The sequence below is a fragment of the Coregonus lavaretus genome (assembly GCF_964263955.1).
Source record: "Coregonus lavaretus genome assembly, contig: HAP1_SCAFFOLD_437, whole genome shotgun sequence".
Lineage (NCBI taxonomy): Eukaryota > Metazoa > Chordata > Actinopteri > Salmoniformes > Salmonidae > Coregonus > Coregonus lavaretus.
Genome location: NW_028161735.1, coordinates 1 through 140,000, shown reverse-complemented (window position 1 = coordinate 140,000; position 140,000 = coordinate 1). Strand labels below are relative to the sequence as shown.

The following is a 140,000-nucleotide window of genomic DNA, read 5'->3' as shown; positions in this document are numbered from 1 at the left end:
CAACATGCTTTCTTTAATGCCAAACATGGCAGGAGCAACCCCATTGGAGGACACTGCTGTCATCCTACATGCAAACTGTCTGCCCACATCTAATGATCTCCCATTCACCGACAGACAGAGTCTGCATACCGATTGTTGTGAAAACACGTATTAGATGCAATTATTCAAATGACAGTTCGTTAAGCACGTGAAAAAAATGTAATTGCCGCTTTCAGAGCAAATGAGCAAAAAGCTCAAAGGCACTCAGAATAATCTGCTCTTTAAAATTCACAGCCTGCTCCCACTTTACATGCAAAAACAGCAAAAATAGATAGATATATAACTTATGCAACGGTCGTTTCAATAACACATTCTTTCCACTTGACAAAGAAGGGCAGGGAACTTGCATAAATGTAGTCTGTTGGTTTATAGACAGATAAGGTTGAGAATAGTACCATCTGTAGCAACAAATGGAAGGTAGAATCCAAATAAGCAATAAGCTAGAGGCATGGGGGGGGGGGGGGTCGCTATGTAATGAAGAGAGCGTGAGTAAAATGGAAAATATTTTCCTTTTTTCGTGAACCACTTATTTGACCATGGTCAGGGGAACTCATTTATTCAAGTCCAGAAGGCATTTATCTTGGCTCTGAGGCAATCTCAGTCGCACAATCACCCCTCCAACTCGCCTAGGACTGTAGGCAACTGCAAACAAATTGATTACAGATTAGGTGCAGGAACTAGTGGGGTGCATATATGGAATCTAGTTTCCACAGGAGAAGCAGTAAAGCCAGGCTATAAGGGGGACAATGAGGCAGCAGATTGTAGATATGTTTCACAGTTAAAGATCACTACCGGCTCTTAAAGCTGCAATATGTAACCTTTTGGGCGACCCCGACAAATTCACATAGAAATGTGAGTTATAGATCTATCATTCTTATTAAAAGCAAATCCAAGAAGCGGTAGATCTGTTCTATGTGCGCTATCTCTATGCTTCCTGTTCTTAAGTTTTGTTTTTGCATCTTTTACTTTCGGTTTTGTACACCAGTTTCAAACAGCTGAAAATACAATATTTTTGGTTCTTGCAAATATATTTCACAGCGGTTTAGATGGTACAATGATTTTCTACACTATACATTGTTTGTTTTGTAACATAAACTGAAATTAGGCAAACTATTAGAATTTTAGCAACCAGGAAATGGCAGAGTGATTTCTGCATATTGCACCTTTAACAATAATTATGGAGCCAGAGCTGCAGACACAAAAATACCTGCTGTTCTCACTGCAGAATCGGTTGGTTCCTGCTTTTACCACACATTATTGAGTCATTGATCTTTAAAAGATATCCTGATTCATTTGATTCTGGGAGTGGGAGAGAGATGAAGAGAGAGAGAGACAGAGAGAGAGAGAGACAGAGAGAGAGGAGGGAGAGAGGAGAGAGAGAGAGACAGAGTGACATCTGAGCATATCTTCTCACTGCTGCCTTCACACAGTTAATATAAACATAGGGATATATGAGGTGTGGAAGTGATGACACCATCCCAAAAGGACATGGCAAATGGACATAGCATTCACCTATACCCCAACAGGTCAGGCTGACATCATTCTGACATCACATTCGGCTTCATCACGTAGCGCGCAACATGAACTCATCAACATACTGCATAATTTGAACAGCAAATTATGGACGTGCCTCGATGAATACTAAAACCTTAATTATGCTTAAAGCGTTTACGGGACATCCACGCCCGTCAGGCATTTATACCATCTGTGGGGTTCGCGGTGCCTGCGTATAAAAATAACTGAAAACAACAAAAGTAATGTAGCTACAGTGGCTTGCGAAAGTATTCACCCCCCTTGGCATTTTTCCTATTTTGTTGCCTTACAACCTGGAATTAAAATTGTTTTTTGGGGGGTTTGTATCATTTGATTTACACAACATGCCTATCAAATATTTTTGTGTGTGAAACAGACAAGAAATAAGACAAAAAAACGGAAAACTTGAGCTTGCATAACTATTCACCACCCCAAAAGTCAATACTTTGTAGAGCCACCTTTTGCAGCAATTACAGCGACAAGTCTCTTGGGGTATGTCTCTATAAGCTTGGTACATATAGCCACTGAGATTTTTGCCCATTCTTCAAGGCAAAACTGCTCCAGCTCCTTCAAGTTGGATGGGTTCCGCTGGTGTACAGCAGTCTTTAAGTCATACCACAGATTCTCAATTGGATTGAGATCTGGGCTTTGACTAGGCCATTCCAATATATTTAAATGTTTCCCCTTAAAGCAATCAAGTGTTGCTTTAGCACTCCGTCCAAGTCTCAAATCTCTGGAAGACTGAAACAGGTTTCCCTCAAGAATTTCCTTGTATTTAGCGCCATCCATCATTCCTTCAATTCTGACCAGTTTCCCAGTCCCTGCCGATGAAAAACATCCCCACAGCATAATGCTGCCACCACCATGCTTCACCATGGGGATGGTGTTCTCGGGGTAATGAGAGGTGTTGGATTTGCGCCAGACATAGTGTTTTCCTTGATGGCCAAAAAGCTAAATTTTAGTCTCATCTGACCAGAGTACCTTCTTCCATGTGTTTGGGGAGTCTCCCACATGCCTTTTGGCAAACACCAAACGTGCTCAATTTTAGTCGTGTTTGCTTATTTTTTTCTTTAAGCAATGGCTTTTTTCTGGCCACTCTTCCATAAAGCCCAGCTCTGTGGAATGTACGGCTTAAAGTGGTCCTATGGACAGCTACTCCAATCTCCGCTGTGGAGCTTTGCAGTTCCTTCAGGGTTATCTTTGGTCTCTTTGTTGCCTTTCTGATTAATGCCCTCCTTGCCTGGTCCGTGAGTTTTGATGGGCGGCCCTCTCTTGGCAGGTTTGTTGTGGTGCCATATTCTTTCCATTTAAAAAAAATGGATTGAATGGTGCTCCGTGGGATGTTCAAAGTTTCTGATATTTTTTTATAACCCAACCCTGATCTGTACCTCTCCACAACTTTGTCCCTGACCTGTTTGGAGATCTCCTTGGTCTTCATGGTGCCGCTTGCTTGGTGGTGCCCCTTGCTTAGTGGTGTTGCAGACTCTGGGGCCTTTCAGAACAGGTGAATATATTCTGGGATCTTGTGACAGAACATGTGACACTTAGATTGCACACAGGTGGCCTAATTATGTGACTTCTGAAGGTAATTGGTTGCACCAGATTTATTTAGGGGCTTCATAGCAAAGGGGGTGAATACATATGCATGCACCACTTTTCCGTTATTAATTTTTTAGAATTTATTGATACAAGTAATTTTTTTCATTTCACTTCACCAATTTTGACTATTTTGTGTATGTCCTTTACATGAAATCCAAATAAAAATCCATTTAAATTACAGGTAGCAATGCAACAAAATAGGAAAAATGCCCAGGGAGATTAATACTTTTGCAAGGCACTGTAGCTAGTTAGTATAGCTACGGAGCTAGCTAGCGGTTGATATTCAGAAAGTGTGGTGTAAGCTTTGAACTTAGATAGCTAACTAGCAATTTTTTGTTGCAAAATGTGGGATACATTGTCAACATTGAATTGTGGTACACAAAATGTACACAGACTTGTTTAGGTTATGCTAAATAGATAGCTATGGATGTTCGTTAACTAATGACGCTACAGCCGACAGGAAGTACGTCCCCCACCACTCCAGACAATCAATCACTGAATGCGGAGCTCGCAGAGACCCTCCTCTTTGTTACAAAAATGAGGATGTGTGCAGAGCTCAGTGCAGATCCTCCGCACAACCGCAAATGCGTTATATCTCCGTTCAGACCCCGCTCACCACTTGTACCATAAAACCAGTTTAATGCCGAAAATAGTTGGTTTTAACAATGAGGAAACAATTTTACACCAACTTCAACTGCCGTCCAAAGACCTCAGACACCACATTTAGCTGAAGAATTCTGCACACTGAAATATTCATGCTGTATCTTGCAGCATATCTAGAGACCATATTATATATCCGACCTGATGAAATTGGCCTCAAAAACCTGGCTGAACGGTATACATTCCGCAGAGTAATAACAGTAACAAAAGGAATTTATGCATCCAGTTTCCAATGAATCAATGCCATTATAGAGTACAAGTGTATGGAAATAGTCCATTGTGACATAAAACACATATTCACTAGTCTAGTGTTATGTCTCTGGGCTCGTTGTGTTTTACAATGTGAGAAACTGAAAGAGTAAAGAGAACAGTTTAAGAGAACGGTTTATAGGGCACTGTGGGTATCCACAGAGTACACACACACACACACACACACATACTGTCCTTGTGGGGACCAACATTTTTATTTCCTTTCAAAATCCTATTTTCCCTAACCCCTAACTCTAAACATAACCCTTAACCTAACCATAACCCTAACCTCAACCCTAACCTTAACCCCAAACCCTTAACCCTAAAACTATACCTAACCCTAACCTTAATTCTAACCCTAAACCTAACCCCTAAAACTAAACATTTTTCCTCATGGGGACCGGCGAAATGTCCCCACTTGTCATAATTTTCCATGTTTTACTATCCTTGTGAGGACTTCTGGTACCTACAAGGATAGTTAAACACAAACACACACACACACACACACACACACACACACACACACACACACACACACACACACACACACACACACACACACACACACACACACACACACACACACACACACACACACACACACACACACACACACACACACACACACACACACACAGCTTATAAGTGTTTGTTTAGTCTCTCAGATAGTGCTTTTCTATCCCATCGGTGTTCAGTTACACAAAATGCTTCAGCATCGTAATGTACATCCTTGACCTAGAGAAAGAACAGGGATAGGTCTCAACTGGAATATGAATAAAGGAACAACACAACACATCTAGTACAGTAAGTACAGTAAGTACAGAAACTCTTTGAGAGAAAAACACCAGAAGAAGAGACAGCCGAGTGCCTCTGACCGGAATATTGGCCCCCTGTTTCCAGTTCATTTCATGATGATTCTACAGGTTGAATCAGCCCACACCAGCAGGTAGCGGCTACAACACACGAGGCGCAGGACGTTAATCCTGTGAGACCCACTGTTGCAAAAATCCAATGTTTCCTAGATTGCATCCTGTAGAGGAGAGTGGGGTTAGTTGAGCTAAAGGGTTAGTTGAGCCACCCCTTGTTTCTAGAAAACCATACACAAAATTAATAATGTGACCAAATATTTAGGAAGAGGTCATCGTTTCATGGAGTCTGTGAAGGAAGAAACCACGTGGAAAAAGTGGTAAGCAAGTTATGTCCAAAAAACAGATTTTCACTAAGTCAAATAAATGTATTGTGTTATAGGTTTCATGATGCTTGTATCTAAACCAAAGTAAATAGTTCTAAGATTGTTTTATACATCAGTTTTATAAGATACAATATGAGGTCCTAAACCTAGCATGAAAATGTATCCTTGTAGCTGTGCGGGATAATACTGTATAGTCCAAATGTTTGCCTTGGGGTAAGTTGAGCCAATGGCCATGGGTTAAGTTGAGCCAATGGCCACCAGACCCCATACAAATGATGATTACATTTAGTCCGTTCTATGCATAATATGCATAGTATTTGTTATGCATATGACCTCAAGTGCATTTCTATTGTTACCGAGCAGACATCATCATGCCCCGTGTATACAACCATAAAACAAGCAGGGGTCTAGCCCCCTTTGAGGTTCTTGAGAGAGCAGCCAAGGAAGTGAGAGAAGGGAAGAAGTCCATTCAAGCCGCAGCAAGGAATGAAAAAATTGACTGAATGATACTGAAGAGGTACATTGACAAAAAAGAAAATGAACATGTACCTGTGCGAAAGAGAGGCTATGATAGAGTAGCAGAGGCACACAAGGTCTTATCTGATGACATGGAGTCTGAGCTTGCTAAACAGATCAAGAATCTCGCAGACCAGTTTCATGGGCGGCAGGTAGCTTAGTGGTTAAGAGCGTTGTGCCAGTAACCGAAAGGTTGCTGGTTCTAATCCCCGAGCCAACTAGGTGAAAAATCTGTCGATGTGCCCTTGAGCAAGGCACTTAACCCTAATTGCTCCTGTAAGTCGCTCTGGATAAGAGCGTCTGCTAAATGACTAAAATGTAAATGTAATGGGCTGAGTAGCCTCAAATGCAGAGAACTTGCCTACGAATTGGCATATCGAAACAACATCCCTGTCCCAGACAACTGGCCAAGAAATGGGTAAGTGATATTGAACAGAGAGATATATATCTGAATATCTACCAGCACCATCACCCACTGTCACAGGACACCATCACCTACTTACTAGGGCCAGGACGATACCAGTATCACAATATTTTTTCTATTGCAAAAATGAAAACACAAAGCAGAAACTAAAAACTGCTGTGTGTAAAATATTTGGTGCTATAGCTTGGAAAATAAATAAATGTGACTCTGGATGACAACATAACGATGTTTGTTACCAACATTAGGGCTGTTTTCCTAAAGAAGTTAAATCCACGATTTTAATGAGTATCACAATACTGGTATCGTCCCGGCTCTACTACTTACCCCAAGGAGGCTCAACTTACCCCATACCCGGGGTAAGTTGTGCCAAGAGACCACTTTCTTTGGACAAACTATGTTTTCAAAACTGTCATGTTTGCACAAATTCTGATTTTTTTCCAGGGATAAACAACCTCCTGAAATATGTGTAGATATCTTTGTTAGAAAGACTACTATATTTCCCTTGACGTAGTGATGCTGAATGTAAAAAATGGCTCAACTTACCCCACTCTCCCCCACTCTCTAAACTCATTTCAAACACTACACAGTGCATCTCACTACTTTTGAACAGAACCCTATGAGAAACCTGTTTGTTTGCTGAGACACATCATGGTGACAGTGGGGAACGCATGGACTATTGATCCAGGGCAAACGTCCCCTTCACAGAACACTTGATAGACCATTGTTTCAGTTCAACCTTTAACCAAATACTGAACATTGAACTCCACCCTGTAGGAACGGTGAAACCTTGTCTCCCAATATGTTCACACATTATACAGCCTATGATAAGGATGTATGTCATTGCAACAGCATTACAGAAATATGTTCTCTTTAAGCTTGAGGATGGAGTGTGGAAGTGTATCCTGGTAGAGTGTTACCTAACTGTGTGCTAACACTAACCCCTCCCCATATCATAGCAGTAGTCAGAGTACTAACTTTTGCAATCCAATATTAGATCAGTGGCAGCTGGGCAAAGAGGTTTTACTTTAGGAATTTTTGTATGGGAGGTCAATAAGAGATTTGAATTTGGTCAGCAAAAAAATGTATTGCTAATTTGCTATGTGAGACTTATTTGATCGAATAGAAGTTTCATAATGGTTAAGTTGTTGGACGCACGTGGCATTTCGGCAACTTACCCAAAAACGATTTTATATCGGAGTTGTGCCTGTTGTCATAGATAGCGGACTCATCATGGATATAACCCGTTTTAGCATGGACATTGCCATTGAGGGCTTCCACCATTTTAAAGTTGTCAACTTGATGGGGATTCCTGTGCGTTTGGAGCAATCAGCCAATGTAGAAGAAGAACATTTACTACTTTCAAATGAAGATGGCGCTGTCCATGCTGTCACAGATGCTATAATGGCACAGATACAAACATTAGTCCCCTATCTATCCCTATGCGTATCTGCCCTCTCATTGGCTAGAATGGTCCCACCGGATCTTGCCTCCTTCCACCTGCCTTCCATCTTTGAGGACATGTATTTCCATTGTTAGAGCGGTCACTCAAATATCTTGTCAAAATAATAGACAATCTTTGCCTTCAGTCACTTGCTTGGTGAATGTTGCTTAATGGTAGACTCGGCGAGATGATGTAGATGCACAAAGTAAACAGCAGTAGTGGATCAATGTCCACAACAACTAAGTGCGTTGACGAGCGAGGCTAAACTTCTTCACTGTTTTAGTCAGAAACGCAGATAATAAGTGTGAATGTGTGAGAGCGAAGTCTTGCATCGCTGCATCGCTCATTTCCATATCTGCAGTGCCTACCTTTAACACATTTAAAAGTATGGTCTCTTTTATTTTATTGTTTGTAGAAATATATATATTTCAAGTTATGTTTATATTATTTTGTAAAACCCCAGAAAAAATGTCAGTCCTCAAGCTGTCGAGTCAGAATGGGAAAACAGGGAAGATAGTGGTGCCATCTGAATTTCAAGAGGCTCTAGAGAAAGGTAGGGTCAAGTACATATTAACAATTCATATTTGTGTGTATAAATTACACTGAGCACTCACGTCAAATGTATTGGCGCTTTCATACTGTAGGAACTGTGAAGCTTGGTCTCACAGAGTAAGAAAAATGGTTAGTATATGCCTAGAAAGTGGATATGCATGTATCATTTACATTTACGTCATTTAGCAGACGCTCTTATCCAGAGCGACTTACAAATTGGTGCATTCACCCTATAGCCAGTGGGATAACCACTTTACAATTATTATTTTTTTTTTTGGGGGGGGGGGGGGGTAGAAGGATTACTTTATCCTATCCCAGTTATTCCTTAAAGAGGTGGGGTTTCAAATGTCTCCGGAAGGTGGTGAGTGACTCCGCTGTCCTGGCGTCGTGAGGGAGCTTGTTCCACCATTGGGGTGCCAGAGCAGCGAACAGTTTCGACTGGGCTGAGCGGGAACTATGCTTCCGCAGAGGAAGGGGAGCCAGCAGGCCAGAGGTGGATGAACGCAATGCCCTCGTTTGGGTGTAGGGACTGATCAGAGCCTGAAGGTACCCAATGGTAAAAGCGTCACAATGGTAAAATGTTAACAAAATTAAGACACCTCTGAATTTTTGGAGACAGATTATTGACATGGCAGCGCTACTGTAGCTAGCAAAATAGTGTAGAAGCAATTGCTAACTAAGACCTAATCTCCACTTACAGTGGCTTGCGAAAGTATTCACCCTCCTTGGCATTTTTCCTATTTTGTTGCCTTACAACCTGGAATTAAAATGGATTTTTGGGGGGTTTGTATCATTTGATTTACACAACATGCCTACCACTTTGAAGATGCAAAATATTTTTTGGTGTGAAACAAACAACAAATGAGACAAAAAAAACAGAAAACTTGAGCTTGCATAACTATTCACCCCCCCCCCCCCCCCCCAACCCCAACCTAATCATCCATGAAACAATGAAAAGGTGCTTGTAGCTGATCGTATTAACATGTTGTATGACCTTTGCCCTGTGACCCTGTGGTGTGTCAGGAGCTGCAGGAGAGAGTGGGGGCCCAGGGGGCTTTGTAGAGCCACCTTTGCAGCATACACAGCTGCAAGTCTCTTGGGTTATGTCTCTATAAGCTTGGCACATATAGCCACTGGGATTTTTGCCCATTCTTCAAGGCAAAACTGCTCCAGCTCCATCAAGTTGGATGGGTTCCGCTGGTGTACAGCAGTCTTTAAGTCATATCACAGATTCTCAATTGGATTGAGGTCTGGGCTTTGACTATGCCATTCCAATATATTTAAATGTTTCCCCTTAAACCAATCAAGTGTTGCTTTAGCAGTATGCTTAGTGTCATTGTCCTGCTGGAAGGTGAACCTCCGTCCTAGTCTCAAATCTCTGGAAGACTGAAACAGGTTTCCCTCAAGAATTTCCCTGTATTTAGCGCCATCCATCATTCCTTCAATTCTGACCAGTTTCCCAGTCCCTGCCGATGAAAAACATGCCCACAGCATGATGCTGCCGCCACCATGCTTCACTGTGGGGATGGTGTTCTCGGGGTGATGAGAGGTGTTGGGTTTGCGCCATACATAGCGTTTACCTTGATGGCCAAAAAGCTCAATTTTAGTCTCATCTGACCAGAGTACCTTCTTCCATATGTTTGGGGAGTCTCCCACATGCCTTTGGGCGAACACCAAACGTGTTTGCTTATTTTTTTCTTTAAGCAATGGCTTTTTTCTGGCCACTCTTCCATAAAGCCCAGCTCTGTGGAGTGTACGGCTTAAAGTGGTCCTATGGACAGATACTTCAATCTCCGCTGTGGAGCTTTGCAGCTCCTTCAAGGTTATCTTTGGTCTCTTTGTTGACTCTGATTAATGCCCTCCTTGCCTGGTTTGTGAGTTTTGGTGGGTGGCCCTCTTGGCAGGTTTGTTGTTGTGGTGCCATATTCTTTCAAAGTTTCTGATATTTTTTTTAAACGTAACCCTGATCTGTAATTCTCCACAACTTTGTCCCTGACCTGTTTGGAGAGCTCCTTGGTTTTCATGGTGCCACTTGCTTGCTGGTGCCCCTTGCTTAGTGGTGTTGCAGACTATGGGGCCTTTCAGAACAGGTGTATATATACTGAGATCATGTGACAGATCATGTGACACTTAGATTGCACACAGGTAGACTTTATTTAACTAATTATGTGACTTCTGAAGGTAATCGGTTGGACAAGATTTATTTAGGGGCTTCATAGCAAAGGGGGTGAATACATACAATGGGGAAAAAAGTATTTAGTCAGCCACCAATTGTGCAAGTTCTCCCACTTAAAAAGATGAGAGAGGTCTGTAATGTTCATCATAGGTACACGTCAACTATGACAGACAAATTGAGATTTTTTTCTCCAGAAAATCACATTGTAGGATTTTTAATGAATTTATTTGCAAATTATGGTGGAAAATAAGTATTTGGTCACCTACAAACAAGGAAGATTTCTGGCTCTCACAGACCTGTAACTTCTTCTTTAAGAGGCTCCTCTGTCCTCCACTCGTTACCTGTATTAATGGCACCTGTTTGAACTTGTTATCAGTATAAAAGAACATGTCCATAACCTCAAACAGTCACACTCCAAACTCCACTATGGCCAAGACCAAAGAGCTGTCAAAGGACACCAGAAACAAAATTGTAGACCTGCACCAGGCTGGGAAGACTGAATCTGCAATAGGTAAGCAGCTTGGTTTGAAGAAATCAACTGTGGGAGCAATTATTAGGAAATGGAAGACATACAAGACCACTGATAATCTCCCTCGATCTGGGGCTCCACGCAAGATCTCACCCCGTGGGGTCAAAATGATCACAAGAACGGTGAGCAAAAATCCCAGAACCACACGGGGGACCTAGTGAATGACCTGCAGAGAGCTGGGACCAAAGTAACAAAGCCTACCATCAGTAACACACTACGCCGCCAGGGACTCAAATCCTGCAGTGCCAGACGTGTCCCCCTGCTTAAGCCAGTACATGTCCAGGCCCGTCTGAAGTTTGCTAGAGTGCATTTGGATGATCCAGAAGAGGATTGGGAGAATGTCGTATGGTCAGATGAAACCAAAATAGAACTTTTTGGTAAAAACTCAACTCGTCGTGTTTGGAGGACAAAGAATGCTGAGCTGCATCCAAAGAACACCATACCTACTGTGAAGCATGGGGGTGGAAACATCATGCTTTGGGGCTGTTTTTATGCAAAGGGACCAGGACGACTGATCCGTGTAAAGGAAAGAATGAATGGGGCCATGTATCGTGAGATTTTGAGTGAAAACCTCCTTCCATCAGCAAGGGCATTGAAGATGAAACGTGGCTGGGTCTTTCAGCATGACAATGATCCCAAACACCCTGCCCGGGCAACGAAGGAGTGGCTTCGTAAGAAGCATTTCAAGGTCCTGGAGTGGCCTAGCCAGTCTCCAGATCTCAACCCCATAGAAAATCTTTGGAGGGAGTTGAAAGTCTGTGTTGCCCAGCGACAGCCCCAAAACATCACTGCTCTAGAGGAGATCTGCATGGAGGAATGGAACGCACCACTTTTCCATTATTTAATTTTTTGAAACAAGTTATTTTTTCATTTCACTTCACCAATTTGGACTATTTTGTGTATGTCCATTACATGAAATCCAAATAAAAATCCATTTAAATTACAGTATGTAATGCAACAAAATAGGAAAAACGTCATGGGGGATGAATACTTTGCAAGGCACTGTAGGCCTTGAGATGGCCTCCGACAAAATGACGTAGCCCATTCATTGTCAACAAAAGGAAACACCTCGAGCCTTAGTTAGCAAGGCGAGAGAAGCTCGGCAATTTCTGGAGCCAGGTTATTGACACAGCAGCGCTAATGTAGCTAGCTAAATAGTGTAGACGTGATTGCTATCTAAGACCCAATGATGGCCTCTGACAAAATGACGGAGCCCATTCATTTTCAACAGAAGGAAGCGGCTCGCGCCAAATTTAGCGAAGCGAAAGAAGCTCGGTGAACAGGAGCATGAACAGGGTGGGACTTAAGTTGGGGAAAGCTGAATATTATGCAATTGCTAGGCGATATTGCGGTGTGATTAACAAATCGAGGATCACTATAGCTTCCAGCCTGTGCTGGATTGGCTGTTGATATCTAGCACTACCAGTAATGCTGTCGGCTTGCTAGCACCCACATGGTGATCAACCGTCTGCGAATCAAGCGTTTTATCGGTTTATATGAACACGTTCTGTAATTGTAAACAATTTTAGATGGCTAGCTTATCATCTTGGCTAACTGTGGGGCAAAATAATTAACTTATTTACTGTTAATTAGCCACTGCAAATCTCTTTACTTGCAAACGTGACTCAGCCTCCAGAGGTGCAAGGTCTCCAGTAATGTTGACTTTTTCACGTTTTATGGTGTCTCTATTTTCTTAGTGTATTTGAGAGTGCCGGGACAGAGATGGATGAAGATTAAATTCTTCAAGAACTCCACACGAACAACTTTATGGTGTTAATTAAAGGCGAGAGTTGGGAGGACATCCAACAGAATCCAGGTAACAAAACAAGAAAATATAGGGCCAATTGCAACCACTGTTGGTCGTGTTCCCCTGCTCAGACGTTGCATGCATCAACTAATGGTTGTGCACCACCTCATTGACTGTGAAGTCAAGCAACAGATTGCTAGTATATGATGTGGTTAGCTGATTTGTAAAATACCTATTGAGGCGTTGTAAGATCTTACATGCGTCAGCAACATCTGAGCAGTAGAACAACCATTATCTTCAGGTGATCTCACATTAAACCATCAATGCACGCTAAGATCACCCGCACAGCTGATCTCAATTGCTTCCAAAATGTCCCACTCCCTGTGGCCTCCCGAGTGGCGCAGCGCTCTAAAGCACTGCATCACAGTGCTAGAGGCGTCACTACAGACCCGGGTTTGATCCCGGGCTGTATCACAACCGGCCGTGATCGGGATTCCCATAGGGCGGCGCACAATTGACCCAGCGTCATCTGGGTTAGGGGCGGGTTTGGCCGGGTGCCTCCATTGCGCTCTAGCGACTCCTTGTGGTGGGCCGGGCGCCTGCAGGCTGACCTCGGTCGTCAGGTGAACGGTGTTTCCACCGACACGTTGGTGCGGCTGGCGGGCGAGTGTTAACAAGCGCGGTTTGGCGGGTCATATTTCGGAGGACTCATGACTCGACCTTCGCCTCCCGAGCCCGTTGGGGAGTTGCAGCGATGAGATCGTACTCCAAAAACAAAAGGGGGAAAATTAAATATCCACGTCTCAAATAGCTGGCTGCATGTTCAATTCTGCCGTTGGTTGCAATTGGCCAGGCTTCTTTATGGTTGCATTCCCTTGCTCAGATGTTGCATGCAACAACCAATGTTTGCATGCCACATCATCTACTGTGCAGTCGGGCAACAGAATCCTATGACATATAATGTGGTTAGCTGATACGTAAATCAGAAAGATCTCTGGCTCCCAGGTGTCTTTTATACAGGTAATGAGCTGAGATTAGGAGCACACTCTTAAAGGGAGTGCTCCTAATCTCAGCTTGTTACCTGTATAAAAGACACCTGTCCACAGAAGCAATCAATCAATCAGATTCTAAACTCTCCACCATGGCCAAGACCAAAGAGCTCTCCAAGGATGTCAGGGACAAGATTGTAGACCTACACAAGGCTGGAATGGGCTACAAGACCATCGCCAAGCAGCTTGGTGAGAAGGTGACAACAGTTGGTGCGATTATTCGCAAATGGAAGAAACACAAAAGAACTGTCAATCTCCCTCGGCCTGGAGCTCCATGCAAGATCTCACCTCGTGGAGTTGCAATGATCATGAGAACGGTGAGGAATCAGCCCAGAACTACACGGGAGGATCGTGTCAATGCTCTCAAGGCAGCTGGGACCATAGTCACCAAGAAAACAATTGGTAACACACTACGCCGTGAAGGACTGAAATCCTGCAGCACCCGCAAGGTCCCCCTGCTCAAGAAAGCACATATACAGGCCCGTCTGAAGTTTGCCAATGAACATCTGAATGATTCAGAGGAGAACTGGTTGAAAGTGTTGTGGTCAGATGAGACCAAAATCGAGCTCTTTGGCATCAACTCAACTCGCCGTGTTTGGAGGAGGAGGAATGCTGTCTATGACCCCAAGAACACCATCTCCACCGTCAAACATGGAGGTAGAAACATTATGCTTTGGGGGTGTTTTTCTGCTAAGGGGACAGGACAACTTCACCGCATCAAAGGGACGATGGACGGGGCCATGTACCGTCAAATCTTGGGTGAGAACCTCCTTCCCTCAGCCAGGGCATTGAAAATGGGTCGTGGATTGGTATTCCAGCATGACAATGACCCAAAACACACGGCCAAGGCAACAAAGGAGTGGCTCAAGAAGAAGAACATTAAGGTCCTGGAGTGGCCTAGCCAGTCTCCAGACCTTAATCCCATAGAAAATCTGTGGAGGGAGCTGAGATGTGTGCAAACTTGGTGGCCAACTACAAGAAACGTCTGACCTCTGTGATCGCCAACAAGGGTTTTGCCACCAAGTACTAAGTCATGTTTTGCAGAGGGGTCAAATACTTATTTCCCTCATTAAAATGCAAATCAATTTAGAACATTTTTGACATGCGTTTTTCTGGATTTTTGTTGTTGTTATTCTGTCTCTCACTGTTCAAATAAACCTACCATTAAAATTAGAGACTGATCATTTGCATTTTACATGTTGATCATGTCTTTGTCAGTTGGCAAACGTACAAAATCAGCAGGGGATCAAATACTTTTTTCCCTCACTGTACCTAATGCCCCTGGGGCCAACCAACAACAACCCACTTTAAATGGGTCTGGGCTAGCTGCCAGGGTAATAATGGCAATGCCAGAGAAAACACACACACATCAAAACAGGAAGCAGGCTCATTCTGATGACAAATCATGTCTGCTGGTAAGCTGAATTCACAGCTAGGGCTGAGACAGAGTTGACTGAGCCTATGAATTTTTACACAGTGAAGTTCCCGCGTGTACACACAAATCACACACGCACGTCACAGGAGGTTGGTGGCACCTTCATTGGGGAGGACAGGCTCGTGGTAATGGCTGGAGCGGAATGAGTGGAATGGTATCAAAATACATCAAACAAATGGTTTCCATATGTTTGATACCATTCCATTCGCTCCATTCCAGCCATTATTATGAGCCGTCCTCCCCTCAGCAGCCTCCACTGACGCACGTACTGTACATACGCACACACAGCTTAGTGCAGTTAAGGAACGGTGAATGGGGAAGAGTGACTAAGGATTTCACTGGCGTCCACTAGGTTTTAGTGTGCTTTTACACATTAAAATGTAAACTGAAATAAACACCAAACTGTAATGAACACAACTGATATAAATGTCCGGTTTTATGTGTTCCAATGTGTGAATGCGTTGTTGTTCTGAGGCACCGTCAGACTAGTACACCATCAAAGGCTGTTGCAGAACATGAATTCAATTAAGACTATTGCCAGAAAATATGGGCTTTCTCGTACATACTGTATGCTCCGTCTATAAGGGTCAGACTTATACTGAGAGACATCCTCGGGTGGGGTGCAACGATACAACGTTGCAGACAGAAATGCAATGCAAAAGAAGGAAGATTCCCTATTCTACATGGAACTGAATCATGTATGTTCTACACACCATATTTCTACGGGAACGTCCTGTGTTGCACCCTCCAGCATTCCCTCAGTCCCTGCATGATTGCCTGGTCAGATGGTCTGGGAGCTCCACTCACACCACACACACCAGCCAACTCTGTCATGTTGATTCAATTAGTCATGGGATTAGTTGGGAGACAGGCAAACACACACACACACACACACACACACACACCACAGAGTGAGAGGATGGAGCTGAATCAAAGTGAATGTCTTACTGGCTGTGTATATGTGTGGTGACAGACACTGGAGCTCATTTACAGCAGTGAGCGTTCCCAGGCCCCTTCTCCTCACTGAATAATTATTTACAAATGTAACAAATGAAATACCTCCCAAATTCAATGTTTAACTGTTACTGAGGTTTATGTCTGGTAAAACAACAAGTGGAATGTTGAGGCTTACCCGTAGTCTGATAAGGAATGTGCTGTTTGCATCGTTGAGGAGTGCCCAGGAAAGAATTAAATCCAATTGTTAGATGCTTCCACCCCCCCTCCAAATCCAAATCATACTGCAAGCCAACATCATGTATAGGCTAGTGCTAATGAAGAACGGAGTAACAGCAATGCATGAAAGCTACGACATTCTACATTTATAAACCAAATTGTGTTTCGGAATACGATGTGCAAGTGACATCGTCCTAAGTCATTCTTACGGGTCATGTCCCCTAATCTTTTGAATGGGCTTGATGATCATATCATCAAATTGGTGATAACGTTGTCATTTAAGATATATATACAATTATAATGTGTTTGTGGATTAACTTTTGCCAGATGCCTTTTATGACGTTTTTGCGCTGAAGACCAATGTGCTTTTTCTTTTAACTACAAGGCTACTTCCTGAAAACGACCCTTCGCTAAGCCCGACCCATAATTTTGGGCAACTAGTTGCAGTGCTCCGATGGATAGCAACTATTGCTAACCAAGCTCATGTTCAACCTGCCTCGGACAAACTCTAGTTTCAAACACATGGAAGCCATGGCAAATACAGAGTTTATAATTGTTTTATTGTTTATTAGGCTAAATAATTGATCAGTGCACCAGGGGTACTTGCGACCGTGATTCCTGAAATGCAGAGCTTATTTATGTAGTATTTTTCAAACTCGAAACTATAGTTTTGTTGCACTGTTTGCTAGCTGGTTATATTATAGCTAGCTCTCATTGACTACCGTTGAAAACGTTGCTAACTCTAGCTTAGTAGACAGTTAGCTCTATTGCTTCGCCTCTTCGTCAGCAATCTCATAATTTTTTATTTAATAATTTTTCCCATGAGGGACGTCTCGTCTGGAACGGTTCCAAAATAAACCTACAAACATAAACATAGCAGGCTACACAGGCCTACTACGCATACTAGAGGTTTCACATAAAACACATAACAAAAACAGAGGTCTTTACAGCCATGGGCAGTAGAACAGGAGTCCCCCAGTAGTTAGCTCCTAACTGAGTTCTGAATGGGCAGTAGAACAGGAGTCCTCCAGTAGTTAGCTCCTAACTGAGTTCTGAATGGGCAGTAGAACAGGAGTCCTCCAGTAGTTAGCTCCTAACTGAGTTCTGAATGGGCAGTAGAAGAGGAGTCCTCCAGTAGTTAGCTCCTAACTGAGTTCTGAATGGGCAGTAGAACAGGAGTCCCCCAGTAGTTAGCTCCTAACTGAGTTCTGAATGGGCAGTAGAACAGGAGTCCCCCAGTAGTTAGCTCCTAACTGAGTTCTGAATGGGCAGTAGAACAGGAGTCCTCCAGTAGTTAGCTCCTAACTGAGTTCTGAATGGGCAGTAGAACAGGAGTCCCCCAGTAGTTAGCTCCTAACTGAGTTCTGAATGGGCAGTAGAACACGAGTCCTCCAGTAGTTAGCTCCTAACTGAGTTCTGAATGGGCAGTAGAACAGTAGTCCTCCAGTAGTTAGCTCCTAACTGAGTTCTGAATGGGCAGTAGAACAGGAGTCCTCCAGTAGTTAGCTCCTAACTGAGTTCTGAATGGGCAGTAGAACAGGAGTCCTCCAGTAGTTAGCTCCTAACTGAGTTCTGAATGGGCAGTAGAACAGTAGTCCTCCAGTAGTTAGCTCCTAACTGAGTTCTGAATGGGCAGTAGAACAGGAGTCCTCCAGTAGTTAGCTCCTAACTGAGTTCTGAATGGGCAGTAGAACAGGAGTCCTCCAGTAGTTAGCTCCTAACTGAGTTCTGAATGGGCAGTAGAACAGGAGTCCTCCAGTAGTTAGCTCCTAACTGAGTTCTGAATGGGCAGTAGAACAGGAGTCCCCCAGTAGTTAGCTCCTAACTGAGTTCTGAATGGGCAGTAGAACAGGAGTCCTCCAGTAGTTAGCTCCTAACGGAGTTCTGAATGGGCAGTAGAACAGGAGTCCTCCAGTAGTTAGCTCCTAACGGAGTTCTGAATGGGCAGTAGAACAGGAGTCCCCCAGTAGTTAGCTCCTAACTGAGTTCTGAATGGGCAGTAGAACAGGAGTCCTCCAGTAGTTAGCTCCTAACTGAGTTCTGAATGGGCAGTAGAACAGGAGTCCTCCAGTAGTTAGCTCCTAACTGAGTTCTGAATGGGCAGTAGAACAGGAGTCCTCCAGTAGTTAGCTCCTAACAGAGTTCTGAATGGGCAGTAGAACAGGAGTCCCCCAGTAGTTAGCTCCTAACTGAGTTCTGAATGGGCAGTAGAACAGGAGTCCTCCAGTAGTTAGCTCCTAACAGAGTTCTGAATGGGCAGTAGAACAGGAGTCCCCCAGTAGTTAGCTCCTAACTGAGTTCTGAATGGGCAGTAGAACAGGAGTCCCCCAGTAGTTAGCTCATAACTGAGTTCTGAATAAGCAGTCTAGGAGCTCTATCTCAGATCAGAATCACAGTATGATACCAATATGTTGTGATGTCGCTAGCTACTGTTAGCTTAATGTATGGGACCGTTTTACATGCCCACAAACAGTGGCCTTTTCTGTTGTGAAATCGTGTGGAACATTCCTCGTTGTCAATCACTCAAACTGCCAACTCAAATGAATCCAGGCATCCTGCAGAAATTTGAAATGGCTGGAGTCGAGGAAACATACTTTAGACTACTTCAGAAAGTCGACTATTTCTAGTCTAATCTAATGTTGTAATTTATAGGTTGAGCTCTCCTGGTCAAGATCATCTGCTGAAAGCGTGTATGCCAATGAAAATGTCAAAGTATCTAATATTATGTCAAGAATGAATTGCTCACTGGTATGTGGGGGAAGAAAGGGAGTATTCAATACGAACCAAAACACAATCCAAGACTTCTCATCAATCTTCCAGAGGATTCTCCTGTGAATTAATGGAAAAACATACTGTTTTAGACAGAGGTGCGGAGACACATTGTTAGGGCTGAGGTGTTTGACTAGGATGCGATCCATGTTCTGTCGGCCACTCTGGGAAGACGGCCCAGTGTGTGTGTGTGAGGACAGCTATTCCCTGGCTAGCGCTGCTCCGGTCCTAACATTGGTCATAAGGTCCTGAATGGGTTGGGTTTAGTCCCAGTCCGGGTGGAGAGTGATGTTGGACCAGTCCCTTCCTGACTGTATGTGTGTTCTCATGAGACGGTTACAGAACTGGGACACACACACACACACCTCACTGATATATGTGTGTTCCTGTGAGATGCTTCTGAAGAATACGGAATCTACAGGTCTACAACCTGTTCACACACACACATGAACATGCAGGGCAGTGGACCCACACAAACATGCAGGGCAGTGGACCCACAATCACTTCGCTGGCACCAGCTACAATGTAACCCCAGAGAGAGAAGCGCATAGAATGATTATTCAAATAGATCCATTCTTTAACATTACAAAACACCTGGACACATAGCAATGTCATACAGATTCTACACATAATGATGAATGAATTAAAGTCAATGTTTTGACATAAATTTGCTATGCAGTATGTTTTCCTCATCATGCCCTATTAGTTCTGACTTAGTTCTATGTCGGCTATGTCACTTTGAGACGGGTCTGCTCAGCCTCCTTGTTCAGATCCTTTGTGGCGCCAATGGAACCATGCCCATTCTCCCACATCACATACAGACAGGTCTCTACTACGAGTGAGATTCAAGAGCTTGTTAAGGTGAAGCAGTCAAGTGTGTCTGCCTGTTCCGAGGCCAAGTGTTTCTCTGTCTAACGGCTGTGTTAGAGCTGCCGGGGAGGGCACCCCTAGAGCGGGCAGACACAGGGAGTGGTGGGTGAAGAGAAGGAGAGAGGAGAGGGCAAGTGGTATTAGAGGGGAGGCGTGAGAGACGTATCCTAGTGGGCACACAGACGGCTGCTGGCACTCGCTGGCACACTGACCTGGCAATTAGCCTCTGACTCACAACACCCACAGCACGCTCCTCTGACTGGCCAGTGAGGGAACAGAGAGAAACAGAGAGACAGAGGGTGCCAGAGCTAGGTCCATGCAGCAGACAATATGAAGTACATTGACAAAGCACCCCAAGCCATGACATAATGCATCCTGTCCTCTACACAGACTCATCTGTGTGTGTGTGTGTGTGTGTGTGTGTGTGTGTGTGTCTAAGACTGTAATGAGTGTGTAATCCTGGCTGACGGACAGTGTGTGTAAGTGAGCTGAGACGTGTGTGTGTCTCGATCTCTGTGTATGTGGAGTCCGCACACTTTGCAAACTGGCCTTTGTCTAGAAAACCTGAAGTGAACACAAAGTAAAGCCAAGCAGCTCTGTGAAACCCATTAGCCTGCCATTGTCTCAACATGCTGCCACTGATGTCTGTAATGCATTAACACAGGAAGAAAGGAGACAGGGAGAGATGGAAGGAGTGAGATGGATAGGAGCAAGGGAGAGAGGAAGATGGACTGAGACAGGGAGAGAGAGGAAGAAGGACTGAGACAGGGAGAGAGAGGAAGAAGGACTGAGACAGGGAGAGAGAGGAAGATGGACTGAGACAGGGAGAGAGAGAGGAAGATGGACTGAGAGAGAGAGAGAGAGAGAGAGAGAGAGAGAGAGAGAGAGGGGAAGATGGACTGAGACAGGGAGAGAGAGAGAGATGGACTGAGACAGGGAGAGAGAGGAAGATGGACTGAGACAGGGACAGAGCGAGAGAGGAAGATGGACTGAGACAGGGACAGAGCGAGAGAGGAAGATGGACTGAGACAGGGACAGAGCGAGAGAGGAAGATGGACTGAGACAGGGAGGGAGAGAGAGAGGAAGATGGACTGAGACAGGGAGGGAGAGAGAGAGGAAGATGGACTGAGACAGGGAGAGAGAGAGAGAGGAAGATGGACTGAGACAGGGAGGGAGAGAGAGAGGAAGATGGACTGAGACAGGGACAGAGAGAGAGAGGAAGATGGACAGACAGGGACAGAGAGAGAGAGGGAGATGGACTGAGACAGGGACAGAGAGAGAGAGGAAGATGGACTGAGACAGGGACAGAGAGAGAGAGGAAGATGGACTGAGACAGGGACAGAGAGAGAGAGAGAGAGAGAGAGAGAGAGAGAGAGAGAGAGAGAGAGAGAGAGAGAGAGAGAGAGAGAGAGAGAGAGAGAGAGAGAGAGAGAGAGAGAGAGAGAGAGAGAGAGAGGAAGATGGAGAATAGGAGGGAGGGCGAGGGGAGACAGAGCGGACCGGAGACTGGAGAGAGAGAGAGCTAGATAGAGAGAGCGGGACAGAGAAAGAGATGCAGAGAGAGGCGCAAGAGAGAGAGGAGCAGAGAGAGAGAGAGAGAGAGAGAGAGATGCGGCAGTCAGGCAGCCCCAGACTGAGCCATATGCAGAGTAACAGAAACCCCAGCCTGTTGAGCCGAGGTAGAGGTCAGGGTTCAGCTCCCCCAGGGCTGGAACAGTAACAGACAAAAAGAGCTTGTGTGTACGTGTCTGTGTGTGTGTGTACGTGTCTGTGTGTGTGTGTACGTGTCTGTACGTGTCTGTGTGTGTATGTGTCTGTGTCTGTGTGTGTACGTGTCTGTGTGTGTGTGTACGTACATGTCTGTGTACGTGTTCGTGTCTGTGTGTGTGTACGTGTCTGTGTGTGTCTGTACGTGTCTGTGTGTGTGTACGTGTCTGTGTGTGTATGTACGTGTTTGTGTCTGTGTGTGTGTACATGTCTGTGTGTGTATGTACGTGTTTGTGTCTGTGTGTGTGTGTGTATGTGTGTGTGTGTACATGTTTTTGTCTGTGTGCAAGCGTGTGTGCAAGCAGCATCTGCTGCTCAACTGATCCTCCTGCCAAGTCAGCCGTTTCATGGGGGCTGTCACCCCTCCTCTCCATCCATCTCCCCCTGCCTGCCTCCCTCCCTCCCTTCCTCAAGCCTCGCCTGTCCTTCCTCTCCCTCCCTCCCCTGTCCTCCCACCTCCATCATGGAGTGTGTGACTTCAGTAAACAAGGGCTGGGTGAGGGAGGGGGGTTAGATGGATGAGGTAATGCTAGATGTGGCCCAGCTCAGCTTGGAGGAAACAAAGGCAATGTATTTCTGATGAACTTCCCCTTTGAAGCCAGAGAGGGTGAAGGAGCAGGTTATTATAGTGTGAGACAAAGTGTGGACAACGTCCGTCATTCTGCCTACCTCACTATTATCAAAATGAGTATCTCTTCGTAGCTTCTTGATACTGGGGGAAACTGTAAAAACAGTTATGCCTGTGTGTGTATTAGTTATTATATGTAGCTGTACTTTTCAATGTACCTTTTCCTCTGCCGAGTTGCTTTCTTTCTGTTTTAGGGGGATTGTCCTTGTGTAGCTCTGTCTGTCTGCCTGTCTGTCTGACTGACTGTCAGCCTGTCTCTCTCTGTTTTAAGCCTAATGTACACCACTGGTCAAAAGTTTTAGAACACCTACTCTCATTCAAGTGTTTTTCTTTATTTTTACTATTTTCTACATTGTAGAATAACAGTGAAGACATCAAAACTATGAAATAACACATATGGAATCATGTAGTAACCAAACAGTGTTAAACAAATCAAAATGTATTTTTTATTTTTCAAATAGCCACTCTTTGTCTTGATGACAGCTTTGCACACTCTTGGCATTCTCTCAACCAGCTTCATGAGGTAGTCACCTGGAACACATTTCAATTAACAGGTGGGCCTTCTTAAAAGTTAATTTGTGGAATTTCTTTAACTTTTAATGCGTTTGAGCAAATCAGTTGTATTGTGACAAGGTAGGGGGGGTATACAGAATATAACCCTATTTGGTAAAAGACCAAGTCCATATTATGGCAAGAACAGCTCAAATAAGCGGTAAGAAACAACAATCCATCATTACTTTAAGACATGAAGGTCAGTCAATACGGAACATTTCAAGAACTGTGAAAGTTTCTTCAAGTGCACTCGCAAACACCATCAAGCGCTATGATGAAACTGGCTCTCATGAGGACCGCCACAGGAATGGAAGACCCAGAGTTACCTCTGCTGCAGAGGATAAGTTAATTAGAGTAACCAGCCTCAGAAATTGCAGCCCAAATAAATGCTTCACAGACACATCTCAACATCAACTGTTCAGAGGAGACTGTGTGAATCAGGCCTTCATGGTCAAATTGCTGCAAAGAAACCACTACTAAAGGACACCAATAAGAAGAAGAGACTTGCTTGTGCCAAGAAACACGAGCAATGGACATTAGACTGGTGGAAATTTGTTGTTTGGTCTGGAGTCCAAACCGCTGTGCCTTTGTGAGACGCGGTGTGGGTGAACGGATGATCTCCACATGTGTATTTCCCACCGTAAAGCATGGAGGAGGAGGTGCGGAGGTGCTTTGCTGGTGACACTGTCTGTGATTTATTTAGAATTCAAGGCACACTTAACCAGCATGGCTACCACAGGATTCTGCAGCGATACGCCATCCCATCTGGTTTGGGCTTAGTGGGACTATCATTTGTTTTTCAACAGGACAATGACCCAACACACCTCCAGGCTGTGTAAGGGCTATTTTACCAAGAAGGAGAGTGATGGAGTGCTGCATCAGATGACCTGGCCTCCCCAATCCCCCTACCTCAACCAAATTGAGATGGTTTGGGATGAGACGGACCGCAGAATGAAGGAAAAGCAGCCAACAAGTGCTCAGCATATGTGGGAACTCCTTCAAGACTGTTGGAAAAGCATTCCAGGTGAAGCTGGTTGAGAGAATGCCAAGAGTGTGCAAAGCTGTCATCAAGGCAAAGGTTGGCTATTTGAAGAATCTCAAATATAAAATATATTTTGATTTGTTTAACACATTTTTGGTTTCTACATGATTCCAAATGTGTTATTTCATAGTTTTGATGTCTTCACTATTATTCTACAATGTAAAAATAGTAACAATAAAGAAAAAACCTTGAATGAGTAGGTGTTCTAAAACTTTTGACCGGTAGTGTATACCTGAAGAAAGTTAGCAGTTCTTCTAAAGACATTGTAGTATACTCACATATACTGTAGCTAGCAGAGTGTAGAGCAGGACAGGCTCCGCGGGTCGGCAAGATGCTACTGAGAACATGTGAGTGGCGCAGTGGTCTAAGGCACTGCATCGCAGTGCTAACTGTGCCACTAGAGAACCTGGTTCGAATCCAGGCTCTGTCGCAGCCGGCCGCGACCGGGAGACTCATGGGCGGCGCACAATTGGTCCAGGGTAGGGGAGGGAATGGCCGGCAGGGATGTAGCTCAGTTGATAGAGCATGGTGTTTGCAACGCCAGGGTTGTGGGTTCGATTCCCACGGGGGGCCAGTATAAAAAAATATATATGTGTATTCACTAACTGTAAGTCGCTCTGGATAATAGCGTCTGCTAAATGACTAAAATGTAAAAAAAAATGTAAATGTAAATGTGAGCTGACAGAAGCTCATAGACAGCCAGTGACCCGACATGACCCGCTGGTGACCCGACATGACCCACAAGGCTGCATCACCCCAGAGATAAACGTACAGAGAGAGACAGCACACACACATATGCACTCAGACTAAAGAAAATAAAACAATGTATGTTCTCTCTCTCTCTTACTCACATACACACACACGGTCCCTCATACTCCTATACAAACAATAGTAGATACACAACCTGATACAACACTGGGATACAGTTCACTGCCAATGTAAAGTACACAACAAACAATCCCTGCTTCCTTCATAGCCTGGTTGCCAGTCTGTTTCTACTTCTTTAGCCAACTCCTGTGTCCTGGCTATTGTTAGGCTAGTTTCTTTACTAGCAAGGCCTTTAGCCAACTCCTGTGTCCTGGCTATTGTTAGGCTAGTTCCTTTACTAGCAAGGCCAAACAGTGGAATGTACTGTAAGACAGCAGAGGCAGGAGATCCAGACAGAACCATGGAGGGAGGTCTGGCTGCTGCCCTAGTTCAGGTTGTTTCTGGGCTAGTTTGCCTAGACCGGTCCCCTTTGGGTCTGGGACTCTCTCTCTCTGTGAGTGTGTGTGTGTGTGTCAGTGGACTCATAAAAAATACATCCCCACCGATTACACTGTTGGCCAACTGCAGCTCCTTGAAATCTGTTTTCAATCTCCTCCAACTTTATGTAACGTTATTAGTTTAACAGAAGGGGATTTTTATACAGTAGATTCTGGCAGCAGTCAAACGCATGCAAGAGGACATGCACGGATGGACAGACACACACGCAAGTGATCTAAACCACACCTGACTTTTCAAAAAGTGTGCATTTCAATCATTACCCATGAGCCTTTGCTTCAGACAGCACCCAGCAGCTTGATAAATAATATATGGATGGACCCCCGCCCACGAGTCTGTCTCACGGACGACACACACACACTCTCGCTCTCTCTCCCCTGGAAGCAATGTCACACACACCCTTTCTAAAGCTGTGTTTGCCCCAAGCCAATCCCCTGACAACCTCTAAGGCAGTTGTTCCCAAACTGTGGTGGACGTGAAGGGTTGGCGTGGGGGTACACCCCACCCCACAAAAAAATTAAGAAATATATACAGTGCATTCGGAAAGTATTCAGACTCCTTGACTTTTTCCACATTTTGTTCCGTTACAACCTTATTCTATAATTTATTAAATTGTTTTTTTCCCTCATCAATCTACACACCATACCCCATAATAAAAGCAAAAGCAGGTTGTTAGACATTTTTGCAAATTTATTCAAAATTTAAAACGGAAATATCACATTTACATAAGTATTCAGACCCTTTACTCAGTGCTTTGTTGAAGCACCTTTGGCAGCGATTACAGCCTCAAGTTTTCTTGGGTATGATGCTACAAGCTTGACACCTGTATTTGGGGAGTTTCTCCCATTCCGCTCTGCAGATCCTCTCAAGCTCTGTCAGGTTGGAGGGGAGCGTTGCTGCACAGCTATTTTCAGGTCTCTCCAGAGATGTTAGATCAGGTTCAAGTCCGGGCACTGGCTGGGCCACTCAAGGACATTCAGAGACTTGTCCCGAAGCCACTCCTGCGTTGTCTTGGCTGTGTGCTTAGGGTCGTTGTCCTGTTGGAAGGTGAACCTTCGCCCCAGTCTGAAGTCCAGAGTGCTCTGGAGCAGGTTTTCGTCAAGGATCTCTGTGTACTTTGGTCCGTACAGCTTTGCCTCGATCTTGACTAGTCTCCCAGTCCCTGCTGCTGAAAAACATCCCCACAGCATGACGCTGCCACCACCATGCTTCAGGGATGCTTCAAGGATGGTGACAGGGTTCCTTCAGACGTGACGCTTGGCATTCAGGCCAAAGAGTTCAATCTTGTTTCTCATGGTCTAAGAGTCTTTAGGTGCCTTTTGGAAAACTCCAAGCGGGCTGTCATGTGCCTTTTACTGAGGAGTGGCTTCCGCCTGGCCACTCTACCATAAAGGCCTGATTGGTGGAGTGCTGCAGAGATGGTGGTCCTTCTGGAAGGTTCTCCCATCTCCACACAGGAACTCTAGAGCTCTGTCAGAGTGACCATCGGGTTCTTGGTAACCTCCCTGACCAAGGCCCTTCTTCCCCGATTGCTCAGTTGACCGGGCGGCCAGCTCTAGGAAGAGTCTTTGTGGTTCCAAACTTCTTCCATTTAAGAATGATGGAGGCCACTGTGTTCTTGGGGACCTTCAATGCTGCAGAAATGTTTTGCTACCCTTCCCCAGATCTGTGCCTCGCCACAATCCTGTCTCTGAGCTCTACGGACAATTCCTTCGACCTCATAGCTTGGTTTTTGCTCTGACATGCAATGTCAACTCTGGGACCTTATATAGACAGATGTGTGCCTTTCCAAATCATGTCCAATCAATTGAATTTACCACAGGTGGACTCCAATCAAGTTGTAGAAGCATCTCAAGGATGATCAATGGAAACAGGATGCACCTGAGCTCAATTTCGAGTCTCATAGAAAAGGGTCTAAATACTTATGTAAATGTGATATTTCTGTTTTCTTTATTTTTATACATTTGCAAACATTTCTAAAAACATGTTTTAGCTTTGTCATTATGGGCTATTGTGTGTAGATTGATGAGGAAAAAAACAATTTAATCAATTTTAGAATAAGGCTGTAACGTAACAACATTTGGAAAATGTCACAGGTCTGAATAATTTCCGAATGCACTGTAGCACAGCTATTTCCTATGCTGCTTCACAGCAGGAGGAATGCAACACACTTCACTAACTTTTAGACAAAATGGCTCATGGTCACACATAGAAAAACAACCACACTAAGGTTGTACAATTTGTGCAAAGGTTTGATTTTCTTGTTCATAACCACTCGGTTTGTGATTCATGTTATTTAAACATATGTCTGTGGATTACAATTTTCACCACTGTCTACAGTGGTTGGAACTTCCTAGCAGGCGAGGGATGCATTCGAGGGATACATCCACTGTGTTGTGACAGCTCTAGCAAGCAGCGTACATGTCTGTTTTCTTTCCCTCCCGCTCACTCTCTCTACTCTCCCCATGTCCTCACGGCCCACTCTTTTTAACGTCCTGTGCTCACTGGGAAGATGCTTTGTGGCACTGGCAATGTCGTTCCCTGTCTTCAAGCTTCAAAGTGAGTTGTGTTTAAAAAAATTAAATAAAAATACAGTTGTGGGAATCTGGAAGAGAGGCCAAGCTCAACTATCGTGATGAATGATGACGTTTTTTGAAGAGCAATCATTGTCTTCAGGAAGTAATTGAAGATATCAGCATTTCCAAAGTATAGTATATACAAGAATAGGAAATGTGGGCAAATGTGGTTTCTGGGTAAACTATCCATTTAAATGATAAGGGAAGATAATATAGATGTTATGGTCCACAAGGACAAATTTGTATTTGGACATCATAGCTGCACCATCACAAAAATACATGTTATACACAAGACAAAATAGATTGAATGACTACAATCTTCTTCCCGTCATCTGCACTGGTGTGAAATAACTTGTCAGGTGAAAGCAAAGTCCTGGTAGGCATCTTCCATATTGCTTTGGCCAATTTGCTGAACAGTGCAGATGAAGGAGGGAACAAGGAGAGGAGGCCACTTTAGACTATTGAGATGCATCCCGTGCCAATTTGAATCTCAAATGGCCTTTTCACCTCAGGAAGCCCTTACCTGGTGTAACGACCAATAGATGGACATACTAGCTCACAATCATTCAACCCATTTTCAATCAAGCTCAGGGGCCAGTGTGTTTTAACTCTTTTGTGCGGTCTCATGTTACTTTACACGTGCGCGTGCACACACCTCAATGACCGTTGATATTCTTTGTTTTCTTGGTCGAGATCTTTCTTCCTCAGGCCCGGGGAGAGGGGAAGGAGTGGGGGAGGGGAGAGGGAAGGAGTGGGGAGGGGAGAGGGGAAGGAGTGGGGGGGAGGAGAGGGGAAGGAGTGGGGGAGAGGAGAGGGGAAGGAAGTGGGGGGGAGGAGAGGGGAAGGAGTGGGGGAGAGGGGAAGGAGTGGGGGGGAGGAGAGGGGAAGGAGTGGGGGAGGGGAAGGAGTGGGGATTGGAGGAAAAGGGGAGATGAGGAGGGGGGGGTGAAGGAGCGGATGGGGGTCAGACAGCACAATGGGAACAAGTCTTTGAGAGGAGTGGAGACATAGAAGGGGGAATGAAGAGGGAGAACTTGTAGAGCAGTTCTAGTACATGGATTGAAGTGCAAGGAGTTTCCCAGTGATGGTCCCGTGTAGCTCAGATGGTAGAGCATGGCGCTTGCAACGCCAGGGTTGTGGGTTCGATTCCCATGGAGGGCCAGTATGAAAATAATAAATATGTATGCACTCACTAACTGTAAGTGGCTCTGCATAAGAGCGTCTGCTAAATGACTAAAATGTAAAAATGATGGCAAACTGTCTCAGAATTTTCCTAGGAGAACACACCTCTAATCTGCAAAATCATACATTTGAGGATTCCATTAATAATTTGGTGTGTCTGAATAAAAAGTGTTCTTGGTGTTACTCAATTTAAATGAAGGGAAATTGTGAGAAAAATGATTAATTATATCGCTTTAGCAAATGATTTTAAAAGGGTTCATGAAAATCTGTGGCCCCATCTAATAAAATCCTCAATTACCTAAAATGTGTCATTGATGTTATCGTCCTTGGTGTTGCTACTCCTACTGGTGGCATGTGATCATTATGGTAACAATTCATTAGTCATTAAACTGCCATATTATTTGATTTAGAATGGGAAGAGGTACCCAAATATCTATATTTTTTAATAATCTATAAAAATTAAGTAATTATTTTCTAAAATGCCATGCCTAAATGCCATCGCATCTCAGAAATGACCCACACACATCACTCCCGATTAATAAAAAAAAAAAGACACAATTTAATTTATTTATTGCTTTCTGGTAAATACTGTACATTTTGGTTTATGTCTTGTACACAGATGCCTTACCCAGAGCTCTAAACATAGCATATCAACAAGGCTATAGCTCGCTAGCGCGGTCCCCAAATAATTTAAAAACGTACAATCCCACTTTACATCATATTTGTGTTTTTCCAAATTAAATGCCGCTCTTCAGGGGGCTGGGTACTGCAATTCAATTAGGTTGAGAGCAGAAATTAATTCAAGCCACTTCACTTAACAGCAAAACTGGATTTGGACGGGAACACTCGTCAATTATGCATAGCTGAAAGGGATTCTCCCGGGTAAAGACACAGCTGCATGTGCAGCTATTTAAACCCATAGGGCCGGTTTCCCAGACACATATTAAGCCTATTCCTGGACTAAAAATATTTTTCTAAGGAGATTTTCAGGGAAACTACTCCATAATGTAAACGTATCAATGGTTCATTTTGAGTGACAGAGGGGGTAATGATGGGGGACAGTATCCACTGGATGCTCTTTATGGTGTCTGTCTCGGGTGTGTGCTGGTAGGAGTCAGTCAGGAAACTCACAGGCCTATTTGTTCTTGCTAAGTGTTCTCTGTTTCTCGCCGTGCTCCACTATCTTCTCCTCCACGTACAGTCCTTTGCGCCGGCGAACAGCGTTCATGTATTTCAGAGCCTGATTGGCCGAATCAGCCTTCTCTCCAAAGTGGAGGTACTCCTCTTCTGTGGTAGGAACCCAGGACGGATCACTGGAGATCACCTTGATACAGAGAGAGACAGAGACAGAGATTTAGTTTGAAGTACATAAAGAGAGAGATTTAGTTTGAAGTACATAAAGACAGATTTAGTTTGAAGTACATAAAGACAGATTTAGTTTGAAGTACATAAAGACAGAGATTTAGTTTGAAGTACATAAAGACATATTTCGTTTGAAGTACATAAAGACAGAGATTTAGTTTGAAGTACATAAAGAGAGAGATTTTGTTTGAAGTACATAAAGACAGAGATTTAGTTTGAAGTACATAAAGACAGATTTAGTTTGAAGTACATAAAGACAGAGATTTAGTTTGAAGTACACCACTGACCAGGATAATGCTTAATAAAATGGCCTATAGATACAAAGATCAGGGCCTGTATCCCCAAAACATCTCAGAGTCAGGTCTGGTCATCCCTGTCCATATCATCTTATTCATTATGACTGAAAAGGCTAAACGGATCCTAGATCAGCACTCCTAATCTGAGACACCTTGTGGATACGGGCCCTGACCCATAAATCCATAAATATTAACTTAGATGTAATGCATGGAGCGGACAATGGTATCTACTCCACACGAGAAAGAACCCTGTCTTGGCTAAGCTTTGCTCAGCAGTGGTGGCAGACAAGGAAGGGATCATGAATACTGTTATCCAACTCAGCTTCTCCCTGTCCCGGTCTCTCTCCCTCTCCCTCTCCCTCTCTCTCTCTCTACCTCCCTCGCTCTACCTCCCTCGCTCTACCTCCCTCGCTCTACCTCCCTCGCTCTACCTCCCACGCGCTACCTCCCACGCGCTACCTCCCACGCGCTACCTCCCTCTCTCTCCCTGCCTCTCTCTACCTCCCTCTCTCTCCCTGCCTCTCTCTACCTCTACCTCCCCCCTCTCTCTCCCTCCCTCCATCAGGCTCTGACAATAGGGGGGGTTATAGAGATACATGTGTTCTTCCAAAGCAGTCAGTCACACTGACATCCAGTTCAACACTGTGTCACTGTGTTCTAGGGGAGAGAGACTGTGTGTGTGTGTGTGTGTTGGTGAGGGCCCGGCTATGTGCAACCTGCTGTGGAGATGAGGCAATGCCTTCTGCTGCTTCACACACACACAATGCCACAATTACTGTACCAGTGTGTACGCGGGCCCCTGCACCTGGCCGTTAGGGGCCCCGAGCGACAGACTCTGGTTGCAGGCAACAGATGGGAGAAAGGAGGAACAACACCAGACAGATTATGAGGTGGCACGCACACACACACACACACACACACACACACACACACACACACACACACACACACACACACACACACACACACACACACAGGGGAACCACGTGAGTAACATATATCTCGGCACAATTGGGTCCAGTAGGGCGAATGGGTGTGTGTTTCATTGTGTGTGTACGTGTGCAGGGTTAGAGTGGCGGGTGCTCAGCTCTAACTGTAACGGGGGGAATGTACCAACAGGGGGGCCGACACACACAAGCAAAGACACACACAGGTCTTTGATTTAATCTCCTCTCTGCGGCCCCTGTTGTGTGCATGGCTTCGGTTACTTATCTTTACAGGAGCCTTTGTCTCACTGCTGTGTGTGTGTGTGTGAGTGAGTGAGAGAGAGAACTTTTGTCACTGCGCTCCATGAAGCGTGTCATTGGGCCTCACCTACATTAGTCTGAATGAACACACACACACACACACACACACACACACACACACACACACACACACAGCCTTACAGCAGATGCTAGTCCCTGAACTACAACACAATGGGAGGCACAAAAGTTCTGTCCTTGTCACAATACCTCTTTCTCATGCTAATCTAATGTAAGTCCATAACATTACACACATAGCTGCTAACACAACAATACAACACTCACAGAAGAGCTCTCCCTCTGTCACTAAACGCTATTCATATGTTAAATAAATATGAAGTCCATAGCAAATCAATGAGAAACTAAATGCTAACATTAGCTCCGCATCTAATTTAAATAGACTAGATGTATAGAATAGATTCGATAGAAGCAAGGTGGAGTCTACTAAAACCCCATTGTCACTGTCTATGGAGTAGCTATCTATGTTGTCATGATTGTCTATGGAGTAGCTATCTATGTTGTCATGATTGTCTATGGAGTAGCAATCTGTGTTGTCATGATTGTCTATGGAGTAACAATCTGTGTTGTCATGATTGTCTATGGAGTAACAATCTGTGTTGTCATGATTGTCTATGGAGTAACTATCCATGTTGTCATGATTGTCTATGGAGTAGCTATCTATGTTGTCATGATTGTCTATGGAGTAACAATCTGTGTTGTCATGATTGTCTATGGAGTAACTGCCTGCATGGTCATGATTGTCTATGGAGTAACAACCTCTAACTGCTTCAGATAATGACAGAGTAACGTAAATGAAACCAGACAGACATGTTTTAACGAAGCTCACACAAAAAGGCTAACAACAATGTGGGGGGGGATCTAATACTGATTGACAGGCTGTGTGTTGTAATTAATTTGCATAGTGTGTGTGTCGCATCTAGTTTCAAGTTTCAACATTTATTCACCACGTGCACAGGATACAACAGGTGTAGAACAGTTCAGTGCCATTCTTACCTTGAGAGCTCTTTCCCAACAATGCAGTGATACTAATAATAATAGAATACATATAGACAGTTGAAGTCGGAAGTTTACATACACTTAGGTTGGAGTCATTAAAACTTAACAAACTATAGTTTTGGCAAGTCGGTTAGGACATCTACTTTGTGCATGACACAATTAATTTTTCCAACAATTGTTTACAGACAGATTATTTCACTTATAATTCACTGTATCACAATTCCAGTGGGTCAGAAGTTTACATACACTAAGTTGACTGTGCCTTTAAACAGCTTGGAAAATTCCAGAAAATGATGTCATGGCTTTAGAAGCTTCTGATAGGCTAATTGACATCAGTTGAGTCAATTGGAGGTGCACCTGTGGATGTATTTCAAGTCCTACCTTCAAACTCAATGCCTCTTTGCTTGACATCATGGGAAAATCAAAAGAAATCAGCCAAGACCTCAGAAAAAAAATTATAGACCGCCACAAGTCTGGTTAATCCTTGGGAGCAATTTCCAAACACCTGAAGGTACCACGTTCATCTATACAAACAATAGTACGCAAGTACACTGCTCAAAAAAATTAAGGGAACACTTAAACAACACAATGTAACTCCAAGTCAATCACACTTCTGTGAAATCAAACTGTCCACTTAGGAAGCAACACTGATTGACAATACATTTCACATGCTGTTGTGCAAATGGAATAGACAACAGGTGGAAATTATAGGCAATTAGCAAGACACCCCCAATAAAGGAGTGGTTCTGCAGGTGGTGACCACAGACCACTTCTCAGTTCCTATGCTTCCTGGCTGATGTTTTGGTCACTTTTGAATGCTGGCGGTGCTTTCACTCTAGTGGTAGCATGAGACGGAGTCTACAACCCACACAAGTGGCTCAGGTAGTGCAGCTCATCCAGGATTGCACATCAATGCGAGCTGTGGCAAGAAGGTTTGCTGTGTCTGTCAGCGTAGTGTCCAGAGCATGGAGGCGCTACCAGGAGACAGGCCAGTACATCAGGAGACGTGGAGGAAGCCGTAGGAGGGCAACAACCCAGCAACAGGACCGCTACCTCCGCCTTTGTGCAAGGAGGAGCAGGAGGAGCACTGCCAGAGCCCTGCAAAATGACCTCCAGCAGGCCACTAATGTGCATGTGTCTGCTCAAACAGTCAGAAACAGACTCCATGAGGGTGGTATGAGGGCCCAACGTCCACAGGTGGGGGTTGTGCTTACAGCCCAACACCGTGCAGGACGTTTGGCATTTGCCAGAGAACACCAAGATTGGCAAATTCGCCACTGGCGCCCTGTGCTCTTCACAGATGAAAGCAGGTTCACACTGAGCACATGTGACAGACGTGACAGAGTCTGGAGACGCCGTGGAGAACGTTCTGCTGCCTGCAACATCCTCCAGCATGACCGGTTTGTCGGTGGGTCAGTCATGGTGTGGGGTGGCATTTCTTTGGGGGGCCGCACAGCCCTCCATGTGCTCGCCAGAGGTAGCCTGACTGCCATTATGTAACGAGATGAGATCCTCAGACCCCTTGTGAGACCATATGCTGGTGCGGTTGGCCCTGGGTTCCTCCTAATGCAAGACAATGCTAGACCTCATGTGGCTGGGTGTGTCAGCAGTTCCTGCAAGAGGAAGGCATTGATGCTATGGACTGGCCCACCCGTTCCCCAGACCTGAATCCAATTGAGCACATCTGAGACATCATGTCTCGCTCCATCCACCAACGCCACGTTGCACCACAGACTGTCCAGGAGTTGGCGGATGCTTTAGTCCAGGTCTGGGAGGAGATGCCACAAGAGACCATCCGCCACCTCATCAGGAGCATGCCCAGGCGTTGTAGGGAGGTCATACAGGCACGTGGAGGCCACACACACTACTGAGCCTCATTTTGACTTGTTTTAAGGACATTACATCAAAGTTGGATCAGCCTGTAGTGTGGTTTTCCACTTAAATTTTGAGTGTGACTCCAAATCCAGACCTCCATGGGTTGACAAATTTGATTTCCATTGATAATTTTTGTGTGATTTTGTTGTCAGCACATTCAACTATGTAAAGAAAAAAGTATTTAATAAGATTATTTCATTCATTCAGATCTAGGATGTGTTATTTTAGTGTTCCCTTCATTTTTTGGAGCAGTGTATAAACACCATGGGACCATGCAGCCGTCATACCGCTCAGGAAGGAGACGCGTTCTGTCTCCTAGAGATAAACGTACTTTGGTGCGAAAAGTGCAAATCAATCCCAGAACAACAGCAAAGGACCTTGTGAAGATGCTGGAGGAAACAGGTACAAAAGTATCTATATCCACAGTAAAATTAATCCTATATCGACATAACCTGAAAGGCCGCTCAGCAAGGAAGAAGCTACTGCTCCAAAACCGCCATAAAAAAGCCAGACTACGGTTTGCAACTGCACATGGGGACAAAGATCATACTTTTTGGAGAAATGTCCTCTGGACTGATGAAACAAAAATAGAACTGTTTGGCCATAATGACCATCGTTATGTTTGGAGGAAAAGGGGGTAGCTTGCAAGCCGAAGAACACCATCCCAACCGTGAAGCACGGGGGTGGCAGCATCATGCTCTGGGGGTGCTTTGCTGCAGGAGGTACTGCTGCACTTCACAAAATAGATGGCATCATGAGGAAGGAAAATTATGTGGATATATTGAAGCAAAATCTCAAGACATCAGTCAGGAAGTTAAAGCTTGGTCGCAAATAGGTCTTCCAAATGGACAATGACCCCAAGGAAGGCTACCCGAAACGTTTGACCCAAGTTAAACAATTTAAAGGCAATGCTACCAAATACTAATTGAGTGTATGTAAACTTCTGACCCTCTGGGAATGTGATGAAAGAAATAAAAGCTGAAAGAAATAATTCTCTCTACTATTATTCTCACATTTCACATTCTTAAAATAAAGTGCTGATCCTAACTGACCTAAGACAGGCAATTTTTACTAGGATGAAATGTCAAGAATTGTAAAAAACTGAGTTTAAATGTATTTGGCTAAGGTGTATGTAAACCTCCGACTTCAACTGTATATACACACACACACACACAGTGGGGAGAACAAGTATTTGATACACTGCCGATTTTGCAGGTTTTCCTACTTACAAAGCATGTAGAGGTCTGTAATTTTTATCATAGGTACACTTCAACTGTGAGAGACTGAATCTAAAACAAAAATCCAGAAAATCACATTGTATGATTTTTAAGTAATTAATTTGCATTTTATTGCATGACATAAGTATTTGATCACCTCCCAACCAGTAAGAATTCCGGCTCTCACAGACCTGTTAGTTTTTCTTTAAGAAGTCCTCCTGTTCTCCACTCATTACCTGTATTAACTGCACCTGTTTGAACTCGTTACTTGTATAAAAGACACCTGTCCACACACTCAATCAAACAGACTCCAACCTCTCCACAATGGCCAAGACCAGAGAGCTGTGTAAGGACATCAGGGATAAAATTGTAGACCTGCACAAGGCTGGGATGGGCTACAGGACAATAGGCAAGCAGCTTGGTGAGAAGGCAACAACTGTTGGCGCAATTATTAGAAAATGGAAGAAGTTCAAGATGACGGTCAATCACCCTCGGTCTGGGGCTCCATGCAAGATCTCACCTCGTGGGGCATCAATGATCATGAGGAAGGTGAGGGATCAGCCCAGAACTACATGGCAGGACCTGGTCAATGACCTGAAGAGAGCTGGGACCACAGTCTCAAAGAAAACCATTAGTAACATACTACGCCGTCATGGATTAAAATCCTGCAGCACACGCAAGGTGCCCCTGCTCAAGCCAGCGCATGTCCAGGCCCGTCTGAAGTTTGCCAATGACCATCTGGATGATCCAGAGGAGGAATGGGAGAAGGTCATGTGGTCTGATGAGACACAAATAGAGCTTTTTGGTCTATACTCCACTCGCCGTTTTTGGAGGAAGAAGAAGGATGAGTACAACCCCAAGAACACCATCCCAACCGTGAAGCATAGAGGTGGAAACATCATTCTTTGGGGATGCTTTTCTGCAAAGGGGACAGGACGACTGCACCGTATTGAGGGGAGGATGGAAGGGGCCATGTATCGCGAGATCTTGGCCAACAACCTCCTTCCCTCAGTAAGAGCATTGAAGATGGTTTGTGGCTGGGTCTTCCAGCATGACAACGACCCGAAACACACAGCCAGGGCAACTAAGGAGTGGCTCCGTAAGAAGCATCTCAAGGTCCTGGAGTGGCCTAGCCAGTCTCCAGACCTGAACCCAATAGAAAATCTGTGGAGGAAGCTGAAAGTCTGTATTGCCCAGTGACAGCCCCGAAACCTGAAGGATCTGGAGAAGGTCTGTATGGAGGAGTGGGCCAAAATCCCTGCTGCAGTGTGTGCAAACCTGGTCAAGACCTACAGGAAACGTATGATCTCTGTAATTGCAAACAAAGGTTTCTGTACCAAATATTAAGTTCTGCTTTTCTGATGTATCAAATACTTATGTCATGCAATAAAATGCAAATTAATTACTTAAAAATCATACAATGTGATTTTCTGGATTTTTGTTTTAGATTCCGTCTCTCACAGTTGAAGTGTACCTATGATAAAAAATTACAGACCTCTACATGCTTTGTAAGTAGGAAAACTTGCAAAATCGGCAGTGTATCAAATACTTGTTCTCCCCACTGCACATACATACATACATACATACATACATACATACATACATACATACATACATACATACATACATACATACATACATACATACATACATACATACATACATACATACATACATACATACATACATACATACATACATACATACATATACAGTACCAGTCAAAAGTTTGGACACACCTACTCATTCCAGGGTTTTTCTTTATTTTTACTATTTTCTACATTGTAGAACAATACCCAAGGCATCAAAATGATGAAATAACACATATGGAATCATGAAGTAACCAAAAAAGTGTTAAACAAATAGAAATATATTTTAGATTTTAGATTCTTCAAAGTAGCCACCCTTTTCCTTGATGGCATTCTCTCAACCAACTTCATGAGGTAGTCACCTGGAATGTATTTCAATTAACAGGTGTGCCTTATTAAAAGTTAATTTGTGGAATTTCTTTCCTTCTTAATGCGTTTGAGCCAATCAGTTGTGTTGTGACAAGGTATACAGAAGATAGCCCTATTTGGTAAAAGACCAAGTCCATATTATGGCAAGAACAGCTCACATAAGCAAAGAGAAATGACAGTCCATCATTAATTTAAGACATGAAGGTCAGTCAATCCGGAAAATTTCAAGAACTTTGAACGTTTCTTCAAGTGCAGTCCCAAAAACCATCAAGCGCTATGATGAAACTGGCTCTCATGAGGACCGCCACAGGAAAGGAAGACCCAGAGTTACCTGTGCTGCAGAGGATAAGTTCATTAGAGTTATCAGCCTCAGAAATGGGCAATTAACTGCACCTCAGATTGCACCTCACAGAGTTCAAGTAACAGACATATCTCAACATCAACTGTTCAGAGGAGACTGTGTGAATCAGGCCTTCATGGTCGAATTGCTGCAAAGAAACCACTACTAAAGCACACCAATAAGAAGAGGAGACTTGCTTGGGCCAAAAACACGAGCAATCGACATTAGACCGGTGGAAATCTGTCATGTGGTCTGATGAGTCCAAATTTGAGATTCTTGGTTCCAACCGCCGTGTCTTTGTGAGACGCAGAGTAGGTGAACGGATGATCTCCGCATGTGTGGTTCCCACCGTGAAGCATGGAGGAGGAGGTGTGATGGTGCTTTGCTGGTGACACTGTCAGTGTTTTATTCAGAATTCAAGGCACACTTAACCAGCATGGCTACCACAGCATTCTGCAGCGATACACCATCCCATCTGGTTTGCACTTAATGGGACTATCATTTGTTTTCAACAGGACAATGACACAAAACACACCTTCAGGCTGTGTAAGGGCTATTTGAACTAGAAGGAGAGTGATGGAGTGCTGCATCAGATGACCTGGCCTCCACAATCCCCCGACCTCAACCCAATTGAGATGGTTTGGGATGAGTTGGACCGCAGAGTGAAGGAAAAGCAGCCAACAAGTGCTCAGCATATGTAGGAACTCCTTCAAGACTGTTGGAAAAGCATTCCAGGTGACTACCTCATGAAGCTTGTTGAGAGAATGCAAAGCTGGCATCAAGGCAAAGGGTGGCTACTTTGAAGAATCTAAAATATATTTTGATTTGTTGAACACTTTTTTGGTTACTACATGATTCCATATGTGTTATTTCATAGTTTTGATGTCTTCACTATTATTCTACAATGTAGAAAATAGTAAAATTAAAGAAAAACCCTTGAGGTGTGTCCAAACTTTTGACTGGTACTGTATATATATTATAGAATACATAATAAAAGTAGTGTCTCTTCTGCTTGGCGATTCATGCAGTGTGACATCAGGTCAGACCGTAAAGCTGTCCACCAGGCCTGTGTGTGTGTGTGTCACCGGGCTGCACACGCTCATTAACAACGGCCAGCGCTCTTGGCCAATTAAATTAGCTGACCTGGAACAATAACCACTTAAACCCCCAGACAGACAGGCGGGCAGGCAGACGCGCGCGCACACACACACACACACACACACACACACACACACACACACACACACACACACAAAAGAAGAAGCACATAATACACATCACATACAGTTCCTTCGGAAAGTATTCAGACCCCTTGACTTTTTCCACATTTTGTTAGGTTACAGCCTTATTCTAAAATGAATTAAATAGTCCCCCCCCCCCCCCCCCCCTCATCAATCTACACTCAATACCCCATAATGACAAAGCAAAAACTGGTTTTTAGAAATGTTTGCCAATACAAAAACTTTAAAAAAAACTGAAATATAATTTACATAAGTATTCAGACCCTTTACTCAGTACTTTGTTGAAGCACCTTTGGCAGCGATTACAGCCTCGAGTCTTCTTGGGTATGACGCTACAAGTGTGGCACACCTGTATTTGGGGAGTTTCTCCCATTCTTCTCTGCAGATCCTCTCAAGCTCTGTCAGGTTGGATGGGGAGCGTTGCTGCACAGCTATTTTCAGGTCTCTCCATAGATGTTCTATCAGGTTCAAGTCCGGACTGGCTGGGCCACTCAAGGACATTCAGAGACTTGTCCCGAAGCCACTCCTGCGTTGTCTTGGCTGTGTGCTTAGGGTCGTTGTCCTGTTGGAAGGTGAACTGAGGTCCTGAGCGCTCTGGAGCAGGTTTTCATCAAGGATCTCTCTGTACTTTTCTCCGTTCATCTTTCCCTCGATCCTGACTAGTCTCCCAGTCCCTGCCGCTGAAAAACATCCCCAGAGCATGATGCTGCCCCCACCATGCTTCAGTGTAGGGATGGTCCCAGGTTTCCTCCAGATGTGACGCTTGGCATTCAGGCCAAAGAGTTCAATCTTGGTTTCATCAGACCAGAGAATCTTGTTTCTCATGGTCTGAGAGATTTTAGGTGCCTTTTGGCAAACTCCAAGCGGGCTGTCATGTGCCTTTTACTGAGGAGTGGCTTCCGTCTGGCCACTCTACCATAAAGGCCTAATTGGTGGAGTGCTGCAGAGATGGTTGTCCTTCTGGAAGGTTCTCCCATCTCCACAGAGGCACTCTAGAGCTCTGTCAGAATAACCATTTGGGTTCTTGGTCACGTCCCTGACCAAGGCCCTTCTCCCCCGATTGCACAGTTTGGCCGGGCGGCCAGCTCTAGGAAGAGTCTTGGTGGTTCCAAACTCTTCCATTTAAGAATGATGGAGGCCACTGTGTTCTTGGGGACCTTCAATGCTGCAGACATTTTTTGGTACCCTTCCCCAGATCTGTGCCTGGACACAATCCTGTCTCGGAGCTCTACGGACAATTCCTTCGACCTCATGGCTTGGTTTATGCTCTGACATGCACTGTCAACTGTGGGACCTTATTTAGACAGGTGTGTGCCTTTCCAAATCATGTCCAATCAATTTAATTTACCACAGGTGGAATCCAATCAAGTTGCAGAAACAGCTCAAGGATGATCAGTGGAAACTGGATGCACCTGAGCTCAATTTCTAGTCTCATAGCAAAGGGTCTGAATACTTATGTAAATAAGGTATTTCTGTTTTTTGTTTATTTTAATAAATTTGCAAAAATGTCTAAAAAGCAGTTTTCACTTTGTTATTATGAGGTATTGTGTATAGATTGCTGAGAAAATATTTGTATGTAATCCATTTTAGAATAAGGCTGTAAAGTAACAAAATGTGGAAAAAGTCAAGGGGTCTGAATACTTTCCGAAGGGGTCTGAAATTATTGCCCCCCCTTGATAAAGATGAGCAAACATGACTGTATAAAACAAATTATAAAAATACTGAGCTACACAGTACATTGTATTAGGCTTGGGAGGTATCCAGATTTTCAAAATGTCATACTGTTCTTCTGCCATCCTGGGATTTACGGTATTACCGGCATAGCACACAAGGGGGCGCAAAGAGAAGAAAAAGCCCATTGGGCCTCTATTACCGGAATGCTAACAAACTTAGCAAAGTAATAGCGAAATCACATATACTCTGTTAGCTAAATGCTAACGAGCGAAAACGAACAAACTAATTGCAAATATAGGCAAATCCAGCTCATAAAGTTAAACATGCATAGCTAGTTACCGAATGTCATTTTCGATGAATGTGGACATTTACAAGCGTAAGTGAACAAGAGAAATTGTGAAAATGAACAAAATGTGTACACGGAGCAGAGTGGAGAAGAATGGAGGAGGAAGAAATGCTAGTAGGAAACAATGGCAGCTGTACAGATAACCGAGCTTTTTGACTTTTAAAACACAGCAGAAAGCATTTATAAGATATCTGATGTCAAACATTTAGTAGGGATTGCATACATGTGTAACTTCATCACCTCGTGCGCCGTACAACAGAGACTTGTCGATAGAACGCTATGGACTCACCAGCTCCACTTTCTCTTGTTGTGCTCTTTACAATGAACACGTGACTGGCTCAACTGTTCTGGGAACTATGCTAACCTTCATCATGTAAAATAATGTGACAGGTGAAATGAAGAACGCAATCTGCTTTATCTCCTAACGTATTGAACAAGTTGACTGCAGGTAATAACTTACAAAGTAGCTATAAATATTAAAATGTATTGAAAAACTTCAAATAAATATTTTTGAAGGTATTGAGAAACCCATCCCTTGGCTTTTTTCTGCAAACATATAATTGGGAAATTATATTATTTTATACTAATACAACTGCTCAGATAAAGAGACCCTGTTTTCAAAACCTCACCTTGTGAGGATAATGGCACTGAGCCTTTTTCTAAAATGTTTTATGAGTTAGAGAATACATTGGGAGGGATCTAAGACCATTCCTTCATAACCATTGTCTGCGCTTATGGACTGCCCTCTTCAATTCAAACCACTGGTTTTCAATGGGTTTCAAGTCCGGAGACTGATGGCCATTGCAAAATGTTGATTTTGATGTGTGCTTGGGGTTATTGTCTTACTGGAAGATTCACTTGCGGCCAAGTTTCAACCTCCTGGCAGAGGCAACCAGATTTTGGGCCAAAATGTCCTGGTACTGGGTAAAGTTCATGACGCCGTTGACCTTAACAAGTGCCCCAGGACTAGTAGAAGCAGAATAGCCCCATAACATCTTAGATCCACCACCAGTTTGTACAGTAGGTATGGGGTTCTTTTCAGCTAATGCATTCTCATTACGACGTCAAACACACCACTGGTGTGTGTGGCCAAAGAGCTCACACATAACTGAAGACACAGATATTTGCATAAAAATATTAACATGGGTGCTAAAAACATCCATGCCAGTTCAGTCATTTATTGTAAGGCACCTCAGAGTCAGGCCTCCCAAATTGAACCCCATTTCCTATATAGTGCAGTACTTTTAGCAAGGGCTCTGGTCGAAAGTAGTGCTCTATATAGGGATTAGGGAATAGGGTTACCAGGTCAAAAGTAGTGTACTATATTGGGAATAGGGTACTCGGGTCAAAACTAGTGCTCTATATAGGAAATAGGGTGCTATTTTGGATGCAGACATAGAAAAGACAGTTGTTTGAGGTTTCAGTGTCTACGGTCCACAAGTTCAGAAAAGGTCTAATGAATTGACCTGCCTACAAACAGAGATCCATTTTCACAGATCCGATACCTGTTTTTTAGTTACAGGGTCTGGTTTCATGACCAGGTTTTGAGGTGGGTTTTAATATACCATGTTTTTTTTACCCCTTACCCCTTTCAGATATAAACAAGAAGGTATACAGAAGATTTTTGTCAGTATATGAAAGGGGTATAATAAGGATGAGCCAGAGATTGTCAGAGAAGTCATGTATTGATGTCAATGGGAGACTAGTTAGGATTCACCCCATACTGAGTTCTAGAGAGACAAGGGTGAAATAAACACTGATCCTATTTCAGCATTGTGATTTCCTTTATTCCTTTATTTATGAAGCCATTCAATTATTAAGAGCTAAAAATAAAAGCACCTATTTTCAGACTGATGAGTTGCAGCTCACAACCCCCCCCCCCCCCCCCCCAAAAAAAAAGACCTGGCCAGATGGCATGGAGTGAGCCTGGCATGTGTTTGTGTGTGCATTTGAATGTGTGTGTGTGTGTTGTGTGTGTTGTGTGTGTGTGTGTGTGTGAGTGAGTGAGTGAGCGTGTGTGTCTGCACAAGGAAGCACATGACTGGGTGTATGTGTGTGAGCCTCACCTCCCAGTGGCTGAAGACCAGTTGTGGACTAGCCAATCCACTGGTCCTCTTGCGTATCTCGTCTGCGAATCCGAAGCTCTCGGCCACAGGAAGGACCGCCTTGATGATGAACATCTCCGTCCCCTCCTTCATCTCCTCCTGTAACACACGGCCCTCTCTCTTCCCCAGGACCCCGTACACACGACCTGGACACACACACACACACACACACACACACACACACACACAGATTTGCACATACAGAGGCACACAAACAGGACAATTAGTAGAAGTGGCTTAACATGTGTACTCTGTCCATGTGAACAGTGTGGCTGGCTATACACAGTCTAATCAGATGATTGTTTGTATGAAACGATGTGGTCAATCTAATCAAACTATTGATGTATTTATATGCATGATCTAAAAAATGCACACGATGTAATTGAGGTATTGATCAAGTCTATTTCTCCACTAAATGGTATAAGACCTTGTAGTGAAGTAAACATCTATTTTAATATACATCATGTAATTAAAATATGGATCACATTCATCGATACTAATGAAACTAAGTTTTCCTAGTGGGGGTATATAGAGCGGAGAGCATTGGTATTCACAACAAGCTATTAGAAGAGCTTGACAAACGACCCATTTAAAGGGATGCTAGCATTGCAAAAGTGAGTAAAAATAAATATTGTTTCTGAAATGGGCTCATAATAACACACTTCATTCTGGTGATTTGGCTGGCTGAGCACTTTTTCTGGACATGGATGTGACTGCTAAACATGCTGTTCAGATATGGTTTATTATCGGTTTATTGATTCTCCCTAACATAAGTTGGGCAAGGCTCATTTTAATCTTAATGATGACCAAAAGTAGTGCACTATACAGGGAAATGGGTGACATTTGGGACGCACCCTTAGAAAACAAGAGTTGGTGATCATTTACACTACACTCCAAAGACAAATGTTAGAATATTTCTCGAGCATGGATAGTAATAATGGGGGTGGTTACCAGGCAATATTTTCTGTTAATAAATATCAACCAATACTGTATCATCATGAATGTTTTCTCTACATTTTAGTGGATGAGTTAAGAGATTTGGGATGGGATAATATACAGTGGGGGGAAAAAGTATTTAGTCAGCCACCAATTGTGCAAGTTCTCCCACTTAAAAAGATGAGAGAGGCCTGTAATTTTCATCATAGGTACACGTCAATATGACAATTATTGACAGACAAATTGAGATTTTTTTTCCAGAAAATCACATTGTAGGATTTTTAATGAATTTATTTGCAAATTATGGTGGAAATAAGTATTTGGTCACCTACAAACAAGCAAGATTTCTGGCTCTCACAGACCTGTAACAACTTCTTTAAGAGGCTCCTCTGTCCTCCACTCGTTACCTGTATTAATGGCACCTGTTTGAACTTGTTATCAGTATAAAAGACACCTGTCCACAACCTCAAACAGTCACACTCCAAACTCCACTATGGCCAAGACCAAAGAGCTGTCAAAGGACACCAGAAACAAAATTGTAGACCTGATTTTCTGGATTTTTTTTCTTCTCATTTTGTCTGTCATAGTTGACGTGTACCTATGATGAAAATTACAGGCCTCTCTCATCTTTTTAAGTGGGAGAACTTGCACAATTGGTGGCTGACTAAATACTTTTTTCCCCCACTGTATAATATTACTAGTCCAATGGACTCCTATCACACTAGAATGTGAGTTTTGTGCAGCAACTTCACCCTCCACCTGGTGTTACATTCTTGGTAATTTAGTTGTCATGTCGTGGCTTGAATGTCCTGACAAGATGTATCACAGTCATTTGTATCTTGAATAAAAGTGTATATATTTCCCTCAACCTCCTGTGTGGTTTATAATGCAGTAATGCCTCCAGGAAAGATTGAAGAAGCAGACTTGAAGAGGTGTGTGTGTGTTGTGTTTTAGCTATTTACCTAAGACATCAGTGGTTAGTTTGTGTTTTGCCCAGTGTGTGTTCTATCGTGTGTGTCTGTGTGTTATATTGTGTGTGTGTGTCTGTGTGTTCTATCATGTGTGTGTGTCTGTGTGTTCTGCCGTGTGTTTGTATGTTCTATCGCGTGTGTGTGTCTGTGTGTTCTATCGCGTGTGTGTGTCTGTGTGTTCTATCGTGTGTGCGTGTCTGTTCTATTTTGTGTGTGTGTGTCGTATCGTGTGTGTGTGTCTGTGTGTTCTATCGTGTGTGTACTGCTAAGCCTCTTACCTAACACCTCTGCTGTAGCCATTATCTCACAGGTATACATAGCAGCCATGAGTCTCTGAGGTTTGGCCTGGAACGCGTGTCGACAAGCCTCCTTCACAGCAGCTATGAGCTGGCCAGAGAACGGCCCGTAGCAGTCCACTAGCCCGGCCCCAACCTCCGCCCTGCGTCTCCCCTGGCTCGCCCCAGCCACGGCACCCTCTGCCTGGGGAGGCATCTCACCCACTATCCCTGCCTTGCCTGAGGCCTCCTGCTGACCTCCAGCCTCACCGGGGCTTTCGGAAATGGACGCTGATGCATCATGGGAGTTGGCGTCTTCTTCAGTCACAGACTCCAGGTGGGTCCCCTGGGTGGGGAAGTTAATGTCCCATCTCTCCACGGAGAAGCAGACGCCCATGAGGGGCTCCTCGCACATGGGACCAGAGAGGGTGGCGAGCTGGAAACCGCTGACAACGCTGTTGTCAAAGTCTCGGATAGAGCCAGCCTCAGCTTTCTCCCCTCCCTCATTCTCTCCCTTCTCTCGTTCGAGGCAGTGCCACACGGACGGTCTCTGGTACCCCTCTACGCTGTTCAGTAGGATGTTTGGTCCATACCTAATAAGAACAACATGGCCGTATTAATTACCATGAAATACCTGCATAGCAAACCATTTCATCTCATATAAAATAACACGAAATGTCATCCCATCCCATATGAAATATCCTGAAATACCTGCATACCATCCCATCCCAACCCACATGAAAAACCCTGAAATACATTATATAAACAAAAGTATGTGGACACCCCTTTATATTAATGGATTCCACTATTTCAGCCACACCCGTTGCTCACAGGTGTATAAACCGAGCACACAGCCATGCAATCTCCACAGACAAACATTGGCAGTAGAATGGCCTTACTGAAGAGCTCAGTGACTTTCAACGTGGTACTGTCATAGGATGCCACCTTTCCAACAAGTCAGTTTCTTCACATTTCTGCCCTGCTAGAGCTGCCCCAGTCAACTGTAAGTGCTGTTATTGTGAGGTGGAAACGTCTAGGAGCAACAATGGCTCAGCAGCAAAGCGGTAGGCCACACAAGCTCACAGAACCGGACCGGCGAGTGCTGAAAAAAATGGTCTGTCCTCGGTTACAACACTCACTACTGAGTTCCAAACTGCCTCTGGAAGCAACGTCAGCACAATAACTTTAGTCGGGAGCTACATGAAATGGGTTTCCATGGCCGAGCAGCCGTACACAAGCCTAAGATCACCATGCACAATGTCAAGCGTCGGCTGGAGTGGTGTAAAGCTCGCCGCCATTGGACTCTGGAGCAGTGGAAATGCGTTCTCTGGAGTGATGAATCACGCTTTACCATCTGGCAGTCCGACGGACGAATCCGGGTTTGGCGGATGCCAGGAGAACGCTACCTGCCCCAATGCATAGTGCCAACTGTAAAGTTTGGTGGAGGAGGAATAATGGTCTGGGGCTGTTTTTTATGGTTCAGGCTAGGCCCCTTAGTTCCAGTGAAGGGAAATCGTAACGCTACGGCATACAATGACATTCTAGACGATTCTGTGCTTCCAACTTTGTGGCAACAGTTAGGGGAAGGCCCTTTCCTGTTTCAGCATGACAATGCCCCCGTGCAGAAAGCGAGGTCCATACAGAAATGGTTTGTCTAGATCGGTGTGGAAGAACTTGACTGGCTTGCACAGAGCCTGACCTCAACCCCATCGAACACCTTTGGGATGAATTGGAACGCCGACTGCGAGCCAGGCCTAATCGCCCAACCTCACTAATGCTCGTGGCTGAATGGACGCAAGTCCCCACAGCACTGTTCCAACATCTAGTGGAAAGCCTTCCCAAAAGAGTGGAGGCTGTTATAGCAGCAAAGGGGGGACCAACTCCATATTAATGCCCATGATTTTGGAATGAGATGTTTGACAAGCAGGGGTCCACATACTTTTGCTCATGTAATGTACCTGCATACCATCCCAACCCATATGAAACACCCTGAAATACCTGCATACCATCCCGTCTCAACCCATATGAAATACCTGCGTGGTCCGAAGGCCCATATCCGGTCCACTGCGTTCCTCCACTTCCTCCCCTGCAGCAGGGCCTCCAGCCTGCTCTTCATCCCCATCAGGGCATCCAGGGTCCGGGTACTCATGTCCAGGGTCCTCCCCTCCCTCTGGGCCTGACCTGCCTGCTCCAGGGTCCGGATCAAGTCAGCACTATCCTCCAGTAGAAGAGTCACCTCTACACAAAACAGGACACTTTATGATCAGGATCAGGGCCCAGATTCACAAAACCTTCTTCAGAAGAAATGTCTTCTTAACTGCCATTTTTTCCCCTTAACTATAGACTTAAGAAGAAAGTTAAGTCTGACAACAACAAACATCAACACACACTGACAAACCCACACACACCCTCACAAACTCAACCACCCAACTCTCTCTCACCTTCGGGTAGCGGTATGGCCCGTACCCCCACGGTGGCCTGTCTGTTGGGGGTGGTGAGGGTGACCAGGCCACTGGGGTCCAGGTGCAGGGTGTCTGACTCTTTCACCTGGTGGAGCACAGCCACCTACACACACACACACACACACACCCACCACACACGAGAACACACACACGAGAACACACACACACAGGAGAGTAGGGTTAGATAGTTGTAAGTCGCTCTGGATAAGAGCGTCTGCTAAATGTCTAAAATGTAAATGTAATAGTGCACATAGATTGCTGCTGCCTCTTCAATTGTAGTACACTACTAGTATGTGGGGTGTCGTTTGAGATGTCAACAGATCTGTTAAAAGATACACACACACACCCACCTTCTGTTGTTTCCCCAGGTCTTCATTGACCATGTCCACTTTGGGTGGTCTGATCACGGTCTCTCTGAATGGGATGATCGGCTTGGAGGCACTGATCTCAATCTTGGCAAACCTGGAGGATGAGAAGAACACAGAGACTCAGATATCGGGTTCCCAAAACTCTGGGAAATGTCCACATATTCCCAGGTTTTCCAGAAATCCCACTTGGAAGATTCCTGGAATCAGGCGTAAATAAGCAGACATTCTGGAATCCTCCATCCTGGATTTCTGGAAAAACTGGAAAAAAGTTAGTGGAATTTTGTAACCTTACAAAGATGTGTACAGTCGAGAATTACACAAGTATTGGTCTTCACAAAGTTTGCTGCTTCAGTGTTTTTAGATATTTTTGTCAGATGTTACTATGGTATACTGAAGTATAATTACAAGCATTCCATAAGTGTCAAAGGCTTTTATTGACAATTACATTAAGTTTATGCAAAGAGTCAATATTTGCAGTGTTGACCCTTCTTTTTCAAGACCTCTGCAATCCGCCCTGGCATGCTGTCAATTAACTTCTGGGCCACATCCTGACTGATGGCAGCCCATTCTTGCATAATCAATGCTTGGAGTTTGTCAGAATTTGTGGGTTTTTGATTGTCCACCCGCCTTTTGAGGATTGACCATAAATTCTCAATGGGATTAAGGTCTGGGGAGTTTCCTGGCCATGGACCCAAAATGTCGATGTTTTGTTCCCCGAGCCACTTAGTTATCACTTTTGCCTTATGGCAAGGTGCTCCATCATGCTGGAAAAGGCATTGGTCGTCACCAAATTGTTCTTGGATGGTTGGGAGAAGTTGCTCTCGAAGGATGTGTTGGTACCATTCTTTATTCATGGCTGTGTTCTTAGGCAAAATTGTGAGTGAGCCCACTCCCTTGGCTGAGAAGCAACCCCACACATGAATGGTATCAGGATGCTTCTCCGGACAAGCTTTTTTCGGATGCCCCAAACAATCGGAAAGGGGATTCATCAGAGAAAAGGACTTTACCCCAGTCCTCAGCAGTCCAATCCCTGTACCTTTTGCAGAATATCAGTCTGTCCCTGATGTTTTTCCTGGAGAGAAGTGGCTTCCTCTCTGCCCTTCTTGACACCAGGCCATCCTCTAAAAGTCTTCACCTCACTGTGCGTGCAGATGCACTCACACCTGCCTGCTGCCATTCCTGAGCAAGTTCTGCACTGGTGGTGACCCGATCCCGCAGCTTTAGGAGACGGTCCTGGCGCTTGCTGGACTATCATCTGATCACTCTTCATAACATTCTCAAGTATATGCAAATTGCCATCATAAAAACTGAGGCAGCAGACTTTGTGAAAATTAATATTTGTGTCATTCTCAAAACTTTTGACCACGACTGTAGTGAGGAGATGGAAATACTCACATGCAGCCACACAAATAAAGTTGGCCTCCCTGAGGGAGTACAAGCAGGACAACCTATGCATTGCAAATGTGCTGTATTACTTACTTCGTACGAGAGCCAGAACAAACTAAACAGAGTACTACACATACAGCGAGGGAAAAAAGTATTTGATCCCCTGCTGATTTTGTACGTTTGCCCACTGACAAAGAAATTATCAGTCTATAATTTTAATGGTAGGTTTATTTGAACTGTGAGAGACAGAATAACAACAAAATCCAGAAAAACGCATGTCAAAAATGTTATAAATTGATTTGCATTTTAATGAGGGAAATAAGTATTTGACCCTCTCTCAATCAGAAAGATTTCTGGCTCCCAGGTGTCTTTTATACAGATAATGAGCTGAGATTAGGAGCACACTCTTAAAGGGAGTGCTCCTAATCTCAGTTTGTTACCTGTATAAAAGACACCTGTCCACAGAAGCAATCAATCAATCAGATTCCAAACTCTCCACCATGGCCAAGACCAAAGAGCTCTCCAAGGATGTCAGGGACAAGACTGTAGACCTATACAAGGTTGGAATGGGCTACAAGACCATCGCCAAGCAGCTTGGTGAGAAGGTGACAACAGTTGGTGCGATTATTCGCAAATGGAAGAAACACAAAATAACTGTCAATCTCCCTCGGCCTGGGGCTCCATGCAAGATCTCACCTCGTGGAGTTGCAATGATCATGAGAACGGTGAGGAATCAGCCCAGAACTACACGGGTGGATCTTGTCAATGATCAAGGCAGCTGGGACCATAGTCACCAAGAAAACAATTGGTAACACACTACGCCGTGAAGGACTGAAATCCTGCAGCGCCCGCAAGGTCCCCCTGCTCAAGAAAGCACATATAAAGGGCCGTCTGAAGTTTGCCAATGAACATCTGAATGATTCAGAGGAGAACTGGGTGAAAGTGTTGTGGTCAGATGAGACCAAAATCGAGCTCTTTGGCATCAACTCAACTCGCCGTGTTTGGAGGAGGAATGCTGCCTATGACCCCAAGAACACCATCCCCACCGTCAAACATGGAGGTGGAAACATTATGCTTTGGGGGTGTTTTTCTGCTAAGGGGACAGGACAACTTCACCGCATCAAAGGGATGATGGACGGGGCCATGTACCGTCAAATCTTGGGTAAGAACCTCCTTCCCTCAGCCAGGGCATTGAAAATGGGTCATGGATGGGTATTCCAGCATGACAATGACCCAAAACACACGGCCAAGGCAACAAAGGAGTGGCTCAAGAAGAAGCACATTAAGGTCTTGGAGTGGCCTAGCCAGTCTCCAGACCTTAATCCCATAGAAAATCTGTGGAGGGAGCTGAAGGTTCGAGTTTCCAAACGTCAGCCTCGAAACCTTAATGACTTGGAGAAGATCTGCAAAGAGGAGTGGAACAAAATCCCTCCTGAGATGTGTGCAAACCTGGTGGCCAACTACAAGAAACGTCTGACCTCTGTGATTGCCAACAAGGGTTTTGCCACCAAGTACTAAGTCATGTTTTGCAGAGGGGTCAAATACTTATTTCCCTCATTAAAATGCAAATCAATTTATAACATTTTTGACATGCGTTTTTCTGGAATTTTCTGTTGTTATTCTGTCTCTCACTGTTCAAATAAACCTACCATTAAAATTATAGACTGATCATGTCTTTGTCAGTGGGCAAATGTACAAAATCAGCAGGGGATCAAATACTTTTTTCCCACACTGTAAAGGCACATATGTAACTTAAGAGAGTGCTGAAAACTTTCACGTCCGTGTTTTTATTTTCCAAAACAATAACACCTGTCAGATATTATTAGGCTCTCCGTCCATGCTGAGCCACGCACAGCATATACAGTATATTCAATCATAACTCACCACGCACGCGCGCGCAAGCACACACCCCTTCAAGTCTGCTTCTTCAATCTTTCCTGGAGGCATTACTGCATTATAAACCACACAGGAGGTTGTTGAGGGAAATATCTCAACTTTTATTCAAGATACAAATGACTGTGATACATCTTGTCAGGACATTCAAGCCACAACACGACAACTGCAGGGCGGCAGGTAGGCTAGCGGTTAGAGCGTTGGGCCAGTAACGGAAAGGTCGCTGGTTCGAATATCCAAACCGACAGGGTGAAAAGATCTGTCGATGTGCCCTTGAGCAAGGCACTTAACCATAATTGCTCCTGTAAGTCGCTCTAGATAATAACATCTGCTAAATGATTAAAAAATCTATATTTAAAAAAACTACCAAGAATGTTACATTAGGTGGAGGGTGAACTTGCGCCTAAACGCTGATCTTGGGTCAGTTTGGCATTTTCTCCACTAATGGTTAAGGTTAGGATTGGGGGAGGAGAAGCTGATCCTAGATCTGTACCTGGGGAAACTTCACTTCTTCCGTTTTCTGCCTAATGAACACAACCCTCGCCTGGTGAGGCCAAGCTCCAGGTCTGGTTCTCCCATAATATGATGTCATTAGGTCATCACTGCTAAAACACTCAGAGGGATACAGAGAGGGTCAATTTAGGATAAGAAAACAAGTGTGTGCCCCAAATGGTACCCTATTCCTATAGTACACTACTTTTGACCAGGGCCCATAAAGCTCTGGTCAAAAGAAGTGCACTATATAGGGGAAACGGTTACATTTGGGACAGGTACACTGTCTGTCACTACCTGTGGAGAGAGAAGAGTTGATGTATCTCTAAGAGATAAGACCAACCGTCAAAGTTTACTGACACAAACAGGCAATCCCTTGTCTGATCCTGGGCCACTGTGTCCATCCTAAACGGTCTGTGTGTGTCAGTGTGTGTGTGTGTGTCAGTGTTTGGGCTGAGAGACGTCACGACTTGCGTCCCAACACACAGAACCAGCTCATCTCGTTACCCAGCGTGTGACCTTATAACCACACACACACACACTCTCTCTCACACACACAAACGTGCGCGCGCACACACACACACACACACACACATGCGCGCGCACACACATGCTCTCTCTTTCTCACACACACACTGAACAGGCACATATAATCCAGTTAGAGCCAGCCCAATACGAAAACAGGGCAGAAAACAAGTCATCCTCTCTCCCTTCCTCTCTCTCTCCATTCCTCCCTCTTTCTCTCCCTCTCTCTCCTTCCCTTCCTCTCTCGCTGATGTTTACTAGAAGCATGTCAGAAGCGCTGGAGCGTTCCCTGAATCTGACGTAGACAGCAGACAGTGAGGTTGTTTTATTCTGGGTGCTGTCGGTCTTCGTTCTTTCTTTAGATCTCACTAAGACTTGGAATGCATCCCAAATGGCACCCCATTACCTATATAGTGCACTCCTTTTGACCAGAGCTCTATGGGTCCTGGTCAAAAGTAGTGCACTATAAAAGGACTAGGATGCCATTTGGATTAGAATGTGTTCTTCCAACAGAGCAGATGCACTCTGAACGATGCTTCCAGACTTAACAATGTTTTGCTTAATAAGTAATAACTCCTCAAGCTGGGAGATAAGATGACTTATTCAGTGGGGAGGAGAAATACGCACATCCAGTAGTCAGGTGCTAGACGGAAACAAAACTAATAAATTACCCGACAAAGATCACCCTATTCCATATGTAGTGCATTACTTTTGACCAAAAGTAGTGCACTAAATAGGGAATAGGGTCCAATTTGGGATGCAACCATTGTCTGTCTGTGCGTCTTCAATAAATCATAGAGTTGTGGACATGAATAATTTTTTTGCACAAATTCACACCGTGTTGAAACTGAGGAAAATATGGTTATGTCCCAAATGGCAACCTATGGGCCCTGGTCAAAAGTAAGTAAGTAAACAAGCAAGCCTTGGATAAGTATGCCTCGTCTGAGCCAGAACGGCCCACAGTTGGTCCTGTTCAAAAGTAGTGCACTTAGGGAATATGGTGTAGCTTGAGACGCAGCCTATGTACACGTCTCCATCCTTACCACTGTTGATTTCACAGCCTCTTTCATAACCCTCTCCTTCTAATCATTTGTAGATTGTAAAACCATAACTGCGCATACAGGAAATGGTTTTATTGCTGCGTGTGTGTGTACATGTTTTCCTACATTATCAGGACCAGAATGTCCTGACAAGGTAAGATAAAACATTTTTTAAAGTCAGGACTTTTTCCATGTCCTGAATTTGTTAGAATGCAATTTTAGGCTTAAAGGGTTAGGTTGTGTGTGTTTGTGTGTGTAAAGCTGTGTGTGTTTGTGTGTGTGTGTGTGTGTGCATTAGTGAGCAGAAATTAACAAAAGTTTGACTGGTTCACCCCAGCTTAACTTAGTCAGGATCAGTTGACTTGGCAGTTTACCCATTTTCCAGGGCAGAGGGACAACCCTGGCACTCTTCCGGCTTCAGAACCCTGGCGCTGTGACATCACAGTCCCACGTGCCACGTGAGTGGCTAAAACGGGCTTGACCTCTTTCTGAGCGCCGTGAGCTAGAGAGTGAATGGCCACGGGCCAGTCTGCTTGTGTGTGTTGTTGTGATGTGATGTCACAACGGGGTCAGTCGGCTTTCAGAGCCAACACTCCTCCCCTTCCTTTCCTCTGTCCTGCCCTGCTCATTGCCCCGACTGGCTGACTGACTGGCTGGCATATTTTCAAACACAAAATAATAATTGCAGTCATCCCCTGATTAAATGCAGTGGGGACCATAGAGATACATGATCTATGCTTCCGCAGAGGAAGGGGAGCCAGCAGGCCAGAGGTGGATGAACGCAATGCCCTCGTTTGGGTGTAGGGACTGATCAGAGCCTGAAGGTACGGAGGTGCCGTTCCCCTCACAGCTCCATAGGCAAGCACCATGGACTTGTAACAGATGCGAGCTTCAACTGGAAGCCAGTGGAGTGTGCGGAGGAGCGGGGTGACGTGAGAGAACTTGGGAAGGTTGAACACCAGACGGGCTGCGGCATTCTGGATGAGTTGTAGGGGTTTAATGGCACAGGCAGGGAGCCCAGCCAACAGCGAGTTGCAGTAATCCAGACGGGAGATGACAAGTGCCTGGATTAGGACCTGTGCCGCTTCCTGTGTAAGGCAGGGTCGTACTCTCCGAATGTTGTAGAGCATGAACCTGCAGGATCGGGTCACCGCCTTGATGTTAGCGGAGAACGACAGGGTGTTGTCCAGGGTCACGCCAAGGCTCTTCGCACTCTGGGAGGAGGACACAACGGAGTTGTCAACCGTGATGGCGAGATCATGGAACGGGCAGTCCTTCCCCGGGAGGAAGAGCAGCTCCGTCTTGCCAAGGTTCAGCTTGAGGTGGTGATCCGTCATCCATACTGATATGTCTGCCAGACATGCAGAGATGCGATTCGCCACCTGGTTATCAGAAGGGGGAAAGGAGAAGATTAGTTGTGTATCGTCAGCGTAGCAATGATAGGAGAGGCCATGTGAGGATATGACAGAGCCAAGTGACTTGGTGTATAGCGAGAATAGGAGAGGGCCTAGAACTGAGCCCTGGGGGACACCAGTGGTGAGAGCACGTGGTGCGGAGACAGCTTCTCGCCACGCCACTTGGTAGGAGCGACCGGTCAGGTAGGACGCAATCCAAGAGTGAGCCGCGCCGGAGATGCCCAGCTCGGAGAGTGTGGAGAGGAGGATCTGATGGTTCACAGTATCAAAGGCAGCAGAAAGGTCTAGAAGGACAAGAGCAGAGGAGAGAGAGTTAGCTTTAGCAGTGCGGAGAGCCTCCGTGACACAGAGAAGAGCAGTCTCAGTTGAATGACCAGTCCTGAAACCTGACTGGTTTGGATCAAGAAGGTCATTCTGAGAGAGATAGCAAGAGAGTTGGCTAAAGACGGCACGCTCAATAGTTTTGGAAAGAAAAGAAAGAAGGGATACTGGTCTGTAGTTGTTGACATCAGAGGGATCAAGTGTTGGTTTTTTGAGAAGGGGTGCAACTCTCGCTCTCTTGAAGACGGAAGGGACATAGCCAGCGGTCAAGGATGAGTTGATCAGCGAGGTGAGGTAGGGGAGAAGGTCACCGGAGATGGTCTGGAGAAGAGAGGAGGGGATGGGGTCAAGCGGGCAGGTTGTTGGGCGGCCTGTAGTCACAAGTCGCAAGATTTTATCTGGAGAGAGAGGGGAGAAAGAAGTCAAAGCATAGGGTAGGGCAGTGTGAGCAGGACCAGCAGTGTCATTAGACTTAACAAACGAGGATCGGATGTCGTCAACCTTCTTTTCAAAGTGGTTGACGAAGTCATCCACAGAGAGGGAGGGGGGGGGGGGGGGGAGGAGGATTCAGCAGGGAGGAGAATGTGGCAAAGAGCTTCCTAGGGTTAGAGGCAGATGCTTGGAATTTAGAGTGGTAGAAAGTGGCCTTAGCAGCAGAAACAGATGAAGAAAATGTAGAGAGGAGGGAGTGAAAAGATGCCAGGTCCGCAGGGAGTCTAGTTTTCATCCATTTCCGCTCAGCTGCCCGGAGCTCTGTTCTGTGAGCTCGCAATGAGTCATCAAGCCACGGAGCTGGAGGGGAGGACCGAGCCGGCCGGGAGGATAGGGGACACAGAGAGTCAAAGGATGCAGAAAGGGAGGAGAGGAGGGTTGAGGAGGCAGAATCAGGAGATTGGAGGGAGAAGGATTGAGCAGAGGGAAGAGATGATAGGATGGAAGAGGAGAGAGTAGTGGGAGAGAGAGAGCGAAGGTTGCGGCGGCGCATTACCATCTGTGTAGGGGCAGAGTGAGTAGTGTTGGAGGAGAGCGAGAGAGAAAAGGATACAAAGTAGTGGTCGGAGACATGGAGGGGAGTTGCAGTGAGATTAGTAGAAGAGCAGCATCTAGTAAAGATGAGGTCAAGCGTATTGCCTGCCTTGTGAGTAGGGGGGGACGGTGAGAGGGTGAGGTCAAAAGAGGAGAGGAGTGGAAAGAAGGAGGCAGAGAGAAATGAGTCAAATGTAGACGTAGGGAGGTTGAAATCCCCCAAAACTGTGAGGGGTGAGCCATCCTCAGGAAAGGAACTTATCAAGGCATCAAGCTCATTGATGAACTCTCCAAGGGAACCTGGAGTGCGATAGATGACAAGGATATTAAGCTTAAATGGGCTAGTGACTGTGACAGCATGGAATTCAAATGAGGAGATAGACAGATAGGTTAGGGGAAAAATTGAGAATGTCCACTTGGGAGAGATGAGGATTCCTGTGCCACCACCCCTCTGACCAGATGCTCTCGGGGTATGCGAAGTCAGCCTTGTTGGCAGCAGAACGGCAGTTCCAGAGGCTGCCTGAGACCTGGAACTCCAGGTGTGTGGTGCGTGCAGGGACCACCAGGTTAGAGAGGCAGCAGCCACGCGGTGTGAGGCGTTTGTGTAGCCTGTGCGGAGAGGAGAGAACAGGGATAGGCAGAGGCATAGTTGACAGGCTGTAGCAAATGGCTACAATAATGCAGAGGAGATCGGAATGAAATGAACTAAACATCTGGGAAAGGAGAGAGCGGGGCCTCCCTTACCACAACTCCCAAATATAACTCTCCCAACTTCCACCTCAGAAACTATAATTGTTTCACTGAAACACCCGAATAAAACTATCCCAACTTCCACTTTAGAAATTAGAATTGTTGTAAACTACAGCGGTTCAATGTTTCAAGGAATAGACTCAACTTACTTTATTCAGCTAGCTAACTATGACGCCATAGCTAACTAGCATGCTAGCATCCAATAACACACGGTTTAGCACCAATACTTGGTTACAACAAACTACCAATAGTGTGTTAACACGCTAAACAGATAATTTGTGTCCGTGTCTAGTTCCAAAACGCAGCAATAATTAAACGTTGGCTAGCTAGCACAAAGATAATGTATTTAGCTACTACAGTACTGCTAGCGTTGGCTAGCTAGCAATGGCTGCTGTGTTGACTTTGTTTGAGAAACGGCGTCGCTGCGAACGAATGTAGCTGGCTAAAATTATATTGTATTTAGTTGCTATAGTACTGCCAGCTGGTAGCGTTGGCTAGCTAGCAATGGCTGCGGTGATGACTTTGTTTGAAAAACGGCGTCGCTGCGAACGAATGTAGCTGGCTAAAAGGATATTGTATTTAGTTGCTACAGTACTGCTACTGCTAGCTGCTAGCTGGTAGTGTTGGCTAGCTAGCAATGGCTGCGGTGTTGACTTTGTTTGAAAAACGTCGTCGCTGCGAACGAATATAGCTGGCTAGCTAACCTCGATAGTTACTCTATACTACACCTTTATCTTTGATACAAATACAACTATGTAGCTAGCCAACATTACACTAATCAAATCGTTCCATTGTAATGTAATGTGTCATATTACCTGCGGAGCGAAGTACAGCATGACTACTTACCTCGCCTGCCTATTACCGAATGGCAATTTGAATGATGGCAATTTGAATGATGGCAATTTGCATATACTCCAGAATGTTATTAAGAGTGATCAGATGAATTGCAATTAATTGCAAAGTCCCTCTTTGCCATGAAAATGAACTTAATCCCCCAAAAACATTTCCACTGCATTTCAGCCCTGCCACAAAAGGACCAGCTGACATCATGTCAGTGATTCTCTCGTTAACACAGGTGAGAGTGTTGACGAGGACAAGGCTGGAGATCACTCTGTCATGCTGATTGAGTTAGAATAACAGACTGGAAGCTTTAAAAGGAGGGTGGTGCTTGAAATCATTGTTCTTCCTCTGTTAACCATGGTTACCTGCAAGGAAACACATGCCGTATTGCTGCTAGTAAGATTACACCTAAATCAACCATTTATCGGATCATCAAGAAATTCAAGGAGAGAGGTTCAATTGTTGTGAAGAAGGCTTCAGGGCGCCCAAGAAAGTCCAGCAAGCGCCAGGACCGTCTCCTAAAGTTGATTCAGCTGCGGGATCGGGGCACAATCAGTGCAGAGCTTGCTCAGGAATGGCAGCAGGCAGGTGCGAGTGCATCTGCACGCACAGTGAGGCGAATACTTTTGGAGGATGGCCTGGTGTCAAGAAGGGCAGTGAGGAAGCCACTTCTCTCCAGGAAAAACATCAGGGACAGACTGATATTCTGCAAAAGGTACAGGGATTGGACTGCTGAGAACTGGGGTAAAGTCCTTTTCTCTGATGAATCCCCTTTCCGATTGTTTGGGGCATCCGGAAAAAAGCTACCATCAGTCCTGTGTCATGCCAACAGTAAAGCATCCTGATACCATTCATGTGTGGGGTTGCTTCTCAGCCAAGGGAGTGGGCTCACTCACAATTTTGCCTAAGAACACAGCCATGAATAAAGAATGGTATCAACACATGCTCCAAGAGAAACTTCTCCCAACCATCCAAGAACAGTTTGGTGACGAACAATGCCTTTTCCAGCATGATGGAGCACCTTGCCATAAGGCAAAAGTGATAACTAAGTGGCTCTGGGAACAAAACATTGACATTTTGGGTCCATGGCCAGGAAACTCCCCAGACCTTAATCCCATTGAGAACTTGTGGTCAATCCTCAAGAGGCGGGTGGACAATCAAAAACCCACAAATTCGGACAAAATCCAAGCATTGATTATGCAAGAATGGGCTGCCATCAGTCAGGATGTGGCCCAGAAGTTAATTGACAGCATGCCAGGGCGGATTGCAGAGGTCTTGAAAAAGAAGGGTCAACACTGCAAATATTGACTCTTTGCATAAACTTAATGTAATTGTCAATAAAAGCCTTTGACACTTATGGAATGCTTCTAATTATACTTCAGTAAACCATAGTAACATCTGACAAAAATATCTAAAAACACTGAAGCAGCAAACTTTGTGAAGACCAATACTTGTGTCATTCTCAAAACTTTTGACCACGACTGTAGAACACATAAAATATAAATAAATAAAATAGTTTTCTCTCTACGGCTGGGACTGTCATTCACCAAACAGGAGTATGCTCTTATCCAAGGTACTTCAAGTGTTTGACCTGCCTGCCTGGGTGACCTAATCAGGCTGACCTGGGCTATTTGTAAACATAGAATTACAATTACTAGAAGGGATCCAGTCCCTGTATGCCCTGTCATACTGTCTGGTTTAGGACTGTTTCTAATCACCCTGTGTTGTCTTCCAGGGGGAAGGCTGTAAAGATCAGTGAGACTCTTTATAAATCTGGTCAGTGTGTTTGAGTTAGCAATAATAATGTTGACCTCATAAGAAAGTAAGCGAGTAAATGAATATGTGTGTGTGTGTGTGTATATGTGTGCCTGTAAGTGTAATGTAATATAATTGATTACTTCGATCTCTCCAAAGGTTATACTGAGAGTAAGTTTTATTGAAACATGAAAATTATGTTTTAGTGTAGTCCAATGTTGATAAACTACACGTTGACCGTTTCCCTAACTCTTTCTGTGTCCTTGGTCCAATCCATAACGTGTTAACCAATGTAGCCATCAATCATTCTGTTGTGGGAGGATTACCAGTTTGACTGATTGGCTGAATGACAGGTCCTCTCTTCTACATTGATAAGTTATACAGATTAACTTAGTGACAAGGATAACGTATGCAGATAGATGCAGATGTAGCTAGTACCAAGGTTACACCGAAGGACAGGTCATCTCTCATTCCCATTCATTCTTCTGGGGAATTAACGCTTTAGGACTATGGATATTCACCATTAGCGTTGCAAAATTCCAGTTACTTTGCCAAAATTCCCAAGTTTTCCAGAATTCCTGGATTTCCTGCTTATTCCCTCCTGTTTCCAAGAATCTCCCAACAATTTATCTGAACATACTCATGTATGTTAAAGGGGTAACTCACCATCAAATCTATTCAAGATGTGCAGGCCTCATTGAGGATTGAGGCCTGCACATTTCTCCCACTGCAACACACTGGCATTCCATTTGAGACACAGGCCTAGACTCCACTGTACTTTAGATCACTTTCAAAGTATCAAAGCATACGGAAATCTTTGATTATGGGGTTATGAAAACTCCCTTTGAAATAAAGCTGTGAAATATCTATCTCCCCACCTCACACCTCCAACGATACGCATGCTGATTTACATATGTAATATAATCATATAATACAGGAGCTAGGCAGGATTGGATTGATCAATGCTCCATTCACGTGTGTGGGTGGTCTTATAAGAGCTTTAGGTATTGATTATAAATAGCTATACATGGGACCTGATCACTCAACATCAGAGAGAGGCTGGTGAGAGTTTGGTTTATGGCAGGGGTGGGGGGCAGGGGAGCAACTGGTCTTAGCATCCAAATGAAATGTGCTGTATTTAACATCTCTGTATGGAACTCTTTAAACCTCTCTTCTCTCTCTCTCTCTCTCTTTGTTTCTCTCCCTCCCTCCCACCATCTCGCTCTCCCCTTCTCACGCTCTCTCCCTTGCTCACTTTCCCCCTCGCTCTCCCCCTCTCTTCTAATATGACCTGATCAGAGGGGAGAGAGAAGAGACATCTAAAGACAGCATCTCCAGTCAATAGATAATCACACACATTACTTTGTTCTGAGATCAGCAGAGAGAGAGAGCGAGAGAGAGAGAAAGAAAGAAAGAGAGAGAAAGAGAGAGAGAGAGAGAGAAAGAGAGAGAGAGTGAGAGACAGGGTCAGAAACCCACTCTAGGTCAGAAACATTACACACACACACACACACACACACACACAGTGTCTCACACAGTGTATCACACATAATCATCATGTCAATCATCAGCGTGTGAGACTGGGCCAGACCGTGTAAAAACTGAGCCGCCTGCTTCTCATCTACACTCTGTTACAAGGCGTCCGTGTCGAAATTGCACCCTGTTTAGTGCACTACTATTGACTAGATTTGGGATACCCACACACCCATAGGGCTCTGGTTGAAAGTAGCGCACTATTTAGGGAATAGGGTGCAATTTGGGCATGTAGAGAGGGAGGAATCTGGTGTAGCAAAGGTGACCAGCATTCCTTGGTTATTTTCACTGTTAGCAAAACTTGAAACCAGACTCAGATTGAAATCAAATCGCACAGACAGACAGAGAAAGAAAGATTGAGACAGAGAGAGAGACAGCCAAAAAGACTGACAGACGGATGGACAGACGGACAGACAGACCAACCGACCTCTCTGTGCAGAGCCCATGTTTTAGCGATGACGCTCCTGGCTTCAGTCTCATAATATACTTCTCCCCAACGGAGACCGGGGTTCAATCCCTGCGTCCAACCTTCCTACCAGTTTGTCCCCCTCGCCCGTCTGTTTCCAACTGTCTTAATAAAAAGAAGTGAAGAAGAGGCTGACCTCTCTCGGAGGTCGTCCAGACAGCGTTGCAGGTGGACCTCTCCGGCCGTGACCAGTACGTGTTCTCCTGTCTCCTGGATCAGAACCTCAGCACACGGGTCAGCCTGGTTCAACAGCCTCATACCCCGTACCAGCTTAGGCATCTCACCTTGACACACACACACACACACACACACACACACACACACACACACACACACACACACACACAACCAGACCAGAGCAGATTGTAGGAAAGTACTTCTTAGTAGACCAAGCATGAATAATTTCCATGTATGGGCCCTACTGCACATAATACACCTTGGATTCAAACCTAAATGTGTCTTTCTTTAAGAAGACTGACGTTACCTGGGTCATGTTCATTAGGCATCAAACTGAAGAAATCACGAAACAGGGAGGGACTACTTGGATTTATGCAGAACTAAATGCTCATTTTCGTTTTCTGTCGCAAAACATTTTCAAACGCTTTCTGATGAGTGCCCTGATGAACAAAACCCAGGAGTGGTTTGAATTTTCAGGGTTACAGGTCAGCTCAATCAAGTGCAACTATTTAAAAGAAAACAAAAAAACACTATTTGAAGCTTCTCAAAACAGTTATCCTCAAACTAAAAACACCAGCCATCTTTCTTTTAAGACTAGCTAACTGACTGACTCCTAGCTGACTAACTCCCTCCACGTGGGGGCCAATGTTGCCCTCAGCTATAATACTAATGAATACCACAGAAGAGCTGCAGGATTGTCTGACTATCTGTGGACCAGCTGACTGGCTGGGTGACTAGGTGGCTGACTGACTGTTTGACTAGCTGGTTGGTTGACATGGGGTGCTGGAGTGCTGGAGGAACGTTAGCCTCTCAACATTAGCATCTTACCTCAGATGACTTAGACGACACAAACAAAACACACATCACTGACAGGCAACAACCTCAACAAATACACAATGTGGTGTAAGTGTGTGTGTGTTTGTGTGTGTAACCGTGTGTGTGTGTGTGTGTTTGACACTTACTTGGGTGTTTGGGTTCAATGGCCACTCGTACGATGGGCGTAGCTTCGAAGTTGAGGGGGATGAATGGGGGGAGGGCGGGGGAGGTGGAGAGGGTAGCAGACTTCAACACACACTCCTCCAGACCGCCAATACCTAGGGAATCAATCCATCCATCATCAATCAATAAATCAATTCATTAATCAATTCAGCACTTTCTACAAACACACGTCACAGTGATTGACAACAACTGGAGCCTAAACCCCCAAAGAGTGATCAGAGGTGACAGTAGTGACAGTAGGAAGAAACCATGAGAGGAACCAGAGTCATAAGAGGGAGGTCAACCTGCTCTGGCTGGGATGAGGAGATTAGAGGAGGAGAGGTATAATGAACAAGATGATATGAACAGCAGGGGACCTGATCATAGATCAGACCTCCTGCTCCGAGACGCTTTATGAATTCAGACACCTGGAGAGTCATGAACAGAGTGTGACTCCAGATAAAATAACGTAATTATTAGGGCAGCTACCATTTCAACTGGTGAACAGTTCATTAAAAAAAATGAACCTTCATAGGCTGTCCCCCAAATGGTATCCTATTCCATTTACAGTGCACTACTTTTGACCAGAGCCCTATAGTGGTCTGGTGAAAAGTAGTGTAGTATGTAGGGAATAGGGTGCCATATAGGACGCAACCCTGCTATGTCTCTCTGTGGAAGAGAGGAGAGTAACTCCAGGGGGAGAGAATAATGAGACTAGCTTTGTCTCTGTTTCAGACACAAGGTAGGGAGATTAACAGAGAGACAGAGAGAGAGAGAGAGAGAGAGAGAGAGAGAGAGAGAGAGAGAGAGAGAGAGAGAGAGAGAGAGAGAGAGAGAGAGAGAGAGAGAGAGAGAGAGAGAGAGAGAGAGAGAGAGAGAGAGAGAGAGAGAGAGAGAGAGAGAGAGAGAGAGAGAGAGAGAGAGAGAGATAGAGCGGCAGAGACAGAGAGAGACAGACAACTAGAGAGAGACAGACAACTAGAGAGAGACAGAGAGAACTAGAGAGAGAGAGAGAACTAGAGAGAGAGCGAGAGACAACTAGAGAGAGAGAGAGACAGAGAGAACTAGAGAGAGCTAGAGACAACTAGAGAGAGAGAGAGACAGAGAGAACTAGAGAGAAATAGAAAGAGAGAGACAGATAGGAAAAGAGAGAGAGAGAGAGAGAGAGAGACACAGAGACAGAGACAGAGACAGAGAGAGAGACAGAGAGAACTAGAGAGAGAGACAGAGAGAACTAGAGAGACAGATAGGAAAAGAGAGAGAGAGAGAGAGGAATGAAGAGAGAGACAGGCAGGGAGAGAAAGTCATAAGAAAATGGACTGAAACAGGAAGAGACTTTGTCCAATGAGAAATCTTGTTTTTCTTTTTCTGTTGCAAAATTTTTCGGTCACATGCCCCAATGAACACAACCCAGGACTGTAATGGAGAATGGAGGCTGGACACAGGCCTTCTTTGTGTGTCCATTTTAAGGGGCTCACTCGGCCTCAAATACACCGCCATGTTTATCCTACCGCTGATGACTTCCTGTGATCACACAAACATCACAGACACACATGCACACACAGCAGGGGCAGAGCAGGAGACTCTGGCAAATGAAACCTTGGCTCTTTAAAACAGCAGACTGAACAGTGAGCGATCAGCCACAACTTCAGATAGTATTTTAATGAGTACAACATAAATCCTGGCACTCTTCAACTTTTCACCTCAGTCACACATGTCTTTTACACTGAACGAAAATACAAACGCAACATGTAAAGTGTTGGTCCCATGTTTCGTGAGCTGAAATAAAAGATCCCAGAAATGTTCCATACACACAAAAAGCTTATTTCTCTAAAATGTAGTGCACACATTTGTTAACATCCCTGTTAGTGAGCAATTCTTCTTCACCAAGATAATCCATCAACCTGACAGGTGTGGCATGTCAACAAGCTGATTAAACAGAATTATCATTACACAGGTGCACCTTGTGCTGGGGACAATAAAAGGCCACTCTAAAATGTACAGTTTTGTCACACAACACAATGCCACAGATGTCTCAAGTTGAGGGAGCATGCAATTGGCATGCTGACTGCAGGAATGTCCACCAGAGCTGTTGCCAGATAATTTAATGTTTATTTCTCTACCATATTTCGCCTCCAACGTCGTTTTAGAGAATATGGCAGTATGTCCAACCGGCTTCAAAACTGCAGACCACGTGTATGGCGTTGTGTGGGCGAGCGGTTTGCTGAAGTCAACGTTGTGAACAGAGTGCCCCATGGTGGCGGTGGGGTTATGGTATGGGCAGGCATAAGCTACGGACAATGAACACAATTGCATTTTATCGATGGCAATTTGAATGCACAGAGATACTGTGATGAGATCCTGAGGCGCATTGTGAAGCCCATTTTTTAAAAAGGTATCTGTGACCAACAGATGAAAATCTTTATTGCCAGTCATTTGAAATCCATAAATTAAGGCCTAATGAATTTATTTCAATTAACTGATTTCCTTATATGAACTGTAACTCAGTAAAATCTTGCATGTTGCATTTCTATTTTTGTTCAGTATAGTTCTTCCCCAAACCTCCCTGTTCCGTCCCTCTCTCTCTCTCTCTCTCTCTCACGCACACACACACACACACACATACAGTTGAAGTCGGAAGTTTACATACACCTTAGCCAAATACATTTAAACTCAGTTTTTCACAATACCTGACATTTAATCCTAGTAAAAATGCCCTGTCTTAGGTCAGTTAGGATCACCACTTTATTTTAAGAATGTGAAATGTCAGAATAATAGTAGAGAGAATGATTTATTTCAGCATTAATTTCTTTCATCACATTCCCAGTGGGTCAGAAGTTTACATACACTCAATTAGTATTTGGTAGCATTGCCTTTAAATTGTTAAACTTCGGTCAAACGTTTCGGGTAGCCTTCCACAAGCTTCCAACAATAAGTTGGGTGAATGTTGGCCCATTCCTCCTGACAGAGCTGGTGTAACTGAGTCAGGTTTGTAGGCCTCCTTGCTTGCACACGCTTTTTCAGTTCTGCCCACAGATTTTCTATAGGATTGAGGTCAGGGCTTTGTGATGGCCACTCCAATACCTTGACTTTGTTGTCCTTAAGCCATTTTGCCACAACTTTGGAAGTATGCTTGGGGTCATTGTCCATTTGGAAGACAAATTTGCGACCAAGTTATAACTTCCTGACTGATGTCTTGAGATGTTGCTTCAATATATCCACATAATCTTCCTTCCTCATGACGCCATCTATTTTGTGAAGTGCACCAGTCCCTCCTGCAGCAAACCACCCACACAGCATGATGCTGCAACCCCCGTGCTTCACGGTTGGGATGGTGTTCTTCGGCTTGCAAGCTACCCCCCTTTTTCCTCCAAACATAACGATGGTCATTATGGCCAAACAGTTCTATTTTTGTTTCATCAGACCAGAGGACATTTCTCCAAAAAGTACGATCTTTGTCTCCATGTGCAGTTGCAAACCGTAGTCTGTCTTTTTTATGGCGGTTTTGGAGCAGTGGCTTCTTCCTTGCTGAGCAGCCTTTCAGGTTATGTCGATATAGGACTAGTTTTACTGTGGATATAGATACTTTTGTACCTGTTTCCTCCAGCATCTTCACAAGGTCCTTTGCTGTTGTTCTGGGATTGATATGCACTTTTCGCACCAAAGTACATTCATCTCTAGGAGACAGAACGCGTCTCCTTCCTGAGCGGTATGACGGCTGCGTGGTCCCATGGTGTTTATACTTGCGTACTATTGTTTGTACAGATGAACGTGGCACCTTCAGGCATTTGGAAATTGCTCCCAAGGATGAACCAGACTTGTGGAGGTCTACAATTTTTTTTTGGAGATCTTGGCTGATTTCTTTTGATTTTCCCATGATGTCAAGCAAAGAAGCACAGAGTTTGAAGGTAGGCCTTGAAATACATCCACAGGTACACCTCCAATTGACTCAAATTATGTCAATTAGCCTATCAGAAGCTTCTAAAGCCATGACATCATTTTCTGGAATTTTCCAAGCTGTTTAAAGGCATAGTCAACTTAGTGTATGTAAACTTCTGACCCACTGGAATTGTGATACAGTGAATTATAAGTGAAATAATCTGTCTGTAAACAATTGTTGGAAAAATTACTTGTGTCATGCACAAAGTAGATGTCCTAACCGACTTGCCAAAACTATAGTTTGTTAACAAGAAATTTGTGGAGTGGTTGAAAAACAAGTTTTAATGACAACCTAAGTGTATGTAAACTTCTGACTTCAACTGTATATACACACACACACAATCTTGTTCAAGCAGAACAGATGCTGGGCATAAAATTGGGGGTCTGGTGTGTGATGTGTGTGTGTAACCAGAGAAGCTGATGACTCAGAAGTTGAGCTGACTCCCTGTGATCCAACCCACAGCCAACTCAGTCACACAAAGAACAATACAACTGAAGGAAGAAAAAGCCTTCCTTGGCTAAAGACAGGACCATAACTGACTGACATGCATTTGAGATACTGTGTGGGTGTGGGTGTGTGTGTGTGTCTGAGAGAGAGAGACATCTATCCAACTACAGCCAACCCCATTCTCTATGGACGGTTGTTGAACTAATTGGCCAGGTGTGTAAGTTAGTTTCAGTTAGTCGTTGCTGGACATAGTTGCTTGTAGTTGGTCCAGATTCAACATGTACAATCTGCCACGGTTGGTTGGCTGTAGTTTTATTCATATATTAATAGATTATTACAAGACAGACTGGGATTCATAGCAACACAAATACACTCCATTGAACTGTGATTGTGTATGTTTTGTAAGTGGTTCGACACATTGTTCTATATTAAGTATATTTTTTACTACTTTCCTTTTAAAAGCTGCACACAAACAGCCCTCCTGGGACAATACAGATTTACTGAACTGAACCCATGAGTAGAACATTCCTGTCTGAACTCTACCAGCCTCTAGTGAACCCCTGAGTAGAAGTCCTGTCTGAACTCTACCAGCCTTTGGTGAACCCAGTAGTAGAAGTCCTGTCTGAACTCTACCAGCCTCTAGTGAACCCCTGAGTAGAAGTCCTGTCTGAACTCTACCAGCCTCTAGTGAACCCCTGAGTAGAAGTCCTGTCTGAACTCTACCAGCCTTTAGTGAACCACTGAGTAGAAGTCCTGTCTGAACTCTACCAGCCTTTGGTGAACCCAGTAGTAGAAGTCCTGTCTGAACTCTACCAGCCTTTGGTGAACCCAGTAGTAGAAGTCCTGTCTGAACTCTACCAGCCTCTAGTGAACCCCTGAGTAGAAGTCCTGTCTGAACTCTACCAGCCTTTAGTGAACCACTGAGTAGAAGTCCTGTCTGAACTCTACCAGCCTTTGGTGAACCCAGTAGTAGAAGTCCTGTCTGAACTCTACCAGCCTTTGGTGAACCCAGTAGTAGAAGTCCTGTCTGAACTCTACCAGCCTCTAGTGAACCCCTGAGTAGAAGTCCTGTCTGAACTCTACCAGCCTCTAGTGAACCCCTGAGTAGAAGTCCTGTCTGAACTCTACCAGCCTCTAGTGAACCCCTGAGTAGAAGTCCTGTCTGAACTCTACCAGCCTTTAGTGAACCACTGAGTAGAAGTCCTGTCTGAACTCTACCAGCCTTTGGTGAACCCAGTAGTAGAAGTCCTGTCTGAACTCTACCAGCCTTTGGTGAACCCAGTAGTAGAAGTCCTGTCTGAACTCTACCAGCCTCTAGTGAACCCCTGAGTAGAAGTCCTGTCTGAACTCTACCAGCCTCTAGTGAACCCCTGAGTAGAAGTCCTGTCTGAACTCTACCAGCCTTTAGTGAACCACTGAGTAGAAGTCCTGTCTGAACTCTACCAGCCTTTGGTGAACCCAGTAGTAGAAGTCCTGTCTGAACTCTACCAGCCTTTGGTGAACCCAGTAGTAGAAGTCCTGTCTGAACTCTACCAGCCTTTGGTGAACCCAGTAGTAGAAGTCCTGTCTGAACTCTACCAGCCTCTAGTGAACCCCTGAGTAGAAGTCCTGTCTGAACTCTACCAGCCTCTAGTGAACCCCTGAGTAGAAGTCCTGTCTGAACTCTACCAGCCTTTAGTGAACCACTGAGTAGAAGTCCTGTCTGAACTCTACCAGCCTTTGGTGAACCCAGTAGTAGAAGTCCTGTCTGAACTCTACCAGCCTTTGGTGAACCCAGTAGTAGAAGTCCTGTCTGAACTCTACCAGCCTCTAGTGAACCCCTGAGTAGAAGTCCTGTCTGAACTCTACCAGCCTCTAGTGAACCCCTGAGTAGAAGTCCTGTCTGAACTCTACCAGCCTTTAGTGAACCACTGAGTAGAAGTCCTGTCTGAACTCTACCAGCCTTTGGTGAACCCAGTAGTAGAAGTCCTGTCTGAACTCTACCAGCCTTTGGTGAACCCAGTAGTAGAAGTCCTGTCTGAACTCTACCAGTCTCTAGTGAACCCATGAGTAGAACATTCCTGTCTGAACTCTACCAGTCTCTAGTGAACCCATGAGTAGAAGTCCTGTCTGAACTCTACCAGCCTCTAGTGAACCCCTGAGTAGAAGTCCTGTCTGAACTCTACCAGCCTTTGGTGAACCCAGTAGTAGAAGTCCTGTCTGAACTCTACCAGTCTCTAGTGAACCCATGAGTAGAACATTCCTGTCTGAACTCTACCAGTCTCTAGTGAACCCATGAGTAGAAGTCCTGTCTGAACTCTACCAGCCTTTAGTGAACCCATGAGTAGAAGTCCTGTCTGAACTCTACCAGCCTTTAGTGAACACATGAGTAGAAGTCCTGTCTGAACTCTACCAGCCTTTAGTGAACCCATGAGTAGAAGTCCTGTCTGAACTCTACCAGCCTCTAGTGAACCCATGAGTAGAAAAGTCCTGTCTGAACTCTACCAGGCTCTACTTTAAAAAAAGTAGTCAAATACTTAGATAAAAGTAGTCAAATTTACTTTTGGACTACATTGGATTTCTTTACCAAGCTAAAGGGGACATTCAAAGCCAACAATATGGCATAATGTACCAGTCACCTTACTAAGGAAATGGATCTTATTTGAAGAGGAGAGAGAAGCCAGACTGGAAAACACTGAGTATTATACTGGATGTGCGGCTGGAGATAGCTAAATTGTGTGTGTGTGTGTGTGTGTGTGTGTGTGTGTATATTGGGTTTTATTAAGTACAAGGCCAGAGCCTTGGAAATCTGCTCCCTCTTACATCCTATGGAATCTCCCTTCGCTGGAAAGTCCCTATTTGGCTCTGTAGTGTGTGTGTGTGTGTGTGTGTGTGTATATATTGGCAGGAGAAGAGGGGATGTACCTCTAGCCAACTAATACACTGATTATTACATTAAAGCTTCTGTCCCCCGGCTAGAGAGAGTAGTTGGGGGCGAACTGACAAAGACCTCTTAATATATACATTAAAATGGACAGACAGATTTCTGGATGCTATGATACAGGGACAACATTCCATTCTCAATCAAATATGAACTATCTTAGCCAAAAATCTACAAGAATATAGTAAAATAAAATTGAGTGGGGGAATTACCCAAAAATGAGAAAATAAATCTCCCATCACTGTTCTTTGCCTGTAGGGTTAAACGTGGGTTAAACGTCAGAGGGTTAATGTCAATACTCTTAAAGGGCTTCCCTTTCTTCATGACCATAGTTGGTTGAGTTTAGGTTCAAATATAAGTTAAGAGACAAGAAGAATGGGATCATTTTGGATCCTAAAGCCGTGTCACTGCCCACATCTCCCTCCCTCTAACCACTGTGATATCACTGCTCCAACAGGCATCTTATGAGGCAGGGGCTGCCGGGACACCTTTCTGCTCACTTTAGTCATCCCCCCACTTTCTTCATCATGGTGGCACGCACGCCCACACATACACACACACACGGACACACACACACACACACGGACGCACATGCTCTGTGGTGGTCTGTTGTGCACTGCAATCGCATGCACACACACACAGACACGCTCTGTGAACACCTCCAGGTGTTGGCTCTAACTAATAGTGGGGACCAGCCCACTCCAATCCTTATGACTCATTTAAATGTGAACTTTAGAAAACGGCTCCCATTACATGACACACTAAAGTAGTGCGCTATATAGGGAATATGGTACCATTTGGGACGCTGTACATAAGTTCAGGAAGAAACTCCAGGCACATTTTCTTGATACAACTGAAGGAGACAATGCAGGGAACATCTCTCAGTTTAAGTAGACAATGTGTCCCAAATGGCACCCTATTCCCTACATAGCACATTACTTTTGACCAGATCCCTACAAAGACCACTTCAGAAACAAAGACACTAACTAGCATAGTGCCAGTCCAGGACTTGTCTACACACTAACTGTCTGCTTTGTGAGAAAAGCTTATTCTACAAAGTAAACTTGACATGATGGAACAGTGTGTGTGTGGGTTCGGGTGTGGGGTGAGGGATTAAGCACACTAAGTCTATAAAGAAGAGAGTCTGGGCTTTGTTCTAGCTCAGAGAGGAGGCAGTCTGCTAGCAGATACTGAAGCTCCATCTAAGAGGAGAGGAAAGTATGTTTAGGGTCAATGGGCATATATCAAATGCAGTGTGTGTCTGTCTGTGCGCGTGTTCTGATCCAAAGTAGTTCACTATGAGGATTAGGGTGTCATTTGAGATCTACCGATTATTTGCATCCCAAATGACCACCCTATTCCCTATATAGTGCACTAATTTTGACCAGCGCCCATCAATAGTAGTGCACTATTTAAATTTAAGTCATTTTGCAGACGCTCTTATCCAGAGCGACTTATAGGAGCAATTAGCGTTAAGTGCCTTGCTCAAGGGCACATAGACAGAGCCTTGTCGGCTCTGGGATTTGAACCAACAACCTTTCAGTTACTGGCCCAAGGCCACTAGGGTACAATTTGGGATGCAAACATTATCTCCCTGGCATAAAGGGGGAATGAGAGGAACATGAGGCAACCTTACCTCATAACGATCAATGGCTTACAACAGGGGGGTGGGGGCACTGGGCAACTCCAGTCCTGAAGGTAACGAGTACTGGCCTTCATTTCAGCTCAGAACTAACACAGCACTAACACCTGAGCTGTGTTCATTAGGCACGAAACGAACCAAAACAGACCGAAACAGGAAGGTACTATCGGAATTTGTCCAATTCATGTTTTTCTACAGCGTGCCCTAAGGAATACAACCCCGACTCAGCCAACAGTGGCCGTTGAAGCTAGTGTGTTGGAGCTGGGCTGGCGCAAAAGCATTCAGCTATCGACTACAAGGCCCCATGCACACACCCCTGGCTGCACACAATGTCAAGTCATTACAGGATATCTTTGTGTATATAGGACATGATCAGATCAGGGGGATACAGACTATAACAACCAGGAGGCTTAAACCATTAAATCAAACACCACATAAAAAAATCACGTCATATCTTAATCCTACTCTAGATCATTTTACATACAACACTGTGTGAGTGGGCTGGCTGGGGACATATGAGCTACAGGAAGGGTTGGGGACTGGGGCTGGATCATTTGTTGTGTGTGTGTGTGTGTGTGTGTGTGTGTGTGTGTGTGCGCGCGCACAGCAGGGTCTTGGGTCTGAAATAACACTAGTAGATTGCATTGGGGATGATTTGTGAACAGTGTGTGCAGGAGGAAGCTTGATCCCTCGTACAGCAGAGTAGTGACAGGCAAGGTTTATGAGCCAGCCATAGTGTGTGTGTGTGTGTGTGTGTGTGTGCGCACTCGCGCTCATGGCTCTTCATCTTTTGTAGAGCTCCAGTATTCACACACACACACACAGAGAGAGTGAAGGACACACACACTAACACAACAGTTGATTCTTAACTGTGTGAAAACACATGCAACATGTTTATTATCTATTATCTGGGCTACACCACAGCACCAGTGATCCAACAACGACGACAACAACTTCATTGTTGTTTTTCTTTTCTTTTTGTTTTCCTTTAATAAATACATTCTTGACCCCAAAATTTATGAGAATTGGTGGCTCTGTTTCTATGCATGACAGACAGACAGACAGACAGACAGACAGACAGACAGACAGACAGACAGACAGACAGACAGACAGACAGACAGACAGACAGACAGACAGACAGACAGACAGACAGACAGACAGACAGACAGACAGACAGGTAGGTACATAGATAGGTAGGTAGGTAGGTACATAGATAAGTAGGTAGGTAGGTAGGTAGGTAGGTAGGTACATAGATAGGTAGGTAGGTAGGTAGGTCGGTGGGTAGGTAGGTACATAGATAGGTAGGTAGGTAGGTACATAGATAAGTAGGTAGGTAGGTAGGTAGGTAGGTAGGTACATAGATAGGTAGGTAGGTAGGTAGGTCGGTGGGTTGGAGTCAAGTCTCCCAGACGTTAAGTGCCCTGCTGTATTTTCCACTCAGGCAGAAATATCAGAGCCACATGTATTTCTCCACCTAGGGAATACTGGAGCACTCCCATCGCCAGGGTTATTTTAGGACTACTAAGACCCAAAAAACCAGCACACACACACACAGGCACGAACACACACCTTATATAAGTTAAGTCGTCTGGATGTTTTTTCTCTTGTTTCTTTAACAGCTCTAGCATATATTTCTTGTGAGCCTTGGAAACCAGATCACGATTTAGAAAATATGTTCCTAGACAGGAGGCAGTGTGTGTGTGTGTGTGTGTGTGTGTGTGTGTGTGTGTGTGTGTAAATTCATGCAAGTGTGTGTGTTCGTGCCTGTGTGTGTGTTTGCGTACTTGCTTTTGTGCGAGTGTGTGTCTGCGTACGTGTTTGTGTGTGCGTGCGTACGTGTTTGTGTGTGCGTGTGTACGGAGCCCTGGACAAGCGGGTTTGTTTTGAGTTAAAGGAAGAACAGGGTTGGTGAACAGAACAGCCATGTGGAGAAGTAGTGTGGAGAGAGAGAGAGAGATGAACCGCTGTGCTCAGCACTCTGCTACTCATAGTCTGTGTCCCAAATGGCACCCTATTCCCTACATAGTGCACTATTTTTGACCAGAGACATATGGGTCCTGGTCAAAAGTAGTGCACTATATATGGAATAGGGTTCCATTTGGGATGCAGGCCTAATGGCACCAGCATCTGTCCAGCATGTGCTCCCCAGCCAACCATTATCACACTGCTGCCTCCTGCCCCCACATCATCAGATCACATTCCCCCTCCCTCTCTTTTGCTCTCTATGTTTAACCCTTTCCCTCTCTTTCTCTGTCTGTTTCTCTCTCTCTCTCTCTGTTTTTCTCTTTGTCTGTTTCTCTCTCCCTCCCTCACTCTGGGTTCTCCTTCTCTTTCTGTGTTTCTCTCTCTCCCCCTCTCTTCCTTTCTCTGTCCGTTTGTCTCTGTCTGTTTCTCCTCCACCCCCCTCCTCCCTCCCTCCCTCCCTAGAGAGAAGAGATTACGGAGCGGATACAGGCCATCAGGTGAGAACCCTCCTTTAGACCATACTGAGAGTCAGCTAGGGACGCCACATTGAACGATCACTGATGGTAATGTGGCGTCTGTCTTTGTCATTTTGCTGTAGATTACAAACAGGTGTCTTGTACAGCCGCTTCTTTTGTTTCCAGAGACGAGCAACTCTGGTAGAGGTCTTTGTTTCATTATGATGCTCAATCTTAAATACCTTTATCACGTACTAATGAACATAACAGAATGAGCAGACTCAGAAGCAAGGCCACATGTTGTGTGGGAGCCAACGCAGGTCCCCGATATTCTCAAAATAGCAAACCATGACTCACCCTAAAGTTCTCACCCTGCTTAAGAATAACCAGGCATTGACATATCCTAGATGTTGTCCATCAGCAATGAATACAACAGTTAATATACACTACCGTTCAAAAGTTTGGGGTCACCTCGAAATGTCCTTGTTTTCGAAAGAAAAGCAATTTTTTTTACCATTAAAATAACATCAAATTGATCAGAAATACAGTGTAGACATTGTTAATGTTGTAAATGGCTATTGTAGCTGGAAACAGTTGATTTTTTATGGAATATTTACACAGGCATACAGAGGCCATTATCAGCAACCATCAGTCCTGTGTTCTAATGGCACGTTGTGTTTGCTAATCTAAGTTTATCATTTTAAAAGGCTAATTGATCATTAGAAAAACCTTTTGCAATTATTTTAGCACAGCTGAAAACTGTGTGCTGATTAAAGAAGCAATAAAACTGGCCTTCTTGAGACTAGTTGAGTATCTGGAGCATCAGCAATTGTGGGTTCGATTACAGGCTCAAAATGGCCAGAAACAAATAACTTTCTTCTGAAACTCGTCAGTCTATTCTTGTTCTGAGAAATGAAGGCTATTCCATGCGAGAAATTGCCAAGAAACTGAAGATCTCGTACAACGCTGTGTACTACTCCCTTCACAGAACAGCGCAAACTGGCTATAACCAGAATAGAAAGTGGAGTGGGAGGCCCCGGTGCAGAACTGAGCAAGAGGACAAATACATTAGTGTCTAGTTTGAGAAACAGGCGCCTCACAGGTCCTCAACTGGCAGCTTCAATAAATAGTACCCACAAAACACCAGTCTATGATTCCTCGTTGATGGTCTGGCACCCTTTTATAGTAGTCAGGTAGCCTCATCCTTCACAGTGCTGAAGCCAACATGTCATGTATCATGGCACTGAACGACAGAAGAGTTGGCTACAGCACATACAATACAGTATGGGAAGGATATTAACCTGGGTGGCCTGTTGGCTACAGCACATAAAATACAGTATGGGAAAGGATATTAGCCTGGGAGGCCTGTTGGCTACAGCACATACAATACAGTATGGGAAAGGATATTAGCCTGGGTGGCCTGTTGGCTACAGCACATACAATACAGTATGGGAAAGGATATTAGCCTGGGTGGCCTGTTGGCTACAGCACATACAATACAGTATGGGAAAGGATATTAGCCTGGGTGGCCTGTTGGCTACAGCACATACAATACAGTATGGGAAAGGATATTAGCCTGGGTGGCCTGTTGGCTACAGCACATACAATACAGTATGGGAAGGATATTAGCCTGGGAGGCCTGTTGGCTACAGCACATACAATACAGTATGGGAAAGGATATTAGCCTGGGAGGCCTGTTGGCTACAGCACATACAATACAGTATGGGAAAGGATATTAGCCTGGGAGGCCTGTTGGCTACAGCACATACAATACAGTATGGGAAAGGATATTAGCCTGGGAGGCCTGTTGGCTACAGCACATACAATACAGTATGGGAAAGGATATTAGCCTGGGTGGCCTGTTGGCTACAGCACATACAATACGGGAAAGGATATTAGCCTGGGAGGCCTGTTGGCTACAGCACATACAATACAGTATGGGAAAGGATATTAGCCTGGGTGGGCTGTTGGCTACAGCACATACAATACAGTATGGGAAAGGATATTAGCCTGGGAGGCCTGTTGGCTACAGCACATACAATACAGTATGGGAAAGGATATTAACCTGGGTGGCCTGTTGGCTACAGCACATACAATACAGTATGGGAAAGGATATTAGCCTGGGAGGCCTGTTGGCTACAGCACATACAATACAGTATGGGAAAGGATATTAGCCTGGGAGGCCTGTTGGCTACAGCACATACAATACAGTATGGGAAAGGATATTAGCCTGGGAGGCCTGTTGGCTACAGCACATACAATACAGTATGGGAAAGGATATTAGCCTGGGAGGCCTGTTGGCTACAGCACATACAATACAGTATGGGAAAGGATATTAGCCTGGGTGGCCTGTTGGCTACAACACATACAATACAGTATGGGAAAGGATATTAGCCTGGGAGGCCTGTTGGCTACAGCACATACAATACAGTATGGGAAAGGATATTAGCCTGGGTGGGCTGTTGGCTACAGCACATACAATACAGTATGGGAAAGGATATTAGCCTGGGTGGCCTGTTGGCTACAGCACATACAATACAGTATGGGAAAGGATATTAGCCTGGGTGGCCTATTGGCTACAGCACATACAATACAGTATGGGAAAGGATATTAGCCTGGGAGGCCTGTTGGCTACAGCACATACAATACAGTATGGGAAAGGATATTAGCCTGGGAGGCCTGTTGGCTACAGCACATACAATACAGTATGGGAAAGGATATTAGCCTGGGTGGCCTGTTGGCTACAGCACATACAATACAGTATGGGAAAGGATATTAGCCTGGGTGGCCTGTTGGCTACAGCACATACAATACGGGAAAGGATATTAGCCTGGGAGGCCTGTTGGCTACAGCACATACAATACAGTATGGGAAAGGATATTAGCCTGGCTGGTCTAGCGGAAATGCCACAGCATCAACATAGCTTTGAATGCGATATACTGCCCTTTGAAACAACCTCTATCTTTCCCCATTGTCATCCTCTCTGTCTCTATCCATTCAATAAAGTCTGAAAATAACTAAAAATAATAAAACCAAAAAATGGTGTATATATATTTATATATACAGTTGAAGTCGGAAGTTTACATACACCTTAGCCAAATACATTTAAACTCAGTTTTTCACAATTCCTGACATTTAATCCTTGTAAAAATGCCCTGTCTTAGGTCAGTTAGGATCACCACTTTATTTTAAGAATGTGAAATGTCAGAATAATAGTAGAGAGAATGATTTATTTCAGCATTAATTTATTTCATCACATTCCCAGTGGGTCAGAAGTTTACATTGGTAGCATTGCCTTTAAATTGTTTAAGTTGGGTGAATTTTGGCCCATTCCTCCTGACAGAGATGGTGTAACTGAGTCAGGTTTGTAGGCCTCCTTGCTCGAACACGCTTTTTCAGTTCTGCCCACAAATTGTCTATAGGATTGAGGTCAGGGCTTTGTGATGGCCACTCCAATACCTTGACTTTGTTGTCCATAAGCCATTTTGCCACAACTTTGGAAGTATGCTTGGGGTCATTGTCCATTTGGAAGACCCATTTGCGACCAAGCTTTAACTTCCTGACTGATGTCTTGAGATGTTGCTTCAATATATCCACATAACTTTCCTTCCTCATGATGCCATCTATTTTGTGAAGTGCACCAGTCCCTCCTGCAGCAAAGCACCCCCACAGCATGATGCTGCCACCCCCGTGCTTCATGGTTGGGATGGTGTTCTTCGGCTTGCAAGCGACACCCTTTTTCCTCCAAACATAACGATGGTCATTATGGCCAAACAGTTCTATTTTTGTTTCATCAGACCAGAGGACATTTCTCCAAAAAGTACGATCTTTGTCCCCATGTGCAGTTTGCTTTTTTATGGCGGTTTTGGAGCAGTGGCTTCTTCCTTGCTGAGCGGCCTTTCAGGTTATGTCGATATAGGACTCGTTTTACAGTGGATATAAATACTTTTGTACCTGTTTCCTCCAGCATCTTCACAAGGTCCTTTGCTGTTGTTCTGGGATTGATTTGCACTTTTCACACCAAAGTACATTCATCTCTAGGAGACAGAACGTGTCTCCTTCCTGAGCGGTATGACGGCTGCGTGGTCCCATGGTGTTTATACTTGCGTACTATTGTTTGTACAGATGAACGTGGTATCAAATTATGTCAATTAGCCTATCAGAAGCTTCTAAAGCCATGACATCATTTCCTGGAATTTTCCAAGCTGTTTAAAGGCACAGTCAACTTAGTGTATGTAAACTTCTGACCCACTGGAATTGTGTTACAGTGAATTATAAGTGAAATAATCTGTCTGTAAACAATTGCTGGAAATATTGTGTCATGCACAAAGTAGATGTCCTAACCGACTTGCCAAAACTACATTTTGTTAACAAAAAATGTGTGGAGCGGTTGAAAAACAAGTTTTAATGACTCCAACCTAAGTGCATGTAAACTTCCGACTTCAACTGTATACACACAGTACCAGTCAAAAGTTTGGACACACCTACTCATTCCAGGGTTTTTCTTTATTTTTACTATTTTCTACATTGTAGAATAATAGTGAAGACATCAAAACTATGAAATAACACATATGTAATCATGTAGTAACCAAAAAAGTGTTAAACAAATAAATACAGTGGGGGGAAAAAAGTATTTAGTCAGCCACCAATTGTGCAAGTTCTCCCACTTAAAAAGATGAGAGAGGCCTGTAATTTTCATCATAGGTACACGTCAACTATGACAGACAAAATCAGATTTTTTTTAAAAAGTGTTCTAAATAAATCACAGACAGTGTCACCAGTAAAGCACCCCCACACCATAACACCTCCTCCTCCATGCTTTACGGTGGGAAATACAGATGCAGAGATCATCCGCTCACTCACACCGCGTCTCACATGACACAGCGGTTGGAACCACAAATCTCCAATTTGGACATTCTCTCAACCAGCATATGTCGGAACTCCTTCAAGACTGTTGAAAAAGCATTCCAGGTGAAGCTGGTTGAGAGATTGCCAAGAGTGTGCAAAGCTGTCATCAAGGCAAAGGGAGAGGATCTGCAGAGAAGAATGGGAGAATCTCCCCAAATACAGGTGTGTCAAGCTTGTAGCGTCATACCCAAGAAGACTTGAGGCTGTAATCGCTGCCAAAGGTGCTTCAACAAAGTACTGAGTAAAGGGTCTGAATACTTTTGTGAATGTGATATTTCAGTTTTTTATTTTATAAAAATAATTGTAAATAAGTTTTTGCTTTGTCATTACATTTTACATTTTAGTCATTTAGCAGACGCTCTTATCCAGAGCGACTTAGAGTTAGTGAGTGCATACATTTTCATACTGGCCCCCCGTGGGAAACAAACCCACAACCCTGGCGTTGCAAGCGCCATGCTCTACCAACTGAGCTACAGAGGACCTCATTATTAGGTATTTTATGTAGATTGATGAAGGGAAAAAAACAATTTAATCAATTTTAGAATAAGGCTGTAACGTAACAAAATGTGAATCTCTCTTTCTCTCTCCCTCTCTCCCTCCCTCCCACGTGGCAAGGTATAGCTTTCGCCACCTCTCTGGTGCCATCTACTGGCCGGGGAATGCCACATACGGTACAAGGCCATCTGAGACAAAGACACTGGCTTTGTCTGAATGGGCACCCTACCATATTTAGTAGACTACTTTTGACATGGTGTCCATAGGGCTCTGGTCAAAACTAGTGCACTATATAGAACAGGGTGCAATTTGGGATTCACTAAAAGACCTAACGCACTTTGTAGCGAAAAATATGAAGAGACAGCTGAAGCAATACAGAGCACAATGACACTAGAGTTGCCTTACATACTGATCTGAAGTCAGTCTGTACTCCGCCACCTAATGGTTAAGTTGGCTGTGAGGGAAGGTAAGCTGATCATAGATATGTGGCTAAGGGCAACTTCTAGCTTGAGCACTTGACACGATAGACAATAGATCACAAGGGTGCGCGCGCACACGCACATGCACACACACACACACACACACACACACACACACACACACACACACACACACACACACACACACACACACACACACACACACACCACTGATCTGCCTTAGTGGCTAAGATCACAACAGCTCATCCTCCAGGTATCTAGCAGCTATCTAGGCCAGTGGTTCCCTCGCTTTCAACTGACCCACCTAGAGCTGCTAGTTGTCCATGTGACCCACCAAGTACACAAGAAAGATGTTAGATGCTAGGACCCAGTCCCGTTCTCAGTCGCTCCCAGACCCAAATCATATTACCCATGACCCATCAGTGGGTCTCAACACAGCATTTGGAAAGACACAACCAGATATGTACTGGTTAAGATGTAGAGACGTAATGTAGAGACGTAATGTTAGATAGTACTAGTTACTGGAATTCTGCAACCCTCAACAGCATTGACTCAAAGACAGATTTAATGAAACGGAAAAGGCAAGCCAAAGGGGGATCCCCCCCTTCTACCCTGCTGTCTCTCTGTCTGTCTCTCTCTCTCTTTCTTGCTCTCTCTCCGACTCCCTCACTTGCTATCTGTCTTCCAAAAAGAGTAAAAGAGAATCCTTAATGTGAACAACATTCCCTCAAAGGCTGCATTTTCAGGAAAGTCTCAAATCTAGGTTATACCGGAGAGAGGGAGAGAGATGGAGATGGAGAGAGAGAGAGGAGGGGGAGAGATGGTGAGAAGAGGGAGAGATGGAGAGGAAAAGAAGAGGGGAAGAAACAGAGAGAAGGTGCATGGGAGGATAAGAAGAGGAAAGAAAGAGAAGAGAGCTGGTCAATAAACTCTGGGGGGGTTAGAGAAGTGTTATATGACTGTCTGAATGCAGCAGCAGGATTTCTACTGGGAAATGAAAGCATGTCAAGGACGGTTGAATAAGAGATGATTGAGTGGCTCTGGCGGAAATACACACACACATATATACACAACATCTCCCTGACACGTCTTACACCCCCCCCAGCCCATCTCACCCCTGACACACACACCAAAACAACTTCATTTCACCCTGACTCAATCCATCTATGACAGGTACAGACACACACACCAAACCACGCATCCCTGACTCAACCACTGCGAGGGTCTCACTGAGACATCTGTGCCCCCTAGAGTCACATCCTCTTCGGGGTTAGATCACCAGGGTGACGTGGCCCACACTGAAGATGGTGCTGAAGTGGATAGCGGTCGTTTTACGGGCTCCTGACCAATTCTGCCTCCTAACGAGTTTACGTTGGCGAACAAATAGACCGCCTTTGCCCTCTGTTCTGCTGGTGAATGTGCAGTCATTGGAGAACAAACTGGATGAACTCCGTTTGAGACTATTCTATCAACGAGATCTGAAGAACTGTAATATTCTATGTTTCTATGAGTCTTGGCCGAACAAGGACATGGATAATATAGTATATCTCGCGGGTTTCATCATGCATCGTCTAGACATGACGGCAGCCTCGGGTAAGAATAAGGCGGAGGGGTGTGTCTCTTTGTTAAGAGCAGCTGGTGCAAGATATCTAAATGTTAAGGAAGTCTCAAGTTTTTGCACGCCTGAGTTAGACTACCGCATGATAAGCTGCAGACCATACTATTTACCAAGAGAGTTTTCATCTATATTTTCGCAGCTGTCTATTTACCACCACAAACCGATGCTGGCACTACGACCGCACTCAACGAGCTGTATAGGGCCATAAGCATACAAGAACATGCTCATCCAGAGGCAGCGCTTCCCGTGGCTGGTAATTTTAATGCAGGGAAACTGAAATCCGTTTTACCTAATTTTTACCAGCATGTCACCTGTGCAACTAGAGGCAACAAAACTCCTGATCACCTTTACTCCACACACAGAAACGCACACAAGGCTCTCCCTCGCCTTCCCTTTGGCAAATCTATCCTCCTGATTCCTGCTTACAAGCAAAAACTCAAACAGAAAGTACCACTGACACTCTCAATGCGGAAGAGGTCCAATGAAGCGGATGCTAAGCTACAGGACTGTTTCGCTAGCACAGACTGGAATATGTTCCAGGACTCATCCGATGGCATTGAGGAGTTTACCACATCAGTCACCAGCTTTATTAATAAGTACATTGACAATGTCATCCCCACAGTGACTGTACGTACATATTCCAACTAGAATGCATGGATTACAGGCAACATCCGCACTGAGCTAAATCTGCCGCTTTCAAGGAGAACACTAATCTGGTCGTTATTAACAAATCCCGCTACAACCTCCGACGAGCCATCAAACAGGCAAAGCTTCAATACAGGACTAAGATCGAATTTTACTAATTTTACTGACACTCGTCGAATGTGGCAGGGCTTGCAAACTATCACGGATTACAAAGGGAAACCCAGCCATGAGCTGTCCAGTGACGCGAGCCTACAAGACGAGCTAAATGGCTTCTATGCTCGCTTTGAGGCCAGCAACACTGAACCATGCATGAGAGCACCAGCTGTTCCGGACGACTGTGTGATCTCGCTCTCCGTAGCCGATGTGAGTAAGACCTTTAAACAGGTTAACATTCACAAGGCTGCAGGGCCAGATGGATTACCAGGACGTGTACTCAAAGTGTCTTCACTGACGTTTTTAACCTCTCCCTGACTCAGTCTGTAATACCTACATGTTTCAAGCAGACCACCATAGTTCCTGTGCCCAAGAACGCCAAGGTGACCTGTCTAATTGACTACACTCACATTGGTAGCCATGAAATGCTTTGAAAGGCTGGTCATGGCTCACATCAACACCATCATCCTAGACACCCTGGACTCACTCCAATTCGCATTCCACCCAAACAGATCCACAGATAACACAATCTCTATTGGACTCCACACTGCCCTCTCCGACCTGGATAAGAGGAATACCTATGTGAGAATGTTGTTCATTGACTACAGCTCAGCATTCAACACCATAGTGCCCTCCAAGCTCATCACTAAGCTCAGGACCCTGGGACTGAACTCCTCCCTCTGCAATCGACATGGCTGTAGTGGAGCTGGTTGAGTTCCTCTGTGTACACATCACTAAGAAATTAACATGGTCCACACACACAACGCCTCTTCCCCCTCAGGATTCTGAAAAGATGTCATGGGCCTTCAGATCCTCAAAAAGTTGAGTACAGCTGCATCATTGAGAGCATCTTGACAGGCTGCATCACTGCTTGGTATGGCAACTGCTTGGCATCCGACCACAAGGCACTACAGAGGGTAGTGCGTATGGCCCAGTACATCACTGGGGCTGAGCTCCCTGCCATCCAGGACCTATATACCAGGCGGTGTCAGAGGAAGGCCCTAGAAATTGTCGAAAACTCTAGCCACCCAAGTCATAGACCGTTCTCTCTGCTACTGCACGGCAAGCGGTACCAACGCACCAAGCCTGGAACCAACATGACCCTGAACAGCTTCTACCCCCAAGCCATAAGACTGCTAAATAGTTAACCAAATAGCTACTCTGACTATCTGCAGTCCAGTTCAAGTGTTCAGCAGTCTAATTGCTTGTAGATAGAAACTGTCTGAGCCTATTGATATCAGACCTCATGTTCCGATACCATCTGCCCGACGGTAAGGGAGTGAACAGCTTGTGGCTGGGCTGTGTGGGGTCTTCTTGACGATGCTTCGAGACTTCCTCAGGCACCGTTTCTAGTAGATGTCCTGGATGGGTGGGAACACATGTACTGGGCCATCTTCACCACCCGCTGGAGCCTTGTGGTCTGGATGGAGCAATTTACATACCAGGCCGTGATGCAACCGGTCAGGACGCTCTCGATGGTGCAGCGGTAGTATTTGGAGAGGATCCGGGGTGGCATGCTGAATTTCTTCAGCCGCCTTAGGGAGTAGAGATACTGTTGTGCCCTCTTAACAAGAGTGGTGGTGTTGTTGGTCCATGTCCAGGGTGATGTGGACACCAAGAAACTTAAAACTGCTGACTCTCTCTATTTATAATCACATTCATAGGTAAAAACGGTACTGTACTGAACTATAATTAAGCAATAAGGCCCGAGAGGGTGTGGTATATTCGCCATAAAACACAAACCCTTGAGGTGCCTTATTGCTATTACAAACTGGTAACCAACATAAATAGAACAGTAAAGTATTTTTGCTTCATACCCGTGATTTATTGTCTGAAACACAATCAGCTTCCAGGACCGAAACTACCTGGTTTATAATGAGCTAAACTGAACTAGACTGTATTGATCTATAATGAGCTAAACTGAACTAGACTGTATTGATCTATAATGAGCTATACTGAACTAGACTGTATTGATCTATAATGAGCTATACTGAACTAGACTATTGATCTATACTGGGCTATACACTGGACTACAATGTACTGGGCTATACACTGGACTAGACTGGGCTATACACTGGACTAGACTGTACTGGGCTATACACTGTACTGGACTAAACTGGACTATACACTGGACTAGACTGTACTGGATTATACTGGACTAGACTGTACTGGGCTATACACTGGACTAGACTGTACTGGGCTATACACTGTACTGGACTAAACTGGACTATACACTGGACTAGACTGTACTGGATTATACACTGGACTAGACTGTACTGGATTATACTGGGCTATACACTGGATTAGACTGTACTGGGCTATACACTGGATTAGACTGTACTGGGCTATAAACTGGACTAGACTGTACTGGATTATACTGGACTAGACTGTACTGGGCTATACACTGGACTAGACTGTACTGGATTATACACTGGACTAGACTGTACTGGGCCGTGCTGTCACAGTGCTGGTGTGAAGTGGTTGAGATCAGATCAGTACACTCCTTCCCTCCCTACGGCTGAACATAACAGATCAGAATAATAATAATAATAATATGCCATTTAGCAGAAGCTTTTATCCAAAGCGACTTACAGTCGTGCGTGCATACATTTTTGTGTATGGGTGGTCCCGGGGATCGAACCCACTACCTTGGCGTTACAAGCGCCGTGCTCTACCAGCTGAGCTACAGAGGACCACAGAACAAGACTGTGTGGACTGTACTGCACTATAGCAGACTGTACTGGACTATAGCAGACTGTACTGGACTATAGCAGACTGTACTGGACTATAGCAGACTGTACTGGACTATACCAGACTGTACTGGACTATAGCAGACTGTACTGGACTATACCAGATTGTACTGGACTATACCGGGGTGTACCGGACTATAGCAGACTGTACCGGACTATACCAGACTGTATTGGACTATAGCAGACTGTACCGGGCTATAGCAGACTGTACCGGACTATAGCAGACTGTACCGGGCTATAGCAGACTGTACTGGGCTATAGAAGACTGTACCGGGCTATAGCAGACTGTACTGCACTATAGCAGACTGTACTGGACTATAGCAGACTGTACTGGACTTTAGCAGACTGTACTGGACTATACCAGACTGTACTGGACTATAGCAGACTGTACCAGACTGTACTGGACTATAGCAGACTGTACTGGACTTTAGCAGACTGTACTGGACTATACCAGACTGTACTGGACTATAGCAGACTGTACCAGACTGTACCGGACTATAGCAGACTGTACTGGACTATAGCAGACTGTACTGGACTATAGCAGACTGTACTGGGCTATAGCAGACTGTACTGGACTATACCAGACAGTACTGGACTATACCGGGGTGTACTGGACTATAGCAGACTGTACTGGACTATACCAGACTGTACTGGACTATACCAGACTGTACTGGACTATACCGGGGTGTACCGGACTATACCAGACTGTACTGGGCTATACCAGACTGTACTGGGCTATACCAGACTGTACTGGACTATAGCAGACTGTACTGGACTATAGCAGACTGTATTGGACTATACCAGACTGTACCGGACTATACCAGACTGTACCGGACTATACCGGGGTGTACCGGACTATACCGGTGTGTACTGGACTATACCAGACTGTACTGGGCTATACCAGACTGTACCGGACTATACCAGACTGTACTGGACTATACCAGACTGTACTGGACTATACCAGACTGTACTGGACTATACCAGACTGTACTGGACTATAGCAGACTGTACCGGACTATACCAGACTGTACTGGACTATACCAGACTTTATTGGACTATACCAGACTGTACTGGACTATAGCAGACTGTACTGGACTATAGCAAACTGTACTGGACTATACCAGACTGTACTGGACTATACCAGACTGTACTGGACTATAGCAGACTGTACCGGACTATACCAGACTGTACCGGACTATACCAGACTGTACTGGACTATACCGGGGTGTACCGGACTATACCGGGGTGTACTGGACTATACCAGACTGTACTGGACTATACCGGGGTGTACCGGACTATACCAGACTGTACTGGACTATACCGGGGTGTACCAGACTATACCAGACTGTACTGGACTATACCAGACTGTACCGGACTATACCAGACTGTACTGGACTATACCGGGGTGTACCGGACAATACCGGGGTGTACCGGACTATACCAGACTGTACTGGACTATACTGGTGTGTACTGGACTATACTGGTGTGTACTGGACTATACTGGTTTATGTTGTCAGAGCAGTGGTGTGGTGTGATGTGGTTGAGATCAGATCAGTGCACACCCTCCCTACTGCTCAACAGATCTGAGTCGATTCTCCTCTCACCGCTGGCAGCGTGGCTCAGGTCTAACGCAAGACAAATGTTTTCATAAAGCTGCCTGGCGTTGAATCAGCTTCATTCATTCTACTGCCGCTTTCTCTCTCTTTTCTTTCTCTGCGGAGCGACCACTTGGAAGTTGGACGACGACATCAAACCCTCTTTCTTTGCTAGGTTTCTATACAGCTGGTTCCCATTGTGGTGTGATGAAAGTTTGCATGTGTGTGCGTGTGTGTGTGTTTGTGTTTGATTCTGCCCGCATCTCTAACCGGAGCGACAAACTATTGGCGTTTACTAGATAAACATTAAACACAAAAGACATCTTCTACTTGGCACCGATGTAATCATGGCATTATCCCACAACTAGGTTTATTTTGGACAATTGTACAGTCTGGGTGGTAGCCTAGTGGTTAAGAGGTTGGGCCAGTAACTGAAAGGTTGCTGGTTTGAATCCCCGAGCTGACTAGGTGAAATTGATTGGGCACACACCTGTCTATATAAGGTCCCACAGTTGACAGTACATGTCAGAGCAAAAACCAAGCCATGAGGTCGAAGGAATTGTCCGTAGAGCTCCGAGACAGGATTGCATCGAGGCACAGATCTGGGGAAGGGTACCAAAAAATGTCTGCAGCAATGAAGGTCCCCAAGAATCCATCATTCTGAAATGGAAGAAGTTTGGAACCACCAAGACATCCTAGAGCTGGCCGCTCGGCCAAACTAAGCAATCGGGGGAGAAGGGCCTTGGTCATGGAGGTGACCAAGAACCCAATGGTCACTCTGACAGAGCTCCAGAGTTCCTCTGTGGAGATGGGAGAACCTTCCAGAAGGACAACCATCTCTGCAGCACTCCACCAATCAGGCCTTTATGGTATGGTAGAGACGGAAGCCACTCCTCAGTAAAAGGCATGACAGCCCGCTTGGAGTTTTCCAAAAGGCACCTAAAGACTCTCAGACCATGAGAAACAAGATTATCTGGTCTGATGAAACCAAGATTGAACTCTTGGTTTCACTGGACTAGACTGTACTGGATTATGGGCACCGTCACGTCTGGAGGAAACCTGGCACCATCCCTTCGGTGAAGCATTGTGGTGGAAGCATCATGCTGTGGGGATGTTTTTCAGCGGCAGGGACTGGGAGACTAGTCAGGATCGAGGCAAAGATGAACGTAGCAAAGTACAGAGAGATCTTTGATGAAAACCTGCTCCAGAGCGGGGCGAAGGTTCGCCTTCCAATAGGACAATGATCCTAAGCACACGGTCAAGACAACGCAGGAGTGGTTTCGGGACAAATCTCTGAATGTCCTTGAGTGGCCCAGCCAGAGCCTGGACTTCAACCCAATCAAACATCTCTGGAGAGACCTGAAAATAGCTGTGCAGCAACGATCCCCATCCAACCTGACAGAGTTTGAGAGGATCTTCAGAGAAGAATGAGAGAAACTCCCCAAATACATGTTTGTCAAGCTTATAGCATCATACCCAAGAAGACTCGAGGATGTAATCACTGCCAAAGGTGCTTCAACAAAGTATTGAGTAAATGGTCTGAATATTTACATAAATGTGATCAATAAATTAGCAAACACTTATAAAAACCTGGTTGTGCTTTGTCATTATGGGGTCTTGTATGTAGATTGATGAGGCAAAAAACAATGTAATACATTTTAGAATAAGGCTGTAACGTAACAAAATGAGGAAAAAGTCAAGGGGTCTGAATACTTTCCGAATGCACTGTATATAACACAATACACAGGGCATGACATAAAACAAAGAGGCATCATCAGAGAGGCAGTTTTACACTCCTTGATCTCTGAAATGGCATCGACATCTCAGATCATAAAAGCTTACTGTCATATAATATCAAATATCAGCAAGGGGTGTGTGTGTGAGTGGATTCTAATGTCAGAGTTAAACGGTGATGGGAGGTCTTCATTTCCTGAATCCGTTTGCTCCAACAGCTGGAAGGAAACAGAGGAGAGAGCTCCACACAATGGCTCTACAGTAGGCTTATTTTCCTTTGTGTGTGTGTGTGTGTGTGTGTGTATGTGTGTGTGATGTGGTGATTTCTACCGGGGTGGTATAGGTCTGATTCTTGTTTAGGGGAGTCATCTTTGAGTGGGTCTCTCTCACACACACACAGAGCTTGCTTTGTCATGTGGTCCGTGCCGTGTGTGTGCCGTCATGTGGTGGGGATTATTAGTCTCCGATATCAGACGCAGGCACGCGGGTCCTTTACCCTCTCCAGCCAACTCTTCCACCCATCAGAGAATAAGGAGGTTCTAATCAGGACCACAGCCTGGCTGGGTTTACACACTGACGTTTCAACAGTCTCTACCCTCGCCCACACTCAACTACCAGGAGAGGACATGATGGTTCCCACATGGCCAACTCTGCCCACACTCAACTACCAGGAGAGGACATGATGGTTCCCACATGGCCAACTCTGCGTGTGTGTTGTGTTGTTTGTGTGCGTGTTTCCACATGGATAACTGTCCTATTAAACAGTCACTTGGTTAGATTTTCTATACGCTAAACAGTATTACTCACAACATTAAAATGCAGGATCATTTATTTTCACCATGTCCAAGAAAATAGCATCCATCATAGAATTACGTATAGAACACTAGAATGGACATTGGTATCCTAGCATTATGACAAACAATCGTCCATCTTGGTCAGGAAAACTTGATAAAGGAGCTGATCAAATATGTTAAGATGCAAAACAAAACAATGTATTTGTAGAAACATTCAATTGTCAGATCTCTATTGTGTCCATTATCCAAGCAGATTTGGAAAAAACAGTACGATAATGCATTGGGCACCATGCAATCAATACATGCAGTACCCCCATTCAAGAGGCACTTCCACACATCCCAAATAGAACACTATTACCTATCTAGTGCACTCTATGGGCCCTGGTCAAAAGCAGTGCAGAAAATAGGAGATAGGGTACCATTTGGGAAGCAAACCTGGCTCCTCAGCAGACAAAATAAGTGTCCCATAGCGCTTTATAGGCTTGTAATGACCTGCACATAGACAACATGATGATAGCTTCATACTAGACGCACTCAGCGGATCCTTAATGTAGAGTCCCAAATGGCACCCTATTCCCTACATAGCACACTACTTTTAACCAATGGCAGTGTACTATATAGGGAATAGGGTGCTATTAGAGTCGTGGCCTTAGTTCCAACACCAAGCCACTCTGAAATCCATTTACTATCTATTGATGAGATGGATGTGTAGCCTGGTGCTGACAGGACAACTACATTATGAACTAGATGTGTAGCCTAGTGCTGACAAGACAACTACATGATGAACTGGATGTGTAGCCTAGTGCTGACAAGACAACTACATGATGAACTGGATGTGTAGCCTGGTGCTGACAGGACAACTACATTATGAACTAGATGTGTAGCCTAGTGCTGACAAGACAACTACATGATGAACTGGATGTGTAGCCTGGTGCTGACAGGACAACTACATTATGAACTGGATGTGTAGCCTAGTGCTGACAAGACAACTACATGATGAACTGGATGTGTAGCCTGGTGCTGACAGGTCAACTCCATTATGAACTGGATGTGTAGCCTGGTGCTGACAGGACAACTACATTATGAACTGGATGTGTAGCCTAGTGCTGACAAGACAACTACATGATGAACTGGATGTGTAGCCTGGTGCTGACAGGACAACTACATTATGAACTGGATGTGTAGCCTAGTGCTGACAAGACAACTACATTACGAACTGGATGTGTAGCCTGGTGCTGACAGGACAACTACATTATGAACAGGATGTGTAGCCTAGTGCTGACAAGACAACTACATGATGAACTGGATGTGTAGCCTGGTGCTGACAGGTCAACTACATTATGAACTGGATGTGTAGCCTGGTGCTGACAGGACAACTACATTATGAACTGGATGTGTAGCCTAGTGCTGACAAGACAACTACATGATGAACTGGATGTGTAGCCTGGTGCTGACAGGTCAACTACATTATAAACTGGATGTGTAGCCTAGTGCTGACAAGACAACTACATTATGAACTGGATGTGTAGCCTGGTGCTGACAGGACAACTACATTATGAACTGGATGTGTAGCCTGATGCTGACAGGACAACTACATTATGAACTGGATGTGTAGCCTGGTGCTGACAGGACAACTACATTATGAACTGGATGTGTAGCCTGGTGCTGACAGGTCAACTACGTTATGAACTGGATGTGTAGCCTAGTGCTGACAAGACAACTACATGATGAACTGGATGTGTAGCCTAGTGCTGACAAGACAACTACATTATGAACTGGATGTGTAGCCTGGTGCTGACAAGACAAATACATTATAAACTGGATGTGTAGCCTAGTGCTGACAAGACAACTACATTATGAACTGGATGTGTAGCCTGGTGCTGACAGGACAACTACATTATGAACTGGATGTGTAGCCTGGTGCTGACAGGACAACTACATTATGAACTGGATGTGTAGCCTGGTGCTGACAGGACAACTACATTATGAACTGTTGTGTAGCCTGGTGCTGACAGGTCAACTACATTATGAACTGGATGTGTAGCCTAGTGCTGACAAGACAACTACATGATGAACTGGATGTATAGCCTGGTGCTGACAGGTCAACTACATTATAAACTGGATGTGTAGCCTAGTGCTGACAAGACAACTACATTATGAACTGGATGTGTAGCCTGGTGCTGACAGGACAACTACATTATGAACTGGATGTATAGCCTGGTGCTGACAGGACAACTACATTATGAACTGGATGTGTAGCCTGGTGCTGACAGGACAACTACATTATGAACTGGATGTGTAGCCTGGTGCTGACAGATCAACTACATTATAAACTGGATGTGTAGCCTAGTGCTGACAAGACAACTACATTATGAACTGGATGTGTAGCCTGGTGCTGACAGGACAACTACATTATGAACTGGATGTGTAGCCTGGTGCTGACAGGACAACTACATTATGAACTGGATGTGTAGCCTGGTGCTGACAGGTCAACTACATTATGAACTGGATGTGTAGCCTAGTGCTGACAAGACAACTACATGATGAACTGGATGTGTAGCCTGGTGCTGACAGGTCAACTACATTATAAACTGGATGTGTAGCCTAGTGCTGACAAGACAACTACATTATGAACTGGATGTGTAGCCTGGTGCTGACAGGACAACTACATTATGAACTGGATGTATAGCCTGGTGCTGACAGGACAACTACATTATGAACTGGATGTGTAGCCTAGTGCTGACAAGACAACTACATGATGAACTGGATGTGTAGCCTAGTGCTGACAAGACAACTACATGATGAACTGGATATGTAGCCTGGTGCTGACAGGTCAACTACATTATGAACTGGATGTGTAGCCTGGTGCTGACAGGACAACTACATTGTGAACTGGATGTGTAACCTAGTGCTGACAAGACAACTACATTATAAACTGGATGTGTAGCCTAGTGCTGACAAGACAACTACATTATGAACTGGATGTGTAGCCTGGTGCTGACAGGATAACTACATGATGAACTGGATGTGTAGCCTAGTGCTGACAAGACAACTACATTATGAACTGGATGTGTAGCCTGGTGCTGACAGGACAACTACATTATGAACTGGATGTGTAGCCTGGTGCTGACAGGACAACTCCATTATGAACTGGATGTGTAGCCTGGTGCTGACAGGTCAACTACATTATGAACTGGATGTGTAGCCTGGTGCTGACAAGACAACTACATTATAAACTGGATGTGTAGCCTAGTGCTGACAAGACAACTACATTATGAACTGGATGTGTAGCCTAGTGCTGACAAGACAACTACATTATGAACTGGATGTGTAGCCTGGTGCTGACATGACAACTACATTATGAACTGGATGTGTAGCCTGGTGCTGACAGGTCAACTACATTATGAACTGGATGTGTAGCCTAGTGCTGACAAGACAACTACATGATGAACTGGATGTGTAGCCTGGTGCTGACAGGTCAACTACATTATAAACTGGATGTGTAGCCTAGTGCTGACAAGACAACTACATTATGAACTGGATGTGTAGCCTGGTGCTGACAGGACAACTACATTATGAACTGGATGTATAGCCTGGTGCTGACAGGACAACTACATTATGAACTGGATGTGTAGCCTAGTGCTGACAAGACAACTACATGATGAACTGGATGTGTAGCCTGGTGCTGACAGGTCAACTACATTATGAACTGGATGTGTAGCCTGGTGCTGACAGGACAACTACATTATGAACTGGATGTGTAGCCTAGTGCTGACAAGACAACTACATTATAAACTGGATGTGTAGCCTAGTGCTGACAAGACAACTACATTATGAACTGGATGTGTAGCCTGGTGCTGACAGGACAACTACATTATGAACTGGATGTGTAGCCTAGTGCTGACAAGACAACTACATTATGAACTGGATGTGTAGCCTGGTGCTGACAGGAAAACTACATTATGAACTGGATGTGTAGCCTGGTGCTGACAGGACAACTACATTATGAACTGGATGTGTAGCCTGGTGCTGACAGGTCAACTACATTATGAACTGGATGTGTAGCCTGGTGCTGACAGGACAACTACATTATGAACTGGATGTGTAGCCTGGTGCTGACAGGTCAACTACATGATGAACTGGATGTGTAGCCTGGTGCTGACAGGACAACTACATTATGAACTGGATGTGTAGCCTGGTGCTGACAGGTCAACTACATGATGAACTGGATGTGTAGCCTGGTGCTGACAGGACAACTACATTATGAATGGTCTTCTCCACGATAAGGGTGTTAGACAGCTGCTGTACAGTCCAGTCAACATGGCTAATGCATGTCTATTTCATAATGACCTCATAGTATAGGCAAAGCAAAAAGCTTCCCTTTCAGTAACTGAATGTAGAGATCTGCAAAGTGATTACACACACACACACAAAGTGATCACACACACACACAAAGTGATCACACACACACAAAGTGATCACACACTCCCATCTCCACAGAGGAACTCTAGAGCTCTGTCAGAGTGACCATCGGGTTCTTGGCCACCTCCCTGACCAAGGCCCTTCTCCACCGATTGCTCAGTTTGTCCGGGCAGCCAGCTCTAGGAAGAGTCTTGGTGGTTCCAAACTCCATCATTCCATTTAAGAATGATGGAGGCCACTGTGTTCTTGTGGACCTTCAATGCAGCAGACATTTTTTGGTACCCTTCCCCAGATCTGTGCCTCGACACAATCCTGTCTCGGAGCTCTACGTACAATTCCTTCGACCTCATGGCTTGGTTTTTGCTCTGACATGCACCGTCAACTGTGTACCTTTCCAAATCATGTCCAATCAATTGAATTTACCACAGATGGACTCTAATCAAGTTGTAAAAACATGTCAAGAATGATCAATGGAAACAGGATGCACCATAGCTCAATTTCGAGTCTCATAGCAAAGGGTCTAAATACTTAGGTAAATAAGGTATTTCTGTTTGTTATATTTAATACATTTGCAAAAAAAAATTAACCTGTTTTAGCTTTGTCATTATGAGGTATTGTGTGTAGATTGCTGAGGATTTTTAAATTTTTTAATCCATTTTAGAATAAGGCTGTAATGTAACAAAATGTGGAAAAAGTCAAGGGGTCTGAATACTTACCCCCCACCACCAAAACAGGCAGAAATCTTTTCACTAAAAGGGCATGACCATCTTTTTCACAATTTCACAGTATTATTCCAACCTCATAGTGTGGAAATATATATAAAACACAGGAAAAATCACGTTTTTGACTGCACTGGGCCTTTAAAAGTACTCTGAAAGATATAACTTTCGTCTTTATTCATGCAGTAAAAATAACATTGAATAACACAAGTTAATGTCCTATTATGCATGAAACTTTCAAAAGACCATTCGCTACAAGTAGGTGTAGGTGTTTGAGTACGTACCCAGTACGTTTCCTGACGGCACCTCTTCTAGTTCCTCCAGCTCTCGGCCCATCAGCAGGTAGAGGCTGTCCATGGTGCAGCAGGCCAGGTGAGGGACAGGAGGGAGACAGTCACTCACACTAGTACTGCCCTCTGGGAGCTGACAGAGAGGGGGAGAGAGAGAGGAGAGGAAGATGGAGGGGAGCGAGAGAGAGAGACAGAGAGGGAGAGAGAGAGGAGAGGAAGATGGAGGGGATAGAGAGAGAGAGACATAGAGGGAGAGAGAGAGAGAGAGAGAGAGAGAGAGCACAAAGTAAAATGCAGTGCTATCTGGCCCTAAATCGACAGTACACCCTGGCTAACTATTTGACCATGGTTACTGATCAAAACCTTAGAAAAACCTTGACAAAGTACAGGCTTAGTGAGCACAGCCTTGCCATTGAGAAGGGTAGACACAGGAAAACCTGGCTCCCTGTAGAGGAAAGGCTGTGCAACCACTGCACCACAGCAGAACCTGAGACAGCTGCATTTCCTGACAAAATGTAAAAAATATAAAACAATTAGTGTGTGTCATTTCCCCAAATTTGAAACAGTTTTTCAAGGTTTCAAAGACCTCTCTGATGAGAATAGGCTACCCGTCCTGTTGGGGGAGGACACAGAGAGCTGTGGGTTGGCAGCACACTACATTGCTGCCTGCCATAAGATGAGGGACAGTGTCTGACAGACCAACCAACCTGCACTGTCCTCTATATTGTTATTGTTCAATGGTTATTTTGACCCTTGGTTATTGTTGTTACTGTTGTCCCGTTGACAATATTGATTATTACTATTTTAATTATGTTAATAGTGTAAATATCCAAAGTAAGCTTTGGCAATATGTACATTGTTACATCATGCCAATAAAGTGACTTTAATTGAGAGAGAGAGAGAGAGAGAGAGAGAGAGCATTGTTGGTTAAGGGCTTGTAAGTAAGCATTTCACGGTAAGGTTGTATTCCTGTTGTATTCGGCGCATATGAAAAATAAAATGTGATTTGATTTGAGAAAGAAAGAAAGAGAGAGCGAAACAGAGAGAGAAAATTTGATCTCTAGAGCATTAGAGCCAATCATCCAGTACATTGGTAGTGTGATATTGGATTGGCAAAGCAATAACTATATTGTTTGTTAGTAGTACTGCTATTGGAGCCAGGAGGGACGAGGCATCAATAATAAAAGGACTCCCTATATAGTGCACTACTTTTGACCAGGCCCCAGAGGGACACAGCCCTCATCATAGAAGTCAATGGTTATCTTTAACCTTGGAACACACATCTTGAGACAGAAACAAACACGCAGAACCTTTATGATTGTTGCTCTTTGAACAAATAGCATTTGGGTTCATCTTTTGAACAGTAATTGTTTTGTCCAGGGAATATTGCAAATTGAGCAGAAAATGGGTTTTGTGCCTCTGCAGTGTGTGTGTGTGCGTGCGTATCTGCATGCCTGAGTGGGCCTGAGTGTGTGTGTGCCTGAGTGTGTGTGTGTGTGTCTGTAAGTGTGTACATCTTTACCATGCGCAGGCCTTGTGCAGGGTCGTACTTGGGCCCCAGCACAAACACCTTCTGTCCTCTACGGACCACCCCGCTGTAGACTCTGGCGAAGGCTACAAACGTCTCCTTCCCCTCCTCCTCCGGTTTAGCCTTCAGAGGCAGGGCCTGCATCTGGCCTGAGACACCCTCACTACCTGCATGTCAAGGAAGACAATGGAGACACACACATTGGTATCAGTGGTATCATCATGAAGATAGTGGTTATTGGTACTGGCCAGAGCTTCCACGTTACTAGGAAAAGGCTAGGGGTTGGGGTTTTAGCAAGGTACGATGGGAGGGAGGGAGGGAAAGAGATAGAGAGAGATACAGAGAGATAGACACTTGCCTATGCTGCTGTCTCCATCAGGGGTGGTTGCCGGTGTTGTACTTCCTGAGTGGGCATTTCCCTCCCCGCTTTCCGTCTGCTGATTGGCTGCCAGTCTCTCAGTGTGTCTCTGTCTGGCCAGCTCCCTGCGCTGGGCCATCTCCTCCTGGGTCAACGGCCTGTAGACACACAAACACACAAGCCAGGGTCCTCCTGTTCAGTAGGTGGAAAATGTTTTGAAAATGTTCTGTTGCAAAACGTTTTGCTAGAGTGTGCCCTACTGAACACTGTCCATGGTTTGGGCCAATGACTACACATGATATTAGACATGACACATCAAAAAGAAATGTAACAACCCACTAAACCAAGTCTTTCTAGCAGGGTAGCATAGCCTAGAAGCTAGCACCGCTCTGTTTTATTTGATTCTGCCTTTATTTAACCAGAGAAGTAACATTGAGACGTACATCTCTTTGCAGCACTCCAATCTGGGATTAAAATGATTAATAGGAATAAAATGATCTAGTATCAAGCCTGTGGTTGTGGCTATGGACTGCGTCCCAAATGGCACCCTATTCCATATTTGGTACACTACTTCAAATCAAATCAAAAGTTTATTGGTCGCGTACACAGTTTTGCAGATGTTATCACAGGTGAAGCGGAATGCTTGTGTTTCTAGCTCCAACAGTGCAACAATATCTAGCAACACACACATAATCCCCAAAATTATAATAATAGAAAACAAGAAATGAAGACCTATCAGAATGAGCAATGTTAGAGTCCGGAATACATATACACTACCGGTCAAAAGTTTTACAACACCTACTCATTCAAGGGTTTTTCATAATTTTTTACTATTTTCTAAATTGTAGAATAATATCGAAGACATCAAAACTATGAAATAACACAAATGGAATCACGTAGTAACCAAAAAATTGTGTTAAACAAATCCAAATATGTTTTATATTTGAGATTCTTCAAATAGCCACCCTTTGCCTTGATGACAACTTTGCATGCTCAAGGCATTCTCTCAACCAGCTTCATGAGGTAGTAACCTGGAATGCATTTCAATTAACCCATGTGCCTTCTTAAAAGTTAATTTGTGGAATTTCTTTCCTTCTTAATGTGTTTGAGCCAATCAGTTGTGTTGTGACAAGGTAGGGGGGGTATACAGAAGATAGCCCTATTTGGTAAAAGACCAAGTCCATATTATGGCAAGAACAGCTCAAATAAGCAAAGAGAAACGACAGTCCATCATTTAAGACATGAAGGTCAGTCAATATGGAACATTTCAAGAACTTTGAAAGTTTCTTCAAGTGCAGTCACAAAAAACAATCAAGCGCTATGATGAAACTGGCTCTCATGAGGATCGCCACAGGAATGGAAGACCCAGAGTTACCTCTGCTGCAGAGGATAAGTTCATTAGAGTTCCAGCCTCATAAATTGCAGCCCAAATAAATGCTTCACAGAGATCAAGTAACAGACATCTCAACATAAACTGTTCAGAACAGACTGTGTGAATCAGGCCTTCATGGTCCAATTGCTGCAAAGAAACCACTACTAAAGGACACCAATAAGAAGAAGAGACTGTCCTTTGGTCTGGAGTGCAAACTGGAGATTTTTTGTTCCAACCGCCGTGTCTTCGTGAGACGCGGTGTTGGTGAACGGATGATCTCCGCATGTGTATTTCCCACTGTAAAGCATGGAGGAGGAGGTGCGGAGGTGCTTTGCTGGTGACACTGTCTGTGATTTATTTAGAATTCAAGGCACACTTAACCAGCATGGCTACCACAGCATTCTGCAGCGACACGCCACCCCATCTGGTTTGGGCTTAGTGGGACTATCATTTGTTTTTCAACAGGACAATGACCCAACACACCTCCAGGCTGTGTAAGGGCTATTTTACCAAGAAGGAGAGTAATGGAGTGCTGCATCAGATGACCTGGCCTCCACAATCCCCCGACCTCAACCCAATTGAGATGGTTTGGGATGAGTCGGACAGCAGAGTGAAGAAAAAGCAGCCAACAAGTGCTCAGCATATGTGGGAACTCCTTCAAGACTGTTGGAAAAGCATTCCAGGTGAAGATGGTTGAAAGAATGGCAAGAGTGTGCAAAGCTGTCATCAAGCAAAAGGGTGGATATTTGAAGAATCTCAAATATAACATATATTTTGATTTGTTTAACACTTTTTTGTTTACTACATGATTCCATATGTGATTTTCATAGTTTTGATGTCTTCACTATTATTCTGCAATGTAGAAAATAGTAAAAAATAAAGAAAAACCCTTGAATTAATATATATAGTATATTTGTATATGTGAATGGTGTGCACAGACAGTATGGACAGTATGTGAATAGAAAAGGTGTGTACAGCAATAGTTATATGGCACTAGGGCTCTGGTCAAAAGTAGTGCACTAGGGAATAGGGTGCCATTTGGGATGCAACCATGGAGTCAGGAGGTCAGGTTTGTACCTCAAACTACCATTTCCTGTCATCACATTATGGTTAACTTCCCTCACTGAGAAACTATGTTCTAATTACCTACCGACGATGGAAAATATGCAAAGGTTACATTTGACCAATTACGACAACATAGGTGGTGCCTCCGGGCCAAGCTGGAAAAACAGAATAACAATTACTCTAAAATTGCTCTGGTCGCCACAAACCCATGGCACGTGGGGGTGTCGTTTGAAATCGCACCCTGCAGAGTCATTGCGGTGAGTGGTGTGTGTGTGTGTGTGTGTGTGTGAGAGAGCTTCAAAGCGACCATAGTGACTACATCGATACAGCTGGAAGCCATGATTGACAGCAGTGGCCGTCCACACAAGTTAAGCTCCCTGATGACCGACCGCAGGTTGATTACGTTTTGTATAAATTAGACAAAAACGGGCCTAAACGAATACAGGCTTGCCAAGAAGACCGCAACATGGGAGAAATTGAACAATGTACTGTACTGAAGGACTACTTGTGGAATGCTGCTAAGCACTGACTTCTGCTTTTAGTGTGAGTGTGACTCCTTATGCAATTTGTAACCCTACACACACACACACACACACACACACACACTCTTTTGAACAACACACATACAGTGCCTTCGGAAAGTATTCAGACCCCTTGACTTTTTCCACAATTTGTTACGTTACAGCATTATTCTAAAATTGATTAAATAAATAATAATCCTCAGCAATCTCCACACAATACCCCATAATGACAAAGCGAAAACAGGGTTTTAGACATTTTTGCTAACGTATTAGAATTCAAAAACAGAAATACCTTATTTACATAAGTAAAAATGTCTGCAGCATTGAAGGTCCCCAAGAACACAGTGGCAACCATCTCTGCAGCACTCCACCAATCAGGCCTTTATGGTAGATTGACCAGACAGACGGAAGCCACTCCTCAGTAAAAGGCACATGACAGCCTGTTTGGAGGCACCTAAAGACTCTCAGACCATGAGAAACAAGATTCTCTGGTCTGATGATAGCAAGAATGAACTCTTTGGCCTGAATGCCAAGCGTCACGTCTGGAGGAAACCTGGTACCATCCCTACGGTGAAACATGGTGGTGGCAGCATCATGCTGTGGGGATGTTTTTCAGCTGCTGGGGACTGGGAGACTAGTCAGGATCGAGGCAAAGATGAACGGAGCAAAGCACAGAGAGATCCTTGATGAGAACCTGCTCCAGAGCTCAGGATCTCAGACTGGGTGAAGGTTCACCTTCCAACAGGACAACGACCCTAAGCACACAGCCAAGACAACGCAGGGGTGGCTTCGGGACAAGTCTCTGAATGTCCTTGAGTGGCCCAGACAGAGCCCGGACTTGAACCCGATCGAACATCTCTGGAGAGACCTGAAAATAGCTGTGCAGCAACGCTCCCCATCCAACCTGAAAGAGCTTGAGACTATCTGTAGAGAAGAATGGGAGAAACTCCCCAAATACAGGTGTGCCAAGCTTGTAGTGTCATACCCAAGAAGACTCGAGGCTGTAATCACTGCCAAAGGTGCTTCAACAAAGTACTGAGTAAAGGGTCTGAATACATAATGCTTTGTCATTATGGGGTATTGTGTCTAGATTGATGAGGAAATAAAACAATTTAATTAATTTTAGAATAAGGCTCTAACGTAACAAAATGTGGATACTTTCCGAATGCACTGTACATACCTGCGTGCACTGCATACACACACTCATGCAAAATAGTTTAGTCTTGCTAGTCTCCCGAGTGGCGCAGTGGTCTAAGGCACTGCATCGCAGTGCTAGCTGTGCCACTAGAGATCCTGGTTCGAATCCAGGCTCTGTCGTAGCCGGCCGCGACTGGGAGACCCATGGGGCAGCGCACAATTGGCCCAGCGTCGTCCAGGGTAGGGGAGGGAATGTCCGGCAGGGATATAGCTCAGTTGGTAGAGCATGGCGTTTGCAACGCCAGGGTTGTGGGTTCAATTCCCATGGGGGGCCAGTATTAAAAATAATGTATGCACTCACTAACTAAGTCGCTCTGGATAAGAGCGTCTGCTAAATGACTATTACAATTTTTTTTTAAACAAAAACAAAAAACACGCACACACTCTCTCATCACCCTCTTATTCCATTTCACCAGAGATTCACTTATTTCCTCGACGTTCAACAATTCCATCCTGTTGCATTTATAAGCATACTGCGTAGCTACATTCTTTAACAAAGCGACCACAGCGGAGCTGCAGTGTTTTTCTTGATGAGGTCAAATCAGTCGCTCATGGGCAATAATGGGAAAGACATGCGTTGTGGTCTCTGGCCTCCGTTGCTGTGGTTATAAAGTAATGGCTTCGCAAGCTTCTCAACGTTAAAGCAGGTTTCTCTCAAAACCACAAGCCTTTAAAGTGTGTTATAAGCTGTGTGTGTGTGTGTGTAAAAACTTTTTTTTGAATATGTGGAAAACGAGACAATATATTGATACTAAAGCTGTTGGCGAAACAGACTTCATCAGCATCGTACCATGCTGAGGATTTTGATTGCAGTCTTTTTCCATTTTAGGAGGGCATAAAAATGTCTCGAGAGCACAATGTGTATTTGCTTTCTGCGTTGACATCAGCCCTTCATCCATACTGGAACGCCTCGGATGGTTGGTTGAAGTCTGACTTTGCTTCTTAGTCTTTGCTGCACAACGCTGCATGTGCTATTGGGATAAACTTCAAATTCTGCTTTTGTCCCACTTGCAAGATTCTACAGGAATTGAAAACAGAATATATTGGTTTTCAGTCTTTTGTTAATTGGTTCATTTGTTAAGTCAACAGTCTTGTTGTTCCATGATGAAACTTTCCAAGTTCTGTTACAGATATTTTGCTAACTCTTATAAATTATGAAACAATGAGTTTACATGATGACTGCTGCCTTGATAAAAAAACATATCATAGCACATCTATGTTCCTTATACTGTTAATAAGAGAGGGATGTTTTAGTGTGTGTGTGTCTTTGTGTTGTGCATGCGTATGTGTGTGTATTCTGCCTACCAACTGCCCAGAGCCATTAATAAAATTCACTGACATCACCAGCCAATCAGACGTGAGGACATTTAAACACCAGGTCAAGACTGTTTGGAGAGAGAGAGGTCAGAGAGAGAAGGAGTGAGAGAGAGGGAGAGAGAGAGAGGGAGAAACGTCAGAGAACGAGAGGGAGAGAGAGAGGTCAGAGAACCAGGGGAAGAGAGAGAGAAGGAGAGAGAGAGAGAGAGAGAGAGAGAGAGGGGTCAGAACGAGGGGGGAGAGAGAGAGAGAGGGAAAAAGAGAGAGAGGTCAGATAACGAGAGACAGAGAGGTCAGAGAACGAGAGAGAGACGTCAGAGAACAAGGGGGAGAGAGCGAGTGAGAGAGAGAGGTCACAGAACGAGAGAGAGAGAGAGAGGTCACAGAACGAGAGGGAGAGAGAGAGAGAGGTCACAAAACGAGAGGGAGAGAGGTCACAAAACGAGAGGGAGAGAGAGGTCACAGAACGAGAGGGAGAGAGGTCACAGAACGAGAGGGAGAGAGAGGTCACAGAACGAGGGAGAGAGAGAGAGGTCAGAGAACGAGAGGGAGAGAGAGAGAGGTCACAGAACGAGAGGGAGAGAGAGAGAGGTCAGAGAATGAGAGGGAGAGAGAGAGAGGTCAGAGAATGAGAGGGAGAGAGAGAGGTCAGAGAATGAGAGGGAGAGAGGGAGAGAGGTCACAGAACGAGAGGGAGAGAGAGAGGTCACAGAACGAGAGGGAGAGAGAGAGGTCACAGAACGATAGGGAGAGAGAGAGAGAGAGAGGTCACAGAACGAGAGGGAGAGAGGTCAGAGAACGGGAGGGAGAGAGAGAGAGTCAGAGAACGAGAGGGAGAGAGAGGGAGTCAGAACGAGAGGGAGAGAGAGAGTCAGAGAACGAGAGGGAGAGAGAGTCAGAGAACGAGAGGGAGAGAGAGTCAGAGAACGAGAGGGAGAGAGTCAGAACGAGAGGGAGAGAGAGTCAGAGAACGAGAGGGAGAGAGTCAGAGAACGAGAGGGAGAGAGAGAGAGGTCACAGAACGAGAGGGAGAGAGAGGTCACAGAACGAGAGGGAGAGAGAGGTCAGAGAACGAGAGGGAGAGAGAGGTCAGAGAACGAGGAGGGAGAGAGTCAGAGAACGAGAGGGAGAGAGGTCACAGAACGAGAGGGAGAGAGAAACAGAAAGAGAGAGAAAGAACGTGGTGTAGAGAGAAATAGAAACAGAATATATATGCCTGAGGTGATACAGTATGGATTTTTTAAAAATCTGATAAGAGGCTATGGTATGTAGTTTAAGTGGTCCTGCTAGTCCATGGGTGGCCAAGGATATGCCTGGGTGATACAGTATGGATCTGATGAGAGAAAAGTTGTCGATGGCCCCAGCTAGTCCATGGGTGGCCTGGGATATGCCTGCAGCGTGTGTGTGCTACTGCAGCAGGTGGCAGCCATCAGGGGAAGGAAGGGTTCCTGGCTGGATCATTAGGCTGATGTTGGCCAGGCCTTTTCTACTGTAGCATACTGTGTGTGGGATGACATGTTTCCTCTACCCTAACATCCTTCTATCTCATCATCTAACACTCCCTCATATCCTCTCTCTCCCCTGCTGAACTAATACAGGCTAGTTAGGTCTCTCTCTCTCTCTCTGCCTCATATCCTCTCTCCCCCCCACTGAACTAATACAGGCTAGTTAGGTCTCTCTCCCCCGCTGAACTAATACAGGCTAGTTACGTCTCTCTCTCTGCCTCATATCCTCTCTCCCCCCCACTGAACTAATACAGGCTAGTTAGGTCTCTCTCCCCCGCTGAACTAATACAGGCTAGTTACGTCTCTCTCTCTGCCTCATATCCTCTCTCTCCCCCGCTGAACTAATACAGGCTAGTTAGGTCTCTCTCTCTCTCTATGCCTCATATCCTCTCTCTCCCCCGCTGAACTAATACAGGCTAGTTAGGTCTCTCTCTCTCTCTATGCCTCATATCCTCTCTCCCCCCGCTGAACTAATACAGGCTAGTTAGGTCTCTCTCTCTCTCTCTGCCTCATATCCTCTCTCCCCCCCGCTGAACTAATACAGGCTAGTTAGGTCTCTCTCTCTCTCTGCCTCATATCCTCTCTCTCCACCGCTGATCTAATACAGGCTAGTTAGGTCTCTCTCTCTCTGCCTCATATCCTCTCTCTCCCCCCCCCGCTGAACTAATACAGGCTAGTTAGGTCTCTCTCTCTCTCTGCCTCATATCCTCTCTCTCCCCGCTGAACTAATACAGGCTAGTTAGGTCTCTCTCTCTCTCTGCCTCATATCCTCCCTCTCCCTTCGCTGAACTAATACAGGCTAGTTAGGTCTCTCTCTCTCTCTCCCCCACTGAACTAATACAGGCTAGTTAGGTCTCTCTCTCTCTCTGCCTCATATCCTCCCTCTCCCTTCGCTGAACTAATACAGGCTAGTTAGGTCTCTCTCTCTCTCTCCCTCGCTGAACTAATACAGGCTAGTTAGGACTCTCTCTCTCTCTCTCTCTCTGCCTCATATCCTCTCTCTCCCCCACTGAACTAATATAGGCTAGTTAGGTCTCTCTCTCTCTGCCTCATATCCTCTCTCTCCCCCGCTGAACTAATACAGGCTAGTTAGGTCTCTCTCTCTCTGCCTCATATCCTCTCTCTCCCCCGCTGAACTAATACAGGCTAGTTAGGTCTCTCTCTCTCTCTCTGCCTCATATCCTCTCTCTCCCCCGCTGAACTAATACAGGCTAGTTAGGTCTCTCTCTCTCTCTCTGCCTCATATCCTCTCTCTCCCCCGCTGAACTAATACATGCTAGTTAGGTCTCTCTCTCTCTCTCTGCCTCATATCCTCTCTCTCCCCTGCTGAACTAATACAGGCTAGTTAGGCCTCTCTCTCTCTCTCTGCCTCATATCCTCTCTCTCCCCCGCTGAACTAATACATGCTAGTTAGGTCTCTCTCTCTCTCTCTGCCTCATATCCTCTCTCTCCCCTGCTGAACTAATACAGGCTAGTTAGGCCTCTCTCTCTCTCTCTGCCTCATATCCTCTCTCTCCCCCGCTGAACTAATACAGGCTAGTTAGGCCTCTCTCTCTCTCTCTGCCTCATATCCTCTCTCTCCCCTGCTGAACTAATACAGGCTAGTTAGGTCTCTCTCTCTCTGCCTCATATCCTCTCTCTCCCCTGCTGAACTAATACAGGCTAGTAAGGTCTCTCTCTCCCTCTCTGCCTCATATCCTCTCTCTCCCCCGCTGAACTAATACAGGCTAGTTAGGTCTCTCTCTCTCTCTCTCTGCTCTCGGCTCTACTTCGCTCTCAGTCTAATGGCAGAATCAGCAATTACAGGCTGGTACTGTGACAGAGGAGAGGAGAAAGTGAGAGTGACAGACACAAAGATAGAGAGAGAGACAGAGAGAGAGCGCACCCTGTGGGGGTTATGTGAATGGAGAGAGAGAGAGAGAGGAGAGATGAGGTCTGCCTCATCTACTCCACAGACCTGAGGCACAGAGACACTGAGGATCATACCAGGTCAGACAGAGAAGAGGGAGTAAGACAGACAGACAGAGGGGTGTGTGTTTATGTATGTATGTATGTGTGTGTGTGTCAAATCAAATGTTATTTATTACATGTGCCGAATACAACTGCTGTAGACTTTACAGTGAAATGCTTGCTTATGAACCTTTACCAATGATGCAGTGTGTGTGTGTGTGTGTGTGTGTGTGTGTTAGTGATGCACGGGTCAGCTGTTTTCTCTCGGGCAGCAAAGACATTTAGGGACCGGGGAGAAATTGCAATAGGCATAACAAATAAAAAAACGGGAAAGATTTTCAGTACAAAATGTCCAAATGCCATCAGTTATCTGAACAGTAGCGCTTTTTTAGGTCAGTTCATAATTATGATTTCGGTTTCGATATTTTTCCATTGTTTAATAATGACATTACAATGATTTTAGAGCTTTTTAACAGAAATTCCAAAACCCCAAATTGTGAACATTCTATTGCCAAAACAAAGAAAATATCCCATTGTCTCTGTCAGGTCCACATTGGGTAGACCAGTGGTTCACAACCAGGGGTTCTAGGACCCCTCGGGGTGGCCTATCCACAGGGGGTACTTGAGAAGACTCATGAGACCATAGGTCTACTGGTAAAATGCACATGAGGGGGTACTCCGGGTAGAACAAAATTCAGTTGGTGGTACAGTAACCAAAAAAGGTTGGGAACCACTGGGTAGACATCAATTGAAAAATTGACAATAATATTTCAGTTGTGTATACTACTTATTTTTCCTTCCTTAAAGTCATCATCTCATCTCTGCTCAGGCAGTAGCAGTCAGACCATCTAACGTTATCTCCGTTCTCCCCATACTGTACTGTCTTTAGTCATCCTATTTAGCTAGCCTGCCTAAGTATGCTGCAGAGCTGTCTAACAAAATCATTTCACTAGTTCTTCAAAGTAGATAAGATATACTTTCACAAACTGTCTCTGTCCCGCTCATCGTTGTGTTGTGTAGATTCCTCTCTCATGCAGTCTTTGTGTAAGGTGGGAAGGCAGGCAACAAGCTTAGGTCCAAAATAAGCCCATAGAAACGGACCAGCGTCCCACATAGTTATTGACTTGATTTCTTATTTGACTTCTCTGTAGAGAAACGTTGCATTGGGCTCACAAAAAACTGAACTAAATGGAATTCAAGTAATTGAACCGATGTCGGTCAATTAGTTGTTTAGGCCTAATAACCGAGGGAAAAAAACTAATTGTCGGTTAATCGCTCAGCGCTACCGGCACTGCTATCATCCTCTTTTACCACCTCACCAAATCCTCCCCAAACATTAGGCTACTGTTCTTCTATTGACCTTTTTGCCTCAGTGGATCGACGTGAACTTTTTCTGCCCATGTTCCCAAAAGCATTTGGCAACTGGCCCTAAACTTAGGCGACGCACTAACGGCAGATACAAAATTATGAAAGAATGTAGCCTATAAATATGAATTTCACAAGGATTTTTAATGCGAGAGAGCGACACAGAGACAGAGACAGACAGACAGACAGACAGACAGACAGACAGACAGACATAGAGAGCGAGAGAGAGACAGAGGGGGCCCTGGTCAAAAATAGGGCACTATGTAGGGAATAGGGTGCTATTTGGGACGCCGACAAAGCCATTTGTACAGTCACCATCACATTATAACATGACTATAATTCAATTCTATTGTTGAAGGGGGAGCTGTAATAGCTTTCAGTAGAGAAGGCCACACAAATCTGCGTCCCAAATGGCACCCTATTCAGTGCACTACTTTTGACCAGGGCCCATAGTGCTCTGGTCAAAGTAGTGCACTATGAAGGGAATATAGTGCCATTTGGGATGTAGCCACACTCTCTTCCTGGAGCCGCACAGCACAGGAGCACTTTACATTCTGGTCATCAAGCCTAGCAGACGCTATTATGGAAACGCACACAATAAGTGCATTCAGCGAAGGAAGGTGAAACGCCCACATAACACTATCATCTCAAGTGAAAACTTCAAAATGATGTGTTAGAAGCCGCCATAGTACTACAATGTTATCACAAGTCAGACAATTGTTTCTAAAACATGACATAATATGTAATACTTACAACTATCCATATCTACAACCAGACCTGGGTTCAAACACTTCAAACATCTCTCCCAATACTTTGAGCGTTTGTTTCAGTCTGCCTGGAGCGCCAGATGGATTTGCAGTTTTGGGACTTTTCTATTGGTTTATTGAGCCAGGCAAGCTTCTAAATCAGGTCTACAACTATTCCAGAGCACTGTGAAAATGAAAAACTGGAAATCGAGGATTGTGCTACAATACGAAAAAACATCATCCATCCTGCCTATACATTTTCCTCAACATGTGCTTCACAGGCCACGGCCATTAAAATAACACTGGGAGCCCTAATGGCAGCCGGCTGTCATCCCAGTTTTCTGTGAACATCTGCTTCTGAGGAGCAACTGGGGTGCTGGGGCGGCTCTACTGTAGAGCAGGATCCCTTTGTTGTACTTTAATGACATTATTATGTTGCTGATGTGAACTCCCAGGTTGAAGACAGTGTATGTATGTACAGTGGCTTGCGAAAGTATTCACCCCCCTTGGAAATGTTCCTATTTTGTTGCCTTACAGCCTGGAGTTAAAATGGATTTTTGGGGGTTTGTATCATTTGATTTACACAACATGCCTACCTATTTTTTCTTGTGAAATAAACAAGAAATGAGACAAAAAAAACAGAAAACTTCAGCGTGCATAACTATTCACCCCCCCCAATGTCAATATTTTGTAGAGCCAACTTTTGCAGCAATTACAGCTGCAAGTCTCTTGGGGTATGTCTCTATAAGCTTGGCACATCTAGCCACTGGGATTTTTGGCCATTCTTCAAGACAAAACTGCTCCAGCTCCTTCAAGTTGGATGGGTTCCGCTGGTGTACAGCAATCTTTAAGTCATACCACAGATTCTCAATTGGATTGAGGTCTGGGCTTTGACTAGGTCATTCCAAGACATAAATGTTTCCCTTTAAACCACTCAAGTGTTGCTTTAGCAGTATGCTTAGGGTCATTGTCCTGCTGGAAGGTGAACCTCCGTCCCGGTCTCAAATCTCTGGAAGACTGAAACAGGTTTCCCTCAAGAATTTCCCTGAATTTAGCGCCATCCATCATTCCTTCAATTCTGACCAGTTTCCCAGTCTCTGCCGATGAAAAACATCCCCACAGCATGATGCTGCCACCACCATGCTTCACTGTTGAGATGGTGTTCTCGGGGTGATGAGAGGTGTTGGGTTTGCGCCAGACATAGCATTTTCCTTGATGGCCAAAAAGCTCAATTTTAGTCTCATCTGACCACAGTACCTTCTTCCATATGTTTGAGGAGTCTCACACATGCCTTTTGGCAAACACCAAACGCGTTTGTTTATTTTTTTCTTTAAGCAATGGCTTTTTCTGGCCACTCTTCTGTAAAGCCCAGCTCTGTGGAATGTACGTCTTAAAGTGGTCCTATGGACAGATACTCCAATCTCCGCTGTGGAGCTTTGCAGCTCCTTCAGGGTTATCTTTGGTCTCTTTGTTGCCTCTCTGATTAATGCCCTCCTTGCCTGGTCCGTGAGTTTTGGTGGACGCGGCCCTCTCTTGGCAGGTTTGTTGTGGTGCCATATTCTTTCCATTTTTTAATAATGGATTTAAAAATGGTGCTCCGTGTGATGTTCAAAGTTTCAGATATTTTTTTATAACCCAACCCTGATCTGTACTTCTACAAAACTTTGTCCCTGACCTGTTTGGAGAGCTCATTGGTCTTCATGGTGCCACTTGCTTGGTGGTAACCCTTGCTTAGTGGTGTTGCAGAATCTGGGGCCTTTCAGAACAGGTGTATATATACTGCGATAATGTGACACAGATTTCACACAGGTGGACTTTATTTAACTAATTATGTGACTTCTGAAGGTAATTGGTTGCACCAGATCTTATTTAGGGGCTTCATAGCAAAGGGGGTGAAAACATATGCACGCACCACTTTTCCACTATTTATTTTTTAGAATCTTTTGAAACAAGTTATTTTTTTCATTTCACTTCAACAATTTGGACTATTTTGTATATGTCCATTACATGAAATCCAAATAAAAATCCATTTAAATTACAGGTTGTAATGCAACAAAATAGGAAAAACACCAAGGGGGATGAATACTTTTGCAAGGCACTGTTTGTACAGTGAGGGAAAAAAGTATTTGCCCACTGACAAAGACATGATCAGTCTATAATTTTAATGGTAGGTTTATTTGAACAGTGAGAGACAGAAAAACAAAACAAAAATCCAGAAAAACGCATGTCAAAAATGTTATAAATTGATTTGCATTTTGATGAGGGAAATAAGTATTTGACCCCTCTGCAAAACATGACTTAGTACTTGGTGGCAAAACCCTTGTTGGCAATCACAGAGGTCAGACTTTTCTTGTAGTTGGCCACCAGGTTTGCACACATCTCAGGAGGGATTTTGTCCCACTCCTCTTTGCAGATCTTCTCCAAGTCATTAAGGTTTCGAGGCTGACGTTTGGCAACTCAAACATTCAGCTCCCTCCACAGATTTTCTATGGGATTAAGGTCTGGAGACTGGCTAGGCCACTCCAGGACCTTAATGTGCTTCTTCTTGAGCCACTCCTTTGTTGCCTTGGCCGTGTGTTTTGGGTCATTGTCATGCTGGAATACCCATCCACGACCCATTTTCAATGCCCTGGCTGAGGGAAGGAGGTTCTCACCCAAGATTTGACAGTACATGGCCCCGTCCATCGTCCCTTTGATACGGTGAAGTTGTCCTGTCCCCTTAGCAGAAAAACACCCCCAAAGCATAATGTTTCCACCTCCATGTTTGACGTGGGGATGGTGTTCTTGGGGTCATAGGCAGCATTCCTCCTCCTCCACACACGGCGAGTTGAGTTGATGCCAAAGAGCTCGGTTTTGGTCTCATCTGACCACAACACTTTCACCCAGTTCTCCTCTGAATCATTCAGATGTTCATTGGCAAACTTCAGACGGCCCTGTATATGTGCTTTCTTGAGCAGGGGGACCTTGCGGGCGCTGCAGGAATTCAGTCCTTCGCGGCGTAGTGTGTTATCAATTGTTTTCTTGGTGACTATGGTCCCAGCTGCCTTGAGATCATTGACAAGATCCTCCCGTGTAGTTCTGGGCTGATTCCTCACCGTTCCCATGATCATTACAACTCCACGACGTGAGATCTTGCATGGAGCCCCAGGCCGAGGGAGATTGACAGTTATCCTGTGTTTCTTCCATTTGCGAATAATCGCACCAACTGTTGTCACCTTCTCACCAAGCTGCTTGGCGATGGTCTTGTAGCCCATTCCAGCCTTGTGTAGGTCTACAATCTTGTCCCTGACATTCTTGGAGAGCTCTTTGGTCTTGGCCATGGTGGAGAGTTTGGAATCTGATTGATTGATTGCTTCTGTGGACAGGTGTCTTTTATACAGGTAACGAGCTGAGATTAGGAGCAGCTCGTTACCTGTATAAAAGACACCTGGGAGCCAGAAATCTTTCTGATTGAGAGGGGATCAAATACTTATTTCCCTCATTAAAATGCAAATCAATTTATAACATTTTTGACATGCGTTTTTCTGGATTTTTTTGTTGTTATTCTGTCTCTCACTGTTCAAATAAACCTACCATTAAAAGTATAGACTGATCATTTCTTTGTCAGTGGGCAAACGTACAAAATCAGCAGGGGATCAAATACTTTTTTCCCTCACTGTATGTATGCATATATACAGTACCAGTCAAAAGTTTGGACACACCTACACTTATTCAAGGGTTTTTCTTTATTTTTACTATTTTCTACATTTCTATGAAATAACACATATGGAATCATGTAGTAACCAAAAAAGTGTTACACAAATCAAAATATATTTTATATTTGAGATTCTTCAAATAGCCACCCTTTGCCTCCATGACAGCTTTGCACACTCTTGGCATTCTCTCAACCAGCTTCACCTGGAATGCTTTTCCAACAGTCTTGAAGGAGTTCCCACATATGCTGAGCACTTGTTGGCTGCTTTTCCTTCACTCTGCGGTCTGACTCATCCCAAACCATCTCAATTTGGTTGAGGTCGGGGGATTGTGGAGGCCAGGTCATCTGATGCAGCACTCCATCACTCTCCTTCTTGGTAAAATAGCCCTTACACAGCCTGGAGGTGTGTTGGGTCATTGTCCTGTTGAAAAACAAATGATAGTCCCACTATGCCCAAACCAGATGGGATGGCGTATTGCTGCAGAATGCTGTGGTAGCCATGCTGGTTAAGTGTGCCTTGAATTCTAAATAAATCACAGACAGTGTCACCAGCAAAGCACCCCCACACCATAACACCTCCTCCTCCATGCTTTACGGTGGGAAATACACATGCGGAGATCATCTGTTCACCCACACCGCGTCTCACAAAGACACGGCGGTTGGAGCCAAAAATCTCCAATTTGGACTCCAGACCAAAGGAGACATTTCCACCAGTCTAATGTCCATTGTTCGTGTTTCTTGGCCCAAGCAAGTCTCTTCTTCTTATTGGTGTCCTTTAGTAATGGTTTCTTTGCAGCAATTCGACCATGAAGGCCTGATTCACACAGTCTCCTCTGAATAGTTGATGTTGAGATGTGTCTGTTACTTGAACTGTGTGAAGCATTTATTTGGGCTGCAATTTCTGAGGCTGGTATCTCTAATGAACTCTGGGTCTTCCATTCCTGTGGCGGTCCTCATGAGAGCCAGTTTCATCATAGCGCTTGATGGTTTTTGCGACTGCACTGGAAGAAACTTTAAAAGTTCTTGAAACTTTCTGTATTGACTGACCTTCATGTCTTAAAGTAATGATGGCCTGTCGTTTCTCGTTGCTTATTCGAGCTGTTCTTGCCATAATATGGACTTGGTCTTTTACCAAATAGGCCTATCTTCTGTATACCCCCCCTTCCTTGTCACAACACAACTGATTGGCTCAAACGCATTAAGAAGGAAATAAATTCCACAAATTAACTTTAAGAAGGCACACCTATTAATTGAAATGCATTCCAGGTGACTACCTCATGAAGCTGGTTGAGAGAATGCCAAGAGTGTGCAAAGCTGTCATCAAGGCAAAGGGTGGCTATTTGAACAATCTCAAATATAAAATATATTTTGATTTGTTTAAGACTTTTTTGGTCACTACATGATTCCATATGTGTTATTTCATAGTTTTGATGTCTTCACTATTATTCTACAATGTAGAAAATAGTAAAAATAAAGAAAAAACCTTGAATGAGTAGGTGTCCAAACGTTTGACTGGTACAGTATATACATAGATACATACATACATCACAAAACCCATAGACAAGATCGCCATCTAGTGTCAGTACTACAGAGTCACACTCACCTTCTGTACCTTTGCATGATGTCTAGGGTCTGCTGTGTGTATTCTGAATCGACACACAACTGCAGAGAGACACGCATACACACATGCGCGCACACTTACCTCTGTTTGTTCTGAGGCAGGGCCTTGGCATCCACTGTAAACATCTTGGACACAAACACAATGACAGGGGCTGTGTCATCACTGGAACACTGCATGAAGGCTGGGGACACACAGGACAAGGCTACTGAGCATATAGTTAGAATGCAATAAGAGAACCAAGTACCACTGTATACAGAAACTACAGCACATGCTCTGTGTAAAATATAGGACTAAACAGTTTATTTGACTCAAAGTAAATATGGACCGAAATATAGATTCCATTCTTGCTTAAATGTGATTTTTAAATGGAGGAAAGTCTCTGTTCTCAACAGAGATACTGTATGACTCCTTACCCACCCAGATACTATACAGATTATGTCATTAACATGTTCAAACATTGCCTCTCATTTTAGCCCCAGCTCTAAAAGGCACCTAGGACATGTTCAGTAGTGCACAACGTAACAAAACGTTTTGCAACGAAAAAACGTGTTTCTTATTGGACAAATTTAGGTAGAACCCTCCCGGTTTTGGCCCATTTTGCTTCTGTTTGTTTCCAAGTCAAGACACCAAACAGCTTCCCTGGCAATTTATTGATCTATGAATATCATTGATTAGCTATTAAACAAGGTTGTCAAATCTGGAGGTACTGTGATCGGTACTACCTGAACGTATCCATTTTTTGATTTTGTTAAAAATGTTCCCTCTGTTTTGTGCATTCAACGCAACACTGATCTCGTTAACATGAGGTGAGAGCTGGAAAGAGAAAACACCTGCCAACTCTCCTCTCCATAGCCAGGCGGTCTGTGAAAGAAGAAAGCCTTGAACTGGGGCTGGGTGGAGGGAGGAAATGACTAGCAGGTCTCCTAAACTAACACCTTCAGAGGAAACAGAAACACCTTGGTAATAAAAGCAGAACATGCCAGATGGGCTTTGGAAGAGCTCACACACACATCCTCCCACACACTGAACCACCCACATACAGCAGACCAAGCCAACCTTTCTGCAACTGCAGAGTATGTGTGTGTGTGTCTCACCTGTCTTCAGCTCCTGGGTCTGCAGGGGTAGTGAGTGGAACCTGCGTGCTCCCACACTCATCAGTCTCTCTATTCTCTCAGAGGTCATGTCCAACGGACTGGGCAGCTTATCACACACCATGGCTGGGGCACAGGGTTAAGGAAGCACACACACACAAACAAAGACAGACAGGCACACACACACCTCACCCTTCCCTACCCCCGCCCTTACATCCAGAGGTAGGATACAGAGTACAGCCTGTGAGACGGGGAGCCACTGGCTGCAGATGGCAGAGAGGAGGACTTTGGGGTCGGAGTGACGGGAGTCTCTGGTCATCACCTTAACACCTAGTGACATCATCATCTTCTCTGTCTTCTCCTTATCTCTGAGAGGAGAGAGAGAGAGACAGAGAGAGTACACGTACGTCATCATTCACATCTCAAAAGCACTTCATCTTACATTTACATTTTACATTTAGGTCATTTAGCAGACGCTCTTATCCAGAGCGACTTACAGTTAGTGAATGCATACATGTATTTTTTTATTTTAAAAAAATCATACTGGCCCCCCGTGGGAAACGAACCCAAATTGTTTTTACATTTTAGTCATTTAGCAGACGCTCTTATCCAGAGCGACTTACAGTTAGTGAATGCATACATGTATTTTTTTATTTAAAAAAAATCATACTGGCCCCCCGTGGGAAACGAACCCAAATTGTTTTTACATTTTAGTCATTTAGCAGACGCTCTTATCCAGAGCGACTTACAGTTAGTGAGTGCATACATATTTTTTTTATACTGGCCCCCCGTGGGAATCGAACCCACAACCCTGGCGTTGCAAACGCCATGCTCTACCAACTGAGCTACATCCCTGCCGGCCATTCCCTCCCCTACCCTGGACGACGCTTGGCCAATTGTGCGCCACCCCATGGGTCTCCCGGTCGCGGCCGGCTACGACAGAGCCTGGATTCGAACCAGGATCTCTAGTGGCACAGCTAGCACTGCGATGCAGTGCCTTAGACCACTGCGCCACTCGGGAGATGTCCCTGCCGGCCAAACCCTCCCCTACCTTGGACGACGCTGAACTAATTGTGCGCCGCCCATCTTCATACACACTTCAACATTAAACAAGGAGGAAATAAAAACTGAATAGAGATTGATAAGATTTGAGATAGAGATCACATCATCAGAGATGTGCATCCCTTACCGTCTGGTAACGACAGCGTCATATAAACTCCATACGTTGTCCAGGACGAGCTGAACAAACAGAGGCTTCTTTCCTTTGGCCTGGAGAGGGAAGAGGAGGACTAGTGAGAAAATTGATCTTTCAGAAACATTCAAACCGTTGCTTGCTCTTATCTAGACGGATAATCATTGATTGGATTTATGCACTATTTTCTTCACTCTGGGTGCGTCCCAAATGGCACCATATCCTGTATATAGTGCACTACAGACGTGGTGTACTGGCGTTAATAGCTGGCTATACCAACAAATAGGCTACAATGTGGTATTATGAAAGCTCTGAAGAGGCACACACAGTGCTGTTTCTCACCAAGTGCACTGAGTGGACACACACACACACACACACCAAAGTGCCTAGGCGCACACACACACACTCATGCACGCGCACACACACACACACACACACCAGCACATAGGTCAACCCGTCCAGCCTCTCAGCTCCAGTACTGTAAAACCACTCGCGTTCTAAAAGTGCTCCAATCCAAATATGACCCTGTGTCACCGAATGTAGGACATGGCTTAAATATATAATATGCAGTCAAACCTCCATAGCACTCAAAGCAAGCATTCTATTCCCTATGGGCCCTGGTCAAAAGTAGTGCACTATAAAGGGAATATGGTGCCATTTGGGACGCATGTTATGTCCTTCATCTCTCTGAAAGGGCTGGCTACTGGCTACACTAAAAGCTCTGTTATCCACTTTCTATGGACTGAAAATCAATGGGACAGACTGAAGGTTGGACTGTGTGTGTGTGCGTGTGTGTGTGTTGATGAGTCTACTCTGTTCTATAGTGGAAGAAAGATTATATTGATCAGTCTGAGAATGTGACAGTCTGTGTGTAATGTATGTTCATTATGGTAGTCTCTCCCAGACTCCCACTGCACGACCAAATGAACACAACAAATTACAAATGCTCAAAATAAAGGTTTCTTTGGACCTTTAGAAGTTAGTGTACTGGACGGAGTCACTACTGGATGTTAATAATGAACATAAGGACAATTCAAGGGCCAACACGTAACAACAAACAACAGACTGGTAACCGAGGGCTTATGGTGCTGCCCACTCCATAGTCTACTAGCTAGCGCTGGAGGCTAATGGCTAATGCAGCCAGAAGGGTCAGAAGCTAGTGTGGTTCTGAGTGGGAGTCTGCAACAGAGTGGCTTTAGTACTATAAAGTGGAATCCATTAGCACCATACAGCTGCAACACTTAGTCCATGGGCCTGTCCAAATACCCGTACTTGTGTTCTAAATAGTACTCTGATTGGGTATGTGAAAATAGAACGTTTTATAGTATGTGAAATGTTGAAAATGTAGTATGATTTAAATGTCAGGATGTCATACTCATTTAGTCTTTTCATCTAGAAGAATTTGCTGCATAGTATTGAGGAAGAGAATGCTCCTCTCAGACCCACATGTGTTTGACAACAGCTGATAATCAGATAAGATCACGTGCAGTACAGAAATGAACAAATGGCGGGGAACAACCCAATTGTGCATCAGATGAAGCTTTCTCAGTATGGATGAGCCTAGTATGTTGATATTTGTTGCTTACTGCATACGTTTTTACTAAACATTTCGTTCTTAATAGTATGTAGTATGATTAGTACACAGTATGAAGTTTTAGTAAGAGGTAGGCAAGACAGATTTCGGACACGGCTACTGTCCCAAATGGCAGCATATTCCCTATATAGTGCACTACTTTTGACCAGAGCCCTATGGGCCTTGGTCAAAAGTATAGCACTATAAATAAAATAGGGTGCCATTTAAATAAAATAGGGTGCCATTTGGGATGCAACGCTTAGCATTCATTACCGTGGTAGAATGTTTGCATTGGTCTTACCTGAGCTCCCTTCATGATCTTCTTGGCTTTAGCATTGAGGTAGAAGTCTCCCCAGAGGGTCTTCAGGAGCACCTCAGTCCTGATGCCCATCCTCTGGCTGTGGATCTGGGCAAACTGCTGGATACTACAAGAAACACACAAAGCTGCTAATGCTGGAAAAGACCAACAACAAAAAAGCTAAACACCACAGTCATTTATCAACTTTTCCCCCCTCCATTATGCTTCACTCTCTTTGATTTGGGTTATAGTTTGACAGAGATCTTCGCTGACAATAGCCTGCATTGAACATTTGAAATCTATGCCTGTTTGTAATTCCCTGAGGTTTCAGTGATATGTTTTTTAAGTTTTCCAAACAGAGCTTTTTAGGCAAAAAAATAGCAATGGGTCACTTGAATGGGTGTCGGTCAACACAGCTTCCACTGAATACCAGTGACTTCATTGGTTCGTTTATAGATCCTAGAGCCCCAGCTGCCCTCAAAACAAGGTATCTGTGTCCTCCTATATAAAACAGACATACTAATGACATACAATGACTATAAAGCATACAGTCTAGTCTGTCTGCAGTAGCTATTATGTGACTGCTCTGTAGCATGGGGGAGAACATTAAACACCTTGCTAGCAGAGCACTGACCTGATTGGAGGGACATAAGAATGTACAGGCTGGCTAGGATGAAATATCATTACATTGGGTTTAAGATGTTTTGACTGTTATGTGAACAAGGGCTACAGTTCTCTTCCTACTCAGCTGATTATTTAGATTTCTACATGAATTGCAGTCATGCAGAATCATACCCTCCGTTCCACGATTTTGGTCTCATCTGTTCTCAGCAAAAGGTTCTGAAAGCTAAGGCAAAAGCCCCACCTAGTGGACATTTCAACAATAACCAAATACCTGACATCAACTCCCTAGACACGTATTGATGGCCCCATATACAGTGCATTCGGAAAGTATTCAGACACCTTTACTTTTTCCACATTTTGTTACGTTACAGCCTTATTCTAAAATTGATTAAATTATTTTTGTTCTTCTGGAAGGTTCTATATAGACAGGTGTGTGCCTTTCCAAATCATGTCCAATCAATTGAATTTACCACAGGTGGACTCCAATCAAGTTGTAGAAGCATCTCAAGGATGATCAATGGAAACAGGATGCACCAGAGCTAAATTTCAAGTCTCATAGCAAAGGGTCTGAATACTTATGTAAATAAGGTATTTCAGTTTTTTTAGTTTAAAAAAATGAATGTTTTCGCTTTGTCATTATAGGGTATCGTGTGTAGATTGCTGAGGAAATTGTTTTATTTAAGGCTGTAACGTAACAAAATGTGGAAAAAGTCAAGGGGTCTGAATACTTTCCGAATGCACTGTATTTCTGAAATATGAGGTATTAGGTGTAAGTAGTTCTGTCCTCTACTAGTCTAATAGGAGTTTACACTACAGTGCCTTGCATAAGTATTCATCCCCCTTGGGGTTTTTCCTATTTTTGTTGCATTACAACCTGTAATTTAAAGTGAAATTTAAAAAATAACTTGTTTCAAAAAATTCTAAAAAATTAATAACGGAAAAGTGGTGCGTGCATATGTATTCACCCCCTTCGCTATGAAGACCCTAAATAAGATCTGGTGCAACCGATTACCTTCAGAAGTCACATAATTAGTTAAATAAAGTCCACCTGTGTGCAATCTAAGCGTCACATGATCTTTCACATGATCTCAGTATATATACACCTGTTCTGAAAGGCCCCAGAGTCTGCAACACCACTAAGCAAGGGGCACCACCAAGCAAGCGGCACCATGAAGACCAAGGAGCTCTCCAAACAGGTCAGGGACAAAGTTGTGGAGAAGTACAGATCAGGGTTTGGTTATAAAAAAATATCCAAAACTTTTAAACAACCCACGGAGCACCGTTAAATCCATTATTAAAAAATGGAAAGAATATGGCACCACAACAAACCTGCCAAGAGAGGGCCGCCCAACAAAACTCAAGGACCAGGCAAGGAGGGCATTAATCAGAGAGGCAACAAAGAGACCAAAGATAACCCTGAAGGAGCTGCAAAGCTCCACAGCGGAGATTGGAGTATCTGTCCATAAGACCACTTTAAGCTTTTACACTCCACGGAGCTGGGCTTTACGGAAGAGTGGCCAGAAATAAGCCATTGCTTAAAGAAAAAAATAAGCAAACACGTTTGGAGTTCGCCAAAAGGCATGTGGGAGACTCCCCAAACATATGGAAGAAGGTACTCTGGTCAGATGAGACCAAAATTGAGCTTTTTGGCCATCAAGGAAAACGCTATGTCTGGCGCAAACCCAACACCTCTCATCACCCCGAGAACACCATCCCCACAGTGAAGCATGGTGGTGGCAGCATCATGCTGTGGGGATGTTTTCCCATCGGCAGGGACTGGGAAACTGGTCAGAATTGAAGGAATGATGGACAATGACCTTAAGCATACTGCTAAAGCAACACTCGAGTGGTTTAAGGGGAAACATTTAAATGTCTTGGAATGGCCTAGTCAAAGCCCAGACCTCAATCCAACTGAGAATCTGTGGTATGACTTAAAAATTGCTGTACACCAGCGGAACCCATCCAACTTGAAGGAGCTGGAGCAGTTTTGTCTTGAAGAATGGCCAAAAATCCCAGTGGCTAGATGTGCCAAGCTTATAGAGACATACCCCAAGAGACTTGCAGCTGTAATTGCTGCAAAAGGTGGCTCTACAAAGTATTGACTTTGGGGGGGTGAATAGTTTTGTACGCTCAAGTTCTGTTTTTTTGTCTTATTTCTTGTTTGTTTGACAATAAAACATATTTTGCATCTTCAAAGTGGTAGGCATGTTGTGTAAATCAAATTATACAAACCCCAAAAAAATCAATTTTAATTCCAGGTTGTAAGGCAACAAAATAGGAAAAATGCCAAGGGGGTTGAATATTTTCGCAAGCCACTGTATATTGCTTACTATATAATTCATCAGGATCTAAGAAGCAGCATTGCTTACTATATAATTCATCAGGATCTAAGAAGCAGCATTAGGAAGTGTCAAGTGAAAGGTTGGGACTGGGGATTGATTTTCTAACCAGGTTAATTTCCAATAGGGAAAACACTCTTTGCAATGGGATGAAACAGTGAGGAAATTGTCCAATAAGAAAAGATTATTGTTGTTTTCCGATTCAAAACGTTTTGCTTCGGTGTACCCTTCTGAACAGACCCCAGGCTACAGACGCACAAGACCTTAACAGAGGACCGGCAGCCAGCCCAGGGTCCTTTTCACTTGGAACCAAACAGGAGCAAACAGGCCCAAAAGGGGAGAGACTACCTCCTAAACTGAACATGTCCAATAAGAAATGCTTGTTTTTGTTCTCCGTTGCAAAACGTTTAGCTACTGTGTGTATAACCTGCATATAACCCAGGACCCACCTGAAGCCCCATCCGTCTATGGCACTGGCGAAGACCACATTCCCCTGGTCTGGAGAGAAGTAGAGCTGGGAGTCGTCCGAATCCTCCAGGCCGGCGCTCCAGTCGTACATCTGCTCTGACCCGAGACACTCAGCAGGCTTGACGTCCCCCTCCTCCTTATCTTCCTCCGCCCGTTCCTCTTTCACCGCACGGTCCTCCAGCACTTTGGAGGTAAACAGAGAGCCTGTCACTGCATTCACCTGTGAGGAGGGAAAAGTGACTTCATGTTAGAATATAGTCCACTTCTCTATTATAAGAATCATACACGTTCCAGAACATTTCTCTGTTATAACCGATTCCTTAACCGAAAACAGAGTACATTCAATTCAGTTCAGTTCGTTTCAGTTCAGTTGAATTCAACTTACCCCTCAAGGGCAATTAGTTGTGTACTACCTATATGGCAGATATCCAGATTCTGTCTCACGTTTTTTTTATACTAATAACACTTGTCTTTAGAGGTGAGGTTACTCACCTGTTCTAGAATCTTCTGCAGGTGTGAGTAGGCTTCCTGAGAGGTGAGCTTCAGCTCCAAGATGAGCCGGTCAATCTTGTTGATCACCAGCACAGGCCTGATGTTCTCCAGCCACGCCTGACGCAGCACTGCTTGGGTCTACAGATGGATAGACAAACAAACAAACACGGACGGACACACACACACACACAGATACACACACACAAAAACGGACAGACACAGACACACACACACAAATGGACACACACACACACACACACACACACAGAGACCCGGACACACACACACACACACACCAGAGAAACATCATCACAACACTGATACACTGAGTAGTCTCACGCCAACAAAGACAAAACAAAAATGCCATGAAGTTGAGAAAGTAGAGCCACAAATATGATTTAATATTACATTCCAAAACAATGACAGGGATTTTTCTGCCACTGAAATCCTTGGGCGGGCCGCCTACGCATATATTTTTAAAAATACATTTTCGGGATGGAAAAACACTTTAAGTGTACTTAAACGTCTAAAACCAGATATAAAATTGGAAAAAACATAATGGACGTATATCTTTTTTAAAATAATATAATCTTTGAGAACTAACAACCACCAAAATAAAAGCTAGACAGTCAGGGAGAATTTTATTTTAGCAGTATTGAAAAACATGGCAAAACGCATAGAATTGCAGGGAATTAGCTTTAAAACTGCAACATTTTCACTCAGCTCCATGGTAGAATATGTAGAATCTCAGGAAATGAACTTTAAAACTGCCACATTTTCTCTCAGCTCCATGGAGAAATTTGTAGAATTGCAGGAAATTGGCTTAAAAATGCAAACAGAAAAAACCCTGAATGATAAAGTGTGGATGGGCTGGGTGCCCCATTCCATTAAACCATTTAATGTAACATTGTTTAACGCAGAACCAGTGGAGAACATGTGGTTAGGCTATAACCTAAGTACGTTATGTGTCCAAAATCCCACCCTATTCACTATATAGTGCACTATTTTTGACCAGGGCCCTAGAAAGGGCATTTGGGACACAGCCACTGCCTGTAATTGCCTTACCTGTGGACAAACTCCCTCCACAGCATCTACGATGACAATGGCCCCGTCACATAGTCTGACGGCGGTGGACACCTCAGACGAGAAGTCCACATGGCCCGGCGAGTCAATCAAGTTGATCAGATAGTCCTTCTCCCCTGAGACAAACACATACACATAAGCACAAGACAGACAGACAGACAGACAGACAGACAGACAGACAGACAGACAGACAGACAGACAGACAGACAGACAGACGGGCAGACAGACGGGCAGACGGGCAGGCAGGCACATACACACTCAAGGGTCAATTAGACGGAGACTTTACACACAAGTAGTCCGCCTCTCAACAGGACTCAACGTATCCAAGTCAACATGTTCCTACTATGGTGTCTTACCAGCAGCATAGTGCAGTGAGATAGCGCTGGACTTCATCGTGATCCCTCGGATCTGCTCATCCTCCCGGCTGTCCAGGTACCTCAGCTAAGACATAAACAACATCAACAATATCAGAACACATATGTATACATGATCAATGTATAGGTCAGGGACACAGAAATAGATTAGCAAGAGGGCAAAATAACAAAGTCTGGCTACAGTAGTATGACAAGGATAATCCCACCACAGATGATTGAGATCAAGTCATACTAACCTTTCCGGCTAAGCGACTTGATATAATGCCATTGCTCGCCACCAAGCTATCTGCCAGAGTTGTTTTGCCTGCAAAATAGATTGTGGTGGATATGAATGGAGTGTCACTACAAATGGTCATGCTTGCAAACAACAACTGTCATCATGGCCCTGTACAGTAATATCTCGTGCAACATTTTCAATAATCAGGTCAATAAACTGTAGTCAATGGAACCTACCATGGTCCACGTGTGCCAGAATGCACAGGTTCCTGACGTTGGCAGGATTCTTCTGTAGTGCTTTGATCTTATCCAAACTTGTGTGTCCCATGTTTGACTGCTTTGGACTAGCTAATACATCAGGCGAGGAAACAAACGTTTGGAGATATCCTCTAGTACTGTAACTATTACCTAGCTAGCTAGCTACTGCTATAAATACTGATAGCTAACGTCAGTTAGCTACCTATCTGGTCAGTGCCAGTGCTGTCAACACAGCAAAGTTAGTTAGTAAGAAAGCAACACAACACCATTCGGAATGACAGCAATACAAAAGGTGCGTGCTATGTACCTGCAACCTCTAACGTTAGTCTTTTACAATATGCTGCACTCAGCTAAAAGAAACGTGAACACCAATGTTAGCGTGCTATACAAAGTAGTATATGACTATACAAAGTACTATATTACTATACATATGATTCATTACCTAAAATAAATCACCATATCATATAAGACATCTCAATATTATGCGTCAAAAGTCACATAAAACACAAACGTGGACGCACACAACTCACTCACGTTGTTTGGCCGGAACAATACGTAAAACATTGACGCCGCTGTGTAAATGACGTAGTACGTTACGTCGTTACTAGGAAGCTCAGCGGTTGCTGGGGTAACGTGTTGCTTCCATAGAAACAGAACTGCACACTTTAGCGCGAGCAGTCCACTGAGGTATATTAAGGACGGAGCTGTCGGGCAGTGTTTGTGGGATTGCAGGGGAAAGAGACACGAACAGCACTCGCCCCCTCAAAGAGATGAAACGGCTATGCATATGTGAGATCTGCAGCTGTGGGTAAGGAGGATGTCTTGATTTATTCTAGTAAAAATGTATGATAATATTCATGAGATTGCCAGTGTTTACACAAGTTTGTGTGTAAATAATTTATTCTCGTCCGTTAATGTAGGGTTGACTAACCCATGAATTGACACCCCTATGCCAAGTAGTGCATGGAGTTGACATTAAAATGGCAAATACTGTATTTATATTATGCTGTATTTATATTATCCACTGACATTCATTATAAATCGCTGTTGTAAAAACTCTGTCCAATCCATTCGGCATTCCTCTAGCTACAAAACTATTGCGCAGAAAAATCAAGTTGCACTAATGACGAACATAGCTACGATTTGCTTTTTTGCATAGTCTAGCTACATTTGTCATTTCACCAATACAAGGAGACTTGTCTGGCTTTATTTAGATCTGTAGGCCTATCTGTAGCTAGCTATGTCACTTGCACACAGACACTCCCTGTCCTGAGTAAAGACAATGCCCATGGTTACATAGAAAATAGTGCATTTCTTATTGCCCTGAAACGATTTGAGCCTATGCGAAATCCACAGCAGTCATTGTTAAAATGTAGCCCACATTTCCGACATTGGTGTTCTATTGATTACAGTTGTCAGTTTATTCAAGTTCCGTTTTTTTTTATGATCATGTGATTGTTGTACAATGTTTTCATAAGCCTTTCACATAGGTCAGTGAATGCAATATTATTTTTTCTGATTCTGATTCTGACCATGTGAATTAATTATGCTACTATGCCTGGTATGTCACCATAGATACAGTAGAAATGCATGGCTGATACATCATATTGAGTTAGATGTCTGTTAATCTAAGATGAAATACAAGTCGGGCATTCTTTTAAAGAATTCACACTGAGCTCAGTCAGTACACATTCATTGCATTGGATAACCAGGTAGATAATTGCTCACACCCAGCCTGCTGGTTTCCATTCTGCACCTGAAGGAGTTAAGATGACTTGTCTGTTCCTTCATTCAGAGGATGCTCTTTCTAAGTGTAGGGTGGCATGCCACATAACTAGCCTAACTTACTGCCAGTCACCATCATTTCATTGTAAATTAATACTACACTCTATTAGTATTATGGTAATTAGTCCACTGTTAATGCATGTCAGCACAGCAGTCAATATTTCAAGATAGAGCACTTTTAGTAAAATAAAGTTTTGAACTTTGCCCTCTGTCTAGACGCCACCGCTGCCCCCACCGGCCCACAGCTCTGTATGGAAAGCCCAATAAGACATGTGTCCTGACAGAGTACACAGAGAAGTACCCCGCCTATGGAGGATACAACCCGCCCCAGAGCCTGAAACCCAAGCCTGTTAACCACGGTGACCAGGGGAGAATGGATGGAACTACTACATTCAAGTAAACACTTTGACAGGGATCACACCCTAATGAAACATGAATCCCTTTAAAGTACACTACCTTTGGCCAGGAATGCCACATAGGCCAGGGGACAAAAGTAGTGTACTACCAAAAGTAAGGGAATAAGGTGCTATTTGAGATTGTGTCAATCTTCTGCTCTTCAACCACTCTCATTTAATGCAAAGCCCTTTGAGGCACACACACACACACACACACACACCACACACACACACACCCCTCATGCAAGCCGTGAGGTTTTGAGGGGATTTTGGAAAATATACCTTTTAAGTGGTCTCTAAAAGTCGCGCCGATTCCATATTCCACGGTCAATCTCTTATGTAGATATCACTAACTATATTAATCAGGAGTTATCCACAAAGGTCTCAATACCAAATGAATTAAAAATACTGGTGTTTCTCTCTCTCTCTCTCTCTCTCTCTCTCTCTCTCTCTCTCTCTCGCTCTCTCGCTCTCCCCATAGGACTGACTTTATTCCCTACGAGGTGACTCGACGACCGGGGAAACAGCAGGCGGAGTACAAACCCAAACCTGGAGACATAGATCTGGGGACCACCTACAAACAAGACTACACCCTTTATGAGGTCCACCCCTTCGCCCCTTCCAGACCCAGGGAGAGGGTACGCGCAACAGGGCACAAAATGGATACAGTGCCTACTTACAAAGGTGAGCTATTCTGCGTTGTTTGATGACATACCACACATATTACACATTACACATTTCTACAAGTGGGACCGCACAGTGACCCTTATTTTAGTAATATACAGTGCCTTCGGAAAGTATTCAGACCTCTTGACTTTTTTCACATTTTGTTAGGTTACAGCCTTATTCTAAAATTGATTTTTAAAAATTTTTCCCTCATCAATCTACACACAATACCCCATAATGACAAAGCAAAAATGGTAATTGCTAATTTATTTTTTAAAAACAAAAATATCACATTTACATAAGTATCCAGACCCTTTACTCAATACTTGGTTGAAGCACTTTTGGCAGCGATTACAGCCACCTGTATTTGGGGAGTTTCTCCCAATCTTCTCTGCAGATCCTCTCAAGCTCTATCAGGTTGGATGGGGAGCGTCGCTGCACAGCTATTTTCAGGTCTCTCCAGAGATGTTCGATCAGGTTCAAGTCCGGGCTCTGGCTGGGCCACTCAAGGACATTCAGAGACTTGTCCCGAAGCCACTCCTGCGTTGTCTTGGCTGTGTGCTTAGAGTCGTTGTCCTGTTGGAAGGTGAACTTTCGCCCCAGTCTGAGGTCCTGAGCGCTCTGGAGCAGGTTTTCATCAAGGATCTCTCAGTACTTTGCTCCGTTCATCTTTCCCTCCATCCTGACTAGTCTCCCAGTCCCTGCCACTGAAAAAAATCCCCAGAGCATGATGCTGTCTCCACCATGCTTCACCGTAGGGATGGTGCCAGGTTTCCTCCAGATGTGACGCTTGGCATTCAGGCCAAATAGTTCAATCTTGGTTTCATCAGATCAGAGAATCTTGTTTCTCATGGTCTGAGTGGCTTCCCTCTGGCCACTCTACCATAAAGGCCTAATTGGTGGAGTGCTGCAGAGATGGTTGTCCTTCTGGAAGGTTCTCCCATCTCCACAGAGGAACTCTAGAGCTCTGTCAGAGTGACCATCGGGTTCTTGGTCACCTCCCTGACCAAGGCCCTTCTCGCCTGATTGCTCAGTTTGGCCGGGCGGCCAGCTCTAGGAAGAGTCTTGGTGGTTCCAAACTTCTTCCATTTAAAAATGATGGAGGCAACTGTGTTCTTCGGGTCCTTCAATGCTGCAGAAATGTTTTGGTATCCTTCCCCAGATCTGTGCCACGACACAATCCTGTGTCGGAGGTCTACGGACAATTCCTTCGACCTCATGGCTTGGTTTTTGCTCTGACATGCACTGTCAACTGTGGGACCTTATATAGACAGGTGTGTGCCTTTCCAAATCATGTCCAATCAATTTAATTTACCACATGTACTCCAATCAAGTTGTAGAAACATCTCAAGGATGTAAATGATAAATGGAAACAGGATGCACCTGAGCTCAATTTCGAGTCTCATAGCAAAGGGTCTGAATACTACAGTTTTTTAATTTGTAAAAAATAGTTTTCGCTTTGTCATTATGGGGTATTATGTGTAGATTGCTGAGGAAATTGTTTTATTTAAGGCTGTAACGTAACAAAATGTGGAAAAAGTCAAGGGGTCTGAATACTTTCCGAAGGCACTGTATAATAAATATTTGCTTTTAAAATTAATACACTGCAATTTCTATGGGATCTTTTATACATTAAAATTACATCATAACAACAATAATGAGCTCTATAAATAAACTATGGTTATTACCAAAATGAACACTTAAAAATCATTCTTAATGTTTCACCTCCAGAGGATTTCCGACAGTGGGAGATGTGCAAGCGGGAGCTGAAGAAACCCGACCTGAGCTACCACCCTCCAGACGCCAAGTTCGACGGCCACACCACCTTCCAGGACGACTTCCTCACCCGAGGCCTGGCCCCCAGAGAGAGCTTCAAACCCTCCAGTAGCCCCAAAATGTCCGATGCCCCCTTCGATTGCGTGACCAGTAACCAGCAGTGCTATGTGCCCCACCCTCTGGAGGCGCGCTGGGTGAAGGCTCCAGAGCCCTATAGACCCAGTAGCCAGCCCTTACAAGATCTTACCACCAACCGAAGAGACTACCAGGGCCTGCCAGGACAGCTGCCCCAGAGCTATAAGCCTAACCCTGGAAAGGTAATGCTGTGTTTAATGATATCTCACTAGTCTCTCGTGGACAGACTACGTAATCGAGCATCTGACCAAATTACACAGGATTTTAGTGCTGGGTTAACCCAGATTAATATCTCACTAACTCACTCATCTTTGCTTATCTTTTCTGGGCCAGTGATAACATTCTACTCTATCCCACTCTACTCTGTTCCTAGGTGACGTCTGACATTCCGTTTCAGAGCAGCACAGAGTTTACGGAGCGTTTCCAGCAGTGGCCCGTGTCCCTGCCTCAGCTGCGCAAGAGCCTGCAGTACGTCAGCCCCACAGAGCACATGGACATGAGCACCACGTCTGGTGCAGACTACGTCCGACACAACATCCAGCCCTTCATCTCCGCCAAGCCCTTCAATCGGCCCAACAAGTCATCAGCTCCCTTCCAGGTAGGGATGGGTCCACATATCAGTCTATTATCACTGGACTGATATATCGCTGAACGGTTGTGTTGTTGTACTTATATGTATCGCCTATGGACGTTCTGATGTAATATTATAGTTATATTGTTCACTAAATTGTATGCTGTCAAATTCTTGGGATATTATTTCAACAGCACATGAATATGATTGAATGTTTTGTTACTCATTTTGTCCAAGAACCGGGTGGGTTGGGATTTTTTGGGGTACGTTTATCGTAGCATCACAATGAACATTCCCACCCCACTACCTCCAGGTCTGCACCACCATGAGAGATGACTACCAGCCTTGGGAGGTCAAGAGACAGGCCATGATCAAGAAGCCTGAGGAGATGCAGAGAGCCACCGGACGGATGGACTACCTCTCCACCTTCAAGGTCATTCAAGACGTTTCTGTTTCCACTGGCATGCCAGGGCAAATCTCAAATCACACCCTGCCTATAGAAACATCATTCTGGGAGGAGCACAGGGTCAGCTACATTGTAGCACCTCTGGAGTTGTTTTAGGGGCTAAGTGCCCTGCGGAAGGACACAACAATAGGAGATACTATAGTGCCTACCATCTGAAATCACCAGCCAGTTCCCAGTACCGCCTCCATGTAGTGCACTGGTTTTGGCCAGGTGTGTTAAGGGTGTTCTTTGAGACACTGCTCAAGTATCTACACTTTTAGAAAAAAGGGTTCCAAAAGGGTTCTTCTGCAGTCCCCATAGGAGGACCCTTTTTGGTTCCCGGTAGAACCCTTTTTTTGGTTCCAGGTAGAACCCTTTTGGGTTCCATTTAGAATTCTCTGTGGAAAGGGTTCTACCTGGAACCAAAATGGTTCTACCTGGAACCAAAAAGGGTTCTTCAAAGGGTTCTCCTATGGGGATAGCAGAATAACCCTTTTAAGATAGCACCTTTTTTTCTAAGAGTGTAGCAGAGCCCCTGTCTCTCTTTGGCCCTAGGTCACATTCTTATAAGCCGTTGTTTGAAATTCTATTCTATTCGATTGTATACTATTATCCAGGCCCACTTTACACCCCACGAGCTGCAGCCCAGTGTGAGCTTCAAGCCAGCTCACGCCCCAATGAGGACTGATGCCCCATTGGAGGGCGGCACCATGTACAGCACAGAGTTCACCCCCAAGAGGTAACACACACACAGAGTTACCCCCAAGAGGTAACACACACACAGAGTTACCCCCAAGAGGAGACAGACAGACACACACACGCACACACACACACACACATACACATACGCTAAGCATTTCGCTGCACCATTTATATCTGCTGTAAACGGTGTACGTGACAAAAAACATTTGATTTTGATTTGATTTGACACACACAGAGTTAACCCCCAAGCATTTAGTCTGGAGTCTCCTGGAATCCGCCGTTACGTCCCAGCAGGCACTAAAGCTATACTGAGATGTAAAAGAACAACAGTGAAGCTATTTTACTGCCAGAATGAAACGAATGACTGTGATGTACAACTGAATCACTTTTATAACCTCAAGCTTACTGAGTGCTAGTGAGTTCTGTGAATTTGTGGATGATTATCATGTGCTGACCTTGCAGCAAGATGATTTTCCACGAGAACAGACAATAAAGTATCGCATCTTATAGATAGTATGGTATTTTATCGTATATCATTCAGGTAATGGTATGATATTGTGTTGTAGGATCAGCATTTGTCCAGCCAGCTATGACTCGCCGCCGGGCTTCGTGTTTGAGGACAGCGATGACAGGGGACACAGGTTCTACAGGAAGTTGCCGTCTAAGGACAGGAACAAGATGGCTGCCGGCATGGCGGTGGCTGTGGTATCATAACGTATGACCATGATATTTGGTGACCCATGCTTTTTATCTTAAAAAGAGCATGTTAAAGCAAAACTAACAGTCTGTTATGTTTTTTATTTTATTTTGGTACTACCTGAATAGTAATTGATAGTAATTATCAATGATCGATTGAATAGTTGGCTAATCAAAACAAGCACTATTTATGTATTAATCAATTAATTATCCTTGTGTATCCATGTGCCAAATTCTGCAAAAAGTCATCACAGTCAAACATTTGTTGAAATTCACAAACATAATGCAGTACTTTCTGGGGACATTTTCGTATTGCAAAATAATTGTTCAAAGTGCAAAATACATACCGAAAACGTCATTATAATCTTGCAGTGTGATTTAATTTTAAGGGGGCGATTTTTTTTACTAGAGTTTAGTAAACAGCTATACAAAAATAATCTTTATAATGCACATTGTTGGAAAAAAGTTTTATATAATGCTTTTGCACTAGGAAAATGTCTCCCTCTGTGTGTCATAATAATGAGTTTACCAAGCAGAATATCAGGTGATCAAACTGTCTTTATTGTCTTAGTATGTTGTCTTTCTAGAGCACTTAAAAGTTTTGTTCCAAAAACATCTTCATGGTGTTCCTTCAATCCAGATAGGATTTTACAAACAGTATCCATGTCAACACCCAATGTTATGGTAACGTTATCGATATGTTGTCGTAAATATCAGTAGCATTGATTATTGTCAGTATGCGTTTGTTTGAGTGAGTGACACTTGATCATGTATCTGCAAAACACATGACATGTATCTACAAAACATTAGAGATTGAACATAAATGCATGAGAATAAAACCAGAAGGGAAAGGTATTAAACATACCTGTGATCCAACAACAGCAAGTGCTTATTAATGTACTGTACGGTTTATATCGAGTCTTTTTAAACAGGCGTTATGAACACAACTAAATAAGGTAAGAAAATAAAGTCCCACAAAAAATCTACATACTCTCAATGTACAATATTGCACTTAAAAACACAGTATATACAAGACATATTTTACAATGCAGCACATTGGTTGGATAACCAAAACAATAGCTAAAAACGAGTAGACCCCATTATTCAAAAAGAGAACAGAGAAATATGACTGTTATCTCTAGGGGCCCGTCCCAAATGGCACCATATCCCCTACATAGTGCACTACTTTGGACCAGTAGTGTACTATGTAGGGCAGGCAACTAGATTCAGCCACGGGCCGATTTCTGTCCGAGCGGATGGTTGGGGGGCTGGAGCAGAATTATAGAAATTTGTACAATGCAAATTGACCACAAGCAAGCAGAAAAATTGATTGAATTGGAAAATAACAGTCATCTCATACCTTGATTACATTGAGACACGATCACGTCTCTCTTTTTATTCGTGGGAATACTTGGGAACAGAGTTTGGTGCGCGGGCCGCCTGTTTCCGACCCCTGATGTAGGGAATATGATTGAGTGCTATTGGGAATGCAACCCATACCTCTCTCGGTCACTGCAGAGCCTGTTGATTCCAAACAGTGATCATTTCTGTGGACAATTATTATCTCACATGATACATACTACTGTATGCACTGTACTCCGATGAATGTGTTTCAAATGTACGTACACATTGAATGTTAACTGTTATGGCAAATATGCAATATCCAATAAATCATTTTGAAACCACTTTTCCCCCTACTGTCTGACTAGTAGGTTCTACTGCAAATTATTTGGTTCAGATTGTTGTTTTCTTATGTCAATGACGTTCCACTACAATCTGACATCCCTTTGCCTTCACACATGTGAATGGTCTTATAGGATTCTGTATCACACATCCAGACCAGTTCCTACACTGTATGTACATGTACAGTCAGTGGTGTAAAGTACTTAAGTAAAAATACTTTGAAGTACTACTTAAGTAGTTTTTTACTTTTACTTCACTCTATTCCTAAAGAAAATAATTTATTTTTTACCCCATACATTTTCCTTGACAACCAAAAGTAAATGTTGAATGCTTAGCAGGACAGGAAAATGTTCCAATCCACAAACTTATCAAGAGAACATCCCCTGGTCATCTCTACTGCCTCTGATCTGGCAGACTCAATAAACACAAATGCTTTGTTTGTAAATGATGTCTGAGTGTGTGTGTGTGTGTGTGTGTGTGTGTGTTTTCACGGCTAGCCAGGGGCATACATATCCCAAATTCTTTTAGTTTTTTTTAATGGTGCCGTCTAATGGTACTTTTATTTATTTATTTATACTTGATGCTTAAGTTTATTTGAGCAATTACATTTACTTTTGATACTTAAGTATATTTAAAACCAAATACAAATGGAGAATTTTACTCAAGTAGTATTTTACTGGATGACTTTCACTTTTACTTGAGTCATTTTCTATTGAAGTATTTTTACTTTTTCCACCACTGTGTACAGTATATTCATACATAGATGCGCTTGTTATAAATTAAAAACAATAAAACACAGGATCCCCATAAACCACTTCTTCTATTGGCGTGTTGTTGCTAGAGCATTCTTTCCTTGTATTCATCCATTCTGTGCACATTACTGTGGAAAACAATGACAAGGCCATTTAAAGATAACACCGCTCTCTCCTTTAGGAATGGGTTAACAACACACATTTTACACACACGCCTTCGCACCCACTTGTTACATGTGTCATTGGGATAATAGCTAGTATTGGTAAAGTGTTACATTTCTAAGGCCATAGGTCCAGATTTGAGGCTTGCATCAAATTACATTGGATGGGTCATCCGAAAAATTCCTTCAGTCCATATCTGTGCATGCTTGTCTTCAGCAAAGGGTCTCTGGCAAACATCCCCTGTGTCTCTTTCTCAGTCTAATCATGTCATTGGGGCATCATTATTAGGAGGAATCTCCATTTAGGTTGTGAGAAAAAGTGAAAAAGATTTCCTCCATTTTGTGGTGGTAGTGTTTTTAAAGCAGTCTTAATGTCGATGAACTCCAAACAGTCTCAGTCTATGCCAGTCTACTATGATACATGGTCCATCCATCCATCCATCCATCCCTCCCTCAATCCACCCACCCATCCTTCCATCCCTCCCTCAATCCCTCCATCCCTCTCTCCATCCATCCTTCCATCCCTCCCTCAATCCATCCATCCTTCCATCCCTCCCTCAATCCATCCATCCTTCCATCCCTCCCTCAATCCCTCCATCCCTCCCTCCATCCATCCATCAATCCCTCCATCCCTCCATCCATCCTTCCATCCCTCAATCCCTCCATCCCTCCCTCAACCCATCCATCCATCCATCCCTCAATCCCTCCCTCCATCCATCCATCCCTCCTTCCTTCCTTCCTTCCTTCCTTCCTTCCTTCCTTCCTTCCTTCCTTCCTTCCTTCCTTCCTTCCTTCCTTCCTTCCTTCCTTCCTTCCTTCCAGCCCTCCCTCCCTCAATCCATCCATCCCTCCATCCATCCATCCATCCACCCATCCCTCCCTCAATCCATCCATCCTTCCATCCATCCTTCCCTCAATCCCTCCATCCCACCCTCAATCCATCCATCCCTCCATCCATCCCTCCCTCCCTCAATCCCTCCATCCCTCCACCCATCCCTCCCTCAATCCATCGTTCCAAGAGTTCTGTTGTCCATACTATCTCAACTCTCCTGGGTGAAGTTTCCTCTAGGTACAGATCTGGGATCAGCTTCCCCTCCCCCATTCCCAGCCTTAACCATTAGTGGAGGAAATGCAAAACTGACCCAAGACCAGCGTCTAGGGGCAACTTCCTCCTAGAACACTAGGTGGCGCCATCCTCCTGTAAACAGGACTCACAACACCTCTGCTTGTACATGTCGATGGGGCAAAGCTTTAACCTCTTCACCACGGCACAGTAGTGGGTGGTGTCTTTGCATTCACCTTCACAGAAACACAGAGACAACAGAGAAAGTGTTAAATGCTGAAACTCGACATTTTGACATAAAATAACATCCATTCTCCCCGCAGAAGAACATGGTTACGTCCCAAATGGCACCCTATTTCCTTTATAGTGCACTACTTTTGACCAGGGCTCTTATAGGGCTCTGGTCAAAAATAGTGCACTACAGTATATAGGGAATTGAGTGCCACTTGGAACCCATTCCATATTTCCATTGAAAAGTAGCAGGAAGTAAAGTGGTCCTCTGTCGCTCAATTGGTAGAGCACGGCGCTTGTAACGCCAGGGTAGTGGGTTCGATCCCCGGGACCACCCATACGTAAAAATGTATGCACACATGACTGTAAGTTGCTTTGGATAAAAGCGTCTGCTAAATGGCATATTATTATAAAGAGTCTGGCTTTACGTCAAATTCAGGCAGAAATTCAACATCAGTGTAAATGTCGATATAGATTTGGGTCTGGACTGTTAAAAAGAGGGTTTGTGGGATTTTACTTGTGCGTAGTCACTTTCTAATAGATGTTTCTTTAGTCAAAAATATGCCAAACCACTCCAATGACATATTCCACAGCTTCAGAAGTCAGAGGAAAGGTAGTGAGGGTAATATGGTAACATGGTAAAAACACTACACACTTACTTCCACAGGTGGTGGCGTTGCAATGCTGCCAGGTGGCTGGGCGTCTGTGCCAGGTGCAGTGTTGGTCTGCCAGGGTTCTGCCACTCCTGCGGTGGGCACAGTCCACCCTGCGAGACTGAAACCCGCTGCCACAGGCTGCCGTGCACGCTCGCCACGGCCCCACACGCCAGTGCACGTCACACAGCTCTGACGAACAGTTACGCACTGAGACGGGTCTGAGGGAGACAAAGAGAGATAGAGATAGGGGGAAAGCACCAATGGAGACAGCTAGTCTTACTGGGGACCGACACACAACGAAAAATACATTACAGACAAAAGACATTCACAAACATAAACATGTAGTGTGTGTGTGTGTGTGTGTGTGTGTTTGCATCTATCAGTTACATATACATGTCAGTACAAACACACAACAAGTAGGTCACATGGGGGAGAGGCGTTGTGTCATGAGGTGTTGCTTTGTTTTTGTTTTTTTAAACCAGGTTTGCTGTTCACTTGCGCTATATAAGATGGAAGGGAGTTCCATGAAATCATGGCTCTGTATAATACTGTATATTTCCTTGAATTAATTCTGGACCTGGGGACTGTGAAAAGACCCCTGGTGACATGTCCGGTGGGGTAAGTGTGTGTGTCAGAGCTGTGTGTAAGTTGACTATGCAAACAATTTGGAATTTCCAACACATTCATGTTTCTTATAAAAACAAGAAGCGATGCAGTCAGTCATTCCTCAACTGTCATGCATATTATTGAAGAGCAAGACGTGCAACTCTGTTCTGGGCCAGCTGCTGCTTAACTAGGTCCTCCTTTGCAGCACTTGACCATATGACTGGACAATAATCAAGATAAGATAAAACTAGAGCCTGCAGGACTTGCTTTGTGGAGTGAGGTGTCAAACAATCTCTTTATCACAGACAGACCTCTCCCCATCTTTACAACCATTGAATCAATATGTTTTGACCATGACAGTTTACAATCTAAGGTAACCAACTATTTTAGTCTCCTCAACGTGTTCAACAGCCACGCTATTCATGACCAGATTCAGCTGAGAGTCAACGAGAGAGGATGAAAAGAGACCGTGTGTGTGTGTGTGTGTGTGTGTGTGTGTGTGTGTGTGTGTCACAGGAGGTTGCTGAGGGGAGAACGGCTCTTAATAATGGCCAGAACGGAGCAAATGGAATGGCATCAAACACATGGAAACCATGGAAACCATGTGTTTGATGTATTTGATGCCATTCCACTATTCTGCTCCAGATATTACCACGAGCCCATCCTCCCCAATTAAGGTGCCACCAACCTCCTGTGGTGTGTGTTTACCTTTCTCTGGGGTCACAGTCAGGGTGTCTGGTGCCGTTGACATGTCTACACACCACCGACCTCTTCTGGACTGTGAGGGTGGGACCCAAACATTTCCCTGAGCACTGTGGGCAATGGAGTCATTAACATGTTTTCTCAATACTAAACAAGGAAAGTTTCACAGCCTGACAACTTTATTCAGGACTTCTTTGTAGTAATTGTATTGGATGGAGTAGGGGGGAGTTGGCCCTAGACGGTGATCTTGGGTCAGTTTAGCATTTCCTCCCACTAAAGGTTAAGGTTGGGGAAGGAGAAGTTGATCCTAGGTCTGCATCTAGAGGCAACTTCATCCCAGAACATCAAGTACACAGTATTCAAACTGAGGAGACACCATACCATCATGCATGTCAATGATAATAAAGGTAATGTTGTGGCTAATAGTTGTGTGTGTGTGGTGTCTGTGTGTGTCTGTGTGGTCTGTGTATGCGGGTGTGGGTGCGGGTGCGTCTGTTCGTATGTGTCTGTCCATGAGTGTGTGTGTGTGTGTGTGTGTTTGTGTGGGTGTGTGTGTGAGAGTGTGGGGGCAGGTGTGGGTGTCTCTGTGTGTGTGTGTGTGTGTGTGTGTGTGTGTGTGTGTGTGTGTGTGTGTGTGTGTGTGTGTATGTGTATGTGTGTGTCTGCGTCTGTACCTTTCCCCAGGGGCTGGTAACCCAGGCAGGACAGTTGTCGCAGGTACACTCCTGTCTGTCTGCTGGCCGTGTGTTCCTCCCACAGACAGATGGCGCTAGCATCCTCACCGCTCCCCCCGCCTCCACCTGCCCACAGGACACCTGCCGCTGTCTCCAGCCCCGCCCACAGGAAGTGGAACACTTAGACCACACCGATGCTACCCAGCTGGGAGAGAACAATCAATCAAATAACATTGATTATATAAATCCCTTTTTCCATCAGTACTTGTCACAAAGTGCTTTACAGTTACCTGACCTAAACCTCTACAGAGCAAGCAAAGCAGAAGGAAAAGTCTAAACATATTGGCCAGGAAAAACTCCCTAGAAGGAAGAAACCTACAGAGGAACCAGGCTCAGAGGGGGAAAGGAATACAACTACCCACGTAGTGTTTGAGATCCTGGCTAGCCTCTGTAATACATAGGGCCATTTAGCTCCATGATCAGGACTCTATGTTCTGCCTATGGATTTCAGTGGGTAGGGGAGGGTGGGGTATGTTGAGCAAAAGGGGTAAGTTGAGCGACTCTTGTTTCTAGGAAACCATACACAAAATATATAATGTGACCACATATTTAGGAAAAGGTCATAATGAAGGAAGAGTCTGTGAAGGAAGAAACCACATGGAAAAAGTGGTCAGCAAGTTAGGTCCAAAAAATACATTTTCGTGACGCTTGTATCTAAACCAAAGTAGATAATTTAAAGATTGTTCTATACATCAGTTGGGGTCTCTATAAGCTTCAATATGAGGTCCTAAACTTATCATGAAAGTGCATCCTTGTTACTGTGTGGGCTAATATAGTCAAAATGTTTGCCTTTGGGTAAGTTGAGCCAATGGCCATGGGGTAAATTGAGCCAATGGCAAGTTAAGCAAATTGAAGTGTTTTCTTCCAAGGCGTAATGCAAAGCATTATCACTGGGATATGCGGTAACAACAGGGCCTGGCCTATGTTAAAAGGGTACAGTGTTTGTTAGGTGTTAAGCCTGTGTTAAAATATGCTTTAAATGATTAAAAGACAAAAAGTGATTGTGACTGTGTTGAATTGTGTTTGTGAAATAAATATAGACATGGTTTTAAAAGAGGTAGTAGTAATATTTCATTCAGTACAGAAATTTGTAGGCGGCTTAACTTACCCTGTCCCGCAGCCCAGATTACCCCATACCCGGGGTAAGTTGTGCCAAGAGACCACTTTTTTTGGACAAGCTATGTTTTCATAACTGTAATGTTTACATTAATTCTGATTATTTCCAGGGATAAACAACATTCTGAAATATATTTAGATATCTTTGTTAGAAAGACTACTATATTTCCCTTGACAGGGTGATGCTGAAATGAAAAAATGGCTCAACTTACCCCACTCTCCCATATTGACTGCTACAGTACAAGGAAAAACATTGAAACCTCAACACTTGGACCTGAACGTGATTTATGTGTATTGGTCTTGGACAGTTGCTGACATAAAGCAGTAGGAGAAGGACACAAAATAAGGAGAGCTATAACCTGCATCCCAAATGGCCCCCTATTCCCTATAACGTATATAGTGCACTACCTTTGACCAGGGCCCATAGGGACGCCCAGAGGGATCTGTTTAAAATAAGTGCACTATACAAGGAATAGGGTGCCATTTAGGACACAGCTATAGTAGACAATACTCTTCATGACAGTGGCTCATGAAGCTGAATGACCCATTTCCCTGTAGATCTCTCCTCAGGGGTCAGTGAAACCAACGCATCTGTTTTACCTAGAAAAACAGATGTATATATTTTGAGCTCTATGTGTGTGTGTGTGTGTGTGTGTGTGTGTGTGTGTTTAGAAAGGGTGCGTGTGTGTGGTGTGTATGTGTGTACCTGGGGGGGCAGTCATGCAGGTTGCAGGCCAGCTGTGAAGAGACAGGTCTGTCTAGGTGGTGACACATGGAGGGTGTGACCTCACGTCCTTCCGGCGTGACACAGCGGACCCTCCGCGTCCTCGTCCCCCGGTCGCCACACGAGGCGCTGCACGCCGTCCAGTCCCCCAGACGCCACGCAAACTCTGAAGACACACGCATACACACACACACACACACGTTATTGAGCTGAAACAAACCCCACCGCAAGCACGCACGCTCACACACATAATACGTTATAAACACCACAGCAGTACGAGCCAGAAACACATCACACAGCCCTACAGAACACACACCCACTGACCCACCCACCACAACCACTGACCCACCCACCACCACACCCACTGACCCATCGACACCAAGTAGAACAAACCAAATCCTCATTACCCAGTTTGACTTCATACCACAACATAGTAGTAAAACAAAGTATGGCTTGGCCAACACTGGGCCTATCATTTTCATTCAATAATATCACATTACAGTCATTCAAATATTTCAAATATTTCCCATTACGACAAATAAAAGGTTGAGGCACAGCTAGCTACAGTACACTGGAGGCCCATCCCAAATGGCACCCTATTCCCTACATAGTGCACTACTTTTGACCAGGGCCTACAGGGCTATGTTCAAAAGTAGTGCACTATGGAAAAGGGTGCCATTTGGAACGCACACTGGGGCTGCTGCATATTTTGAGTCTACCGATAATTGTCCCAGCCCTCTGCCTAAGCTCTTCCAGAGCCCACTAACGCTCCGGTTCAGATCACAGAAAGGACAGAAGGGAACTTTAACTAGAAACAACATGGGGTCCAAGAGGTTTTGGCACATCTTAAAACGATACAGGGTTTAGGGCTTAAGTTCACTACCATGCCTTTCTTTTAATTCATTTTCTCTCTCTCTCTCTCTCTCTCTCTCTCTCTCTCTCTCTCTCTCTCTCTCTCTCTCTCTCTCTCTCTCT

At 44.4% G+C, this 140,000-nt stretch overlaps 2 protein-coding genes across 2 annotated transcripts; one reads left to right on the top strand and one right to left on the bottom strand.

The window, feature by feature from the left end:
* Positions 1-29,504: 29,504 nt before the first annotated feature.
* Positions 29,505-123,559, bottom strand: LOC311120180 (elongation factor-like GTPase 1). The gene is made up of 22 exons (XM_084194798.1): positions 123,406-123,559; positions 123,189-123,256; positions 122,935-123,019; positions 122,561-122,694; positions 121,496-121,633; positions 120,985-121,223; positions 117,576-117,699; positions 115,699-115,778; positions 114,741-114,877; positions 114,513-114,635; positions 113,500-113,599; positions 97,066-97,223; positions 96,702-96,874; positions 95,174-95,312; positions 63,232-63,363; positions 62,229-62,376; positions 48,633-48,744; positions 48,262-48,385; positions 47,854-48,058; positions 45,824-46,413; positions 43,600-43,784; positions 29,505-30,287 (listed from the first exon to the last, which is right to left on the bottom strand). Exons 1-22 carry the CDS (start codon positions 123,494-123,496, stop codon positions 30,099-30,101), a joined length of 3,474 nt encoding a protein of 1,157 aa, XP_084050924.1. The 5' UTR covers positions 123,497-123,559; the 3' UTR covers positions 29,505-30,098.
* A 637-nt stretch (positions 123,560-124,196) lies between these two features.
* Positions 124,197-130,615, top strand: LOC311120178 (stabilizer of axonemal microtubules 2-like; the record flags this gene model as incomplete). The annotated part of the gene is made up of 8 exons (XM_084194796.1): positions 124,197-124,234; positions 125,428-125,607; positions 126,088-126,290; positions 128,004-128,365; positions 128,557-128,781; positions 129,068-129,187; positions 129,817-129,938; positions 130,468-130,615. The coding sequence occupies 8 exons, from the start codon at positions 124,197-124,199 to the stop codon at positions 130,613-130,615; spliced, it is 1,398 nt and encodes a 465-aa protein (XP_084050922.1).
* Positions 130,616-140,000: the final 9,385 nt, after the last annotated feature.

What these genes read in the sequence shown, in the direction of transcription:
- LOC311120180 (XM_084194798.1), bottom strand. Translation starts at nt 123,496, where the DNA reads ATGGGACACACAAGTTTGGATAAGATCAAAGCACTACAGAAGAATCCT. An exon ending in CATTGAACCCAAACACCCAA is followed by an intron (nt 62,377 to 63,231) that starts GTAAGTGTCAAA and finishes GTGTGTGTCAAG; the next exon opens with GTGAGATGCCTAAGCTGGTA. An exon ending in TGGGCCTTCGGACCACGCAG is followed by an intron (nt 46,414 to 47,853) that starts GTATTTCATATG and finishes TGTTCTTATTAG; the next exon opens with GTATGGACCAAACATCCTAC.